The 130,915-nt window shown below is 48.3% G+C and overlaps 7 protein-coding genes across 8 annotated transcripts; 6 read left to right on the forward strand and 1 right to left on the reverse strand.

Annotated features, from left to right (window-relative positions):
* The first annotated feature begins 12,145 nt into the window (after window positions 1–12,145).
* Window positions 12,146–16,496, forward strand: LOC115384630 (probable phosphatase phospho1). Of its 2 annotated transcripts, none has more exons than XM_030086866.1 (2): window positions 12,146–12,248; window positions 13,962–16,496. In XM_030086866.1, exons 1-2 carry the CDS (start codon window positions 12,185–12,187, stop codon window positions 14,732–14,734), a joined length of 837 nt encoding a protein of 278 aa, XP_029942726.1. In that variant the 5' UTR covers window positions 12,146–12,184; the 3' UTR covers window positions 14,735–16,496. The 2 variants fall into 2 exon arrangements, with proteins under 2 accessions (XP_029942726.1, XP_029942727.1); XM_030086867.1 differs by lacking the exon at window positions 12,146–12,248 and adding an exon at window positions 13,610–13,633.
* Window positions 16,497–27,824: 11,328 nt separating this feature from the next.
* LOC115384626 (gap junction gamma-1 protein-like) lies at window positions 27,825–29,200 on the forward strand. The gene has a single exon (XM_030086862.1). The coding sequence runs from the start codon at window positions 27,869–27,871 to the stop codon at window positions 29,198–29,200; it is 1,332 nt and encodes a 443-aa protein (XP_029942722.1). The 5' UTR covers window positions 27,825–27,868.
* A 1,570-nt stretch (window positions 29,201–30,770) lies between these two features.
* On the forward strand, window positions 30,771–36,078 carry LOC115384624 (target of Nesh-SH3-like). Its single transcript, XM_030086859.1, has 11 exons — window positions 30,771–30,884; window positions 31,890–32,087; window positions 32,181–32,369; window positions 32,724–32,774; window positions 32,903–32,972; window positions 33,222–33,293; window positions 33,387–33,432; window positions 34,350–34,484; window positions 34,594–34,720; window positions 34,805–34,938; window positions 35,019–36,078. The coding sequence occupies exons 1-11, from the start codon at window positions 30,840–30,842 to the stop codon at window positions 36,076–36,078; spliced, it is 2,127 nt and encodes a 708-aa protein (XP_029942719.1). The 5' UTR covers window positions 30,771–30,839.
* Window positions 36,079–37,785: 1,707 nt separating this feature from the next.
* On the forward strand, window positions 37,786–63,353 carry LOC115384625 (disintegrin and metalloproteinase domain-containing protein 11-like). The gene is made up of 26 exons (XM_030086860.1): window positions 37,786–37,831; window positions 37,943–38,106; window positions 39,677–39,753; window positions 39,963–40,029; window positions 42,271–42,353; window positions 42,540–42,597; window positions 50,920–50,983; window positions 51,412–51,527; window positions 51,926–52,000; window positions 52,092–52,163; window positions 52,631–52,797; window positions 52,898–52,982; window positions 53,062–53,152; window positions 53,345–53,396; window positions 53,543–53,642; window positions 53,855–53,926; window positions 59,221–59,313; window positions 59,398–59,478; window positions 59,551–59,601; window positions 59,690–59,753; window positions 59,842–59,947; window positions 60,027–60,146; window positions 60,207–60,375; window positions 60,624–60,738; window positions 60,862–60,952; window positions 63,209–63,353. The coding sequence occupies exons 1-26, from the start codon at window positions 37,786–37,788 to the stop codon at window positions 63,249–63,251; spliced, it is 2,322 nt and encodes a 773-aa protein (XP_029942720.1). The 3' UTR covers window positions 63,252–63,353.
* A 4,556-nt stretch (window positions 63,354–67,909) lies between these two features.
* Window positions 67,910–93,769, forward strand: LOC115384629 (disintegrin and metalloproteinase domain-containing protein 11-like). Its single transcript, XM_030086865.1, has 25 exons — window positions 67,910–67,955; window positions 68,061–68,224; window positions 74,008–74,084; window positions 74,294–74,360; window positions 77,577–77,659; window positions 77,846–77,903; window positions 78,412–78,475; window positions 80,139–80,254; window positions 80,630–80,704; window positions 80,796–80,867; window positions 81,335–81,501; window positions 81,602–81,686; window positions 81,767–81,857; window positions 82,050–82,101; window positions 82,248–82,347; window positions 82,566–82,637; window positions 89,759–89,851; window positions 89,933–90,013; window positions 90,086–90,136; window positions 90,225–90,288; window positions 90,377–90,482; window positions 90,562–90,681; window positions 90,742–90,910; window positions 91,286–91,449; window positions 93,595–93,769. Exons 1-25 carry the CDS (start codon window positions 67,910–67,912, stop codon window positions 93,635–93,637), a joined length of 2,280 nt encoding a protein of 759 aa, XP_029942725.1. The 3' UTR covers window positions 93,638–93,769.
* Window positions 93,770–98,596: 4,827 nt separating this feature from the next.
* Window positions 98,597–124,136, forward strand: LOC115384628 (rho GTPase-activating protein 17-like). Its single transcript, XM_030086864.1, is given in 21 exon segments — window positions 98,597–99,156; window positions 106,568–106,607; window positions 110,790–110,894; window positions 111,576–111,652; window positions 113,672–113,783; window positions 113,950–114,026; window positions 114,145–114,262; window positions 114,769–114,837; window positions 115,013–115,094; window positions 116,467–116,594; window positions 117,522–117,633; window positions 118,074–118,155; window positions 118,293–118,373; window positions 118,444–118,557; window positions 118,662–118,753; window positions 119,054–119,201; window positions 119,541–119,813; window positions 120,519–120,667; window positions 120,895–121,361; window positions 121,363–121,435; window positions 122,359–124,136. Coding segments are annotated over 21 exon segments (2,625 nt in total). The 5' UTR covers window positions 98,597–99,103; the 3' UTR covers window positions 122,532–124,136.
* Window positions 124,137–126,035: 1,899 nt separating this feature from the next.
* LOC115384627 (delphilin-like) lies at window positions 126,036–128,317 on the reverse strand. The gene is made up of 7 exons (XM_030086863.1): window positions 128,115–128,317; window positions 127,874–128,029; window positions 127,710–127,796; window positions 127,496–127,625; window positions 127,297–127,415; window positions 127,043–127,207; window positions 126,036–126,165 (listed from the first exon to the last, which is right to left on the reverse strand). Exons 1-7 carry the CDS (start codon window positions 128,256–128,258, stop codon window positions 126,094–126,096), a joined length of 873 nt encoding a protein of 290 aa, XP_029942723.1. The 5' UTR covers window positions 128,259–128,317; the 3' UTR covers window positions 126,036–126,093.
* Window positions 128,318–130,915: the final 2,598 nt, after the last annotated feature.

Below are 130,915 nucleotides of genomic sequence, written 5' to 3' on the forward strand. Positions count from 1 at the left end.
AAAGACACACAGGCAGCTCACACGCAGTGTATGTTTTTACAGTCCCGCTCCCTTCTTCGAAAAATCCGAAAAATTTCATCACCAAGGGCCCTGGACACAAACTTGTCACGGGCCCACGGCCACCATACAAACAGAGTGTGCGTCACACACATAACACTGGGCAATACACAACCACAAAAAAAAGCTCTGGCGCTGTCCACGACACTCGGCCCAATGATCCATCTACATATATCAGCACCGATGCACGTACCAGGCCACCTAACAATAAGACCAGTGTTGTCACTAACGCGCTACTAATTAACGCATTATTTTAATCTGATTACTTTCTTTCAGTAACGAGCAATCTAACGCGTTCATTTTTCCAAACCAGTAATCAGTAATCTGATTAAATTTAGTTTCCTAAGTGACTGTGCGTTACTATTTTGTTATTGCCTCATAATATATTGTATCGTTCTGCAATCCACGAAGCACCAGACGTCCCCGGGTCATTCCAAATGGCTTTTTTATTTTACTGAGGCCAAGCAGACAATCAATCAACACAGGGCTACTGTTGCGGCCGTAACCCACGCCAAAACTCTCCACTCAAACTCTCTCCAACAGTCCGTGAACATAACACCAACAGGCTGGCTTCAGCTCTAATCTTAGACTGCCACCTTCAGGAACAATGGTGCAACAGCACATTTAACTGACTATTGTTGACTCAAGAGTCATTACAATATGTATAAGTGAATTTCTAAGAGAAAATGTTTCTCTTGCATTTGGGAGTGATGTCGCATGTCACGTTTTCCCTGGGGAGGACAAAACGCCGGCTCACTAGCTTGTTATTGTTACAGTTTGTAACCAGCCTGCAGGTGTAACGTGTTATACACCAATTACTGTATTGTAAAGCCAATGAAACAGAAACAAAAAAAAACTGTTCATGTTTCAAGTTCATGCACTTTCAATAAAGTATTATTTAAACAACCAGTTGTCATTCTTATGTTGAGGCAGAAAAGGGAGGAAATCGGTAAAAAGTACTTTGATATTAAAGTAATCAGTAAAGTAACTAGGTTACCTTTTTGATGAGTAATCAGTAATCGGTAATTGAATTACCTTTTCAAGTAATCTGTGACAACACTGAATAAAACACACCTCAAATAAAATAAACCAAAACTTACCTAAACTTCTGGCTTTTTCCTGGCCTTCCTCGAGGAAAAGTCCAGGATAATGTCATTGAAATCCAAATCTCAGACCAGTTCAGCGTCTATGGCCATGAGTGACAAACTGTTCAAGCGCCTTTGGGTCATCCTGGTTCTTAGTTCGTTTTTTATCCTGGCCATTTGAGAAAACGACCGTTCTCCCTCGCAGTTTGTGACAGGAAGCGTCAGATACAGTCTCAAGGCGACGTACACGTTGGGAAATGTTGACTGTATTCCACACTCCAGGATTGTTAAAAGACATTTCGATGGAGGCATATTCAGTTCGTCTGATCTGATGAAAGATCTGAAGTGAATCAGTTCATTTCCAAGATTGCTGTCCAAGTCAGCAGGATAAGCAGAGGCAAGAATGTTGGCCTTCTCTATTAACTCACGGTCAGATGCGTTTTCCGGCATGAAAAGAACACCAAAAAGATCACACAAGTGCTTGTATACAATGATTCTGTGGCTGAGACAGATGGCTAAGTTATCAATAGTCACATTAAATGTTTCTATTTGGAATTTGCTTTTCCCATCAAATACTGCATCTTCTTCTGCTCCATCATCCTCAAATCATCTGCGCTTCCTGGTGCGCTGGAGGTCATATTTGTACGCCTGGCTCACGCCTGGCACAGCTAAGGCTTCCTTTTCAAAGTCTGTGGAAAGATTCCGCTGTGCTGATATAAAATCACACAGACCTTTAAGAAGGCGCACAGCTGTCCTGAGCTCCATGTCCTCTTTTTGAAGCTGTAAACTTGTCAGATGAAATCGGGTCAGAATGGTATTCCAGAAATTAGCCATGAAAGCAATTTCCAGTTTATTTAACTTTTCGGCAAGTGCGCTGGCCTCACTTCGCGTGTCTCTTTTTTCTGTGTCATCGTCAGCTATGCTCTCTAATGCCTCCCTTATTTTAGCGTAATTTTGCCACAGAGCTTTGGTTGAGTCAGCTCGGCACCTCCAACGAGTGTTTGACAGGGATTTTAATGTCAAGTCTATATGAATTCCAGTGTTCCGAAAAACTCGCTCCCACCTGTGTGTGGAGGCAGCGCAGAATGTGCACAAGCTTTGCAATAAATCAAAATACTGTCCCACCTCTGGACTGCTTGCCTCAATGCTGTTTACACCCACTAAATTTAAAGAATGGGCAGCACAAGGCACATAGTGGATTAATGGGTTTTTTCCTTCAAATGTGCCTGTAATCCATTGTACCTGCTCGACATGTTGCTGGCATTATCTAATGATTGTCCTCTACAATTAGATAAGTCCAGCCCAAGATTCTCCACCATGGCAGTCACACAATCTGCCAGACTTTGGCCTGTGTGGCTCTGAATTGGCTCAAATGCCAGGAAACGTTCGACTGTGTCACCTTGCTTGCTGACAAATCTGAAGATAAATGTTAACTGATCAACGTGAGAGAGGTCGGGGGTGGAATCTACAATGACAGAGAAATATTTTGCATCACGGAGCTCTTCTGCAATTACTTGCCTTGTTTTTTCTCCCATCATGTCAATGAACTCCTCACATATTGTTGACGACAGATATGAGACGCTCCCTCTGCCCTTCAGGCCATGTCTATTTCTATGCTCTGCCAGAAATGGGTCAAATTGGGATATTAACTCTAATACCCCCAAATAGTTGCCGTTATGTGGCGATCCAAGGAGCTCATCATTTCCCCTGAATGCCAGTCCTCTTTCTCCTAAAAATGTGATTACTGCCACTACACGTTGCAGAACATTCCTCCAATATTCCCGCACTTCCGACGTTTGTTTTACCAGGGCAGAGTTGATTGCGCCGGTTCCGCTCATCCTCTGCATCAGTGTCAGCATGTTGGACATATGAACGGGGCTTCTCTCATGTTCTGAAATGCGATACTGCGGTAAAGCCATCCCTCCGTGAAAAAAACGAAGTGCCGCGGTGCGCGCTTACACTAGGCATTACGGTAAGAGCGCAGGCAGGCACATGTCACTGTATAACTGGATTTGTAAATATAAAAAATCCCTCTGATATCCACAAACCCTTTCACCTCAGGCTGGCAGTAGACCTTCCCACGATGTAACTCACCAAACTTCAGAGCAATCTGATGTGGCTTTTTAAAACTAAAAGCCCTCCAAAAACACCACTTCTAGGATAATACTTACCCTCATTTCAAAAAATCACATAAAAAAATCCCTCTGATATCCACAAACCATTTCACCTCAGGATCACAGTAGACCATCCCACGATGTCACTCCACAAATTTCAGAGCAATCTGATGTTGCATTTCAAAGTAAGAGTCCTCCAAAAACATCACTTCTGGGATTATACCTACCCTCATTTCAAAAAATCATATAAAAAAATCCCTCTGATATCCACGAACCATTTCACCTCAGGCTGACAGTAGACCATCCCACGATGTCACTCACCAAACTTCAGAGCAATCTGATGTTGCATTTCAAAGTAAGAGCCCTCCAAAAACATCACTTCTGGGATAATACTTACCCTCATTTCAAAAAATCACATAAAAAAAATCCCTCTGATATCCACAAACCATTTCACCTCAGGATGACAGTAGAACATCCCACGATGTCACTCAGCTAATCTCAGAGCAAACCGATGTAGTATTACAAAATAAGGGCTCTCCAAAAATAAAATTCCTTGAATTATATTTACCCTAAATTAAAAAAAATACAAAAAAATTCCTCAGATATCCACAAACCATTTCACTTCAGGCTGAGAGTAGACCTTCCCAGCATGTCACCCACCTAATATCAGAGTAATCTGATGTGGCATTTCAAAATAAGAGGCCTTCTAAAATAGCTATTCTGGGATTATACTTACCCTCATTTGAAAAATTATGAAAAAAATCCCTGTGATATCCACAAACCATTTCACTTTCAGTTGATGGTAGGCCAGCCCAGGATGTCACTCACAAATTTTCAGAACAGTCTGATGTGGCACTTCAAAATAAGAGCCCCATAAATAACACAACTTTTCATGTGTTGTCAACACAACTTCAATTTTTCAACATGTGTCAAACACAAAACCGATTACAAAAGTAATCATAAAAATTGTAGCGGAACCATCTGTCACAGGTGTCCCATTAGATCTGTATGGCAAAAGAAAGAAAATACACTCAGCGTTAGCTGCAGTACAAAAGATTTTGTGGTGGTACTCCATCCATCCATTCTATCTCTCCAGTTTATGTGTAATTGCTGCTTGACGTGCCTGAAGGACCTCCAAAGGATGTGGTCCTGTACTGTAAAATCAGTTTTGTGTTTGACACATGTTAAAAATAAAAGCTGTGTTGACAACACATTTAATTTAAATGTCACATCAGACTGTTCTGAAAATTTGTGAGTGACATCCTGGGCTGGCCTACCATCAACTGAAAGTGAAATGGTTTGTGGATATCACAGGGATTTTTTTTCATAATTTTTCAAATGAGGGTAAGTATAATCCCGGAATAGCTATTTTAGAAGGCCTCTTATTTTGAAATGCCACATCAGATTACTCTGATATTAGGTGGGTGACATGCTGGGAAGGTCTACTGTCATCCTGAGGTGAAATGGTTTGTAGATATCAAAAGGATTTTTTTATATGAATTTTTTAATTTAGGGTAAATTTAATCCAAGATGTTCTATTTTTGGAGGGCTCTTATTTTGAAATTCCACATCAGATTGCTCTGAAATTTGTTGAGTGACATCCTGAGATGGTCTACTGTCAGCGTGATGTGAAATTGTTTGTGGATATCAGAGGAATTTTTTTATATGATTTTTTGAAGTTAGTGAGAAAAAATCGCAGAATTGATGTTTTTGGAGGTCTCTTATTTTGAAATACCACATCAGATTGCTCTAAAGTGTAGGAACTGATATCATGGGATTGTCTACTGTCATCCTGAGGTGAAATGGTTTGTGGATATCAGAGGGATTTTTTTATATGATTTTTTGAAATTGGTGAGAAAAAATCGCAGAATGGATGCTTTTGGAGGGCTCTTACATTGAAATGCAACATCAGATTGCTCTGAAGTTTGGTGAGTGACATCGTGGGATGGTCTACTGTCAGCCTGAGGTGAAATGGTTCGTGGATATCAGAGGGATTTTTTTAAATGATTTTTTGAAATTCGTGAGAAAAAATCGCAGAATGGATGTTTTTGGAGGTCTCTTATTTTGAAATACCACATCAGATTGCTCTAAAGTGTAGTAACTGATATCATGGGATGGTCTACTGTGATCCTGAGGTGAAATGGTTTGTGGATATCAGAGGGATTTTTTTATGTGATTTTTTGCATTTAGTGAGAAAAAATCGCAGAATTGATGTTTTTGGAGGTCTCTTATTTTGAAATACCACATCAGATTGCTCTAAAGTGTAGGAACTGATATCATGGGATTGTCTACTGTCATCCTGAGGTGAAATGGTTTGTGGATATCAGAGGGATTTTTTTATATGATTTTTTGAAATTGGTGAGAAAAAATCACAGAATGGATGCTTTTGGAGGGCTCTTACTTTGAAATGCAACATCAGATTGCTCTGAAGTTTGGTGAGTGACATCGTGGGATGGTCTACTGTCAGCCTGAGGTGAAATGGTTCGTGGATATCAGAGGGATTTTTTTAAATGATTTTTTGAAATTAGTGAGAAAAAATCGCAGAATGGATGTTTTTGGAGGTCTCTTATTTTGAAATACCACATCAGATTGCTCTAAAGTGTAGTAACTGATATCATAAGATGGTCTACTGTGATCCTGAGGTGAAATGGTTTGTGGATATCAGAGGGATTTTTTTATGTGATTTTTTGCATTTAGTGAGAAAAAATCGCAGAATTGATGTTTTTGGAGGTCTCTTATTTTGAAATACCACATCAGATTGCTCTAAAGTGTAGGAACTGATATCATGGGATTGTCTACTGTCATCCTGAGGTGAAATGGTTTGTGGATATCAGAGGGATTTTTTTATATGATTTTTTGAAATTGGTGAGAAAAAATCGCAGAATGGATGCTTTTGGAGGGCTCTTACTTTGAAATGCAACATCAGATTGCTCTGAAGTTTGGTGAGTGACATCGTGGGATGGTCTACTGTCAGCCTGAGGTGAAATGGTTCGTGGATATCAGAGGGATTTTTTTAAATGATTTTTTGAAATTAGTGAGAAAAAATCGCAGAATGGATGTTTTTGGAGGTCTCTTATTTTGAAATACCACATCAGATTGCTCTAAAGTGTAGTAACTGATATCATAAGATGGTCTACTGTCATCCTGAGGTGAAATGGTTTGTGGATATCAGAGGGATTTTTTTATATGATTTTTTGAAGTTAGTGAGAAAAAATCGCAGAATGGATGTTTTTGGAGGGCTCTTACTTTGAAATGCAACATCAGATTGCTCTGAAGTTTGGTGAGTGACATCGTGGGGTGGTCTACTGTCAGCCTGAGGTGAAATGGTTCGTGGATATCAGAGGGATTTTTTTATATGATTTTTTGAAATGAGGGTAGGTATAATCCCAGAAGTGATGTTTTTGGAGGACTCTTACTTTGAAATGCAACATCAGATTGCTCTGAAATTTGTGGAGTGACATCGTGGGATGGTCTACTGTGATCCTGAGGTGAAATGGTTTGTGGATATCAGAGGGATTTTTTTATGTGATTTTTTGAAATGAGGGTAAGTATTATCCTAGAAGTGGTGTTTTTGGAGGGCTTTTAGTTTTAAAAAGCCACATCAGATTGCTCTGAAGTTTGGTGAGTTACATCGTGGGAAGGTCTACTGCCAGCCTGAGGTGAAAGGGTTTGTGGATATCAGAGGGATTTTTTATATTTACAAATCCAGTTATACAGTGACATGTGCCTGCCTGCGCTCTTACCGTAATGCCTAGTGTAAGTGCGCACCGCGGCACTTCGTTTTTTTCACGGAGGGATGGCTTTACCGCAGTAATGCGATGTGGGTGTTTCCAGTCACAAAAGCCATCAACGAATGCATTCTTGGTTGCCCCAAAAAGTTTGCAAGCAAAGCAAAATATCTGTCCAGTTGACGGTGAGTACACCACCCGTTCTCGTGGTGCTAGTTGTCCATTTGGCAGTCGACTGCACATCATGTCATTGGTTAAAGACCGAGTCCGACCACCTAGACCACAGTCTCTTGTCGATGCAGGGTATTTTGCTCGTCTGTTTTGAGACGAAGAGGGCCCTCTTTCAATAAGAACACTCTTTACTCTGTCACTGGAAATATTTCTCCACAGTGCAGGATCAGTAACAGTTTCACACCAGGAGTCATCATCATTCTTCCGCCGTTTGGCACTCTCGGGTCCATTCCTGGCCGCCGCCACCATTGCATCCTTCACTGCCGATGTGACAGGACGTCGCTCAGACTGACCTGGCGTGGCCTCGGCTGCGTGGCTGCTGCCCGCCGTGTTACTGCTGCAGACGGTAGAAGGCAGTGTCGCTCCACCACTATCAGACGTCTCCAGTGCACTTGAGCTAGCAGTGTTAGCATCCCACTGCTCGTCTGAGCAGTGAGGTGCACTTTCCCTCTGTTTTCTTGTGAAAAATGTTGAAATTGTTGGTATTTGCTGCACCAAAGCAGCATTTTTATTATCTTTTTCTTTCCTTTAGCTTTCGTTTTTCCGAACCGCTGAGCGCCCGCTTCTCCATTTTGAAAACAAACTGTTTTGACGTGAAGGCCGGTGGCGGGAGCGCCTGTTTTATCCAGCTACACCGCCGATGATGGGCGGTGCGGCGTTAGTTCACCTCCACATTGACGGGAGAGCTCGTGTCCACACCCGCGCATTCAAGGCGCATTCCAAACAACACAACAGGTAGGCAACGATTATTTTTAATAAACTGGTTTCTTCAACACTGCCCGCCTGGAATGCGCGGGTATGGAAACGAGCGAGCCCCCCGCCAATACAAAAGTGAACTAACGCCGCACCACCCATCGCTGGCGGGCTAGCTGGACAAAACATTCGCTCCCGCCACCGGCGCCCCTCGCCGCCGGCCTTTTTTTTTTTTTGTTTTGGACACAAAAAAAAAGAAAAAAAATTTAAAAGCCTGGCCGAGGGCCCTTGTTGGCTCTTGGGCCCTGGGCACATGCCCACTTTGCCCATGCAGCAATCCGTCTATGGTTAGAGGCTGCTTGGAGAGACACAACCAACAGTCTACAGCAATGCAGGACATTATTCACACTTCCACATCTACACCAGCACATCCCTCCACAGCAGTACAGCAGCAGGGCACTTTGGACTGGGAAACGCCACTTTTAACGTCACTTCCGGAAATGTACGCCATTCATTACGGCGTTTTAATTTAATAAACGCCGTTTTGGGGGGCATTTTCTCTTTAGACACGTAATTAAGTGACAATTTGTGTCTCTAATAGCCTGCCAAACTGGAGGGGCTGCGGGTCGCCATCGGACGCTGCAGTACTGCCTCCAGGGTCTGTTCCACCCGGCCAGGAAGGTTTGAGATGTTTACTGGAAGAGCTACAGCTCCATCTACATCGGCTCTCAGGATGCTCTGATTGCTCACTACCCGCAGGTCTACAACAACGACAAGAACATCTTTGTACACTATGAGCTGGAGTATGTTGTGTAGATGGCCACGCCCCCACCCTCTCTGTCAGGCCCATAGATTGTATATAAATGGACAGACCTTTCGTGACGTCACCCATAGAGTTCCCAACCGCCGTTCTGAAGACTTCAGAAAGTCCAGCAGGACGTCTCCACATTGAATATTTGAAACCGGATGTAAATGTGATTGGTCCCGCCTGTCACGTGACCGCATCACGTGGACAGAGGAGGCGCTGTGATAGGGCGATTTATGCAAAACTTTAACTCGTAATATAAAATCAACAGATGATTTATGTGAAAATCAGAGTCTGGTGAAGCCAACACGGTTATAGAAACTAGTGATGAATACCAAAATACGTCCTGAAACCGGGCGCTTTATATGTTTATTTGCACTCTGAAAATCGGCATTTTTGAATGGGTTCCAATGGGACCGGGGCTCTTTTTGAAACCAGCATCATCGCCCCCTGCTGGAATCTCTCCGGAATTACAGCTTTTTTGCACTTCTGCATTATCTAATAGAGACATTTTTTCTTTTAAAAAGAATGTTTGGACTACTTTTTCAAGAATCTCTTCCTTTTTTTTTTTCTTTTTTTTTTTTTTTTCCAGAAATGCATCTTAAAAAAAAGCAGTCCCTCCATGCTCTGAAGATTTAACTTCCTCTCCATGGTTAGGTAATATATATGTAACATTACTGTTTGGGTATTTAAAAAAAAAATTTTTTACTCAAAATAAAAACAAGACTTGAAAGAATTGAGAATGAACTCAGAGAACGTTGTCTTCTTAAAAAAAAAATACTAAAATGAAATAATGATGACATTTTGGTATATTGTTATTAGTTGCCCCCCACACCAGTCTGCTGGGTATATTCAGCATTTAATGTCATCATTTTCTAATGTTTTTTTTCCTTCTCCTTTCAGTCTCTCTACAAGGTGAAATTGATTTATTTATCAGGGGCAGTGCATATTAATCTACAGCGGACCGTAAACATGTCAGCAATAGCCAAAAGCACAATTTTCATGAGTTGCTCTGGCCAAATTGAAGTTGTAATATATATTTAAACACATAGCATGCAACAGCAGGAGCATATAGAGGCATGGACAAGGCAGGCAGCCCGCCAGTTGTTACAAAACAGACAGAGGAAGTAGTTGTTTTACTAGTATGTAGAGTTTTTTATATTTGCATTGTTTTGCTAGCAGACTTAAGCAGCTAATAGCTAACTTACCGTCCTCACGTTGTTCTTCGTCCCCAAAGCCCACATCAACCCTGCTGTTTGGGGAAGTAGTTATTGGTCTTTGGCCCATAATCTCATCCATGAGATCGAACTGGGGGAAGGTTGATGGGTCGGACCCGCTGGTGCCGTTGTGCTTCTTAGCCTTGTAGTACGCTTTCTTCAGAGTTTTCCAGCGATGTTTTATCTGGTCAGGCATTCGTACAAAGCCGGCTTCCCGTAGCTTCTCTCGCTCACCCTGCAATATATTTCACTGTCGCGGCACTTCCGGCCATCTAGAAATGTCATGAAGATTTTTCTATCTTTTACCACGTTAATAAGATGTGTGGTTTCGTCCTCGCTCCAAAAGTGTGGGGCTCTGCGTCCTGCCATGTTTTCAAACACTTCCTGTAAAACACAGAATTACTTGTGGATAGGGCATGCACAGAACAGTATTTCATGCCCTTTTCGATGCGTGTTTATATGACCAGAAATTCGGGTTTGAAAAGGAGTAACCCATGGGTAATATTTGGGTTTTTAAAAACAGGAATATGAGCATATTCGGGTTTTTGCAGGTGTTTACATGGCTGTGCGAAACCGGGTTATTGCTAATATTCCGGTTAAGAAAGGGTTAATAAAGGGTTATAGACTGCATGTAAACGCACCCAGTGACCTGTATGTGGCAGTGCACACAAGAATGGGAAGGTTCTTTGTGCAGTTGTTGGATGCAGGTTTCAAATGTCTCAAATGTTACATTTTGTCGAAATGGACTCCTTTTTCACCCCCATCAGGATGGCTCAATGCACAAAAGAAGAGCATGTACCGTCAGGTCCTTGTGTATCTACTTGAACAACGATCATGAAAAGCTCATTAAAGAATGTATGGTGTGTTATACACAAAGTGAGACTAAGAGCATAGACCTTTGAAGTCCTTCAGAAGATTCTGCTGAATCTGGATGGGCAGAGATTGTCTGCCAAGGCACATTTTCTGAAAAACAAGCTTCTTGAATGAACATTCTAGAGTGCTAACAGAAGCCTTTGGCCAAATCTGTGCAATTTAGATTTTTTTTTTTTTTGTGTGCAATTCTTGAAGTTTGGAATTAGAAGTCCTGCAAGGTTCAGTGGGTTCAACACAATATGCCATATTGCAATGCTGAGAGAGATACCTTAGGAATACTTACCAGAATCGATCAAAAATAACAAGCATTAATCTATTTTCATTCAACTAATTAATCGGGTCAGTTACATTTACATGTTTCATGTTGTTGAAAAAAGCTTGTGAAATGTTACGTCCCTGACTTTTAAATATGGATGCGTTTGATTACTTGTGTACTGCAATTTTTGAAACTTGAGATGTCAGGTTATGCAAGTCCTGAAGAAGTGTTTTTTTTTCTTTACATTAATTTAAAGAAAAATGTTTTAAATGTTTAAAAACCTCACAAGATGCAATTTACAACACTATTGGTGCAAAGCGCTACTTCTGATCTTCAAGCACTGGACACTCATTTTATTTTCGTAATTTGATGTTCTTTGTCTGTTTGCAGACTTCTTGACTATTGTGGTCAAATGAAATAAAAACAAATATTAATGCATTTGGCCTTTTTCTTATCATGGAAGTGCCTTGAAGTAATATTGGCATAAAGGATAAAAACAAAATTAATTCATTTAACAAGACCAAAACAAATTAATCAGATGGAACCCATATTAGTTCATTCAACAAGGTTGAATTTTGGTAATTTAAAGTGTTTCACCTTTATGGAGTAAGTGTAAATAATCCATTTGACTGAACTAACTAGATGGAAAGGTTAATTTAATGAAAGGCAAATGAACTGAATGTACATAATCATATAATGCTGCACCAATCAATGTATTTGGTGTTTAAACAACACAGTCAAGATTATGCCTGTGTCTATTCTATTCTCAAAATGCACCTTGAACATTTCAGATTAAATCCAGTGGATCTGTTTTTCACACATTCTTGATTAGATGTGATTAAACAGCCGTTTCATTTGCATCCTTCCTCAGTCCGTCCGTCAGCACGTGAGCAGCGGCCGCGCCGCAGCGTCTCCTCCTCCGCTGATTGCATTATCTCCCCGGCTGATTACCGGGAAGCCGCCGCGCACAAATGGGGGCTTTGATTTTGAAAAGCGGCGGCCGTGTGTGCCGGGATTGCAGACTGTGACTTGACCGAGCGTCCTTTTAAAGAGGGAAGCCCTGCGCGCGCCTGCGGGACTCTCCTCTTTTACGCACCGGAGCGGAGCGCAGCGCGTCAGTGTGGGATGCTGCCGGAGCTGGAGCTGGAGCTGGACCCGGAGCTGGACCCGGGCACCGAACCCACCGGCGGTAAGGCCTCTGCTGCTATTCTCAAACATGCATTTTCACACACACACACACAGAGACACACACATCCCGGTGACTAATGCCTGCCGCGATGGCTCGGAGCCGCCGGTCCTCTGCAGGAATAGCGCGCCCGGGTTAAAATTAGACAGCTTACTGTGTAAATATGCACTATTAATAATGTGGCCTGGTGCTGCGGGCAGACTGTAGATTACAGGACGTGAAGGTCGCTGCTGTCACCGCTTCAGATTACCGAAACACGGATTATTTTTGACTCCGCCGTGTCGTTGATGTTGATGGAGGGTTTATTATTTTCTCAGTTCACATTTTCACTGTTACTCAGGTTGCACTAGAAGTCTGAATCAAACACTGGGATTAAAGCACATGACCTATTTAATTCTTAATCTTAAACAGGACGTGGTGCGTTAATCCGTCTCTTTATTATGTCATCTTTATCACGGTGTATTTTTATGTGAAAGGTTATTTTAGCTTTGTCATTACTCTGTGGTTGGCGTCTGAAATTTATGTGTAGAGCTCGGTTTACAGTTTCTTCAGGAGATGCAAATTATGTAGTTATAGATGTAATTATTGACAAAACAAATTTCCATGAAATTACTCTTGTTAAATTATATTTTAAACAGTTTTTTGCACATTTAATTGTTTGTTTGTTTTTTTAATTGGTGTCTTTAAACCTAAGGAGACTCAACCCAGGGTGACCTACTTCATTTTAAAACTGTTGCATTGATGTTTAAACCACTTATTATTGATTAAGGTATACTACTTCTTATTCAAATGTGCAGTAGATCTGTACTGGTAAAGATAATTTGCTGACCACTGTTGATAATACTGTATTACTGTATTATTATACAATAATGAGGTTAAAAAATAATTAAGACTTTATTGGCAACACTGTTACTTAAAATTGAGTGAAATTTAGTCTCTGTAACAGCACGTTTAGTAAATGTTAGCACAGTTTCTGCCTATTAGATGGCTTAAACATGCTGTCCCTGTTTATTGTGTTGTTTTTCAGCTGTTTCCAGCTGTTGTGTCTCTGTAACCTCCTTTTTATTGATCTTATTTATTATGAGTTTCAACATTCTTTAGCTCATTTGACATAAAGATGCAGAACATTATTTCACTCGTTTTTTTATTCCATCTGTAGCAGAATTATAAATATCCCTCTGAGGAGAACTGATTTAAAGAGTTTCAGCACACTTCCTGATCAGATTAGCTTTATGTTCCTCTGCCTTCACTCAAGTTGCGGCATGCCTCCAGACACATCAGATATGTAAACACACAGCTGGCAGCGTTTCCAGATGAGACGTTTAGGAACTAAAGTTCTCAAAAAAGAATCTGGCAAATGGTAAGGCAGCAATTTGGAAACTCCAGAGGTGAGACTTCAATGTATTTTGCAGTTAAAGGACCATGCTGTAATGGCGATATTGTTTATATTTTCCTGTTGTTTGGTTAAAGCTCTCTCCGCTTCCGTTCCTGGTGTAAACACATGCTTCCCGTCCACTCGGGCCGTGATTAAGAACATTCTCTCAGAGCCAGCCTTTGTCTGATGCTGCGCTGATAACACTGGATTAATTAGCATCTTTCTTTATGGACCTCCTGTTGTTTAATTCTTATATTTAGACTAATTGTTGCACTTGATAACAAAGATCCTTCTCTAATTGAATCATTTGACCCTGTTTTTTCTTTTTCTTTTTTCCACAGAGACCAAGATGGCGGCGCCGTCCGGCCGTTCCCGCGCCGCCGCGCCGGAGCAGCGCTTCCTGGTGCTGTTCGACTTCGACGAGACCATCATCTGCGAGAGCAGCGACGACGCCGTGCTGCGCGCGCTGCCGGGCCAGCAGCTGCCCGCCTGGCTGCGGAGCAGCTACCGCGAGGGCCACTACAACGAGTTCATGCAGAAGGTGCTGGCCTACATGGCGGAGCAGGGCGTGTCCAGGGCCTCCATCCACGCCTCGGTGGAGCGCATCCCGCCCAACCCGGGCCTCCTGCGCCTCTTCCAGTACCTGCGCAGCCACCAGCGCGACTTCGAGCTGGTGGTGCTCTCCGACGCCAACACGTACTTCATCGAGTCGTGGCTGGAGCACGCCGGCGTGCGGCAGCTCTTCACCAAGATCTTCACCAACCCGGCCAGCTTCGACGAGAGCGGCCGGCTGGTGCTGCTGCCCTTCCACTCGCACTCCTGCCCCCGCTGCCCGGACAACATGTGCAAGCAGGCCGTCCTGCGGGAGTACCTGTCGAGCCGGCAGGCGGAGCGCGGGGGGGCGCCCTTCCAGAGGGTGTTCTACGTCGGCGACGGGGCCAACGACGTCTGCCCCTCGCTGGCCCTGGGGCCCCGCGACACCGCCTTCCCCAGGAGGGGCTTCCCCATGCACAGGCTGCTGCCGCAGATGCAGCAGTTCAAGGGGAACATCGCCCCCTGGGTCAGCGGCGAGGACATCGTGGACTGTCTGAAGAAAATCATGGAGGAGAGATGAGGGTCAAAGGGTCGCGAGAAGCAGGACACACCTCACTTCAGCCGAGCAATAGTTCTACATTATGGAAACATCTCTACGACTTTCTTGTTGAAATTGCGAGTTAATGAATGAAAATATATTTCTGGAGCTAGAATGTGAAGCATTTCACTTTAAAATATGTATTTTAATGACGTAAATGTGACATAACATGATATTAGGTGTTCTTTAGTGCCTCTCCATGAATTTTCTCAGATGAAACTGCAGATATGGACAAGTGAAGAGTTTTCCCTTAACACAAGATTATTCCCAAAATGCCGGATTTCAAAATGTAACTTCAGCTTCAATCTCAACTCTTTGAAAGAACATTTTGAAGAACACCTTAACCAAAGTGACCCGTCCTCAGGGGGTCTCGGTGTCGACGGGCTCCTCTCCCGCTGCATCAAATGTCGCGGCGGCGGACACGGGGGTGGGATCAGGTGTTACGGCGCCGTCTGGAACAAAAGGCCACACGTGTCGTGTCAGGCGGGGACAGGGGCCGGCACGCTCCTCACCACCCAACACCGATACCTAATCCACTGCTTGACTTTACGAGAGAAACCTACACCAGCATGAGGTCCGACAGGGACGCCACAGCCATACGCTTTCCTCCCCAACCCCCCCCCCCCCCCCCAGAGCTGTGTTCCCCGAAACAATGAACCAGTCCACGTCTGCTTGCTGTGTTTAGAAACCGCTGAAGCTCGGAGTGAGTGTTTCCAGTAAGTTAGGAAGAGGTTTTCCACTGCTTCATCATGACTGTAACCTCATTCTGCCTCGTGGAATCAATAACAAAGAGGGTGAAGCAGATCTACAAGGATGACTGTTGAACCGTCATCTCAGTGTTAACGTCAAATTAACGCAGTCGTTGTGTCGCCGGCGTCCTTGTAGCTACGCTCTGCTTTAGCAGATTTACTCCATCGGCAGAGCGTTTCTCTAAATTCAAATAACCATATAGTAATACCAGTCTTTTCAGAGGTGAGCTGCATGTATATGGCATTCATTAGTATTCTGAATATCTGTACTGAAATGAATCTGTGTGCGTCTTTGAGAAACCGAGAAACAAACAGCGATGCAACAGTGTGGGTGCTGATCCAAAGCAGTGAAAGGGCGAGGCAGTTCATTATGGGTCTGGCCTTAACACATAATGCTGTAAACCTGCTCGAAACTTCCTTCAGACCAGTGTTTTCATTTCTCAGGGAACAGAGAGGCAGCCGAGCAGAGACAACGGCGACTGATAGCATCCTCAGTGCTTATCGAATACGTTTATTTGCACATTCACTGTCATTTTTTTTCCTTCTCTGAGAAGAAAATGTTTCATTTGTGATGGAATAAAGCATCATATAGATGTTTAGAAGCAGCCGAAGCATGACCCTGAAATTCTTCAAGATCAAGACCTAATCCCTTAATGCTTCGTGATTATGAGACTGAAACTCTGTGAGCTTTTCTTTGTGCGATACAGTCGACGTACACGTCTTTGGGGTTTTGTGCAATAATAAATGTTTCTTTTGTATAAATAAGAGGTTTAAAAGGAAGAAAGACATTTTCAGGGATGTAACTTGACCCTAAATCATCAAACTGTTTTGTTTTTTTTCTTCATTAAACTTTTGAAACATGCAACAACAGAGAAATTTAATGACGTGCTGTTTGGAATTTCCATTTTGGTGGTTTGCTGTACTGTACACTGGAAATATGTGTGTGTAATCAAAAGTGTCATGCATCATGGTAACAGGAATATAAAGCCATTATCAGACAACATGTGTGTTATGTGCTTTTTAACTTGTGATGCTATCTCCGGACAAATTTCCAGACGTGATCCTCCAGAGGGCAGGGGAAAGAACGTTATTTGATGTTTTTTATGGTACCTTTAAGATAAGCACCCCGTGTTTCAATGTACTGAATGTGGTTAAAATATCTAAAACGTGAAAAGAAAATGAAAAAAATGATTATTTTCCTCCTCAGAGTAGACGACATGTTGGTTTTAGCAGCAGAGGAGGAACGAGAGCTGAAATCAGAGGAGTCGTCTGAACTCCAGGAGGCTGGAGGACGGAGCGAGGACAGAAGGGCAGCGTGAGACGAGAGAGGAGGAGTGGAGGCGGAGGACAAGGCCTGGATTGTCCCCCGGGCACAATGGCAGAAATGGAAATGAGAGAAAATGTTTTGCGGCATTTGAATAAACAGTAAGAATATGTAAAACCATTTCTAGTCAAAGCTGAACAAGCGGCAACCTTTGTTTTGCATTTTCTATTTCTGGCAAATTTTTAGCACAAAGTAAAGTTGCAGGTTCAGTTTCTTATCTGTCCTCATGCTGAAGTGTCCTTGAGCAAGTCGATGAATGTCAAATTGTTCCTGATTCTTGTCTCCTCCACTCATCCGAGATTCTGTCTGAGAATTAATTCATTTGACAATGTTTTAATAAATTACAGTTCAGATTTTCACCACAAGATGGCGCCAAGTGGTCGATTCTCCACCTGCAGAGTTCCCAAACGACCTCCAAGTTGCTGTAAAGTTTGTCCAGTTCCCACATCCTCCCAGTCAGTGCAGACAACTGGCATCTCCTGCACACCGGCAGCATGAGAGTGAGAGTTCTGTGGCATGGCGTCGGTGTTCAGAGTCATTCACCAAACTGAACGGCAGAGAGGCTGCAGGCCGCTGTCCTGCAGACGACACGTGAGGCTCGGGTGCTTCAAGAGCTTTAACCAAGTCATGTGTTGAATTTAAACACATATGGATTTCTACAGCTTTGTATTTGCAATTATCATCTCTGTCCCGGTGAAAATAAAGACGAAATCTCCTCATGTGATCTCTCTGTTTCCTCACACCCAGTCTCTTCAGCGCCGTCCTCCGTCCACGTCTGATCCTGTCCCTCTGATGCCTTCTGTCACGCCGGCCCCGGGCCCACTCTGTGTCATTGTTCTTGTCTACCGATGTATCTCCCGTTGTCAGTCCAGCGTCCTTAATGCTAACGACACAACAAAAAGCTGACTATAGGGAAAACTCCGAGCCAGCGCTCGTTCTGTTTTCGCTGCTCACTGTTCCCCCTCATCTCCCCTCGTGGTATCTGAAGCCGCAGCGCAGACCATCCTGCCAGGATCGATCTCCCAATTGAGGAAACACTTTAGTCTGACATTGCCGAGGAACGAGCCGCCTCTTCCTCGGCTGACTTGTTGCCGAGTTCCAAGTTCGAACGACCTCTGCAGGTAAGTGAATATATAAAAACCCAATCAGCATCATCCTGTGGAGAATGGTGACAGATTGCCTTCTCTACCTCCCTGTCGATATCCACACGCCAGCTGACGCAGGACACACACCAATAACAGAAAACACTCCTCAGACAGGCTGTGCTGTCCGATGATTGCTTTTATGGATAACCTCATTGATTCTGCTCCATTCAATTACTCCCCCCGAGGTGGAAGATAACACGGTTAAGGGACTGGAGGCTTGTCGGAGGTCACTCTGGGCTCCCTATGCCAAAACGCTATCAGGCTGATTAGGGACGTAAGTGTTTCCACCGCTCCGCTCCTCTGCCTTCGATTCTTCTGGTGATAGTTGAAGAACACAGTGCCGGCCAGAAGTCAGGCTGATAGCTTCGAGCTGTGCGCTCCCCCAAAGGGGGAAAACAGCAGGATGGAGAAGAAGCGTTCCTGCAACATCCTAGAGACAAACTGTGATAATTCAGAGATTCCGTCTCTTCTGCACCAGCAGCTGAATAGAGAACAATGCTTCAGTTGTGCTGGCACGTCCTTCATGTTGAAACATATCGAAAAATAAGATTCTCTGCACAAAGAAAGTCCTTTATTAATTCAGAATTTATCTACTGACACTGTGTCCGTCTGAGGAAAAACTGACGAGAACCAAACAAAACAGCCAGAAACTTCTTGAATCCAAACTAATCGAAGGTGAAGGCTCATTTTTAAATCAAAGTCCTGACTTTCTTTTTGTGTTAATCCTTGTTTTTGTATCCACGGTTTTTCAATAGATAAGCAGAAAACATGCAACATTCACACTGGGAGATCAGGAACTCAAACCGGGGACTTTCTCACTGTGAGGGGAGTGAGCTAACCACTGCACCGTCATGCAGCCTGCTGATCAGTGCGTCCCTGGACTACATCTTCAATAAAGATAGTGTTTTGCCTCAACATGTGTGCCTCTGTGTTTTAACGTCCTGTAATTCTCATGAAGCAGCTTCACTTCATTAAACCTCAACTTCTCCCGCTGTTCAAACTTGGCACCATCCTGCAAACACTCTGATCTTATCATCACAGCTAAGCTCCCGTCAGAGCAACAGATGACATAATCTTTTTTTTTTAAGTGAACAAACCCTGTGAAATGTATGAAGCGTCTCTTTGAGGCAGCTTGTTGAGAGTATTGTGTGATAGTGCGAAGCAAGAAATCCCCTTGTCTCCACAGCATGATGGAAAGAGATGAAACAACCAGTCTGCGTCTGTTTAGTCTCACAGTGGTTCTGTAAATACACCGTATGTGTCTAAAACACTTGTCTTTGCCCTTTAATAAAGTCCTAACTCATGATAAAGTCCTTCTACGTGGAAAGAAAAGCCCAGTAAGCTTTTGATGAACTAATACTAATGCTCAAGACGCCAAAAAAAGACACCAAAGGAGCATAAAACAGAGAGAAAAAAGGGGAAAGAACAGAAAAAAAACGACCATAGGAAGATTTAAAATCGCATGCTGAGGGACAGACAATCAGGTTTAGGGAGAAAACACTTCAACCAAAGAGCAAACATGAGAGACATGAGCTCATCGGATACACACCAGTAAAACACAACTAATAAAACGAGACAAACAAAAGGCACAAAATGACAGGTACACAAGCCAGGAGAGGTAAAAGATATGTAAAACACACACACACACACACACACACACACACACACACACACACACACACACACACACACACACACACACACACACACACACACACTTAGTAGCCATCGCAGTAACTCACACATGAACAAACTGTTTGACTTTATTGTATTATCCATGAATATTGATGTACACTATATTTATATATTTCATTCTCTATTCTAATAAATAGATTCAGTCAATCAGTCTTTCGTCTCATCTGAACATATCTGTGAGACATCACTTTTGTCCTTGTGTTCTTGATAGTTAGCGTCTGGTTGCAGATTGAAAGAACATTGCGGACGGTGCTGAAATAAGATGCAAAACAATGTCCACAAACAAACAGGGATGCAGAGGAGAATAAGAGGTAAAGCACCCGAAACAGACACAAACTGAACTAAGTGGATTAAAAAAGACAAGATAAGAGAAGAAAATGATACAAGACTGAAGCCAAAAAACTTTGAAAACATAATAACTGCACCCAATGATGCTATACCACTTAGATAAGACCACATTTCTTGGAAATAAAACCTTGTTTTGTGCACAATCATCATACTCATTCACTAAGCAGACTCTCAGTAATTGTTGTAAAAGAATTTTTGATTTATTACATAATTGGGAAATTAGTTAATTATTGATTGTTGCAAGGGGAATATATACAATACATAGAGCAGGGGCGTCTAATACATTATAATTCAAGGATACTTCACCTCAATTTCCTCTTGAGTGAGTCAGACAAGTAAAAATTCTAACCTTTCAAATTGAAGACTTAAAGTTTTTGTATTGTTGGATCTCAGAGTACACATGATGAAAATCTTTATATTCTAAGAAAATCAGAAAATCACTCCAAATCTCAACATAATACAATGAAAATATTTCACTGGCAACATTTTGAAAAGTGTCTGTTTTTGCAGTAACGTCAGGAAATGTAAAAATGATGTAGTTTTCATGTCAGGCCTCCGTTGGATGCTGTTTGTTTTAGTAATAAAGCCACACACACATGCGTACAGAGGACAATACGCTATAGACATGAACAGTGAGAGAACACGGACATTAGTATGGACAGATGATGAAGTTGGATTGCTACTACATGAGAGAGACAGAACACTCTGGAGACCGCCGTTGTTGTTGTGCAGGAGAACTATTAACGACATGCCCTGAGTAGCAGCTTCTCTACCTGAAGACGGAACCCAAGCCTTTTCACGTTATGTTTTTATCCTGCTTATGCATTCTTGTTTCCACCTTGTTTAAAAATTGCATTTTCAGTGGCTCCAAATACCCTTTTCTTGTAAAGGGAATGCCCAAAACGCAGTGAAAGTTTCGTCTTTTGACTCAAAACCCTTGTTGTGCACACGGGTCCTAATATTAATTGACTTACAGCGAGTTATCTAACTTTTATTCCAGCATCACTGATACTGAATATCAGCTCAGGTCTCAGTGTTTTGTTGTGTTCCCTACTCTTACAAATTTAATGAAAAAAAAAAGTCATTGCTTTCTTTGTAATGTTTTACTATTTGGTGATTTGTCAAACCGGACTGGACCCGGTTTTGGCGCTCGATCCTTATGTTTGACACCACTGATCCAGAGAGAAAAAAGTCTTTTTGTCTGTCTTTAAGGATGGAAAAACAGAGCCTGGGTTGTTAAACTGAATGTCAATAGTGGAAGCAAGAAGGAAGCATGTTGGAGGATGCTTGGCTTATTATGTCCTCCTCCTCCTCCTCCTCCTCCTCCTCTCTCTAACTCCTCCTCATCTTGCTCCAGTCATTTTTCCCTCCTCCTCCTCTCAGAGCAGTCCAGCAGGAAAGAGCTATTTTTGCATTTCACAGAAAGACAGCTTGACCCTGCAGAAAGTTGGATGTTTCCAGGTTTTTCGTGCGGTTCGGGGTTTTGGATGCGGACTGCTTGTTTCCCTCCTCAGGACTGTTTCTGTTTGCTGGATGGAGTCTGAAGGTGGACCTGCTGTGAGCTCCTGAGAGGTGAGCAGCCTCACGCATCACTCCATAAACACCTTTAAAACTCAGAAACATACAAAATAATGTCTAAGCTGTGAGCTTATTAAATTATCCCTGTTTTAATGATAATTTAGGCTAGTTTTCAGGAAACTGTCAGGCTTAGCATTGGGAGCTAGCAAGGCTAGTTATTAATTTTCACTTTAAATAAATTAAATATACTTAAATAATACTCAAAAAAGTTTTTATTGTAGTCTTATTGAACAATTATGACTTTTTTAATAGATGTGTTCAAGTTGGGGCTTTTAACATGTTACTATTATCACCATGATTATTCCCGTTATTGATTAGCTTAGCATTAGCATCTGAAGCTTTTAGCCAATTAAAGACTTTACTTTTGTCAAAATTTCTAACTATTTTAAACAATCTTTTCACTTAACAAAGTGAAATATGTCACAATTTATCTTAACCTTTCCAAAGTATGTTTGAAGTACAGTATTTTCATAAACTAAATATCAAAATTTAATAATTAACGTAAAATTACATTAAAGAAGGCATTAATGATTTACACAACATCACACATTTATTCACAATAAAGCCTCATGTGTTTTGATAAACAGTTCAGAAATAGGACAGAAAAAGTAAAAAGACATTTTGTGATCATTTGTGTTAATTGTTTGCACGAAATGGTTATAAGGAGATTATTTTATAGGATTAAAGTTTCACCTATCTTCCATATTCAAGTCAAGGTAATTTGTTAGATCCAGTCATCCGCAGTCCAGAATGTCATCAGATGGTTTAGTGAGAAGGCTGGAGGTCAGTGCTTGATCCTGGTGATTTTGTGTTTAACTGCATTAAAGATTGGCTTCATTCAGTGCAGAAAACACACTGCAGAGGCTCAGGAACACTTGGAGAAGTCCAAAACACATCGCTTTCTTCTCATTCAATCCTTCCTTTAAAAAATGATCGAAAATGGACTGATGCAAAACAGATGATTGTCAGATGAATCAGTATTCTAAATCTTTTTCCATATCCTGTTGGCTCAAGAGGAGAGGGACCAACTTTTTTTGCCAGCGCACCGTACAAAAGCTGACATTTATGTTAAAATGGAGCGTCATCTTTAGCTTTTCCATTGAAAGGTTTTGTTGATTTCAGCCCATAAATAGTTCAACTGTTTTAAATATGATTAAAAACTTCTCTTTCATGTGTATGCCCTCATCTTCCGAAAGCCGTCACTTCACCGTTGCGTTTTGCTTCCTGCTTGTAGTTTTCAGGCAGATGGAGATTGAATTCTCTGTGTGGCCTCAGTGACAACTCAAGCAGGAGAGGAAGGAAAGAGACAACAAGCAGAGGTAAAAACCGATCACTGATTGTTTCAATATGTGGTCTGATGTGCATTGTGCCTGTTCTGAAACGCATAAATGAACTCATACTGTATGTGTTTGGTATCTCCAAGTGTTAAAGAAGCACAGAAAAATGAGGAAATAACCATACATGGCCTCTTTCCTGAGCAAACTGTAACAAAGTGCAGGAAATTCAGGATTAAAATTTGTAAAGAGTATGAAGAAAGCTACTTAGAATGATTATGTAACGGCCAATTGAAGCAGTTGTAGTGTACTTGTATTGACTTTGTGATGGGAGTCTCTGCTGCCTTTGCTCCAGGCTTGTGTCAGGATCAGATTGAGTGTATACGTCGCGCCGTCCTGTGTGTTTTGACATGTTCGATGGCCTCCACAGTTAACTGAAAATCCCCCCGGGGACAGCCTGTCTCACAGTAACAAGAAGCGCTGAATGTGAAGCTTCGGCGCCGGCTCTCAGGATGTTGTTCATCATTTCGTTAGTTGAAGTTGGAGAGCCGGCGGTGGCCCAGAGGTTAGAGCAGCAAGCATGTGAACGGAAAGTGGGGGTTTGAATCCACAACGCCCCCCCGAATCCCACTGAGGAAAAGCATCCGGCTGGAGATTTGTCCCAAATCAAACATTCGCGGTCCGCCGTGTTGACCCCCGAAAGACAGTTATCATCATGGAGCTTTGACAAGGCAGAAAACATAGTTATGACGGTTTCTGCTGCTGTTTGATTCCCTCCGCTGGCTGTTGTCTTTGTTTTGTTCAGTGCTCGTTAGATTTGCCTTCAGAAACCTGCCTGTAGCTTTTCTGTTGCTCTGAATTCTCCTTATTATTGTTTGAAGTTTTACAGAAGTAAAAGTTGTGTTAAACTGACAGAGCAAAAAGCAGTTTTGTTGTATCTCTCATATAATTTTATTTTTCCACTGATTTTTATGCTTTATGAAAAGATCTGTGAAATTTCTGAGGACTCATTAAGGACCGGAAGGCGTTCTCTGCCGCTGCAGTGACTCTTTATAGAAATAGCATGAAGGTTAAGATAGTGTTTTCCTGCGTGTGTGTATGTGTGTGAACGTACACTCACACACATGCCTATGTTAGCGTCTTTGTGTGGGTTTGAGTGTTTTTATGGGGCTGGGGTGGGAGTTTCATTCTGGGAATATTTTTTTATTATTTAGTGTAAACACTTTGGGCCCCATCTATTAAAGTTGTTCTCACAAAAGAAAAAGAAAAAGAAAGATCTACTTACCCGACGCACAGAGAACACTGGGAACGGTTTATGCTAATTGCTTAGAGCACAACGTGCATCGTGATTTACTGTTTGCCTCGTTTGATAAGATTATGCAGCAGAGATCCTCCTCCTGCCGTCGTGCTGAGAAGCATTTTGTCAACTGGCTCTCCGCGGCTTTCCTCTGTAGACTTTAAACTTAATTTCATGTCTTATCCCTAGATTGTGTATTTTGCTTCATTTGTTTGCCGTGACGTTCCGGTTCTTTAAAGAACCTGTCCCTCTAACTCTATTCGTCGTGGCTGATTGATTGATAGAAGTGCAGATGTGGCTGAATGCGTGTCTCCGGCACTAACTGCAGCCGAACAGTTGACTGATGCTGCCGTCGAAGACTCATACCGCAGCGTTTGATCAGGACATAGCCTCCCTCCAACAAACTCCACGATTTAAATAGCATAAATCCAAGACTGTGCTGTTTAGCTTCTGCTATATATATATATATATATATATATGTGTGTGTGTGTGTGTGTGTGTGTGTGTGTGTGTGTGTGTGTGTGTGTGTATATACCAAACGTGCATTAACCAAAGCACAAAATCCAATCTGCCTTGTCTCTGCAAAAGGACTAAAAGGTAGTTTTTAAATAATTTACTGCTATTTTTGTCACTTTTTTGGTTTGAACTCGTGACCTGCAGCACAAGTGTGAACACAGCCTCGCAGCCTGTCAGTGCGGTCTGACTGGAGCCTTTCTTGCACATCATCCCCCCTCAAACTTTCATTTTTTTCTCCCCTTCAAGGTCAGCTTTCCACTTTGTAGTGTGTATCTAATCAAGAAAATTCTCCCACCCAAAATACTTGAAAAGGCGCTGTCAGCAAACTGCTAAATGTTTACGGTTGCCTTTCAAGGTAATAGTTAGTGTTTCATTCTCGCAGATTCTGGGTGGAGCGTCTCATTTGCTGCTTTAAAGGAGACCGCAAACCTTTACATTCACAGCTTGAAGCCTTCTCACATGGGCTTGTGTGAAACTGGCTTTTTTTTTTTACTGGCCCTGTAGGAAGCAGGAGGTTGCTGGGAGACATCTGGAGAAAGTCCGCAGGACCACCTCCAGGCCGGCGATGTGGCACGGCTCTGTAGCGTGAGCTCCCGTCTGAGTCTGAGACGTCTTCTTACGTAAAGACATGACTGTAACCGCGTCGGTTACAGCCATGTGACACATATGTGTTGACGAAAGATTAAAAACCCAGCCTCAACAGCAAAAACGACAACTCCCGTCCTCAAAAACCTGCTTTTATCCCCTGTTACAGCAGCGATTCGCATTGTGGGTGACCTGATGGCGAGCGCTGTGAAGGACGGTCACCAGCGGGAGTTTGGGTGGTCATAGATGAGCTACCGGGCCTCCGAGTGGTGCATTACACAACAAGGCCAGATGTGCAGTTTTAAAAGGCACGTGACTCCTAATGAGGCAGACAGGTTATTTTTTTCTTTCCTTTTTTTTCTCCGTCTTCAGAGTCAGACATTAAGAAGTCGACTTGTTATTTTGTGTCACACTGACTCAGTGCGACAAATTTAATGCAGCAGGGCATTAGCGTGTACATGTGCTCTCATAAATAGCGTTAGCCACATGTGTTATGTACTCCAAACAGAAAGTCAAGTAGAACATTGGAGATCATAAACAGGTTAGTACCCATTAAGGTTCTGCAGTTTTTCATGGGGTGCTTATTTTTATCTGTGTAGTATAAGGAAGAGTGTATTCCTTTGAGTAAATAAAACTCTGTAAATCCAGATATTCTGGGGTAAAATCACTTATCACAACAGAATTTAGATTTTTTTTTAAATCATTTTCACCACATTTTTTTCCCACTGACAGATGAGTAAAGTTGTGGATCTCAAAAATACAAATAAATTACTTGACGCTCAACATTTAACTCAAAACCAGGAGTGTCACTCTTCTTAGTTCAAAGGTCACATTCATCCCAATATTACCTTGAGAGGGCCTGACTGGTGAAATAGTGACCTTTAAACTTAAACTTTAAAATGTCTACATTTCCAAAAAAAAAATACAATTACTGTCAAAAATCACTACAATTTCAACATAAAGCCATTTTCAATGAGATCTTCTGTTGCAGAGGCTTCTCTCGCTGATCAGTTAAAACTGATAAAGAGCATTCCTTTTTCTGTAACAGTTCGTGTTGTTGTGCATTTAGAAAAACCAGCGCTCACATAGACTGCAGTTGGGGAGCTGTTTGAACAGGAGAGCTACACACAGACGCACACACTCCGCACGGGCAGAGAGCCCCACAGAAGTCTAGACCTTTAAATATAAAAAGAAAAAAAAAAAAATGCTCTCGTGAGACGTCTGCAGCGCGAGCTCTGAGCAGATGGGTGTCTTCAGGTTAAACAGTGATTTTTCACGGTGAGGCAGAGAAACGCGGTCGTCTGGTTCAGCGGTGAACTGGGATGACTTCGCCGTGGACTCCTCACACCGTCCTCCTCGCTTTGTGGCGGCGCGTTTTTTCATGAAACCATTAAATGTTTTGTAGTTTAACCCCCTAACAGCGGAGGAATTCCTGAAGCTCTCGCACTAATGAACGCTGCCAGCTGTTTGGAAAGAGGGAGCCGGCATCATAAGAAGTCAGCAAAAACAAAGAAAAACATTTTGTTTAAAAGTGAACGTCTTGTCTGAGGACGGTGTTTCCAGTCTGGCAGTGAAGCAGACGTACAGCATGATGCAACAGCCGGCGTGTTTTACAGTCGCTCGGCTTTCCAACGAGCTCCACTCTGGTCTGAGTGGAACGTTATCCCAGAACCACTGACATTTAACTTAACGCACATCTAACAGGAATATAAACATTAAAATATTTGAAATCATTACATAGTTCTCGTTATAAGCTTCCTCGTGACTGATTTCTAAGGTGAGCTCTGTCCATCGCTTAGATAACGGATTAAATGTGTCGTTTTAATCGCTTGCGGCTGATTTATAGCCGGTTTATGGACTGTCTGGACGATTGTGCAAAGTAATATTGTGCGGCGCAAAGAAATTCGGTCTCATTTACAGTCGCACATTCCACCATGGGTTTGTTTAGACGTCTGGTTCAGGGCACTGCTGTTCAAAGGAGGAGGATGAAAGTGTGGCTGTCGTGAAGAAAGACGCTGTTTGATAACCATGTGAGGGAAAGACGGTGTGTCTCAGATCGCTCCTGAGCCCTAAACCTGCAGGAGAGCCCGGTCCTCCATGCCCACAGACGAAAAAAGAACCCATGAAAAGTGTGGGGGTCTTTATTTGTAGAACATATTCTGTGTGTGTGTGTGTGTGTGTGTGGGAGGGAGAGAGATAAAGCCAAAGATACACACAAAATGACAGAATAATTCATGATCCGTCTTCTACCCTCAGCGCGTGTTTTACTCACTCAGGAATGTGTGTGATGTGATTTCCCAGAGTTGTGAGCTGATATTATTGCTTGTCTTTAAATGGAAGTGTTTCACCAAAAGGAGCCGTTTGACCCCATTAGCTGAGTCCTCCTGTTTTCTAGGACAGAAATAAACATTTTCACATCAACAGAAAGTTTAAAATAGTAGCGGTGAAGGACTTCCTTCTAAGTTTCTTTGTTATTTGTGTGATTTTGCTCCATTTAATGTGTCTTCTTTTGAATTGTTGTCTAAATAAACCCTTCTATTCTCTCTCTCCAGGGGATTAACTGGAGGTGTATGCTGCTCCACGGTGTCGTTTCCCCACCGTTACCATGAGCTGGAGTTTCCTGACTCGCCTGCTGGAAGAAATCCACAACCACTCCACGTTCGTGGGCAAGATCTGGCTGACCGTCCTCATCGTGTTCCGCATCGTGCTGACGGCCGTCGGCGGAGAGTCCATCTACTACGACGAGCAAAGCAAGTTCGTCTGCAACAGCGGCCAGCCGGGCTGCGAGAACGTCTGCTACGACGCCTTCGCGCCGCTCTCGCACGTCCGCTTCTGGGTGTTCCAGATCATCCTGGTGGCCGCGCCGTCGCTCATGTACCTGGGCTACGCCGTCAACAAAATCGCCCGGGCTGAGGAGCAGGCCGACGGCGGCGGGTTTCCACGAAACCGAGCGAAGAAGCACTACCTGGCAGGCCGGAGGCAGCACCGGGCCGTCGAAGAGGCCGAGGATGACAACGAGGAAGACCCCATGATTTACGACACGGCAGAGGTGGACAGCGACGGCGGGGCGGCGGCGAAGGGGAACGGCGGCGATAAACAACAGAAAGCCAAGGCCCGCCATGACGGACGCCAGCGGATCAGAGAGGACGGACTGATGCGCATCTATGCGTTCCAGCTGCTGGCGCGCACCCTGCTGGAGGTGGCCTTCCTCTGCGGGCAGTACGCGCTCTACGGGTTCGCCGTGCCCGCCAGGTACGTGTGCTCGGCCAAGCCCTGCCCCCACCAGGTGGACTGCTTCGTGTCGCGGCCCACCGAGAAGACCATCTTCCTGCTCATCATGTACACGGTGTCGCTGCTCTGTCTGGCGCTCAACATCTGGGAGATGCTCCACCTGGGCGTCGGCACCATCTGCGAGATCCTGCGCTCCCGCCACGTGCGGCTCGCCGACGAGGAGCTGTACGGGCTGACCCGGGCGCAGGGCGCGCTCGGCGAGGCGCGGGTGAGCGCAGAGGAGTACGGCGGCTACCCGTTCCCGTGGAGCGCGCCGTCGGCCCCGCCGGGCTACAACATCGCCATCAAACCCCTGGTGGTGTCCACGGGGAGCCACGGCCAAGCGCTGCCCATCACCGACCTCACCAACGCCAAGATGGCGTGCCGGCAGAACCACGCCAACAGCGCCGAGGAGGAGCGGCAGCAGTACTCCAATAACGAAGACAACCTGCGGCGGCCCGAGGCGGGCGATCCCCCCGCGGCGGTCCACGGGGACGCCGGTCGGCCTCAGAGCAAGCCGGAGGCCGACGGCCAGAATCACGGCCCCCCCCACGGCAACCCTCACCGCGAGCGCAAACACCGGCAGGCCTCCAGACACTCCGGAGACAGAGGCAGCAGCAGCAGCAGCAGCAAGTACGGAGTCATCAAAGGCTCCGAGTGGATTTGAGTCCGTTAGAGGTTAAACAATGCGGCGTCTCCGCACAGCAGAACAGCAGCAAAGCAACAGTGTCAGATCATTTTTTTGATATTATATCACATTTACAGCATCCTGTGGACACTTAATGCAGCTCGTTGACACAGATTGATGGCAGTTTACACGTTTCCTTTCAGGAAAAAGGCTTCTTTTTTTTCTTTTTCTTTTTTTTTTTAGTATTACAATTCATGTTTAAAGTTGGTTGAGAAGAAGCCTTTCCACATCTGGGAGAAAAACTTTAGAAGTTAATTGTGAAAGTTCACAGCAGTGAATTGGAATGAAGAAAAACTGTGTGAAGTTCTTTGATTTTCTGTATCTGGTGCAGATAGGTCTGTGCTTTATTCCTGAAGTGCCTTACGTTCACCGTTGTTAATCTGTTTCATTTGAAATCTACATGACTTTGCGTTCAACAGTTCTGGGCGTCCTTTTGAAATAAAAATGGCCGTCACTGTGGACTGAAAGCAGGGTTTCAGTCCTGCCGGCTGAGTGATTTGGTTCATTACCCTCAGGCACTAAAGCTTTTCTCTCTCAATATGCAAATATCTCCCACAGACATAAAAATTATAAATATTTCTTTCTGAAACAAACAAAAAAAATTAAGGGACTCAGGTAGATGTCACAATGTTTTCATTTTGTGATTTTTTTTGGGGGGGTGAGAAGGGGTTATATAGAAAATGTTCAGATTTTCAATCTTTTACTATTCTGCTTGTATTATTTTCAACACACTTTTTGCGATAAGTAATGAGCGATGTTTTGTTCTTAAGGTCTGATTTAAAACTTGTCATGTGTCTTGATTTACAGACTTTCAGTCTGAGATGCTGTTCGGGTCAGTTTTTTGCACTGCCACTGTTTTACTTTGTGGAAAAAAATCTTTTCATTAACAAAAAGTGCATGTTTTGAAATAAAAAGTTTGCATTTCACTTGTGTCTGTTTGTACTGACTGAAGACCATTACAGCTGTCGTATGTGCAGACACTGCCCTCTGGTGGGCAAAAACAGCACAAATTAACATTCTGCCCTCAACATGTTATTCCACTATTCCGTTTTGAATCAACGTAAAGAATTTCTAATAGAAATGTATTTTATTTTTTCTGTTCTTTTTTGTATTAATCCACGTGCGGTTGGATGACAGTGACAAAATGTAATTTAAAACTGAGAAAAAAAAGCACTATAAAAGGAAGAAAAGCCTACGATACAAAATAACAATAAATCTAAGTGAAAATAAAATTGGAAATGTGAAAACTAAATAACTTTTTCAGAGGACCTTGATTTATGAGTGTTATGTTTGAGGACAGTCAGAAATTGTAGTGTTTACTTAAAAAAATCGTTAAAAAAGCGTACGATAGTCGACTTCTAAGGATATCACATAATATAAACGCTCGGCAGTAACATTTTAATGAAGATGTTTATTTTGTGTCAGCTTCAAAGTGATATTATGGAATTGTTTTTCTGAATAACTCAAACAACGTCAGAGAACGTTGGCTGACCAGAAAAGAACTGGGAAAAACGACCACGTAACATGTCACCTGAAGGCATCATTACGTCGGAAATGACGTTTGCTCCTCCGCCTGTGTTTTCGAAAAGAGCGGCGGCTTCAATTCTTCCACATTTCAATGAGCTTACTGCATGAAAGTCCTCGTCGCAGCTCCCCAGCACAGGTACGCAGCGTTTGTGCTCAGTTGTTTAAACCGTCTGGCCCCAACAACGTCGGGAAATAGTTTACAATTCAAACAAACTTTTTCGGAGTTCTTTGAATCTCCGGTATTGTTGTTTGGGGAGCAGCTAATAGCTAAAGCTAACCAGGCAGGGGTTAATGGATTAGTGTTAATGTACCGGGACAGTTCTGTTTGAGAGTGACACTATCCGTTGGGCTCTCGTCAGTATTAATCATTCAAGCATTGTTGCAGTGTCTTTTTTCCTGCTGGGAAGTATTTGGAAAGTCAGTGTTTATTTATTTATTTGACGTTAATCCGAAACGCCTGCCCCAGTGGTCTGACACACAATGCCATTTAACTGTGAGCACTGGACTGAGAAGCAAAGTGATATTAGTGATTAATAGTAACAACGTGAGCACATAAGCAACAAATAATTTAATCAACGAGTTGTGGAAACACCGCAATGCATTTTGGGATGAAGATATAGTAAAGATCACGAGCTGAAGTTAGAAAAAAAAAAAAACATTGTAAGATGGGAAAAAATGTCTCAATACTGCTGTGCAGCCAAGTGACACTCTGTGAATGCACAGCTTATTTTACCTTGAAGCAGATGCATTACAGCAGTCAAGCATACAAATTTCATCTCATACTCCCTGAAGAACAATAATCTGAGTCTACAATTTACACAAACTCACAGAACCCTGGGTAATATGGTTGTTAAAACACTGTCTTCAGATGATTCTTGATTTCTGCTGCATATTCCAATGTTAAGCTCAGAATTTTGGTATGGACAACAGAAGTACATATGTCAGAAGTAAATATGTCCAGCACCTTAATGCCAAGTGAAATCAAAATTGTTGTGGGTCTAGTTACTTTGAGCAAAATATTTATAAGTGGATAACTTGCCAAAGCCCTGATGGATTTCCTTTTTTTTATGATTTGTTTTTAATCTATTGTCCAGTCATTAGCAGGTCTGTTTAATCAGTGTTTCTTTTTTCCCCGATGGAGGATCCCCTCGTTTCGCTGAAGAGTTTGAAGCTCGTTCGCCCCACCAGCACCATGCAGCCGCAGCAGAGCTCAAAAGAGCGACGGCCTCTCTGCAAACGGCCTCTGAAGAAGAAGCTGGAGGGGAAGACCTTCTATCTGGACAATGTGAAGAAACAACAGATGATTCTGCTTGGCGAGACCATACAAGCTTTAGGAGGGGTAAGAATGTGTTTCGGTTCCCCACGTCCTCTTTCTGGAAAGTGAAAGGTTATAAGCGTGTACTGTTTTTTGTTGGTTGTTTCACATATGAAGAGGGTGGAAAGTTTCCTCCACAAGGACGTGGATTACGTTGTGACTGGAAGCAAAGAGGACTTGAAGCAAGAGAACCCCGCAGCGACCAAGGGAGCAGCAAAGGACAAGGGTGAAGGAGATAAACGTCCAGCTGAGCAGCAGGAGCGAGGCCTCGCTGCAGTGAAACGACCAGGAACTCCTCGACCAGCGGTACTGAGCGTCACATACACGGTTTAAAATCTGTTCAGGTGGAAAGAAGTGCGCATTATATTGTTTTGTTCATACTGTAAACTTTAAAATATTGATACTTTCATCGTATTCAAGGCCCTGTTTAGATGATCCAAGTGAAAACTCAACATTTTTTCAGTTTTGTTTCCAAAGTGTTTTCAGAAAGTGTTTTTTTTTTTTTTTTACATCATTGTCGTGTAAACTGGCCTCAGGGCCATGACTCAAGTGAACAACTTTCAACCAACGAAAGTACGTTTTGTTATCTTAATGTTAGTGAGCTGTGATATAAACAGGAGTGAATTTCACTGCATACCTTTGCTGCCTTGTTCTCATCAGGTGTGTGGCAGCCGGGGAAAAGCTCTGCTGGAGAAGGCCATTCGCAACAACGTAAGTCAGAATACTTGTTTCACAGAGATGTGGGTTCTGGGATTTTGTGAGAAATGTAGTGCACTTTGCTTTGTAATGCAGTTTGCTTGAAATCTCAGGTCCTGGATTCTGATTGATCTGTCTTATAGGAGCGACTGCAGGCGAGCAGCGTTCTCTCCAGCGCTCGATCGTGGGGCGTCAAGATCTTGTCTGTAGACCGTATCCTTTGAATGGAAGAGAAAATGTAGTGAGCTCTTCCTGACAGTAGATGGCTCCGTCTTCCTGAGTAAAGACTCATCAGTGCCTGCATGAGAAACAGCACTGAGAGTCCTGTTGAAAAGAGCTTTTTGAAACATTCTCCTCTGATATTTAAAATAGAGAAATCTAATTGAGCTACAGAGATTGTTTTCAGCTTAGTGCCTTGAGAAGAAAAACGTTATCGTGACTTGTTCCTTAGCGTTTTACCAGACGCTCTGTTATATTTGAGGAAGCTGACCAAAGAAAGGAGCATCGCTAAACAGTGCCCTCCTGTCGTGAAAGGTCAGTTCATGCCATTGAGCGTTGTGCATTTCTCCCCATGAATCATTGAAAGTCAGGATATGACTCACTTTAATCTGTGTCTCCTGTCCGCAGCTACAACTCTGAATACTCCCCATCTGAAAATCGAAGACGTCAGCAGGTGAGTTTCATGAATTCTGCTCTGTTGGCTCGTTTCTTTTCCCTGACTGAACATAGCACCGTTTGAACGAAGTACACTGGAGGAGGAAGTGTTCAGGAGCAAGATGTCCCATCAAGCATTGCACTTTGTCACTTTGAGTTTGAGCTAATTGAGGAAGATGAGACGGACTCCTGAGAGCCAGAGAGGATGTTTCCCAGCCGACACACACACACACACTCGTGTAACGGCAGCTCGGTATCGGATTGGATGCCGTTTTGGGATTATCAAACATAATGACGGTGAAGCTGCTGTCAGATGCAGCGGCCTGTGCCGCTGTTTCCATTCTGGCCCCGCTGCCCCACCGGGTGCCTGTTTGGAAGGTGTGCATTTCAGTCCAGGAGGGTTTCTTAATTGAACTTGTTAAGAAGTCCCTTCATGTAATGTGACATGAAGCTGCGCCCCGGGAGCCCGAGCGGATACAGTTTCTGCTTGATGAGGCTCTGCGAGCTCCGGTGCCTGTTCCTGCAGGGGGCCTCCACGCGCTGAGAGGTCTTTTCATTTGCCTTCTCATTTCAGCTAATTGGAGTGCTCTGACTAATGTGGAGGGGAGAGACACTGGAGCCGAGACACCTGGAGCACAGACTGAGGAGGGCCTTAAATAAATACATATAATATGTCTCTCTCATTTCATGATTCTTGTGATGTCTGAAGTCCTCCAGCCCCACAGCATGATGCTTCCTCCGCCATGCTGGATGCTGCTTGGTGGGGTTTTTTTTTCCTTGTAGGCCTCATTGGACACTCTGCTGGAAAAATCCAAGTAAAATGATCCCTGAAAGGCTCCCAAGATGCATTTGGACCAAGTGTGTTCAGTATTTTCATCTTTGGAGGTTTGATGTTAAAACACAGTTTTTTTTTTCCTGTTTTTGTGATTGAACCAGGAAATACAAGCCTTTGTTTACGCTGTACGCCACTTTCCCCGCTGTGTGCCGCCTGAGCAGAAGTGCTCCCCTCCAGTCCCTCCCTCCTCCTCCCTGGTTCGAACAGTGGGCAGAGCAGCAAGAGAACCAAACCAGGTTGGTTCCAGCGATACGCGCTGTCATATTGTTTATGTTCACACTTTTCTTTTCATCATGATGAGAAAAACGAACCTGTAAGCATTATCATTGTTTCCTCTCGTCTCAGCCAAAAGAAAGCGGAAAGCTCCCCTCAGGACAAGTTCCAAACATCTTATAACCTACCTTGGCTTATCGGGAGGAGGAAATCTTCTTACTGCGAATGCTGCCGACAAGTCTTCACCAGTCTGAAAGAGGTGGGAAGCTTCTTCTTTTTCTAAGCCATGTGGTTTTTTTTCTTTCGGTTGTGCTGATGTTAACTCTACTTGACCGTTCTGTAGCACTTAGAGTCCGAACAGCACCACAGATTTGCGATGGATCAGTCAAACTACAGCACGGTGGATCAGGTAGTGGCTGGAATGCCTCCTGCGTTCGATTCCACTGTGTCTCACCTCTCAGAAGAAGCTCTCAACAGGTCAGATTTATTCTCGTGTAACGTTGTAATGTCACCACAGTGTTTCACTGGTCTAAACTGGTGTCTGTGTCTTCGTGTAGACCGCCGACCCCTCTGCCTGTTGAGGACTTTTGCGGCATGGAGCTTGATATCGAGGATTCGAAGCAGGCCGAAGAGGATTTCTTTTTGAACACTGGAAGTCCTCCGTCCTGTCGCCCCCCCAGTGCGTCACCTGGACTCCAGCTGGCTGAGCCAAAGCAGGAAGACGTTGCCGCTGAAATGAACTCTCTCGCTCCACACACGCCCTCCCCGTGTAGCGTTAACCCACCTCCCGCCTTAAGCCCAGCCGCTCCCGAGCCAAACGTCCAGCGACTCGACCCGGAGTCGCCCCCCCCTCAGCCCGAGGCGCTCCACCTCCCCACAGGTCCGGCTGAGCCGCTCTCCCCTCATGCTGCCTCCTCCCTGCCTCCATTCCTCAGCCCAGAAATCCCATATCCCTGCTACGCCATGGACCCCCACAGCTCGTACTCGGACCCCCCCGTCCTCAGTCCTCAGCACTGCGCTGAGGAAAGATCAGATGACCTGAACCTCATGGACTCCGTTCCTCAGCTGTCAGCGACGACGCGAACCCCCAGGAAGCGCCGTCGCTCCGCCAGCGGCGAGCAGAACTCCAGGAAAAGAAGGAGAAGGAGCCCTGAGACCGGGACGGGTCCGGCTGCAGACGATTCTCCGACTCGCAGCTCTCGTACGTCACACACCCTCGGTTCACCGCAGACTCCAACCACTCATCCTTCTGCGCTCGATGCTCCGCCTGACTCCCACGTCGAAGACTCCCGGCGCTCGCAGCCCCACGCCACCCCCGTCTGCATCGAGCGGTCGCTCATCCCCGACCCGGCCGCGCTCACGTCGCCGTCGTCGGACTCGGAGTGGGACTGCGGGCTGCTGTCCCGGCTCGGCCCCCCCGCCGCCGCGTGCCCGACGCCCGCCGGGCCGAGCTGCGAGCTGGACACGGAGCTGCTGCACAGGCCGCGGCCCTGGACGTACGGCAGCGGCTACGAGTCTCACCTGCACACCATCCTCCAGCAGTCGGCGCCGTGCGCCGACGAGACAGACATTTCACCGTTTTCCAGGAGTGTGGCGCAGATCGCAGAGGTTCAGTGATGATGGGTTCCTTTCTGCTCAGGAATTTAAAATGGGGAAAGTTTTGTGAAACACCTGGAATCATCCGTTTCTCAGACTGCGGATCCCCAATGTGTTACTTCATCAAACTGAGTCATGCGTTAATGCTTTGGCTTATTCCTGACTGAAATGTGAAAATTCATAATTTATAAAATAAGCTAAGAAACCCTCTCGTATCTGCTCTCCCCTGGTGGGAGGGCTCCGCTGTGTGTGCTGCTGACTGTAGGCGTTTAGCAGCCATGTCCGGGAACACACGGCGCTGCTGAGAATTTAATGAGGCTTTCTGAAAGGGGGCATTACTCAATTACTGTAAGTGCTACGCCTGGATCGGATCCCACTTCCACGTGAACGGTCAAACCAGCGAGGTGTCGACGCTGAAGGTGGGACTAAGGACAGGCGTTCGCTGCGTCGTGTCAGGAATCCATGAATTCCGACACAACAACAAAAAGGAAACTCCGCATATTTAAAATATGTGAACGACTCCCTCCAGAAAAAAAGTTCACTTTTTTATGTTCTGTAGTTGTACTCATGTTTTTCTCCTGCTGAATAAAACTTTTCCCGTTGACTTCCTGAGTGCTGACTGATTGGTGAAGACGGAAGGGCGGCAGGAGGTCGCAGTGTCCCGTCGAACCCGTCACACCAGCTTCTTGCTGACAGACAATATTTGATATGTTGTATGTAACCCATCGCTCCCTGTGCGGCTGGCTCTCATGAAACCTTCAGACAGATCATTATTTCCATAATGCTACGAAACACTCTGCAAACCTCATAAGTAGCCTGCACAAAAATGAACACCTCATATGGTTTAATTTTAAAATTGGGCACGTGATTAACCCAAATATCCACAGTCTCTTAGTCTTCACAACACAAATTGCAGTCTACGATCAAGCAGAACCCTCAGTCTGGTCAAACCTTTGGCTGGTGGGACTCTGGATCTCAGGTTGATGCTTTATTTAGCAATCGTCACAGGTAATGGTTCAGTGCTGACGAGAAAAATAAAAATGAATCAATTTTCAATTTCAATATTGTTTATTGAGTTTAAACATATAAAGTACACTTCTATAAGAAAATGAAATGGTACTCAATCGGCGCAAAAGACACCACAACATTAGTCAGACATGACATTTTTTAAGCAGTATAGTATTTGTGTTGAAATTGTGTTTTTATTTTCTTTTTTAAAACTTCTAGACCCAATCGACATGTTCTTTGAATTTTTATACAGTTCAAAAGGCCATATCGGAGCGTCTTCCGGGCCAATTTTGGTCCACGAGCCTTACGTTGGGCACCTGATGTGGAGGGTTGAACAGTTGATGCCTGCAGCCAGATGTTGCCTCTCGCGACATGAGATTCGGACCGAACGGGGCGCGTCAAGGCGCGTGGGAGGTTCCAGTCTGACCCCACGTGCTCCTGCTCTCTCTCTCTCTCTCTCTCTCTCTCTCTCTCTCTCTCTCTCTCTCTCTCTCTCTCTCTCTCTCTCTCTCTCTCTCTCTCTCTCTCTCTCTCTCTCTCTCTCTCTGTGTGTGAGCGCGCTCTGTGAGACATGCGCTCGGAGGAGAACCAGCTGTTGTGTTCACCGTCAGCATCCGCGCGACCCCGCTGCTCTTCCTCCTCCTCCTCCTCCTCCTCCTCCTCCTCCTCCCGCCACTCCGTCTGAGGGAACCGGGGCTCCACCGGGACTATGTGAGCACCATGCTGGCTGTGAGATGCCTGCTGTTCGCTGCAGTGTGTGGGACAGGTGAGAGACCTCTGGAGCGGGTGACCCCCGCTGATGCTGCACGCGCACCAGCTGTTGAGTGCATGTTTGTTTGTTTTGTTTTTTTCCCCTCACGCGCATTCCTCCCTCCAGTGTCCGCTGTCGGTCCGGGGCGATGGTGGAGCCGGGACGGGAAGCTGTCCCTCGCGGAGGAGGTCGTTCAGCCCCGGCGGCTCGTGCAGCAGATCCACACCGACGAGGAGCTTCTGCACGGCCGCCTGGACACCCGGGTCAGCGGCCGCCCGGCCGCCGCGCAGGTGGGACCGACACTCCGTCCTTTTCTCTGCATGCTTTTTAAAAAGGCTGGTTTCCATCTGAAAAGAGATTCAGTGAGATTAAAATCCGCCAGGTTTGATGAAACAAGCCGCATTCTGTGACATTCAGTTTTATTTATGAAACGCCAAATTCAAACTGTTATTTCAAGACACTTTTATGGAGGAAAACCAAGCAATTCTTCAGAACTCGCTCTGAACGGGAAGAGCCAGACTCAGAGGAGACTTCCTGCTGTTCCAGCTGGGGTTTGGGGATAGAGGACAGAAAAGCATCAAGACAGGATGTTCATGTGACAGAAATTTAGATATTTCTTATCACCATCTAGCAATTCATTAAAATTCTTAACAGTCTTTTGAATATTATGATTTCTCCAATTGCTGTGCAGATTCACAACACAAGAGAAAGTGGAGTTTAAAGTGGAGAGAAACGAATCTTGGAATCTAAACTTTAAATTCAAATTAGGAAGCAAAGGAACAAACGAGCAGCTCTCTCTCAAACTAACTCCTCCTGGACGGAGCGTGCACGTGGAGGCGTCCGCCGCTCCAACCTTCCGCCCCACACGTGATGCTCATGGTGACCCGGCCCCCCACCCCCCACCCCCCGCCTCACCTGCTGGGTTGTGTTTCACACCTCCACCTGGCCTCTCCTGTTTCCCTCACGGTGAACGCCGTCAGTCAGCCGATCTGACACAGCTTGACCTTGTGCCGCCCTCTGTGGCCTTTGGTCTGTTTGCTGGATTTAAAAGAAAGCAAAATGAGGCAGGGATGCAAAGTTCAAGAAGTATTTTAATGAAAAATTAAAGTCTTTGAACAGAGGATAATATAAGAGGGGAAATCCAACGACATGAATAACAGCTGGAACATCTGGATCTCATTGTTAAATACGGAGCACGCCCCTGAAGCTCTTAGTGGAGCTTCCTCGTCGCTGCTCACAAACAACACTGTGGTGTTTTTTTATTGCGTGGCGAGGTTCAGATTGATACTAAGTGGTTTGCAGAGAGTGCAGGGTAATACCAATGAGACCGGGCCGGTAAGTACTGACGGGAGTCACCACAGCGCTCCGGCTCCTGATGAGCGCCGGCTCACCTTGGAGCAAGGTTAGGAGAAGGCGGCGAGGCGTTGAGTTTTATCTGGGAGGAGGAGGAGGAGGAGGAGGAGGGGGAGGAGGAGGAGGAGGAGGCATCCATCAGGGTTCCATGTGGTTCAGTCACTGTTCAATCCAAAGCAGGGTGATGACCTGCATGGTTCAGTCATCTGAAAGTGAGATTCTGAATGTCTGTGATTTATACACGTCTCCTTCACAGACGCTGAAACAGGTGCGTGACCTTGGCTTTAAAGATTTACGGCTCGTCTTGCTGTAATTAAAGCGCTCCTGATGCTATCTGCTCTCTGGACACACATTCACTGCACAAATGTCCCGTTTGGACGAAGCTCCTCATTTACACCCTGATAAAGAAGACCGGGCCTGTTTTCTCTCAGAAGTTGATGTGTGTTTTCTCTTTTTCTTTAAGCCCTGTTTTCCTCTCCTCCGTCTCTGTCCTGCTCTTCTCTCCAGCCCGTCCATCTGGCTCAGAGCAGCTTCTTGGTCCAGGCTTTTGGCGGATCCTTCATCCTTGACCTGGAGCTCAACCAGTAAGCCGACACACACTTCTATAGCATGCACCAATCTCACTTCATATATCTGTCCAGTTTGTTGCGATCCTCCAGGAGAGGCAAATCTCTAAACCCCCCCCACCCGTTCCTCTTATAGCACCTATTTTCATCTAAGGTCCTGCATTCATGAAGCTTTCATCAGCGCTAAAACCACTCAGAATGAATGAATCCTTTTTGTTTTTTTGCAGCAACCTGCTGTCTACAGACTATGTGGAGCGCCACTTCCTGGAGGACGGACGGCTGTCTCAGAATGTGGTAGGTTTATTCCCCTTTGAGCAACAGGCTGAAGAGGAAGCTTCAGAAGTTGTTTTAATCTGTGTGAATGTTCGACCCTTCTGACCGCCGTCCAGAACACCTGGAAACGTGTCCAAACGCCGGTGCTTGCAGTGTCCTCTCCGTCATGAATTATAAATTTGAGCGAAATGCCCTTTAATAACGACGGCGTGGGACGGCACCTGAGAGACGCTCTCCGTCTGCGTCCTCTGCTCTTTCAGTCCCCGTCCCCCCTCTTCTTCCTCTTTCTCTGCCCGTGAACCACCTGACCAATCGGTAGACGGTTGCCGCGGCAACCGGCAGTCAGCAGCAGCAGCCCAGCGTGGGTCCACTTTGTTGTGTCGTGATGGGAATTCATATCATTTCCGTTCTCCAGAAAATGCTGAGCCCAGTCTGACAGCCTTCAGTTCCCCAGACCTGTGGAAGCTCATGTGCAGCGTGTCGGTTCAATTCTGCCTCCATGACGCAAAAAATCATTCACCGTCCCTTCTCTTTCATGAGATATGATACAGCTGTGTATGTCAGAATTGAGACCCCGCTCCGTCCGTATTGATTTATTCAGTTTTATCATCGTGCCGATAAATTCCCCCTGCCTTTGTGTGTCACGTTTTAATGGGTCCCCGTAGGTAGAGGCTTTTCTGCTGAGCTGGTGGCTGTCTCATTGGAACTGAATCTCATTGACATACAGATGGCTGAAATAGTGATTGGATTAGGGGCAGGGATGGCCCGGACCTGACAGGAGATGCTTCGTAGACTGTCAGTGCTCGGATGATGCCTGCTTTTCTAATTCTGCTCCAGGATTTAATCTTATTGTGTGTGTTATTCTCCCTCCTTCACTTCATTCCTGCTCTTTCCTGATGCGGTGTCCCCTCCTCACGGGGCTTCACCTTTAACGTTGTGTTTGCAGGAGTGAGCGGCCCTACGTCTCCAGAAAGCACACACTCATGTCTGCTGTGTCAGGCAATTTGATTTCCTCCATTTAGCCCTGTAATCCTACCGTTTATTTATTTAATATGCGCTAAGTGCTGCGGGCCGACTCGCTGAAACAACGTGGAGGACGGTCCGTCGTTCTCATTGCTCAGCTTCACCAGAGCGACGCCGCTTTCCTGAACCAAGCATCATTATAGGAACGATGCTTTCATACACTCTCACCGCAGCTGACAGCCGCCGTGAGTTAATGTTAAGCTCTGAGTCGGAGCTCGGAGTAAAGGTTGACCAAGCGTGAAGGACGGCGGCTCCGAGTCGCCTCCCGTCTTCCGCGGTCTGTCGGCCATGCCGGACGGCGGCGGGCTCGGGTGGCAGACATGACTTATTATTGGGGTTCGTTACAAACACAGCTCACACATCTTGAGACGGGCAGGTTTTGTTTGACTGACAGCAACAAGTCGGGGTGTCATCTGATCGCTTCTGCACTCCGAGAGGCGGCGTAGAAACACGAGATTCAAACATCCACCTGGAGCCTTTTAGCAGATTATGAATAATTAGGTGAAGGTATCCGGGAGCCAGGAGTACAGCGAACACCTCTCAGCAGGGGGGCCGGAGTGAAACCATCAACTGACACTGTGGCACAAACACTGTCGCTTTATTTTGGAGTTCCGGCTCCATGTGAGCGAACATATATTCCCTCTGAAGATCTGAACAGTGTCATTAAAATCTGAGTTGTAAACCAGATGGTAAACTGAGATGTTATATTTTCAAAATTGCAGCTCTTTTATTCAAATTTGAGAAACTGCTAAAATCAGGCAGAAAAACAGCTGAAAGTGTGAGAAAATATTTACCATCTGGAACTGAAATTGAAACTTCACATCAGTTTTACCTGAAGCTTCTGCCTCGTTTCAAAGGTTAACATTTGACTGTTCCTGATGTAACATTAGCAGCAGTTGCTTTTATAAGAATGAATTAATAATGAAGGGAACGTTGTTGTTCTTGATGTGAAAGCTTTCTAGAGTCGAGCAGGGAGAAATTTTTTACATTTGAATCCTTGATTCACTTCGGTTTGATGTAATTCTGACCAGAACAGTCCATCTTCTTCAAACGGGTGTAGGTTTCCCCCCAGACGCTCAGCTGACTGTAAACCTCGGCCAGGTGGAAAACGCCTGACCTCCGCCCGCCTCGGGGTCAGGAGATCAGGACGCCGGGAGACGGCATCGGTTTCATTTTCTGAAATTTGACATGAAGGTGTCACCGGATGATGGACGGATCGGTGTCTCTCTGCGTCCTCAGGGAGGGGAGCACTGCTACTACCACGGCCGGCTGAGGGGGCTGCCGGGCTCCTGGGCGGCTCTGTCCACCTGCCGCGGCCTGCAGTGAGTCAAAACGCTAACACCCAGAAACACTCCTTATGTAGAAATCAAAGAAGGATGGACCGTCCAGTGTGTATCAGTCACTCAAACTAGAATGAATCAACTCTATCGTCTCACAGCTATAATATCTAATAAGTTAAGCTCCTTCATGTGTAAAACGTCCTGTTGTTGTTGTTGTTTTTTTTCCAGTGGGATGTTTTCTGATGGGAACTTCTCGTACGGGATTGAGCCCGTCGGCAGTGGAGAGGTGAGTCTGCCGCCGAGGCGTGTTTACGAGTTGTTTTGGCCGTGTCTGTTTCCCTGGCATAAAACCAAACGATAGTGAGCAGCCGTCTCTTTAAAGGCAGGTTAAATTCTTCACGAAGCCGCCGCCTCACTTTCCCTTTCTCTCCTTCTGTCTGCCTCCGCTCTGGACGGCTTACCGTCAGGCCGGACAGCGTCCCTCTATCCCCGCCTTTCTCTGTTGATACTGAGAAACACCTCCAGAGGGGAGGAAAAAATACAAATATGTAACAAAAAGTAGAAGTTTAAGAACGTTTTCAGAGCTTTTGAATATTCATAAACATGTATAGTATTGAATGAAGGCAGAAGGAAGAAAGGGTTTTTTTTTTTGTCCATTAAAGCCCACAGTAATCGAAGTACAGCTCAATTACATAGACTGGAGAGATGGATCAATATCCTCTCAGCTCATCTTCAGACTCTCTCTCCCTCTCTCTTTCCCTCTCTTCCCCTCCTCGCCTCTTTATCTCAGATGGGTCATTTTCATAAAGTATTTATTCCCAGCTCAAGTGTAGCAGCGTGTCCAGCGTTGTTGCTGCTGTTATGACGCCCCGCCGCCCATTCATTATGCATCGCAGCACTTTCCTCCCGCTGGTCTGTCCCTGGCGAGGAGGACGACGCTTCCTCCCACGGACCGCCTCCTGAGTGCAGGACGAGGAGAAGCTCCGTCAAGATCTGGCTCATGTCTTGTTTTTGTTTTACCTTTTCAAACGGTGCACAGTTCTTTATGACAGCATTCCATTAGTAACGTAATTGTACGGTTTTATCACTTTAACTCGCCTAGATTGATAACTCCCACCGTAAAGGGTGTGCTGACCTAATGACACAGTGTCTACTCACGCCTCAGACACTCCAGAACTGTTCTTTCATCGTATTTATTGAAGAAAAACACAGTTTATCCAGCCAGTGTGGTAGAAATCAACTCAGCGTCACCGGTCAACATCGCCATCTGAATGAAAGTAGATCCGGCACGTAATATAAGCGCGGATGCATCACAGCGTGCTCTATTTTTTCAGTATAATTATGCAGAAACATAGGAACATAACAAAATTTCTACATAAACACAGGGAGGAAACACCAGCAAAGATGAATATGAATTAAACAATGACAATAATATAAGAAATTCCACACACCTCCCACTTGGGCTACGTGTCATTGACTAAGTAGGCCACAACAACAATAGGATCACGGAATTAAGCGCAGAACATATTAAACCTTTAAGTATTGAAATAAAACAACAGCATACACTCTGAAATATTCTGGTTCATGATGTTTACAGAATTCACAGTCTTAAGCTCTGTCCAGGTACTTAGGGTGGAGCATGAAGTCCCTCTTGTTCCTCTACTGGCAGCAATACCACCAGCCTTCTTACATCCCTGTGAAGGATGGTGGAAGGACAAGGCTCCAAGTCTTTTGTTGCCTTGGATGGGCTAATGGGGTGGCTACAATAAGTCTTCACCTTGACATCTCGGACAACACCCTTATCTTCAGGGTGCGCCTCCACAGCACGACCCAGCCTGAATCGTCCCCGGAGGGCATTTTGTTCCGCCACCCAGACCAGGTAACCAACAGACACATTCCTGGCTGGGGCATGCCACTTCTGTCGCACAAACAGGTGAGGTCCCGCCAGCTGGCTCCAATGTCTCCAGAATTTGTTCACTTCCACCTGGACTGTGCGCAGACGACTGAAAGGGTAGGCAGGGAATTCAAAATCCTGGTTGTCACCTCTGGGCCCTGCACGCCCCAACAGTAAGGAGTTTGGCATTACAACATCCACAGTCTCCTCTTGAACCTGAATTCTGGCACTGATCGGCCTCTCATTGGAAAGGTTGGCGGCCAAGTAGAGGATGGTTTGGAACTCCAAAGTGGTCAGGTTACCATCCACACCAACGCCGTCCAAGGATCTCTTCAACACAAGAACAGCTGCTTCCGCTGCCCCATTTCGATGTGGCGAGTCAGCTGGACTAAACTCCCACACCCAGTCGGTTCCAGCCACGGCCGATCTCCTTTGGACCCCTTCTTTGTCAATTTCTGCCAGGAAGCCATAGAGGTCCTCCAGTGCTTGTTTGGCTGCCACGAAATTGGTCCCCTGATCAGACCAAAGCTTCTTTGGGTGTCCCCTCAAGGCAGTGAAACGTTGGTACGTCTTGAGAAAACCTTCTGTCGACAAGTCTTCAACCACGTCAGCATGGACTGCTCTTGAGGCCATACAACTGTAGACCACGCCCCAGGCCTTTCTCCTTGTTCGGCGCTTCACCGCATCCCTAACGGTGTATGGGCCAAACAGATCCAGTGTCGTGTACTCAAAGGGGGCTGTTGGTCTCATGCGTACAAGGGGGAGATCACCCATCACTTGAGTGCATAGCTTGGCTCTGCATTTTCTGCAATATATGCATGAGTCTATTACTTTGCGGGCGACTCTACTACCTTGCACTACCCAGGCCCTTTTTCTCATCCGAAGGAGGGTGCCAGCAAGACCTTCATGGTTAGCGTGGCGACCTTCAATGGCAAGAAGGGTGCTGAGCCACTCACTGTAGGGGATTAGTGGGACCCCAGGGTTTTCCTCATCCAAGGACTGGACTCGACCATAGCACAATAGGAGCCCTGTTACATTGTCTTTGTTCACGACCAGACGGTTGAGCGTCATCGAGGGGAAGGTTACACCAGTCTGAGCAGCGAGGCACAAGTCCTGAAATGCTTCATTGCACTCCTGGACCGTGAGCACCGCCTCCCACTGTTCTTGCTTGCCAGCTTGACTCCTGCCACTTAACCAGAAGTGTACAGCTCTGCGGACGTAGCCCACAACCCCACAAAGCCTGGCTAGGGAACTGAACCGTGAGAGGTCAACTTGATTTATGAGGGCCAAACCCCAAAAACTTCTCCCATTGTAGGTGTTCAATGCGGTCGGAGGGGACCCTGTGAAGTCATCTGGCAGAGAGCCCTTAGCAGGAGAGAGTCCTGTGTTTGCACCATCTTCAACCGTGGCAACAACACTACCAGCACTGCCAGGACACGTTCCCTTCTTCGCCTGGGCCCTTGTCGTAATGGCAGTGAAAGCCTTCCTCTGGAGTCGACTCACAACTTCTCTGGTCCCAGACGCCACCTCCTCAGCAGACTTCATGGGCCACTCCTCCACCGGCTTGGTCAGAAACTCGGGGCCTCTCTGCCACAGGGAGTCACTGTTGAGCTGTTCAGGGGAACAGCCTCTTGTGACCAGATCAGCCACATTGCACTGGCCAGGGATCCACCACCAGTCAGTCACAGGCCCGGCCTTCTGTATCTCTCCCACACGGTTGGCGAAGAAGGTTTGGAACCCATAACTCTCACGCTGGATGGCACCTAACACAGTCTGGCTGTCGACAAAATGGTACCACCTGTCCACTTTCAACCGCCCATGTTTCAGAATGTACCCCTTCAAGCGGGCAGCAAAAACAGCTCCACAGATCTTTGCTTTCACTGCATCACCCTTCTGATCAAGTGGAGTCAATTTGGCCTTTGACTCCACGAGCCAGGTAACAACACCTCCTGATGTTGCCCAACGCAGGTACAAAACTGCTCCATAAGAGTCACAGCTCCCATCTCAGAAGGTTATTCCCCAGGGTTTGCCTACCCAACCGGAGGGAGTGATGCTCCTGTGAAAAGTGATGGTGCTCAGCCGAGCATACTCTTTGAAGAGCTCAATCGCTTTCCCATGAAGCTCACGAGACAATGGCCTGTCCCACGTGTCTTTGGTCAATGGCCCGGCCTCCTGAAAGGCCCTTCTGACCAGGATGACACCCTTCTGCTTCAGAGGTGTCGCTAGACCAAGAGGGTCGTACAGCCCAGCTACCTGGCTCAAAAGCATACGGCGGGTAAGGGGACCTGGCGTGTTTCTCTCTACTTCCTCCATGGAGAGGTCAAGTCCCATGCGCATCTTTTTCTTTCTTGTGGAGAAATTAACAGCCACCATGAGAAAGAGCTTGTCTTCCCCCACATGGAAACCAATTTCAAGCGCCTTGTTGTCCTCATCTCGTAACTGGTTGGGCAACACGATAGTGTCTGGTTTGGTTGGATCAACGCCTTGCCTCCCACTTTGACCAGATCGCACCCAAGGCTTGAGGTAAAACCCACCAGTTGCGAGAATGGTCTCAACCCCTTCAAGAATTTCAGTCAGTCTTTGGGGGTCATTGTGGGATACCAGGATGTCGTCGACATAAGCGTTGTCTACGATGACATGTCTCTCATCCACTTTGTCTGCAAATTGTGGCAGGTGCGCAGTCTCCCTCATAGCTACCTGAGCGATACAGCCGGCCGGTTTATCACCCATGTTCACCCGCACCACGGAATAGTCCTTGATGTCATCTGCTGGAGAGTCTCTCCACAAGAAGCGGTGGACATGGACCTCCTGATATTCCAACCAGACCGAGTTGTACATTTTGGTCACATCACCAATTGCTGCATGCTCCCCCTCCCGGAAACGCAGCAACACTGCCCGTATGGGGTTCAAGACATCTGGACCCTTCAGCAGAATGCTATTCAGACTGACACCTCTGAATTCTTGGCTACTGTCCCAGACAAGCCACACAGGCATGGAGACTGAGTGCGGATTGGGAGCCATCAGGTGATTCACCCACCACACAGCCCCGTTCCATTTATCCATCACTGCCTCAGAAAGTCTCACTGCAGCCCCTCTGGCGACCATATCACGTACCTGCCTGGCATAGGCCTCCTTCCACGCTGGATCCCTCTCGAGGCACTTTTCAGACTTTAGGAACGTCGCTTCAACAGCTTTGCGATTGTTAGGCAGTGTAGCAGGATCCTCCTTCCAGGGATATTTTGCATCCCAGTGGGGTTTGTCACTGTGCTTGTCACTTTGCTTGAACGTCAATCCTCCCCTGATGATCTCTAGCTCCCTTTCATCGGCGATGGACATCTCTTTTCCTCCTGGGGCACATTTTCCACAACGGCACCCACCGCACACAGGGTCACACGCAGCGCCGATGCTGTCCCACTGTAGCCATTTGACAATCTCAGCATTGCTTGCAGCTGTGGTTCTGACTTCCACTTTACTTTCCAGACCCTGACAGTGGTCGTGGAGGACCTTCACTCTCTTGGACTCCGCCCTCATGGAGCATGCAAAGTGGGTTGATGAGTGGCGTGCAGTTACCTCAACATCCTCAAACAGGTCCGGGTGCACACCACTGACAGTTTTACCCAGTGGACCATCCCACAACACCAGGTCACTGCATTTCATCATCCTTTGGGGGGCTAGACGGCCTTCGCCTTCGCCAGCACATGCTGTTGCAGATGCTTTATTTGTGCAGGCCTTACGAACAGCCTCCAGCTGTTCTGGGGTCAGACCTAGACTGGCGAACACGGCCTCTTGTTCTTCGGTCGGGCCACGGGGTTCTCTCCTCGTTTCCACTTTTGTCCCCCCTTTAGCAGTGTCCTTTCTGACTGGGGATTTAAGGCATAGGAAGAAATGATGGTCTGAAGATGCACCACCTTTCTTGCATTCATCAGCACGACACAAGAAGTTTGTATTACAAGGACCATCACTTCCATTTAGATCAAGGCATTTAGGGCAGGCCTTCATCCTTTTCACTTGAACCCTCCTCTCTGTTGGGGTGGATGTCTTGAATGTCTTACAGCTATACAAACGTCCTGTATGACCCTCTTCACCACACAAGGTGCAAGGATTTTGTTCTCCTTTAGATTCACTTGCTGTGGCCTTGGTGAAGGAACGTTTCTCTTGCTTTCGATCTCCCAGCCTCTCCCTCGGCTTGCCACGGGAGATCAGTTCACTTTCCCCGACGTAGCTTGGCTGTCGAGTTGATTGTAACTGCTCCAGTTGCACCAGAACTGTCTTCTGATCTTTCAGAAACTGCCACAGTTTGTCAAACCGGTTGCGTGGATTAACATTATTAGCTGCATCACATCGGTACAGAAGCCACCTCTCCTTCATGCTCTCTGGTAGCTTGCTCTCAAGTGACCGAATCACCAGCTGATTTTTTATGGCATCTTTACAACCTAAGTCAATGAGGTCCAACAGAGCTCTTTTCACAGCTTGGATCAATTGCAGAGCCTCCCTCGGTTGGTTGTTACACACGGTTGACAATCCCTGCAACTCCAATATGATGTCGTCTGCTATTTGTGACATGTCCCCATAACAATCCTCCAAAACCTGGAAGACTTCAATAGCAGTGCGGCAGTGAGACAACCTGAGCTCGCTTTTCACTGAGTCAGATATACTGTCCAGGAGATGAAAGAGCTTGCACTCGGGGGAGCCAGTGGGTTCTGCTAAGGCTTGCAGTGTCTCCCAATTACTCTTCCAGCGCCAATACCCCCTCCTGTCTCCAGAGAATTTTGGCAAACTCAGAGGTGCAAGAGCAATCCTTGGTCCCATTGATCCCTGAGAAGCGGCAGACCCACTCTGCCTGGCTCCAAAGCTGTCTGGTAGCATGGCGTGCGCTCCTCTCTGCTGCTGCTGCGGTGTGCTGGAGAAGTCAGGTACGAAAGCTGGACTCATGTGCCACTGGGATGGTCGCCCTTGTGGTGATGGTTGGGGGGCACGTGACGGAGCGCCTGAATCTTGTGCTTCACGAGGACAGTCCACATGACCACCCAGTGCACTGTCACTTGTAACAATGACTTAGTTAGTGGTGGAGCCAGCACCTGCACTTTGTGAACCGTCTGGAGCAGCGTCGCTGCCACCACCAACAGTAGGCGGATCAACTGGTGTATCAGTAGTAGTTGCTCCTTCTCCATCAGCACCACCCTCATCTTCTCCACCATTTTCTTCCTCCTCATTTTCACCGCAAGACATGTTACTTGGATTGCTGTGCGCATACCTTTTGCGCTCATGCCTGTAATTTTCCAGTGCAACAAGAGTGATCCTTTTCTTCTCCTTGAAGTCTTTGAGGCAGGTATGCATGACATTCACCTCCTTCTCCGGAACGTAGCAGTCCCAGCACCTTACAAAATCCTCCAATGCTTCAAGTCTGCTTTCCAGAGCAGTGTGCACTGAATCAAACTGCTCAGAGGTCATGTGACGCCCCTGGGATGTATCAGCCTGACCAATCACGTTCTCCAGATCTACTTTTAGACTGTCAAACTGTCCTGATACACAGCGGGTCCAAGCAGTCTCTTTTAATTTTTGGTCTGTCTCTTTGTACTTTGCACGGCACTCTTGCAGTTTTTTCTTCACATGAACTATATCAGCTGCAAATCCACTTTCATCTTCTTCTTCTTCCATAACAGCAATATAGTCAAAACTCTTGTTACAGACTTCTTGTCAGTCTTCCAGTGCCCTCATTTCAGACCTCAGGTCATGCTCATTAAAGAGATCCACATTAAACACAGCAGCATTTAATCTCCAATTGAAGATCCCCTGTGCAGAAGATCGCGCCTTCTTCAGCTCACCAATCCGCCATGGTTGTCTGAGGCGCCCTCTGCTGGCCGGATGTGTGGGGTGACGACTGCACTTCCGGTCCGTGCAGGCAAGATGGCGCCGACTTCCGGTAGCTTAGCTGCTAATGTAGCTGCTAACTTAGCAGCTAACAAACGTTTATTTGCAGCGATCGGCTTATCCTATGCCGTTGCGCTAAACAGTCCCTGTTAAAGTCACTCAAAGCACAGTAGTAGACCAACCGATGTCTTGATGATGGCTTTAATTGAGCACGAAGCGTCGTCGATCGGCCGGGAAGCTCCGCCGGGCTCCGTCTAAACGCTGGCACGTTGCTATCGACACTGTCCGACCTCCGCTTCTCCTTCACGGGGCAGGCTTAGTGATTTCTGCTGTACGGGTTTATCGCTCTAACTCGCCTAGATTGATAACTCCCACCGTAAAGGGTGTGCTGACCTAATGACACAGTGTCTACTCACGTCTCGGACACTCCAGAACTGTTCTTTCATCGTATTTATTGAAGAAAAACACAGTTTATCCAGCCAGTGTGGTGGAAATCAACTCATCGTCACCGGTCAACATCGCCGTCTGAATGAAAGTAGATCCGGCACGTAATATAAGCTCGGATGCATCACAGCGTGCCCTATTTTTTCAGTATAATTATGCAGAAACATAGGAACATAACAAAATTTCTACATAAACACAGGGAGGAAACACCAGCAAAGATGAATATGAATTAAACAATGATAATAATATAAGAAATTCCACACAGTAATGTTTCCCTTTGAAATGAGCAGCAGTGCAGCTGTGGACCAATAGAAAATGTAATAAATGCTGCATAAAGCTTCGTACTTTAGCAGCTCTCTCTCTCTCTCTCTGTCTTTTTTCATTTCTAATATCCTTCAGGTGCAGAATGACCACGTTGTGTATCGGATGTCCAACATTGATCTCCTTCCTCCTCCCTGTCCAGGTGAGGTGAAGAAACTCTGTCTGGTTTAATGCGATTAGCTTTATAATGAATAAACAAAATCCCCTCCATTTCACCTCATAAATTATGAGCAATATGCAAAAGTCAACAACGATCAGTCATCTTCGTCCTTGGCTGTAATCTGAAGTGATTTAAATGCTGAGATGGCTGCTGCGGGGACACTGTCCTCCTGCTGCTGTGTCCCCGTCCTCCTCGCCCTTGCTGAGCGTCTCCTCTCCCTCCTCCTGTTGCCGCTCTCCTCTCCTTCCTGTTACTCAGTTACTCTCTCGCCTGAACTCTCCCCTGTTCCTCCTCTCTCCTCCGCCGGCTGTGCGATATTGATCTCTCCTGCAGATCGGTGGACTAAAATACACAGCTGCATCCATTTCTGTGTGTGTGTGTGTGTGTGTGTGTGTGTGTGTGTGTTTCAGGATGCTCCACGAACACCTCGGTGCCCGAGGCGGAGACAGGCGGTCACGGCGACGGAGACGGCCGGTCTGAAGGAGGGTTGCGGGCTTTCAGAGGCCTGAGGCGCTCCAAAAGACAAGTCAGTTTGACGCCGATACGTATCGGATAAAGTCAGAGTTTAAATTCATTGAGAAGCTTAAATCCTTTCGTAACGACTGTTGTGATCCAAGTTGTGTTGCTCTTTCAAGGACGAAGGACGAAGACTACAATTTCACCCGCATCAGCAAATGTGTGTGTGTGTGTGTGTGTGTCTGTGTGTGTGCGTGTGTGTGTGTTTGTATGTGTGTGTGAGTAATAGTTTCTCCAGCTGGGTCTGCTTCGTTTGTGTGCATCATGTGTACAAGTGTGTGTTTGTCCTGTTTGAAGGTTAACGTGACAGCGCTCTGTGTGTGTGTGTGTGTGTGTGTGTGTGTGTGTGTGTGTGTGTGTGTGTGTGTGTGTGTGTGTGTGTGTGTGTGTGTGTGTGTGTTCCTCCAGGTGCGGCGAGGCCAGCGCACCGTCCAGACCGAGACCAAGTACATCGAGCTGATGGTTGTCAACGACTACGAGCTGGTGTGTGTGAAGCAGACGCCTAAAAGCCGTTTTCCGTCTGTAAACCTGCAGAATGTTCAAGGCAGTAACGCTTTATTTTTCTCTTTCTCAGTTTGTCCAGCTGCGCAGGTCGACCACTCAGACCAAGATTTTTGCCAAATCGGTGGTGAACATGGCGGATTTGGTGATAATTTTTATTTTATTTTAATATCCAGCATCAGAGATGGGATGAAAAGATGTGATTTGATATTTGTGGGATGGTTTTAGATTATTTTGTGGCTATATCTCCTCTGTGCTCATGCGCTGGGTGAAGAGTTCTGTGACGTTCTGTGGCTTTTCAGCCGTAAACCTCACTGCAAAGCCAGTTTTATTCTCCATATAATTGCCTCCGGAGAGCGTCTGAGAGAACCGGACGATTGGATCTGAACCAGTGAAGTTGGAATGAATTCCTCCTCGCCGCGTCGGCACAGGAAACCCTTCGCTGACTGAGGACAAAAGCCGTTTCTGTGGCAACCGGCTGCTGCTTCCCGTTTCTCTGTGCAGCTGTATCCATCACCTGCAGCGCTTCAACAACCGTCACTCGTCTCTCTGATCACCAAAACAGGCCCGAATCAATAAGAACTCACAGATTTTTCTGTTTGATGCGTCCAGATATACAAGGAGCAGCTCAACACGCGCATCGTCCTGGTGGCCATGGAAACCTGGTCGTCCGAGAACAAGGTGTCCATCGGCGACGACGCGCTGCTCACCCTGCGCGACTTCATGAAGTACAGGAAGGAGAGCATCAGGGAGCGCTGTGACGCCGTGCACCTCTTCTCGTGGGTCCAGGCGTTCGGATGCGTTGATCCATCCGCCCGGTCGGTGTCACAGCATCTCCCCCTCTCTCCTCTGCTTTCTCCCTCCCGGTCCTGGACGCAGAGGACGGACGTTCATGAGCAGCCGCAGCGAGGCGGCCTACATCGGGGGCATCTGCTCGCTGACCCGAGGAGGAGGAATCAATGAAGTGAGGGCTCGGAGTCAGATCCACGCCTCACTTCAGTTCAGGCTAAAAATCCTTGTTTTTTCTGTCTTTCTGTCAACAGTTTGGCAGCGTGGGGCCCATGGCCATCACCCTGAGCCAGAGTCTGGGTCAGAACATCGGCATGCTGAGGAACAAGGAGCGAACGGCCGCGGGTGAAGCTGAAATACACCGTAGATATCAATGAGAGTGAATACAAATGAGCGGCTGAGAAAAGAAGCCATTAAAAAATGTGAAGCTTATCTGCTGTGAATAATTGCTCTGAGTTTCTGGTTAAAAGAGGGACGTGGAGTCGCTTCCTGCGCTCAGCGGACCGACTCGTCTGAACCCTCTGCTGTGTTTGTCAGGAGACTGCAGGTGCCCGGACCCGTGGCTCGGCTGCATCATGGAGGACACGGGGTATAAACACTCACTGTACTGCCGTATGCGCACAGCTAGTTAGAACATGACGTGATTGATTATTGCTCCAAGCTCAGCTGAATTCATGTAAATGACATAAACAGATGTTGAGTTTGTATTTGTTTTCTTCCGTCTGAATCCCTCAGCTACTACCTGCCCAGGAAGTTCTCTCGCTGCAGTATAGACGAGTACCTGCGTTTCCTCCAGCAGGGAGGAGGCAGCTGCCTCTTCAACAAGCCCACGAAGGTGAGAGATGCTTGATTAGGATCACAAAGGATCTGCAGGCTGAGTTTGATAACATATTGAAAATGAAATGGAGTGTTTGTACAAATGGTTTTTGATTTTTTTTAAATCTAATTTTACATCACAGATCATTAGCAATAAAAGGTAAAATTCTTTATTCATGTTTGGCTCGTTAAAACCCTTCTCGATGTGTTTTCTTTGTTATCTTCCTGAAGCTGTTGGACCCCTCTGAGTGCGGTAACGGATACGTGGAGCCGGGAGAGGAATGTGACTGCGGGTCGCTGGTGGTGAGCACATCCACACCAGCTAATATCTTATATTTAGCCTCACATCTGCACGTACAGTACATGGCACCAACCACTTTGAAAGCCTTGCTGCCACTGCAGCGTACTCTGCTTCAAGTGTGATCGTCTGATTTCACTGATATCCGATGTGCATTTCACTAAGTTTGCACTGATGTACATGTCATTCTATTTTGAGTGAAATATTTTTGTAGCACACAAATGCCACCGCGGGTCGGCTAGACACAGGTGAGACCACAGCCAGTGAGTTCAAACGTCCTTTATTGTCTATCAGTGGGCCCAATCCCCACCCCTCAATTCGGCAGGCTTCTCTAGCCGCCGCCACACCGAGCAGTCCTTGATCCTTGTCCCGGTCTTCAGCCTTTTCAGACTTGTGTGCGCTGGCCTCTCCCGCCTGCTGCTGTCAGTCCAGCTCTCCTTTCCTCTCTCCCGGTCCAGCACCCTACTTCAAGCAGGAGAGAGTAATCACATCAATCGCCAGCACCTGCTGCACCTTGGACACTGGCTCCCTGAGCTGCTTCCCCGCCTCCCTCTCTCCTGCAGCCGAGAGCAAACCACGCCCCTCCTCCACATACCCCCACCGCCCGACTGAGGTCGGGGAGATCCCCGGCCGACTCTACTCCCCCACCCTCCCCCCTGGAGGGCGAGAAAGGAAATCGGCCACCGTCATTTGTGTCCCCGGCCTGTGAACCACCTTGAACTTAAAGGGCTGCAACGCCAGATACCACCGCGTGATCCGGGCATTGGTGTCCTTCATGCGGTGGAGCCATTGGAGCGGGGCGTGGTCCGAATAGAGGGTGAAGGCCCGTCCCAGCAGGTAGTAGCGAAGTGCCCCGACCGCCCACCGGATGGCCAGACACTCCTTTTCTATGGTGCTGTACCGCGACTCCCTCTCAGAGAGCTTCCGGCTGATGTAAAGGATTGGGCGGTCGAAGCCCCGCACCCGCTGGGACAGCACCGCCCCCACACCCCTGTCGGAAGCATCGGTCTGCAGGATGAAGGGGAGAGAAAAGTTAGGCGTGTAGAGAAGCGGCTTCCCACAGAGGGCCTGTTTCACCTGCTCAAACGCCATCTGGCACTGCTCCGTCCACCGGGCCGGATCTGAGGCACCCTTTCGGGTCAGGTCAGTCAGGGGGCTGGTCAGGTCTGCGAAGCCAGGGACGAACCGCCGATAGTACCCAGCCAGCCCCAAGAACTTCCTCACCTCCTTCTTGGACTTGGGCCGCGGGCAGGCTGCAATTGCGGCTGTCTTGTCTATCTGTGGACGCACCTGTCCACTGCCCAAGAGGTGCCCCAGGTACCGTACCTCCCTCTGTCCAACTGCACACTTCTTCGGGTTGGCCGTGAGCCCCGCCTGTCTCAGCGACCGGAGCACCCCGGACACCTGCCGCATATGCTCCGCCCAGCTATCACTATGGATGATGACATCATCCAAGTAGGCGGCAGCATATGCGGCATGTGGGCGCAGGACCCGGTCCATGAGACGTTGGAACGTGGCTGGGGCCCCGAACAACCCGAACAGAAGTGTGACGAATTGGTACAACCCGTACGGAGTGGAGAAAGCTGATTTTTCCCAGGACTCTGGTGACAAGGGAATCTGCCAGTAGCCCTTAGTCAAATCCAGTGTCATGAAAAAGCGAGCAGTGTCTAGCCGGTCCAGGAGTTCGTCGACCCGGGGCATTGGGTAGGCATCAAATCGTGACACATCATTCACCTTGCGGTAGTCCACACAGAAGCGTACAGTCCCATCCTTCTTCATCACCAGAACAATGGGACTACACCAGGCACTGTTGGACTCTATTACTCCCATCTCCAACATAGCCTCTAATTCTTGCCGAACAATTTTTCTTTTATGTTCAGGCAGTCAGTACGGACGTGAACGTACAGTCGCACCGGGCAGAGTCTCGATGTGGTGTTCTATGAGATTTGTACGTCCTGGTAGGGAAGAGAACACATCAGCAAACTGCTTTTGCAACGCGGCAACGTCCGCTCTCTGGGACAGCGAGAGATGGTCATCACAAGGGAGCGAGGCCGGAATGGTGGAATTTGGAACCTCAGGCCCCAGCTTATCTCTCTCATGAACCGCCGTCACCAGAGCAACGGACTCCGCCTCCCTCCATGCTTTAAGGAGGTTGAGGTGGTAAATCTGCGTTGCTCCTCCCCTATCAGCCGGCTCCACCTAATAGTCAACCTCCCCCACTCGTCGTGTGACCAGAAACGGCCCTTGCCACCTGGCGAGTAACTTCGAGTTGGACGAGGGGAGTAACACAAGCACTATGTCTCCCGGTGAAAATTGTCTCAGCTTAGCCCCTCTGTTGTACAGCCGTTGTTGACGCTCCTGGGCCTTGAGCAAATTCTCCCGTGACAACCGACCCAGTGTGTGGAGTTTCGCTCTCAGATCCAGGACGTACTGAACCTCGCTCTTGCTGGGGCTCGGACCCTCCTCCCAGTTTTCCTTAACCAGGTCCAAGACCCCCTGAGGTCTTCTGCCGAACAGCAGCTCGACGGGAGAAAATCCCTCGGAGGCCTGGGGCACCTCCCGCACTGCAAACATCAGAGGATCAAGCCATTTATCCCAATTATGACAATCATTGTGGATGAACTTACGGACTTCAGAGTCCTATTCAGACGCTCGACGAGGCCGTCGGTTTGCGGGTGGTACACGCTTGTCCGAACAGACTTGATGCCCAGTAATCCATACAGCTCCATCAGTGTCCGTGACATAAAAGAAGTGCTCTGATCAGTTAGAATCTCCTTCGGGATTCCAACTCGGGAGATGACCTGAAACAGGGCCTGCGCCACACTCTTTGCAGAGATGGTGCGCAGTGGCACTGCCTCAGGATATCGCGTTGCGTAGTCCACCAGAACCAGCACAAAGCGATATCCCTGAGTGCTCCGGGGAAATGGCCCGATGAGGTCCATGCCAATCCGTTCGAACGGGACCTCAATTAATGGCAAAGGGCACAAAGGGGCCTTTGAGATGGCTGGATGGTTAACCAACTGACATTCGGGGCAAGAGGCACACCAATGCCGCACATCACCCTGAATGCCAGGCCAGTAGAAGCGGGCCATTATCCAGTTGAGCGTTTTGTCATACTCCATGTGTCCAGCCATCGCATTGTAATGCGCCGCCTGGAAAAGGCTTTCCAGACGGCTCCTCGGCACCAACAACTGGGTGGTATCCTCACCTGTCCGAGTGTCACGACTCACTCTGTACAACCTCCCTCTAATCAATGAAAAATAGGGATACGTTTGTGCTGCATCAGGGCGCACCATGTGACCATCAATCTTTATCACTTGGTTGAAGGCAGAGCGTAGAGTATCATCACGAGACTGTTCCAGTGGAAAATCTTCCATGGAGTGCAGCTCGGGAACCTGCAGGGCCGCGGGGGGAGGCCCTACTGATTCCCCCTCCCTGTCAACAGCGTTGGACAACCTCGCATCACCACTGAACACGGCACACATATGACCCGTCCTATCTTGTCGTGAGCACACCCCAATTAACCCGTGAAACCCCCGCCAATCAGTACCCAGAATCATGGGGTGTGCGAGGCGGGAGATAACCGCGGCCTTTACTTTATGCGTTTCACCCCTGTGTCTGATTTGCACTGGCACAACGGGGTATCTGTGAACATCCCCATGCACACACCGAATATCCACCCCCGATGCCCCCACCAAAGCCCTGGGACGAACCAGGTTCTGGTGAATCATTGACTGCTGACAGCCCGAATCCACAATCCCTTGGTGTATACCCCCCTGAATCCTTACCGGAATCCTGTATGTCCCTCCTGGACCGGGCGAGGGTGTTCGAGAGCCAGCGACCCGGATCACTTGACCGACCTCCATGAGTGGACACTCATTACGGAAGTGTCCGGGTCGTCCGCACCTCCAACACTCCTGCCCTGGCGTCTGAGCGGCCCCCTGCGGGAGGGAACCCGCACCCGTAGCGGCCGGGACCTGCGGAGCCTCCACAGCGGGTGCTTTAAAGCGGTGGTGAGCCAGCGGGGGGTTTTTCCGGGGCGCAGGGGTTGGACGATGGGGGGCTGGGGTCCGCTCCTCGGTCACCAGGACCCCAGAGTAGACAGCCAGATGATCCTTAGCCAGGGCGATGGCTGCCTCGATGCTCCTCGGGCGGTGGCACTGCACCCACTTGGACATCCTGGCAGGGAGCCCCTCCATGAACTGCTCCACCACGACCTGTTCCAGCATGCGGTTCTCCCTGGCGGACCCGCCTGGCTGCAGCCACCGGGCCGCCGCATCCTTCAGCTGCTGGGCATACACGAAGGGCCGACCCCCCGGACCCAGCTTGAGGCTCCGGAACCTGCGCCAGTGGTCATCAGGAGAATGGCCCATCCTGTCCAGGATGGCCCTCCGCACCTCTGGATAGCCTCTCGTGGATGCCAGTAGGTAGAGTGCTGCAGTCTGGGCTTCTCCTGACAGCAGGGGGAGCAGCCGCACAGCCCACTCCCCCACCGGCCAGCCACACGCCCCCGCCGTCATTTCGAACATATCCAAAAAAGTTTGTGGGTCATCTTCTGGGCCCATCTTGTGCAGGGACAGGCCGGTGAGGGGGACCGGCGCTGGGCCGGGCTGAGCCAGTAGCTTCTCCAGCACCTGCGTCTGCTTGCCGGCCTGGTCATGGAGGGCCCCCAGCTACTGCCGGTTGGCATTCGCCTGCTCCTGGTGCATCCTCGCCAATTCTTCCACCATCTGAGCCAGGAGGGCCACCGGCTGGACGGGCTGCGGTTCGGACATCTCACCTGGGTCTGTCTAGCCCCACGTTGGGTGCCAATGTAGCACACAAATGCCACCGCGGATCGGCTAGACACAGGTGAGACCACAGCCAGTGAGTTCAAACGTCCTTTATTGTCTATCAGTGGGCCCAATCCCCACCCCTCAATTCGGCAGGCTTCTCTAGCCGCCACACCGAGCAGTCCTTGATTCTTGTCGTCCCGGTCTTCAGCCTTTTCAGGCTTGTGTGCGCTGGCCTCTCCCGCCTGCTGCTGTCAGTCCAGCTCTCCTTTCCTCTCTCCCGGTCCAGCACCCTACTTCAAGCAGGAGAGAGTAATCACATCAATCGCCAGCACCTGCTGCACCTTGGACACTGGCTCCCTGAGCTGCTTCCCCGCCTCCCTCTCTCCTGCAGCCGAGAGTAAACCACGCCCCTCCTCCACAATTTTGTTTGCACATTCTCCGCTGTGATTTATGCGGTGGCATGAAGTGCAGATTTGAAGTTGGATTTGTGTTCAGATGCACAGTGAACCCTCTCTGGCCTGCAGGAGTGCACTCAGAGCGGAGCCAACTGCTGCAAGAAGTGCACGTTGACCCACAATGCCATGTGCAGCAACGGGCTGTGCTGCAGGGACTGCAAGGTGAGAATGCTCCGGTACGAGCCGTGCGCGGCGTCAAGAGTCTCTGTGCCAGAATCAGCAGGTATCTCTCTCTGCTCGCCACAGTACGAGATGAGAGGCGTGAAGTGCCGGGACGCCGTGAACGACTGCGACATCGCCGAGACGTGCACAGGAGACTCCAGCCAGGTGAGTTCAGACCTGACACGCACAAGTGTCCGATGAATCGGCTTCCGAATCTGGAACTCCTTTCTCTCGCAGTGTCCTCATAACGTCCACAAGCTGGACGGCTACATTTGTGAAGCCGGACAGGTAACGTCAACGCTTCCCTGAGTAGAATCATTAAAACTCACGGCTTCCTGTTCCTCATCATCTTCATCGTGATGTTTTTCCCCGTCAGGGTCGTTGCTACGGGGGACGCTGTAAGACCAGAGATGGACAGTGCAGGACTCTGTGGGGCTACAGTAGGTTTGGGTGGAGTGACGACGCAGAGATGCTTCCTATCGATCATCTCGCGTGAATCGTCACTGTTTTTCTGGCGTCTCCTCTCAGATTCGGCCGACAGGTTTTGCTATGAGAAGCTGAACTCTGAAGGCACGGAGAAGGGGAACTGCGGCGCCGACCCCCGCGGTCAGGGATGGCTGCCGTGCAACAAACCGTGAGTATCTGACCCCAGAGTCAGCCTGCATGAGCTCCGACTGAGTGAAACGTTTCACTCAGTGGTTTTCCTCCCTCAGAGATGTGCTGTGCGGCCTGCTGCTGTGCACCAACCTGACGGCACGGCCGAGGTTCGGGGAGCTGCAGGGGAAGCTGACCAGCCTCACCATCCACCATCAGAACCGCTACCTGGACTGCAGGTGAGCCAGCGGCCTACCGGCTCTACGAGGCGCAGAGCCCTGATTCTGTGCCGCCTGCAGAGGCGGCCACGCCGTGCTGGACGACGGCTTGGACCTGGGCTACGTGGAGGATGGGACGCCGTGCGGGCCCAACATGATGTGCCTGGAGCGCCGCTGCCTGCCCGTCGTCACCTTCAACCTGAGCACCTGCCCGGGCTCCTCCTCCTCACGCATCTGCTCCCACCACGGGGTGAGCCCAGCCCGGAGAAACCTCTAACACAGAACAACAAATATGCTATTGCTCCACAGAGTGATATATTTGTCCTAATTATCTGTTTGCTGGCCTGGTGAGAACCCCCTTTCCTGTGACCTTTGCCCTCTACAAATGCAACCTGTGTCCAATGACCGCCACCTTGTGTCCAAATAATGCAACAGCAAAACATATTTCAGTAATTGCTTTCTTGTGTTTTTTTGTTTTTTTCTCACCATGCTGTGCAGACCTGCAGTAATGAGGTGAAGTGTATCTGCGATCCGGACTTCACCGGGAAGGACTGCAGTGTGTTTGACCCCATCCCGACCCCAACCCCACCCGACGGCCCCGAGAAACAGAGAGGTAGTCCTTCATAGTAGACCTGTCCCTTCATTCATTCATGTATCTGATTTAAAAAGAAAAGTCTCCTTTTGGTCTTTATGTTTATTTTGTTGATAAATAAACTCTGCTCGTCCCTCCCCACAGGCCCCAGCGGTACCAATATCATTATAGGGTCGGTTGCCGGTGCAATTCTGCTGGCGGCGATCATCCTGGGGGGAACTGGCTGGGGATTTAAGTAAGCTCCCTGGCATGCCTCGGTGTGTGTGTGTGCGCTCTGTCGGCTGCCTGCGGCTCGCTGCTGAAACGCTGCTCTGCTTGCTGCCTGGTCCGCGCTCGCCACCACACACCAAACGGGCGCCGCGCTCGACGCTCGTGGACGCGCGGCAGATGGCTCGCAATCTGTGGGGTTTGCCGATGGGATGAGCATGAACGGTGGCATGAGTCGACTGGCGGGAGTGCAAACACGAACGACTCGTAGTGGCTCGTAGGAGTTAAATTTGGATGTTTTATTTGAGAGGATTGTGATATTACTACTAAAGATAATGCTGTTGCTGTTTTTCTTTTGTTTTTTGGGCCAGATGATCCCCTGTCTGATGTTTTTCACGTCTAAAAGCTTGAATGATGTGACACATTTTTGGCTTTGGCAAAATTACCCACAGGCTTAAAGGACTGTGGTTCATCTTTTCAAGTTTTTCCTCTGAAAGGGCAACTCCGGTTTTTTGACATCTGGACCTTATGTCTAGGTGTGTGCATGCTCATAGACTCACTCAGACAAACATCGTGCAGCTCGGAGTCCTTCAGAAGTTATTTAGGTCCAACCGATGTAGCCGCACTTAGCCGGGGCCACGGCAATGGAGGTTTAACGCGGGACATAATCTCTGCAAAATCGCTCATTTCGGCTGTATTTTTTCCTCCATCGGCGCTGGATTGCCTTTCGGTCGGAAGGGGGGCCTCCGGCGGGGCCCCGCGGCCTGGCTCAGAGCACGCATCCGCCGGGCAGCGGAGATCTGGATTCTCCCGCTGCGTAGAGAGCTCCAGAAACAGCACGGCGGGTCCCCACGTGCCCCGCGGCCAGCCCGGAGCGCGCTTCCGTCGGGCTGCGGAGATCTGGATTCTCCCGCTGAGGAGAGAGCTCCGCCGCAGCGCGTCCCGCGGCCGGGCCGGAGCGCGCATCCGCCAGGGAGCGGAAATCTGGATTCTTCCGCTGAGGAGAGAGCTCCGGCCGCGGCGCGGCGGGCCGCGGCCCGGAGCGCGCATCTGCCGGGGAGCGGAGATGTGGATTCTCCCACTGAGGAGAGAGCTCCGGCGGCGGCGCGTATCCGTTGGGGAGCGGAGATCTGGATTCTCCTGCTGAGAAGAGAGCTCCGGCCGCGGCGCGGCGGGTCGGCGCGCGTCCTGCGGCCAGCCCGGAGCGCGCATCCGCCGGGGAGCGGAGATACGCATCCTCCCGGCGAGGCGAGACATCCAGCGGCCACGCGCGAGCCGTGCGTCTTCGCCGGTGTCCAGAGCCTCCGTAGAGCAGCTGACGGCCGTTTTCCAACTCCGCCCCTGGAAGTCAGATGCCGGGGCACGGTGACAGCCGAGGCCGACTCAAAGTGCCTCTCTGCTGGGGAGAGGAGCTCCGCAACGTTCCCATCCGAGCTAATTGTGGCTAAGTTAGCGAAAAATGTCAGCTCGTCAGCTGACCCACCTGAAGACGGTAGACGAGCTGACTTTATGATAACACTGGCGATGGATGAAGAAATACAGCCGAAATGAACGATTTTGCAGAGATTATGTCCCGCGTTAAAGCTCCATTGCCGTGGCCCCCGCTAAGTGCGGCTACATCGGTTGGATCTAAATAACTTCTGGAGGACTCCGAGCTGCACGATGTTTGTCCGAGTGAGTATATGAGCATGCACACACCTAGAAATAAGGTCCAGGTGTCAAAAAACCGGAGTTGCCCTTTAATATCGATAGAAATGGATTGGCAGTGTGCTGCAGCAGCCTGTCACACTCCTCATGTCCAACAGACGTGGTCTTCTCTTCATGTCTTTTCCATTTGAAGTTATTTTGGATGGAAAATGCTGATTTTACACAGCGATCCATTGAAATTTGTAGTTTTAGAGAAGCAGCCGACCCTGCATGAGCCCCGTTGCACTTCAGACTTCATTTATAGCTGTGATCAACATGGACTAATTCTTCTTTATGACCGAAAGGATCTGTAAAATTGCATGAAGGCGTGAGGATATCCAGAAGCTCTTGTGTTTTCACTCCTCACCGAGCGGTTTAGTCCAGGTCTTCTCCCTCTTCGCTCGCTTCACCGTACAGCATGTCTGCAGTATGCAAAAGAACGGAGATGCTTGGTTGATCTCTTTGCTTCCGAGGCGTTTGGACCGCTGCATATATTCCCTCACGATGCTTTTGACACAAATAAATTGAAAGAAGAAGAAAAAAAAATCTCACCATGTGTTTTCTACTTCGTCTCGTTCCCGCCCTGCTGCCGATCCAGAAACATCCGAAAAGGAAGGTACGATCCGGCTTTTCCATCCTGAGCACGACGCCTGCTGTCTGCCTGGACGCCCTGTCATCAGAATGCCATGTGTTTTATAAGAATCTTAACATTCATCTGAAGGCCCCGTTTACACCACAACCAAGTGAAAACACACATAGTAATGCATTGGTTTTATATAGCGCTTTTCAGGACACTCAAAGACGCTTTGGTTTTATATAGCGCTTTTCAGGACACTCAAATACGCTTTACATTGCATTATTCATTGACACCATACTGGGTGGTGGTAAGCTACTACTGTAGCCACAGCTGCCCTGGGGCAGACTGACAGAAGCAAGGCTGCCAATCTGCGCCATCGGCCCCTCCGTCCACCACCAACCATTCACTCCCACAACTTTCATACTAGGCAACGTGGGTGAAGTGCCTTGCCCAAGGACACAACGACAGTTTTACGCAGGGATCGAACCGCCAGCCTTCTGGTTATAAGATGACCTGCTCTACCAACTGAGCTACTGTCCCCCCAATGCTAATGTTTGACTTTTAGCTCCAGAAAAACACTTCAAGTCGTTGCCGTGTAAACGGGCCCTCAGGCTTTTGTTTTAGTTGTAACTTTTTTTTTTTCCTAAATTTGCATGTGACAATATTTCATCAAACAATTCCACTTATTTTAGCATTTCTAAATTAATGTTATTCAGTAATAATTTGAATAAGACCAATCTGCATCATATTTGCTACCACTAACAAACAATTAGACGAAACCTAAAAAAGCACAATATACATTGTATTTTGGTTAGTTTTTATTTCTGCTGCATGGTTTTTAATAAGTAATCGCTGTGCTGAATTTGTATTACTCATTTCATAAATGTTTCAGTAATAAAAGGTGAAATTTTTCCTCTAGCTTTTGGTTTTTGGTTCATTTGCTATGATTTCTATCGTCTGGCTGCACAAAAACAACCATTATTGATTATTTTCTCTTCAAAGTGTCCAGAATAAACAGAATGTGCTGCATTCAGCATGCTGTCGAGATAGTCACATCAGCTAAAAATGCTTGTCCAGCTTTGTCATTTTCATCTTAAATTTTCAAATGCAAGTGAAAGTTAAGGCATTTGATTGTCTTCTTTAACTGTTCTAGATTTTCACAGCTGTGTTTCAACTTCTTGCTTCCTCTTCTCTGTTTCTTCCATCTTTTCAGATCTTCGGGAGTCTGAGTCCCGTCTCTCTGCTGCCCTGTCTTCCTCACACTGTGCCCAGTCCGGTCTGAGGAGACGGAAACAAAGACGTCTTCCAGTCTGGAGCCCTCAGACCCTTTTCTGTTTCCTGCTCTCTCCTCTTCCCTACACGTCTGCATCCAGACAGTAAACGGTGGAGCAGACGGTCTGAGAGGTTAGAGTGAGTTCCACCTGCTGTTGGCTTCACATCCTTTTAATACTTGTCCACAGTTTTCTGTCCTCCTGTTTCAAGCTGTCTCTTCTCTCAGATGGTTGTTTTTTTTTTTTGTTTTTTTTTTTGGTTTTCTTGACCTTTCCATTCCACAGAAACAGCCATATTTCTCCTCCCATGCTGCCTTTCTTTCTCAGACAGCAGTTGAATCAATGCTCCTGCATCAGGGTTCTGCAAGCGTTATGACCAAAAGAGACATTTTTTTGTGACTTTACACCAAATGAAGTGTAACTGGAGCCGCAAAACACGTTAAATTCCTCTTTTTCAGCATTTTTCAGTTAAAAATGTTGACATTTTCGCTGTTTTTACCATTTTGGTTAATTTTTTTCCACATTTTTATTTTCTTTTTATAGAATTTTGAATCATTTTGTGGGGAGTTTAAGATCATTTTCTCATTTTTCCCTACATTTTGTCATTTTAACTCTTTTCCCCCCATTTAAATTGTCACTGATGCTCTCAGAGGTTGCAGATCCCTGTCCTACACAGTATACATGAAAATGTGAATGTACACTTCAAGCCTGTTGAATTCTGTGCTCCTGATGTAGAGGTGCTTTGTACTTTTCTCTGGCCAAGTTGAAAATACAGCACATCTACACACCGGACTGAACATTTCACGTGATCCACACGCCAACCGTATATGCGGAACACGGGTGCTGTTGTATAAAGCGAGCATCGACTCGTTCAGGCAGCAGAGACTCACTGCCGCTCTGAGAGGAAGCACACGTCTGCAGAGAGGAGGCTCTTCCTGCCCGAAACAAAACCAGGGGTCAAATCTCTCAGCGACCTCAGAGCTCCTTTCAGGGTCCGGGTTCTCTGCAGGCTGCTCACCGCAGAGAAAGCGACAGAAAAGACGTGTGTGTGCAGTCTTTTTATACATGCCTGCAGGAGATTTTCCAGTTGCAAAATTAGAATATTCAACAGAGTTTTGCAGGATCACCATCAAATCCAGATAATATATATAAAAGACATGATGCAGTTCAACCTGAGCGTTGGAGAAATAGAAGATTAGATTTTAAAATGTGCTTCACCCCTAAATAGCTTCACATCATTTCAATACAAATAAACTGATTTAATGATAAGCAATAAATGTGTACATTTTAATCATGTCAGAAAGTGGTTTTTTTTTCAACTTGGGTTGAATGATAAGAAAAAAAACAATGTTTACTCTTAAAAAAAACAAAAAAAAAACAGAAAAGTCAAGAATAAGAGCAGTGCTGTAGCATTTCTCAGCTTTCCTCTCTGGACATCAGAGGGTTTAAAATCAGGTCTGAATAAAAGTGTATATTATGCTGTATATGAAGCCTCGTTTTATTGATAAAATATTAAACTGGGAGGGAATGATCCACGTCACACTGCCAGTCAGCCTACAGCAGAATTAAAGGCTCATGTTGATGTTTTGAATGAACATCTCTCACAGAAACTTCTCCAGGGAAACACTCTCTCTGACATTAAATCAAACCAATTGTTCAAAAACTGTATGATTCAATAGATTGTGTCTTTGCTCAGACTTTGGAGCACTTTGAACATTAAAAGTCCCCCTTGTATCGGAATAAGCTGAATTTGAAACATCAACACATTCCTTTCACCACGGTTCAGCTCTTCATCCTGAATACAGAGTTCAAAACTATACAAACTCCCAGAGACACTGTGTTTACCGCCACTGTGGCTGAACTTGAAGGAGTTTAAAGGGCAACTTCGGTTTTTTGACATCTGGACCTTATTTCTCGGTGTGTGCATGCTCATATACTCACTCAAACAAACATTGTGCAGCACGGAGTCCTTCAGAAGGTATTTAGATCCAACCGATTTAGCCGCACTTAGCGGGGGCCACGGCAAGGCGGCTTCAGCGCGGGACATAATCTCTGCAAAGTCGCTCATTTCAGCTATATTTTTTCATCCATCGCCAGTGTTATCATAAAGTCAGCTCGTCTACCGTCTTCAGGTGGGTCAGCTCAGCTGACGAGCTGACAGTTTTCACTAACTTAGCCACAATTAGCTCGGATGGGAACGTCGCGGAGCTCCTCTCCCCAGCAGACAGGCACTTTGGCTGGGCCTCGGCTGTCACGTCGCGCGGGCATCTGACTTCCAGGACCGAGTTGGTCCGAGTCGGGGCCGAGGTGGGTAAACGGCCCGGAGCATGCTCCATGGAGTCTCCGGAGGTCTCCAGGCAGGCCTGGCTGCACCGCGCTGCACCACACGTGGGCCGCAGTGCGCGCGGGGACCCGCTGCGTTCTGCCTGGTTGTCTCTCCTCACCGAGGGTCTCCGGAGGTCTCCAAGCCTGCCTCTGCGCACCGCGCGCGGGGACCTGCCACGTTCCACCTGGATTTCTCTCCTCACTGCGGGTCTCCAGAGGTCTCCAAGCCCGGCCTGGGCCGGCTTGGAGACCTCCGGGTCCTCCTGGCGAAGGGAGAGACCCAGCAGCCGCGCCGCAGCCGGCTTGGAGACCTCTGGAGACCCTCGGTGAGGAGAGACATCCAGGCGGAACGCGGCGGACCCCCGCGCGCGGTCCAGCGCGGTGCAGCCAGGGCGGCCTGGAGACCTCCGGAGACTCTGTGGAGCATGCTCCGGGCCGTTTACCCACTTCGGCCCCGACTCAGACCAAATCGGCCCACCTGAAGACGGTAGACAAGCTGACTTTATGATAACACTGGCGATGGATGAAAAAATATAGCTCAAATGAGCGACTTTGCAGAGATTATGTCCTGCACTGAAGCCGCCTTGCCATGGCCCGCGTTAAGTGCGGCTAAATCGGTTGGATCTAAATAGCTTCTGAAGGACTCCGTGCTGCACAATGTTTGTCTGAGTGAGTATATGAGCATGCACACACCTAGAAATAAGGTCCAGATGTCAAAAAACCGAAGTTGCCCTTTAACACTGTCTGCAGTGTTGAAGTTCAATTACATGCAAATTGCCAATTATGCAAATTAGGCGATGACGTCATCTAGCGACTTCTAGCGACTTTAGGACAGCCAATAGCGACTTTCCGTAATGGGAGTTGGCAACACTGCATGCAGTGTGAAAGGACACAAAAGGCGATTATTAGCGGGTTGAAAACATGGGTCGAAAACACGGGTCGACCCGCTTAGTTGCAGTGTGAAAGGGGTATCTGTGTGTGTGTGTGTGAGCGAGCTCTGTGAGAAATGCGCTCGGAGGAGAACCAGCTGTTGTGTTCCCCGCTACTCTTCCTCCTCCTCCTCCTCCTCCTCCTCCCGCCACTCCGTCTGAGGGAACCGGGGCTCCACCGGGACTATGTGAGCACCATGCTGGCTGTGAGATGCCTGCTGTTCGCTGCAGTGTGTGGGACAGGTGAGAGACCTCTGGAGCGGGTGACCCCCGCTGATGCTGCACGCGCACCAGCTGTTGAGTGCATGTTTGGTTTTTTTTTCCCCTCACGCGCATTCCTCCCTCCAGTGTCCGCTGTCGGTCCGGGGCGATGGTGGAGCCGGGATGGGAAGCTGCCCCTCGCGGAGGAGGTCGTTCAGCCCCGGCGGCTCGTGCAGCAGATCCACACCGACGAGGAGCTTCTGCACGGCCGCCTGGACACCCGGGTCAGCGGCCACCCAGCCGCCGCGCAGGTGGGACCGACACTCTGTCCTTTTCTCTGCATGCTTTTTAAAAAGGCTGGTTTCCATCTGAAAAGAGATTTAGTGAGATTAAAATCCTCCAGGTTTGATGAAACAAGCCGCATTCTGTGACATTCAGTTTTATTTATGAAAGGCCAAATTGAAACTGTTATTTCAAGATGTCGTGCCAAAACGAAAGTTACGCATCAAACTACGGTTCTATGAATCCTGGATGACTGCCAGAGGCAGTGCATAAAGCACTGAATGATCATCTTTGCGCCCTCGCAGGTCGAGAATGTATACAAACAAAGTGACCTGTGACCTCCTGGTGGCCTACGCGCACCTATATAAGTCACGTGACACCGGAAGCCAGTCCCTTAGACTTTGTCGCGAGCACACGAGGATTCCGAGGGAACTGACGCTCTGGCGGTCATCCAGGATTCATAGAACCGTAGTTACATGCGTAACTTTCGCTCTATTTCATCCTGTCAGACCGCCAGAGGCGGTGCATAAAGCACTGGATGACACATACCAGCATACCGGCAGGAGTCTGCCGGCGCGGAAGCCGCCCAGCATGTCCACGATACTGTCTACTCTCGGGGCAGAGGGCCGAGCGAGCATGGTTACCGAATCCAACTCCACCCCTAGAAACACCGTGCGTTGCGCGGACATGAGACTGCTCTTGGCCAGGTTCACCCGCCGGCCCAGCCGTGCGGCATGAGCTAAGACAGCCTGAGTGTCTCGTACAGCCTGAGCCCGAGAGGGGGCGCACACCAGCCAATCGTCGATGTACGGGAGGATCGTCAACCTGGTCGCCTGCAGCGGAGCCAGCGCAGCAGCGACACAACGGGAAAACACCCTGGGTGACAGGGAGAGGCCAAATGGAAGGACGCGAAACTGGTAGTGGCAACCCCTGAACGCAAACCGCAGGAACCGCTGATGCTGTGCCGCAATTGGCACATGAAAGTATGCGTCCGTCAGGTCGATGGATGTGAACCAATCGCCTCGGGAAATCGCCTGCAGCATCTCTTGTATGCGCAGCATGCAAAAAGGAAGCCGTTTCAGAAAAACATTGAGACCCCTCAAATCCAAAACCGGACGCAGATTGCCGGTCTTCTTTGGCACCAGGAAATAACGAGAGTAAAAGCCCCCCGGATCCCGCCGGGGGTCGACGGGCACAATAGCGCCCTTGTCCAGTAAGGCCGCGATTTCGGCATCCAGCGCCCGTGCTCTCGTGGGGTCGTGGATGATCGTCCACGCAACCCCGACCGGGTATGGGTGGCCGACGGTGGAACTGGAGGCGGTAACCCCGGGACAGTGTGGCCAGTACCCAGGCGTCTGGAGTGTTGCGGGTCCAGTAGTCCAGCTGCCCACGGGTAAACAATCCCACCAACGGCCGCACGGCCTCACCTACGCGACCCCCGACCCAGGGAGGGTCTGGGGGGACGCTGGCCAGATGGCGCAGGCTCAGGAGACCGCGAGGGCTGCACCCTCTCGGACCTCCGCGGCTCCTGGGCAAATGTAGCACGCTGTCGGGGGGGTGCTCCCACAGTAGGCGACACCCTCGACCGTCTAGCAGATTCCTGCCGTGCCGTCGCGGCGCCACGGGCCGGCGCAGGGTGCCTATGGAGGCCCACAAGCCGGTGTCTCGTCTGAGTGGCCTGGGCAGTGCGTTCAAGCGCCTCAGTGGCAGCTGCACCAAAAAGTTCACCAGGGACAACTGGAACGCCCCTCAGGGTCCTCCGACACGCCTCCGACAGCGGGGACTGGGCCAGCCAAACCTGTTGGCGTGTAAGCGTAAGCGTGGAGAGAAGGCGACCCAGCTCACGCGACATCAATGCGAACGTCTGCAGCGACGCATCCAGCAGACCCAGTGTCTGGTCCCCGACCGCTGAGGACTCCAGCGCGGCCGAGAGACCCAACATGAAATGGGACAGGGAATTACCCATCCGCCCCATACGTGCACCCGTGTCATAGGCCCTACACAGGAGCTCGTCAGTCAGCCAACACTGTGAGTTAGGGCAGCGAGGGTCAGACCGAAGGGCCTCATCAGGAGACACAATCAAAGAAGCAATGGCCGGCTCCACAGGGGGCATGTGGCCCAGGCCATATTGAGGTGCACCCTGCATGGATGCCAGAGCCCTGCCATCAGACGTTAACCACGACAGCACCTTGGTATCAGTCCAATAGGCATGCAGCTGCTTGACATACTCCGAGGACGGAGGGACAGCACAAGCCGGCCGCGCCCTCTGGTGCCTGAAGAAAGCGCTATCTGACGCTTCCGGGACCTGCAGAACGTCCAGATGCAGGTGGGCGAGAGCAGCGCGGACCACCGAGGGGCCAAGGGCCTCGTCACACTCCTGGAGACCAACGGAGTTGAGAGACCCAGACTCCGAGGCCCTAGACTCCAGCTCCTCAGCGTCCGTTCGAAACAGAGAATCAGACGCCGCCACAGACACCGCGTCCTCCTCACACCAGGACACAGTGTCCCGCGCCGACTCAACACCTGCATCACCACCGCCCGACTGCGGCTGGATATTAAGGAGGAGAGCCTTCATCTGCGCCAACTCCGCAGACAGAACCTCCACCTTGTTAACCAGTGTCGGGTCGGACTCACCCTTTTTGCGTCTCTTCCGGGTAGCCCCAGCCGGGGTCCCCGTAGCCGGGCGCTTCGGCTGAGCAGCTGGCATGCAATCAGACAGTGCATCAGTCGTCGGCTCCAGAGCGGCAAGGCGTGAAATGCACACCGCTCGGGGCATAATAAAGCAGTTAGGGCAAGCCTGCTCCGTAAGTCCCTGGCGCAGATGCTCAATACCCAAACAGGAGGGGCAAAGGTCATGACCATGGTCCTGCTGGAGAGGCACTGGACAGGCTCTACAGGCTAGGGTGTCCATCCTGGCGTCACACCCGAAGCCGCAAACCAGTCGGGTCGGGCAGAAAACGCCACCCACAACCAGAGCCGACAGGCAGCGCGCCGAATCAGGTCGGGCAGAAGACGCCACTCATGACTCGGGACCCGCGGGGCACCGCCGTACACGCCACCCGCCCCCCCCCCCCGCAGACCGCCGAGCGGAGACACACCAGCCGCAGGGAAATCCACAACACAGAGCAGAAACGAAAACGGCTGCTCGTGGAGAAAATGAAAAAAGAAAAGGCAAGTAGCCACACACTGGCGTCCCAGACACGCGCGAACACACGCTGTACTGGAGCCACCAATTAACCCACGCAAGCCGAACACAGCTGCAGGAAAACACAATACTCACCACTCTGGGGAAGAAGAAACTAGATGAAAATTAAACCAGCCGTCGGTGCCCGCACCCGCGCGGAAACACGCCGGCCGGCCGAGCTGCTTGAGCAGCCTCTGAAGGGCAACAATGTTGCAACTCCGACCGAAGTCACGAGGCTCCCAACAACAAGCGGCAGAAAAACGCTGATATCCGAGCATACGCTCACCAGTCCTGATCTCGAACCACTGCGATGCAAGAAAAGAAAAAGGGACTGGCTTCCGGTGTCACGTGACTTATATAGGTGCGTGTAGGCCACCGGGAGGTCACAGGTGACTTTGTTTGTATACATTCTCGACCTGCGAGGGCGCAAAGATGATCATTCAGTGCTGCGGTCTGACAGGATGAAATAGAACTTGATTTCTGCCAGAAAGTGATTTCCGGTCTGCGGAATCAGCTTTCAGCAAGCAAAACAAGCTGATTTTGACATTGTAATTTCCCTTTACTCATTTTTTAAGTGGTATAAAGCCTTGGTTTTGCTCAAATGTTGTAAATCTGACTCTGCTGTGTTATATTAAATCATTTTGAGGCAAAATATCGATCCACATACAATACCGGAGGCATGAATCAGCTTTTGGCAAGCAAAATAAACTGATTTTGACATTGTAATGTCCCTTTTCTCAATTTTCAAACCGTACAACGCACTAGCCTCGTGAACCAGCCCCGCCCACTCCACATCCACGTTTGGATTTAGTAGCTGGGGTGGGTCTGGGGACAAGCCAATAGAAAGACAATGCAGCTCGGCCATAAGATGGCCGAGCCAATCAGCATTGCCGCTTTTTGTTTTCAATTTTTTTTGGCGAATTCCAGGGGCTAAACCGGAAGTGACGTCATCGACGAGCGTAGCGGAGATTACGGACTTTAACCATCGTCTGAAAGCTGCAATAAGTAAAGTTACAGCCAAAATACCAAGTATTATAACAATCAAGCAAGATCAAGAGTCTGCGCCTGGTGACTTTCTAACAGAAAAATACGTTTTTGCGTGTCTTTGGGTGTAGAGAAGGTAGAGCCAAAGCTAACTCTTAGAGAAGCTAACACATGTTGATGACGTATTTGTTGTGAAGCGCTGATTGGCTGAAGTGCGTTGTCAGTCAAAGGAGTAACCAACGCCCCCTGCACAGAGTTTGTATTGGCTTGTCCCCAGACCCTCCCCAGTTACTAAGTGCAAATATGGATGTGGAGTGGGCGGGCCTGGTTCACGAGGCTAAAAACGCACTGCTTGGGATGCAATAACTCTGTTGAGCAATCTAGCAATTTTGGTGCAAAAAAAAGAAAACGTGTCACCTCCGTGACACATCTTTATTAGCATAACAACAAGCCAGGTTAAAATCGCCAATTAGCTTACCGGTATTTAACAGCGATATAAGGCAACTGGACGTACAGGAGGCTATCAAACGCAAACACAAATAAACATTGTTGGATGATCAGAAACAAACCTGTTTGAGCCCGATTAAGACTGACGCAGAGCCACAGAAGCTGTGTTGTTCAGCTGTCCGCGGACCAGAAATCACTTTTTGGCACGACACATGACACTTTTATGGAGGAAAACCAAGCAATTCTTCAGAACTCGCTCTGAACGGGAAGAGCCGGACTCAGAGGAGACTTCCTGCTGTTCCAGCTGGGGTTTGGGGATAGAGGACAGAAAAGCATCAAGACAGGATGTTTATGTGACAGAAATGTGACAGGGACGCACAGTTCAAATCATGTTTTAATGAAAAATTAAAGTCTTTGAACAGAGGAAAATATAAGAGGGAAAATCCAACGACCTGAATCACAGCTGAAACATCGGGGTCTCATTGTTAAATACGGAGCACGCCCCTGAAGCTCTTAGTGGAGCTTCCTCGTCGCTGCTCACAAACAGCACTGTGGTGTTTTTTTATTGCGTGGCGAGGTTCAGATTGATACTAAGTGGTTTGCAGAGAGTGCAGGGTAATACCAATGAGACCGGGCCGGTAAGTACTGACGGGAGTCACCACAGCGCTCCGGCTCCTGATGAGCGCCGGCTCACCTTGGAGCAAGGTTAGGAGAAGGCGGCGAGGCGTTGAGTTTTATCTGGGAGGAGGAGGAGGAGGAGGGGGAGGAGGAGGAGGAGGAGGAGGAGGAGGAGGAGGCATCCATCAGGGTTCCATGTGGTTCAGTCACTGTTCAATCCAAAGCAGGGTGATCACCTGCATGGTTCAGTCATCTGAAAGTGAGATTCTGAATCCTAAACATGTCTGGTTGCACATCTCTGGTTGATTCATGCACGTCTCCTTCACAGACGCTGAAACAGGCGCGTGACCTTGGCTTTAAAGATTTACGGCTCGTCTTGCTGTAATTAAAGCGCTCCTGATGCTATCTGCTCTCTGGACACACATTCACTGCACAAATGTCCCGTTTGGACAAAGCTCCTCATTTAAACCCCGATAAAGAAGACCGGGCCTGTTTTCTCTCAGAAGTTGATGTGTGTTTTCTCTTTTTCTTTAAGCCCTGTTTTCCTCTCCTCCGTCTCTGTCCTGCTCTTCTCTCCAGCCCGTCCATCTGGCTCAGAGCAGCTTCTTGGTCCAGGCTTTTGGCGGATCCTTCATCCTTGACCTGGAGCTCAACCAGTAAGCCGACACACACTTCTATAGCATGCACCAATCTCACTTCATATATCTGTCCAGTTTGTTGCGATCCTCCAGGAAAGGCAAATCTCTAAACGCCCCCCACCCGTTCCTCTTATAGCACCTATTTTCATCTAAGGTCCTGCATTCATGAAGCTTTCATCAGCGCTAAAACCACTCAGAATGAATGAATCCTTTTTGTTTTTTTGCAGCAACCTGCTGTCTACAGACTATGTGGAGCGCCACTTCCTGGAGGACGGACGGCTGTCTCAGAATGTGGTAGGTTTATTCCCCTTTGAGCAACAGGATGAAGAGGAAGCTTCAGAAGTTGTTTTAATCTGTGTGAATGTTCGACCCTCCTGACCGCCGTCCGGAATACACTGTATTAAAAAAAAATTGGTTGAATTGATTATTCGTAGGGTGAAGCGTTTCACGAAATGTTTTGAGTTGACTCAATTACTATTTAAAAACATTGACTGATCGAAAAACTCTTCGTTGGCTATTAATTCAGCCAATTGAAACAAATCAGTTGACACCATGTCACATGCTCACATCATGTGCTCACTCAACTAGGACTTATTAGTCATTACAACTATAGAGTAATAATTGAGTAATGATTGCATGAATTAATATTTAAATGATATATACTATGATATATACTCAACATAAAATATAGCCTAATTAAATAAAAACTAATAAAAACAATTTTACTTTCAATTTTTATTTTTCTGTGTACAAAACAAAACATTTAAATTCAAATTCAAATAATTACACAACATTTGAAAAGAGTGCAAAACAGTGCAACACCAATAGCTGACAGTATAAGCAGTGAAGCCTGGGGTTCAAGGCTAATAAGGAGGTAGCAATGGCGCAGCTTCCGGGCCTCCTGGAGGCCCCACAATCTCCAGGATATCCATTGGCACACCGTCTGGCTATAGATGGAGCACATTAATAAAAAGGAAATTAAAAACAATATCCAAATGATATTGATGGACAGATGGATGTTCTCCTTGAAATGCTGATTTACCTGGCAGGTCTTGAAAAGCTCGGTTTTCTCCCCCAGGTAATACTGCAGCCCTTTGACAGCCACCACCCTCCGATGTTTAACAATCTCTGTGGTCTGGATACACAGGACAAGTCAAGTCACATGCATATTGTTCATACATGTACATTATATAGCATATTTCATACAAGACGTGCAAACTCAAAGTGCTTAAACATGAAAACAAAGTAAACAGTTCTAAATTAAAACAAAAACCAGCAATGTAATGCTGTCACTGTAAAATTTTTCCAATGTTCACTCTTTCAGACATACTGTGGGAATGGAGTAGGCAGGCAACTCATTTCACATCTAGAATCTAAAGGCTGATTCATTGTAACTGCATACATGCACCTACTGTATGTACAGTATACTGAAAATAGCAGAAAATAGCTTCTACTGAAAATAGCAGACTGACAAGCTCACAATGTGACACTGGGCACGTTTACATGAACCAAGTACAAGCGGATTATACGTGGAGCGGATTGTAAAATGTGTCATGTAAACGACCGAGTGGATCCGCTTCACTCGGAGCAGATTGTATTTTGGAGCCGATTGTACGAGGTGGTCTACGCCGATCGACAATCCGCTCCGTGTCCCTTATAAACGTGCCTGACAGCGGAGCGGATTGAACTGGGGGGGTGTTTGTTCTGCGCATGCGTTCCCTCATATGTAGTGACTTGTGACGTGCCAGTAAACGGGAAGCAGCACAGTCAAAAAACCAGCAGAAGAGTGGTTGAAAAACACCTTTTTAATAAAAAACCCTGACAGAACAAACACTGGAGAGGTGAGATGGAACCAAATCGCTCAACAGTGAGTTGTATAAAGACCTCCATGGCAGAACACCAGCGATCGCCGGCTGGTGTTATGGATTAACTGGTTCCCGTGTTAACGAGTGACGGCGGAGGTCTGTGTAAACACATGCTGATTACAGCAGTTGTTAAAGTAAGACTCACAAAAGACTTTAAACATATACACTCACTGTAAATGTTGATAACCGACGTTCGCCAGAACGACTAGATGTTTCAGATGTTTTCAGATGTTTCACTATTTTTTTCGCTGTTTGGCCCGTGGCTGTTCTGACTCTGATTCAGAACATTCCTCCTCTTCACTCCAGTCAAGATCACTGATGTCCGACATGTCTCCGCCATCTGATTCCCCCTCACTGACCTCCTGTATCATTGCTAAAGCTTCTTCCACCTTATATCTCTTATTTATGCCTGTTTTTATTATCTTTCTTTTGAGATTTGGTTGATATTTTTGGCCGTCTGTCTGATTGTCTGCTGTCAGAGCTAGCTCTCTGTTCAGATGCGCGCATGAACCAAAACAAATCAACAGCAGAAAAAAAAAAAAAAAAAAAAAAAAGCCCCGTGAATTGCGTCTTTTATTATCAGCGGTCTGTGAGACTGCTGTTGGCCTTTGGAGGTATAAATGCTTTGTAATTTTATGTGTGTCATTGTTAGGACCTTATTTGCTTCAGAAAAACATGCAAGACACATATTTAGGAAAAGTCAAAGAATTAGAGGACAGGGGAATTATTTTTAACAGATTTATTTGAATTCTAAAAACCCAAACGGTCTGTCAGACCGTCTTGGATGTTCTAGTGTTAAAGAAGATAATAAAAACAATTATGTGTTTCATTTGTGTATCTTTCATGACACTGACAAGCTGAAACCCTGCCTCTGAGGTTTTCTCAGACAAATTATCATCAGATCCTCCTCCCCAGCCTGCTCACACCTTCTGCACTAAACTCTCACTGGGCCCAGCTGATTCTGTCGACCCCTCCCCCTGGTGCGCCGCCACGCCCATCTCGGCGCAAGTGCAGCGGACCTGTCAGAAACCCTCTTCTGCGCCTGTCGAAAATAGGAATGCGCTGCCTCCGCCGCTGATCAACGGCCAAGTTGCGCCGTCAAATTAGAACCTCGTATTTTCAAAATAGCAGCTATTTTATTCAAATTTGAGAAACTGCTAAAATCAGGTAGAAAAACAGCTGAAAACGGAAAATATTTACCATCTGGAACTGAAATTGAAACTTCACATCAGTTTTACCTGAAGCTTCTGCCTCATTTCAAAAGTTAACACATGACTGTTCCTGATGTAACATTAGCAGCAGTTGCTTTTATAAGAATGAATTAATAATGAATTGAACGTTGTTGCTCTTGATGTGAAAGCTTTCTAGAGTCGAGCAGGGAGAATTTTTTTACATTTGAATCCTTGATTCTCTTCGGTTTGATGTAATTCTGACCAGAACAGTCCATCTTCTTCAAACGGGTGTAGGTTTCCCCCCAGACGCTCAGCTGACTGTAAACCTCAGCCAGGTGGAAAACGCCTGACCTCCGCCCGCCTCAGGGTCAGGAGATCAGGACGCCGGGAGACGGCATCGGTTTCATTTTCTGAAATTTGACGTGAAGGTGTCACCGGATGATGGACGGATCGGTGTATCTCTGCGTCCTCAGGGAGGGGAGCACTGCTACTACCACGGCCGGCTGAGGGGGCTGCTGGGCTCCTGGGCGGCTCTGTCCACCTGCCGCGGCCTGCAGTGAGTCCAAACGCTAACACCCAGAAACACTCCTTATGTAGAAATCAAAGAAGGATGGACCGTCCAGTGTGTATCAGTCACTCAAACTAGAATGAATCAACTCTATCGTCTCACAGCTATAAAATCTAATAAGTTAAGCTCCTTCATGTGTAAAACGTCCAGTTGTTGTTGTTGTTTTTTTTCCAGTGGGATGTTTTCTGATGGGAACTTCTCGTACGGGATTGAGCCCGTCGGCAGTGGAGAGGTGAGTCTGCCGCCAAGGCGTGTTTATGAGTTGTTTTGGTCGTGTCTGTTTCCCTGGCATAAAACCAAACGATAGTGAGCAGCCGTCTCTTTAAAGGCAGGTTAAATTCTTCACGAAGCCGCCGCCTCACTTTCCCTTTCTCTCCTTCTGTCTGCCTCCGCTCTGGACGGCTTACCGTCAGGCCGGACGGCGTCCCTCTATCCCCGCCTTTCTCTGTTGATACTGAGAAACATCTCCAGAGAGGCTTCCTTCCGCCGACCGCCTCCTGAGTGCAGGACGAGGAGAAGCTCCGTCAAGATCTGGCTCATGTTTTGTTTTTGTTTTACTTTTTCAAACGGTGCACAGTTCTTTATGACAGCGTTCCATCAGTAACCTAACGGTTCCCTTTGAAATGAGCAGCAGTGCAGCTGTGGATCAATAGAAAATGTAATAAATACTGCATAAAGCTTTGTACTTTAGCAACTCTCTCTCTCTCTCTCTGTCTTTTTTCATTTCGAATATCCTTCAGGTGCAGAATGACCACGTTGTGTATCGGATGTCCAACATTGATCTCCTTCCTCCTCCCTGTCCAGGTGAGGCGAAGAAACTCTGTTTAATACGATTAGATTTATAATGAATAGGGCTGTATAATGATTAAAATTTTTAATCAGATTAATCACAGCTTACAAATTAATTAATCATGATTAATCACAAATAATCGCAATGTCTAACTATGTCTGAAATATACCCTTTTTTCCTGTATTGCATTAACAAAAAAACGACAGGACATGATTATATATATTTAACACGTGATGTGTTTTATATTTAAGGCTCCAAATAAAATAAATATTCAAAAAACTAAAACATGCACACCATAATGTGTGTGTGTGTGCAGTGCTCCCTCTGCAGTCCCTCTAAAGTTGGCTTTTGGCAGGAGTTACATTTTTAGGTCTGTAACAAATGTAGTACCACAAGAAAAGTAAAACTAAGAGATACCACACTTTTTTCTTACACAATTAAACAGGGCATTCTTAGCCAGTGTTCCTTTTTGTGTGGAAAACAGAAAACTGCTTCAACATTTTTTTTATCAAACAAGCAGAATCCATGGGGCCAGCCGGCTTATCTCCCTCCAGATTGCTTTCTTCTTCTGTTTTGATAAATGAATTGACGCCAGGCCTCCTTTGCCTCCTGTCTGCTGCCCGTCCATGCTTCACATGTCCGCGTGAGTGTGTGCTGCGCATTGGTCCGCGTGACGTAAAAATCGTCATAAATTCCTGTCCGCTAGGGTCCGCGAGGACCGATCCGTGGACGTCTGCGCAGCAGACAAAACATGACGGTAAAAGTGAAAGCAGACGGAGCTCCAGCCTGATGGTTCCACTTAAAGACATGAAAAGAGTGAAAAACTCGTGGAAAGAGAGAGCAGACTCTGGAGGGGGGAGAAGGTTTGCAGACAGAAGCGAAACTAACTAATCGCTCCGCCGCCGCATCCGCGATTCAGAAACAGAAAAAAAAGGCTAAATAAACTTTAATACTTAATGATAATGTACTGACAGTGTATGTGCTTAATTTTATCTAAATAATCCGTAATAAAGGAACAGATAAACAGTCTGCGGTGCCGAAAAAGCTTCTCGATCAGCCGAGGCTGAGGTGAGGCTTCTTCTTCTTCGGTTGCTGGCAGCTTGCAGGCAGCTTGCATTCCACGCGGGTGCACTACCGCCACCCGCTGGTAGAGGTGAGGCTTGTCATGATGCGCATGCGTTAAACCGCGTTAAAAATTTTAACGAGATCGATTACATAAATTAACGCAATTAACGTGTTATTTTTGACAGCCCTAATAATGAATAAACAAAATCCCCTCCATTTCACCTCATAAATTATGAGCAATATGCAAAAGTCAACAACGATAGCGGAAATCATGTTGATTTTTAGGATCTGTGAGCGTCAGTCGTCTTCGTCCTTGACTGTAATCTTTAAATGCTGGGATGGCGGCAGCAGGGACACTGTCCTCCTGCTGCTGTGTCCCCGTCCTCCCCGTCCTCCTCGCCCTTGCTGAGCGTCTCCTCTCCCTCCTCCTGTTGCCTCGCTCCTCTCCTTCCTGTTACTCAGTTACTCTCTCGCCCGAACTCTCACATGCTCCTCCTCTCTCCTCCGCCGGCTGCGCGATATTGATCCCTCCTGCAGATCGGCGGACTGAAATACACAGCTGCATCCATTTCTCTGTGTGTGTGTGTGTGTGTGTGTGTGTGTGTGTTTCAGGATGCTCCACGAACACCTCGGTGCCCAAGGCGGAGACAGGTGGTCACGGCGACGGAGACGGCCCGTCTGAAGGAGGGTTGCGGGCTTTCAGAGGCCTGAGACGCTCCAAAAGACAAGTCAGTTTGACGCCGATACGTATCGGATAAAGTCAGAGTTTAAATTCATTCAGAAGCTTAAATCCTTTCGTCACGATCGTCGTGATCCAAGTTGTGTTGCCCTTTCAAGGACGAAGACTACAATTTCACCAGCATCAGTGTGTGTGTGTGTGTGTGTGTGTGTGTGTGTGTGTGTGTGTGTGTGTGTGTGTGTGTGTGTGTGTGTGTGCATGCTGTGTGAGTAATAGTTCCTCCAGCTGGGTCTGCTTCGTATTGTGTGCATCATGTGTACAAGTGTGTGTTTGTGCTGTTTGAAGGTTAACGTGACAGCTCTGTGTGTGTGTGTGTGTGTGTGTGTGTGTGTGTGTGTGTGTGTGTGTGTGTGTGTTCCTCCAGGTGCGGCGAGGCCAGCGCACCGTCCAGATCGAGACCAAGTACATCGAGCTGATGGTTGTCAACGACTACGAGCTGGTGTGTGTGAAGCGGACGCCTAAAAGCCGTTTTCCGTCTGTAAACCTGCAGAACGTTCGAGGCAGTGACACTTTATTTTTCTCTTTCTCAGTTTGTCCAGCTGCGCAGGTCGACCACTCAGACCAAGAGTTTTGTCAAATTGGTGGTGAACATAGCGGATTTGGTGAGAATTTTTATTTTATTTCAATATCCAGCATTAGCGATGGGATGAAAACATGTGATTTGATATTTGTGGGATGGTTTTGGATTATTTAGTGGCTATATCTCCTCCGTGATCATGCGCTGGGTGAAGAGTTCTGTGACATTCTGTGGCTTTTCAGCCGTAAACCTCACTGCAAAGCCAGTTTTATTCTCCATATAATTGCCTCCGGAGAGCGTCTGAGAGAACCGGCCGATTGGATCTGAACCAGTGAAGTTGGAATGAATTCCTCCTCGCCGCGTCGGCACAGGAAACCCTTCGCTGACTGAGGACAAAAGCCGTTGCTGTGGCAACCGGCTGCTGCTTCCCGTTCCTCTGTGCAGCTGTATCCATCACCTGCAGCGCTTCAACAACCGCCACTCGTCTCTCTGATCACCAAAACAGGCCCGAATCAATAAGAACTCACAGGTTTTTCTGTTTGATGCGTCCAGATTTACAAGGAGCAGCTCAACACGCGCATCGTCCTGGTGGCCATGGAAACCTGGTCGTCCGAGAACAAGGTGTCCATCGGTGACGACGCGCTGCTCACCCTGCGCAACTTCATGAAGTACAGGAAGGAGAGCGTCAGGGAGCGCTGTGACGCCGTGCACCTCTTCTCGTGGGTCCAGGTGTCCGGATGCGTTGATCCATCCGCCCGGTCGGTGTCACAGCATCTCCCCCTCTCTCCTCTGCTTTCTCCCTCCCGGTCCTGGACGCAGAGGACGGACGTTCATGAGCAGCCGCAGCGAGGCGGCCTACATCGGGGGCATCTGCTCGCTGACCCGAGGAGGAGGAATCAATGAAGTGAGGGCTCGGAGTCAGATCCACGTCTCACTTCAGTTCAGGCTAAAAATCCTGCTTTTCTTCTGTCTTTCTGTCAACAGTTTGGCAGCGTGGGGCCCATGGCCATCACCCTGAGCCAGAGTCTGGGTCAGAACATCGGAATGCTGAGGAACAAGCAGCGAACGGCAGCAGGTGAAGCTGAAACGCGCCGTAGATCTGAATGAGAGCGAATACAAATGAGCGGCTGAGAAAAGAAGCCATTAAAAAATGTGAAGCTTATCTGCTGTGAATAATTGCTCTGAGTTTCTGGTTAATAGAGGGACGTGGAGTCGCTTCCTGCGCTCAGCAGACTGACTCGTCTGAACCCTCTGCTGTGTTTGTCAGGAGACTGCAGGTGTCCGGACCCGTGGTCCGACTGCATCATGGAGGACACGGGGTATAAACACTTACTGTACTGCCGTACGCGCACAGCTAGTTAGAACATGACGCGATTGATTATTGCTCCAAGCTCAGCTGAATTCATGTAAATGACATAAACAGACGTTGAGTTTGTATTTGTTTTCTTCCGTCTGAATCCCTCAGCTACTACCTGCCCAGGAAGTTCTCTCGCTGCAGTATAGACGAGTACCTGCGTTTCCTCCAGCAGGGAGGAGGCAGCTGCCTCTTCAACAAGCCCACGAAGGTAAGAGATGCTTGATTAGGATCACAGAGGATCTGCAGGCTGAGTTTGATCACATGTACTGAAAATGTGGAAAGAGTGTTTGCAGAAATGTTCTTGATTTTTTTTTTTTAAATCTAATTTTACGTCACAGATCATTAGCAATAAAAGGTAATATTCTTTATTCATGTTTGGCTCGTTAAAATCCTTCAATATGTGTTTTCTTTGTTATCTTCCTGAAGCTGTTGGACGCCTCTGAGTGCGGTAACGGATACGTGGAGCCGGGAGAGGAATGTGACTGCGGGTCGCTGGTGGTGAGCACATCCACTCGAGCTAATATCTTACATTTAGCCTCACATCTGCACGTACAGTACATGGCACCAACCACTTTGAAAGACTTGCTGCCACTGCAGCAGACTGCTTCAAGTCTGATTTCAAATTTTATTGCAGTTTTGCACTTTTTTCTTGCTTATTGTAGTGGAGGCTCAATACTGTGACTGGGTTCCTTATCTGCAATCGCAGAGCGCGCGTCGGTCAGAACGCATTTGAGTTCCCCCAAGACTTAATCCAAGGATGACACTGAGATGATATGTCCCTTTATGCAGCTTTAATGGTTCTCAACAGACAGGGTACATTTCTATTCTGTGAGTGTGTATGTGTGTGGTTCTACGAATAAACAGAAAACAATAATCATTAATGACCCACCACACTTATCCATCATTCCAAACACTATACATGTATAGACAACTCCACACAGATAAACAAAGCCCAACACAGCATGAAAACATTAATAAGATCAACCTGAATGTGTTGTTAGCTTCTATGATCTTCTATCATCACTCATTAGCATTGCTAATCATGCATAGCGTTAGCTTTAGCATCCTCGCCACAAACAGGAGAGATACAACAATAACATGCACTGAACAGGGCGACTTACTTCTCTCTGGACGCACACTAACTCTCAGAAAAACCATATATTGTCCAAAAAAGGCATAGCTTGACCTTGTCCTGAACGTCGGACTTCTCAGTGTCCTTTTTTTCTCCTTCATGGAGCAGTGCTCACCAGTCCTTAACTGTGAGCAGGCGTACACTGCCCCTTAGTGGCTGGATGTATGAACAACGCCTCCAGTCTTCAGAACAGCCGCCCCCAAATTTGCCTCCGCAAATTTGCAACTATCCAGACTGACACTGTCCATCCTCTTCTGGAGCTGCTGGGAGTCTGACGAGATGACTCACAGGCCGAACATAAGTTCTGCCCTGGACTTGAACTTCTGCAGTGCGTATCAGCCCCAGGAAAGACCTTGCTTATCTTCCCAACAGGCCACGACGCCTTGGGGAGTTGTGGGTCAATGATCATCACCACAGTGTCCACCTGAAGAGGAGAAGTGTCTGCCTGCCACTTGGACCTCATTTGAAGCGTAGGCAGGTAATGGCGCAGAAAACTCGCCCAGAAACAGTCAGAGAGCACCTGAGAGGATCTCCACTGGCGCCGGCTGAGCAGTTCTGTGTCATGATAGACTGTCTGTGGCAACGACGGATCCAGCCGCCCCATCAGCAGCAGCTGGGGGGTGACTGGGTCTGGGTCCGTGACATCCGATGATACATAGCCGAGAGGCTTGGAATTGAGGATGCCCTCGATCTCAATCAGAACGGTGGTTAGCACTTCCCCGCTGACAACTTGGGAGCCCAAGGTAGCTGTCAGGGCAGCCTTTATGGACCTGATCTCCCGCTCCCAGGAGCCTCCAAAGTGGGGGGTGCTAGGAGGGTTAAAACAGAACTTTATCTGCTTCTCAGCTAGCTGGGTTTGGAGAGAGGGATGAAGGGCCTGAAAAGTTCCCTGTAACTCTCTGTCCCCACCTCTGAAATTGGTGCCCTGGTCTGAGAGCAACTCTGCTGGCTTTCGCTTTCCCCGACATGCTATGAACCTTCTCAAGGCCATCAGGAACGAGTCCGCACTGAGGCTGGACAGCACCTCGATGTGGATTGCTCTCGTCGTGAGGCATTTAAAGAGCAAGCCCCATCGTTTCTCATTCTGTCAGCCAACTTTGACCTGCATCGGACCAAAACAGTCAATCCCCGTAGAGTAGAAAGCTGGTTGCCGCAGCCTGAGCCTCGCAGGGGGCAGGTCCGCCATCTTGGGGTTGATAGGTTGAGCCCTCCATCTCTGACACTCAGGGCATGAGCGCTGCACCTTTCTTATGGCCTCACGGCCACGAAGAATCCAGAATTTCCTCCGTAACTCTGCAAAGAGTCGCTCTACACCGGGGTGTTTCAAATCCTGATCGACCTGTTGAATGAGCAGCTTGGTCACAGTGTGCCTCGGATCGAGGACCACCGGATGGATCACCTCATCCTCTAGATCCTGACAACGCCGCAGTCAACCTCCTACTCGAATCAGCTGGGATGACACATCATATTCTGGAGCCAGTGTAATCAGACAACTGGAGGACGGGACTTGTTTCTCTGCTGCCAGAAACTCAATTTCCTCTGGGAAACTGTCTCTCTGAGCGGACTGCAGGATACAGAGTTCTGCCTCCTTGAAATCCTCAGCTGTTGGAGTCCCTTGAGCATTACCAGCCGCCCCATGAAGGTGCTCCGCTGTTGCCTTCACCAGGTCATTGAAGGTGCTGAACTGCTGAGCGTCAGGTAAGGCAGGGTTAGTGCTGGTTACCATGCTAACCAGACACGTTGTGGGTCTACGCAGCTCTTCAGTCTCATCTTCGGTTGTTGTGACTGGGTGCACCGGCCACTGGTCAGGTGGTAACTGCAAGAAAGGGGGACCATGGGTCCAATGGTTCTCACCAGAAAGTTCCTGCAGTGTTTTCCCACGCGTAAGGACATCCGCTGGATTCTCCGACGTCTCCACATGACGCCAAGCTTGGATACCCGTCAGCTCCTGGATCTCTGCAATGCGAGTTCCCACAAACACTTTAAACCAACAAGAGTCTGACTGTATCCATGCAAGAACGGTGGTGGAATCTGTCCACATAACCACTCTGGATATCTTTAATGTCAGCTCTCGAGCTAGCACGTCTGCCAGCTGGGCTCCAGTGAGCGTGGCACACAGCTCCAAACATGGCACGGAGAGCTGGCGCTTTGGGGCAACTCTAGACCGAGCTGTCAAGAAAGCCACCTCTGCATGCCCGTCCACATCTTCGGTGCGTAGGTATGCCACACTGCCATAAGCACGCTGAGATGCGTCGCAGAAGATGTGAATCTCTCGCTGATTGGCTGCGTGGTCCATGCCCGGAGTGACGTAGCAGCGAGGCAATCTGATGTTGTCAAGGTGGGGTAACTCATTCTCCCAGTCTTGCCACGCTGTGAGCAGCTCCCCTGGCAGCAGAGGATCATCCCACTCTCGTTTCTTGTTCCACAACTGCTGCACAAGCACTTTGGCCCTCGTAGTGTAGGGCGTGAGGAACCCAATGGGGTCGTATTGACTCGCCAATACCCTGTAAATGTTCCTCATGGTGGTGGGAGCATGCTCTATCAGCCGTGACTTGTATGCAATGTGTCCGAGTGACACAGCCAACACAGCCCCAAAGCGGGTTCTTGTGGGTCCATATCTGTGTGGTTCAACAACTGTTCGCTGCTCTCTGACCTGATATCCTTGGGGAGATGGCTGATGACCTCTGGTGCACTGCTGGCCCATTGTCGCAGCTCGAATCCTCCCTCCAGCAACAACACTCTCAGCTTCTCTGCAGTGTCTTTGGCCACATCTGGTGATGGAAAGCTCTGCAACCAGTTATCCATATAGAAGTGATCCTCGATGGACCGGCGCACTACATCTCCTGGGAAGGTGTGGTCATGTACATGCCTCTGGAGAGCGTATATGGCGCAGCACGGAGAGCAGGTGGTCCCGAATGGCAAGACCTGCCATTCGTATACGCCAGGCTGAGAATCTCTCTCCAGGTCTCGCCAGAGAAAGGGCAGCAGCGGGCGATCTTCGGGCAGCAACCTCACCTGGTGAAACATCCCTTTAATGTCGCTGCTGACAGCAACAGAATGTTCCCTGAAACGCAGCAGGACACCCAAGAGAGAAGCACCCAGGTTTGGACCGGACATCAGCAGCTCATTGAGGTTTTTATCCCTGTACATGTAGGAACAGTTGAAAACAATACGGTTCTTGCCGTTGTGTGTCACCAGGACACACACTCCAAGTGCCACCTTAACTGGCCCTTGCAGTGTCCAGCCAAGCCTGGTCTTCACCGCTGCTGGGCCCCCCGGCGGGCCTAGACGAACAGGTTCGGTGGGGGTCACCAAATGTGGACAATCGGAGCCTATCAGGACAAGTGGGTGGACGTCTGTGAACGACTTCAGGGGGAGCGACTTGAGATGTTTGTATCTGCACTGCAGCCCGTCAATCAGGTAGGAATGCTCGGCCAGCCCAAGCCCACCTGCGGTGAAAGCTCTCTCAATCGTGAATGTCTTTGTTGGCTGATCAAATGGAGATATCTTGAAGGTCACTGACGAGCCATGTACGGTTCTCACATCCTCCCGAACCGTCCGCAGGGTCAAGCTTTCTGGAGTCTCCTGAAGGTGCAGCCTCTGAACAGCTTCCTGGAGGAGGATCGTTCTCTCTGAGCCATTGTTGAGGATGGCGTATGTCTCAAGAGTGTGGTTGTCGTTGCGCAGCAGCACCTTGCTGACCTTCAACAGGACCTGATTGCACCCAGCACGTCGGTCTAGGTACAAAACATCGGTTGTGGGTTCCAACTCCACACCCGTCTGACTCCCTGCACTGTGCTCATTCCTGCCAGGCCGGAGGTTCACCTCATGCAGGGCCTCGAGGTGCTTCCCTTTACACAACTTGCATGGGACCCTCAGCTTACACTGGGCTGCCTGATGGTGCCGTCCACAGTGCCAGCACCGATTCTTGGATTTAATCCAGGTCATCTTCAGCTCCTTAGTTAACTGTTTGAAGTTCAAGCACTGATCCAGAAAAAGCTGAGTATTACTGCGGTAGGGGCAGTATGCCTTCGGTTTGTCAACAGTCCCATAAGGTTCTGAAACCTCAGCTTGACCTGATTGAGAGGTCGCATTTTGGGAAGAGCCATGCTCTTAGGAGATCTCTTATCCCTCTCAAACTCCTTCTTCAGTCCAGTTCTCCCTCTCTGGACATCCTCTATCTTGTCAAACCGATCACCGTCTTCTTGGATCTCCAGCTCATAATCGAGCCAATCTGCAAAGTCCATCAATGACGGGATCCCAGCCTTCCATGAGTGAAGGTGGCGACGGAAGGTGGCGCGGAGATCCTGAGGGAGCTTCTCATGAGTCGGGCCACATGAGATCCACACTTCAACTCAATACGTCCATCTTCCCCTAGTTGCTCCAGCATCCCGACAAGAGCTCGGACCCTCAGAGCAAATCTCCTTAAGGCGGTGGTGTCACCAGCTCGAACAGTGGGCTCCTCCATGAGTTCTGCAATCCGCTGTAGTGACAGCTGGTGAGGTTGACCATAGTGTTTGGTCAAGGAAGCCATTGTGTCAGAGTAGGGGAATAAGGAGTTGCTGTAAGAGTCAGCGATTAGGAGAGCCTCCTCAAACTTGAGGTGGTCACAGAGCACCTGGTATTTGAACATCTCCATTGTGTCAGAGGGAAGGATGTTGTCGAGTGCAAGTTTTAGTCTGGAAAACTCTCCAAGTTCTCCCCGTGTAAACTTGGGGATGGATGGTGTTGGACCTTTGTACGTCCGTTCAGTGCTATTCAGTGGCGCTACTGATGTTAGCTGTGGTTGGGATTGAGGAGGTGTGACAGATGGCAACACACTGTCATATTGTGAGCCTGACCACCCAGATGGGGCTGGTGACAGTCGTGCTTCCAGCTGCTGCAGGCGCTCTCTCAGATCCTCCACAATATCAGCAGGTCGTCCCAGTCGTCTAGGCTGGACCCTTGGCGACTCATCGTCATCAGGTAAGGCCACTGGTGGGGGAGGCAGGGGCCAGTCATCATCTGTTGCATGCCTGTCTTGAGGTGCAGGCAAAGGGTATGCCTCTCTCGGCGGAGGCGGCGGTGGATGCAATGGCATGCTGTCCCAATCGACTGGTGGTGGATGGCGTGTCACAGGTGGTGGATGCAGGATGGGTGGTTGTGGTGGTGGGAGCCTGGTGCTCTCCTCCCTCGCTGGGTGGCGAGCCTCTGGCCAATGATCCAGCTGTGCCGGCTGTAGACTGGGGGGAGGCGCACCACCCCTGTCCATCTGGCGTCCCATATCTCTCACCATCACATGCAACCTCCTGTTCTCCTCCTGAATCTGCTGTAACACCTCTATCACCTGAGGGCCCTGATGTGGTTGTGGTGTACTCATATACGCTGGTGCTGCAGCTCCAATGCGACTGGGGGAGGTCCCAATTAACTCAGTAGGGTAACGAGTATGTGGTAATCGGCGCTGGGTGAGGGGTGTCATCTCGACGTATCCCTCTCTGGTCCTGTTCCAGTCCATCTCCTCAGTAGCAGCAGTGGGGCGAGCTGAGTAGCCTACAGCATTGGGCAGGGCATATCCGTCCTAGTCCTCCATCCATATCGGTGGACGCGTCTCTCGACGTGGACGTGCATCTTCACTTGGGGGAACATGAGCCATTATCACTCTGTAATTACCAATCCGGCTCGAAGGACCATATGTAGTGGAGGCTCAATACTGTGACTGGGTTCCTTATCTGCAATCGCAGAGCGCGCGTCGGTCAGAACGCATTTGAGTTCCCCCAAGACTTAATCCAAGGATGACACTAAGATGATATGTCCTTTTATCCAGCTTTAATGGTCCTCAACAGACAGGGTACATTTCTATTCTGTGAGTGTGTATGTGTGTGGTTCTACGAATAAACAGAAAACAATAATCATTAATGACCCACCACACTTATCCATCATTCCAAACACTATACATGTATAGACAACTCCACACAGATAAACAAAGCCCAACACAGCATGAAAACATTAATAAGATCAACCTGAATGTGTTGTTAGCTTCTATGATCTTCTATCATCACTCATTAGCATTGCTAATCATGCATAGTGTTAGCTTTAGCATCCTCTCCACAAACAGGAGAGATACAACAATAACATGCACTGAACAGGGCGACTTACTTCTCTCTGGATGCACACTAACTCTCAGAAAAACCATATATTGTCCAAAAAAGGCATAGCTTGACCTTGTCCTGAACGTCAGACTTCTCAGTGTCCTTTTTTTCTCCTTCACAGAGCAGTGCTCACCAGTCCTTAACTGTGAGCAGACGTACACTGCCCCTTAGTGGCTGGATGTATGAACAACGCCTCCAGTCTTCAGAACACTTATATTCTCAATGTTCTAAATTTTTTTCTCTTTTGGGTGAAATATTTTGTTTTCACATTCTCCGGTGTGAGTTATGCGGTGGCATGAGGAGCAGATTTGAAGTCGGATTTGTGTTCGGATGCACAGTGAACCCTCTCTGGCCTGCAGGAGTGCGCTCAGAGCGGAGCCAACTGCTGCAAGAAGTGCACGTTGACCCACAATGCCACATGCAGCAACGAGCTGTGCTGCAGGGACTGCAAGGTGAGAATGCGCCGGTACGAGCCGTGCGCGACGTTAGAGTCTCTGTGCCAGAATCAGCAGGTATCTCTCTGCTCGCCGCAGTACGAGCTGAGAGGCGTGACGTGCCGGGACGCCGTGAATGACTGCGACATCGCCGAGACGTGCACAGGAGACTCCAGCCAGGTGAGTTCAGACCTGACACACACGAGCTTCCGATGAACCGGCTCCCGAATCTGGAACTCCTTTCTCTCGCAGTGTCCTCATAACGTCCACAAGCTGGACGGCTACATATGTGAAGCCGGACAGGTAACGTCAACGCCTCCCTGAGTAGAATCATTAAAACTCACGGCCTCCTGTTCCTCATCATCGTCATCGTGATGTTTTTCCCCGTCAGGGTCGTTGCTACGGGGGACGCTGTAAGACCAGAGATGGACAGTGCAGGACTCTGTGGGGCTACAGTAGGTTTGGGTGGAGTGACGATGCAGAAATGCGCCCTATCGATCATCTCGCGTAAATCGTCACTGTTTTTCTGGCGTCTCCTCTCAGATTCGGCCGACAGGTTTTGCTACGAGAAACTGAACTCTGAAGGCACAGAGAAGGGGAACTGCGGCGCCGACCCCCGCGGTCAGGGATGGCTGCCGTGCAACAAACCGTGAGTATCTGACCCCAGAGTCAGCCTGGGTGAGCTCCGACTGAGTGAAACGTTTCACTCAGTGGTTTTCCTCCCTCAGAGACGTGCTGTGCGGCCTGCTGCTGTGCACCAACCTGACGGCACGGCCGAGGTTCGGGGAGCTGCAGGGGAAGCTGACCAACCTCACCATCTACCATCAGAACCGCTACCTGGACTGCAGGTGAGCCAGCGGCCTACTGGCTCTACGAGGCGCAGAGCCCTGATTCTGTGCCGCCTGCAGAGGCGGCCACGCCGTGCTGGACGACGGCTTGGACCTGGGCTACGTGGAGGACGGGACGCCGTGCGGGCCCAACATGATGTGCCTGGAGCGCCGCTGCCTGCCCGTCGTCACCTCCAACCTGAGCACCTGCCCGGGCTCCTCCTCCTCACGCATCTGCTCCCACCACGGGGTGAGCCCAGCCCGCAGAAAGCTGCATTTATCTCACACGGAACAACAAATACACACACAACCCATCCATATATCCACAACTTTAACCAAAACATTGACTGAAACCTGAGTCGAAGAAAACTATAATATACATCTGGTTTGTCAAGTTAATGATGAAAATTGCACGTTTTGCTCCACAGAGTGATATATTTGTCCTAATTATCCGTTTGTTGGCCTGGTGAGAACCCCCTCCTCCTCTTCCTGTGACCTTTGCCCTCTACAAATGCAACCTGTGTCCAATGACTGCCACCATGTGTCCAAATAATGCAACAGCAAAAAATATTTCAATAATTGCCTTCTTGTGTTTCTTGTGTTTTTTTCTCACCATGCTGTGCAGACCTGCAGTAATGAGGTGAAGTGTATCTGCGATCCGGACTTCACCGGGAAGGACTGCAGTGTGTTTGACCCCATCCCCAGCGGTACCAATATCATTATAGGGTCAGTTGCCGGTGCAATTCTGCTGGCGGCGATCATCCTGGGGGGAACTGGCTGGGGATTTAAGTAAGCTCCCTGGCATGCCTCGGTGTGTGTGTGTGCGCTCTGTCGGCTGCCTGGCGCTCACTGCTGAAACGCTGCTCTGCTTGCTGCCTGGTCCGCGCTCGCCACCACACACCAAACGGGCGCCGCGCGCGACGCTCGTGGACGCGCAGCAGATGGCTTGCCATCTGCGGGGTTTGCCGATGGGATGAGCATGAACGGTGGGAGTGCAAACACGAACGACTACTTAGTGGCTCGCAGGAGTTAAATTTGGATGTTTTAATTGAGAGGATTGTGATATTACTACTAAAGATAATGCTGTTGCTGTTTTTCTTTTGTTTTTTGGGCCAGATGATCCCCTGTCTGATGTTTTTCACGTCTAAAAGCTTGAATGATGTGACACATTTTTGGCTTTGGCAAAATTACCCACAGGCTTAAAGGACTGTGGTTCATCTTTTCAAGTTTTTCCTCTGAAAGGGCAACTCTGGTTTTTTGACATCTGGACCTTATGTCTAGGTGTGTGCATGCTCATAGACTCACTCAGACAAACATCGTGCAGCTCGGAGTCCTTCAGAAGTTATTTAGATCCAACCGATGTAGCCGCACTTAGCGGGGACCACGGCAATGGAGCTTTAACGCGGGACATAATCTCTTCATAATCGCTTATTTCGGCTGTATTTTTTCCTCCATCGGCGCTGGATTGCTTTTCGGTCGGAAGGGGGGCCTCCGGCGGGGCCCCGCGGCCTGGCTCAGAGTGCGCATCCGCCGGGCAGCGGAGATCTGGATTCTCCTGCTGAGGAGAGAGCTCTGCCGCAGCGCATCCCGTGGCCGGCCTCCGCCAGGGAGCGGAGATACTCATCTTCCCGGTGAGGAAAGACCTCCGGCCGTGGCGCGGCGGGTCATCGCGCGTCCCGCAGCCGGGCCATCACGCGTATCCGCCGGGCAGCGGAGATCTGGATTCTCCCGCTGAGGAGAGAGTTCCGGCGGCGGCGCGCATCCGTCGGGGAGCGGAGATCTGGATTCTCCTGCTGAGGAGAGAGCTCCGGCCGCGGCGCGGCGGGTCGTCATGCGTCTCGCGGCCAGCCCGGAGCGCGCATCTGCCGGGGAGCAGAGATACGCATCCTCCCGGCGAGGAGAGACATCCAGCGGCCACGCACGAGCCGTGCGTCTTCGCCGGTGTCCGGAGCCTCCGTGGAGCAGCTGACGGCCGTTTTCCAACTCCGCCCCTGGAAGTCAGATGCCGGGGCACGGTGACAGCCGAGGCCGACTCAAAGTGCCTCTCTGCTGGGGAGAGGAGCTCCGCAACGTTCCCATCCGAGCTAATTGTGGCTAAGTTAGCGAAAAATGTCAGCTCTTCAGCTGACCCACCTGAAGATGGTAGACGAGCTGACTTTATGATAACACTGGCGATGGATGAAGAAATACAGCCGAAATGAACGATTTTGCAGAGATTATGTCCCGCGTTAAAGCTCCATTGCCGTGGCCCCCGCTAAGTGCGGCTACATCGGTTGGATCTAAATAACTTCTGGAGGACTCCGAGCTGCACGATGTTTGTCCGAGTGAGTATATGAGCATGCACACACCTAGAAATAAGGTCCAGGTGTCAAAAAACCGGAGTTGCCCTTTAATATCGATAGAAATGGATTGGCAGGGTGCTGCAGCAGCCTGTCACACTCCTCATGTCCAACAGACGTGGTCTTCTCTTCATGTCTTTTCCATTTGAAGTTATTTTGGATGGAAAATGCTGATTTTACACAGCGATCCATTGAAATTTGTAGTTTTAGAGAAGCAGCCGACCCTGCATGAGCCCCGTTGCACTTCAGACTTCATTTATAGCTGTGATCAACATGGACTAATTCTGCTTTATGACCGGAAGAATCTGTAAAATTGCATGAAGGCGTGAGGATATCCAGAAGCTCTTGTGTTTTCACTCCTCACCGAGCGGTTTAGTCCAGGTCTTCTCCCTCTTCGCTCGCTTCACCGTACAGCATGTCTGCAGTATGCAAAAGAACGGAGATGCTTGGTTGATCTCTTTGCTTCCGAGGCGTTTGGACCGCTGCATATATTCCCTCACGATGCTTTTGACACAAATAAATTGAAAGAAGAAGAAAAAAAAATCTCACCATGTGTTTTCTACTTCGTCTCGTTCCCGCCCTGCTGCCGATCCAGAAACATCCGAAAAGGAAGGTACGATCCGGCCTTTCAATCCTGAGCACGACGCCTGCTGTCTGCCTGGACGCCCTGTCATCAGAATGCCATGTGTTTTATAAGAATCTTAACATTCATCTGAAGGCCCCGTTTACACCACAACCAAGTGAAAACACACATCATGTTTGACTTTTAGCTCCAGAAAAACACTTGAAGTCGTTGTCGTGTAAACGGGCCCTCAGGCTTTCGTTTTAGTTGTAACTTTTTTTTTTTCCCTGAATTTGCATGTGACAATATTTCATCGAACAATTCCACTTATTTTAGCATTTCTAAATTAACGTTATTCAGTAATAATTTGAATAAGACCAATCTGCATCATATTTGCTACCACTAACAAACAATTGGAGGAAACCTAAAAAAAGCACAATATACATTGTATTTTGGTTAGTTTTTATTTCTGCTGCATGGTTTTTAATAAGTAATCGCTGTGCTGAATTTGTATTGCTCATTTCATAAATGTTTCAGTAATAAAAGGTGAAATTTTTCCTCTAGCTTTTGGTTTTTGGTTCATTTGCTATGATTTCTATCGTCTGGCTGCACAAAAACAACCATGATTGATTATTTTCTCTTGAAAGTGTTCAGAATAAACAGAATGTGCTGCATTCAGCATGCTGTTGAGATAGTCACATCAGCTAAAAATGCTTGTCCAGCTTTGTCATTTTCATCTTAAATTTTCAAATGCAAGTGAAAGTTAAGGCATTTGATTGTCTTCTTTAACTGTTCTAGATTTTCACAGCTGTGTTTCAACTTCTTGCTTCCTCCTCTCTGTTTCTTCCATCTTTTCAGATCTTTGGGAGTCTGAGTCCCGTCTCTCTGCTGCCCTGTCTTCCTCACACTGTGCCCAGTCCGGTCTGAGGAGACGGAAACAAAGACGTCTTCCAGTCTGGAGCCCTCAGACCCTTTTCTGTTTCCTGCTCTCTGCTCTTCGCCACACGTCTGCATCCAGACAGTAAACGGTGGAGCAGACGGTCTGAGAGGTTAGAGTGAGTTCCACCTGCTGTTGGCTTCACATGTTTTTTTATACTCATCCACAGTTTTCTGTCCTCCTGTTTCAAGCTGTCTCTTCTCTCAGACGGTTGTTTTTTTTTTTTTTTTTTGGTTTTCTTGACCTTTCCATTCCACAGAAACAGCCATATTTCTCCTCCCATGCTGCCTTTCTTTCTCAGACAGCAGTTGAATCAATGCTCCTGCATCAGGGTTCTGCAAGCGTTATGACCAAAAGAGACATTTTTTTGTGACTTTACACCAAATGAAGTGTAACTGGAGCCGCAAAACACGTTAAATTCCTCTTTTTCAGCATTTTTCAGTTAAAAATTTTGACATTTTCGCTGTTTTTACCATTTTGGTTAATTTTTTTCCACATTTTTATTTTCTTTTTATAGAATTTTGAATCATTTTGTGGGGAGTTTAAGATCATTTTCTCATTTTTCCCTACATTTTGTGTCATTTTAACTCTTTTCCCCCCATTTAAATTGTCACTGATGCTCTCAGAGGTTGCAGATCCCTGTCCTACACAGTATACATGAAAATGTGAATGTACACTTCAAGCCTGTTGAATTCTGTGCTCCTGATGTAGAGGTGCTTTGTACTTTTCTCTGGCCAAGTTGAAAATACAGCACATCTACACACCGGACTGAACATTTCACGTGATCCACACGCCAACCGTATATGCGGAACACGGGTGCTGTTGTATAAAGCAGGCATCGACTCGTTCAGGCAGCAGAGACTCACTGCCGCTCTGAGAGGAAGCACACGTCTGCAGAGAGGAGGCTCTTCCTGCCCGAAACAAAACCAGGGGTCAAATCTCTCAGCGACCTCAGAGCTCCTTTCAGGGTCCGGGTTCTCTGCAGGCTGCTCACCGCGGAGAAAGCGACAGAAAAGACGTGTTCAGTCTTTTTATACATGCCTGTAGGAGATTTTCCAGTTGCAAAATTAGAATATTCAACAGGGTTTTGCAGGATCACCATCAAATCTAGATAATATATATAGAAGACATGATGCAGTTCAACCTGAGCGTTGGAGAAAAGAAGATTAGATTTTAAAAACTGCTTTGCCCCTGAATAGCTTCAGACCATTTCAATACAAATAAACTGATTTAATGATAAGCAATAAATGTGTACATTTTAATCATGTCAGAAAGTGTGTTTCTTTTTTCAACTCGGGTTGAATGATAACAAAAAAAAACAATGTTTACTTTTATAAATAAAAAATAAAAGAGAAAAGTCAAGAATAAGAGCAGTGCTGTAGCATTTCTCAGCTTTCCTCTCTGGACATCAGAGGGTTTAAAATCAGGTCTGAATAAAAGTGTATATTATGCTGTATATGAAGCTTCGTTTTATTGATAAAATATTAAACTGGGAGGAAATGATCCACGTCACACTGCCAGTCAGCCTACAGCAGAATCAAAGGTGTATGTTAATGTTTTGAATGAACATCTCTCACAGAAACTTCTCCAGGGAAACACTCTCTCTCTGACATTAAATCAAACCACTTGTTCAAAAACTGTATGATTCAATAGATTGTGTCTTCGCTCAGACTTTGGAGCACTTTGAACGTTAAAAGCCAACACATTCCTTTCACCACGGTTCAGCTCTTCATCCTGAATACAGAGTTCAAAACTATACAAACTCCCAGAGACACTGTGTTTACCGCCACTGTGGCTGAACTTGAAGGAGTTTAACACCGTCTGCAGTGTTGAAGTTTTAACTCACTGTTATTTTTTTTTAATGTAAATACTTGTTTCGCTGTATATTAACACACAGTAATAAAACATATCTGAATTGCACATGATCCGTTTGTTGTGTCTTTGTCCAGAGATGAAAAAGGTCTTTGGGCTGCATGTGACCTCTGACCTAGAGAGTGTCTGATATCCCTACAGGAGCTGCTTCAGGAATCTGCAGCTGTTGTCGTTTCTGTAGTTCCTATAAAGTGTCACAGGGTGGCGCTGTAACACTGCAAAGCTGATTATCTTCCTGTAGATGTACCTGATTGATGTAAACTGCTGATAGATTAACTTTATCATTCACAACTGGAGTGAAAACAATGACAAAAATCTTAAGGCTGAAAAAAATCTAATTGTTTTTTGATGTGCTGAAAAAGAGATTGTCCAAACTTTTCCCTTTATGGAAATCAGAGGAGAGTTTTTCACTCTTTCAGTTCAGAATTGGATGAAAACAGTTATTAGTTACACACATTTATGACCTTATGACCCTTTTACTACCTTAAATACCTTCCTTCTTTGCCCCTAAAAATGATCCCACAGCTATGAATCTACTAGAAATTCTAAACAAAATGCACAGTTGTGGAGACTGCAACAAAAAGCCCCATGACTTGAAAGCAGAGAATATACGGCTGAGTCTTTCACATCAGTGTCGATTAAAGCTGAGCTGAATTGCAGATCTTTATCTTTGTCAATTTGACAAAAGCTTAATGCGTCTGATTCCTGATAGAAGTTTTTCTGAGCGTTTCACTGGTGTCTGTCGGGCGAACATTAAGACTGAATGTGCAGCACTTTTTATTGGCTCACTACAAAGCGGATGTGGGCTCCATTCCCAGACTTGGTAACATTAATGCTTCCTGTTTAATGCAAGTTTCCGTCATAACTACCATTATATCGATTAAATTGAAGCGCACCACTTTAAGCACACTATGGATATTATCTTTGGAATTTACACATTTTAAAGAACAATAATCAAATGATCAAATGAGAAGCTTCACATATTTTTAGAATTTGAATTGAAGCAAAGTCAAAATTCCTTCATTTCCTACATGCAAAACACTTTTACAAGCACAGACGTATTTCTTTCATCTGAGTTGAGCATGCTACGAGTTATTTTCTGGCTCTATGGAACAACTGTACCACACCACTGAGGATTTCCCCGATGCTCCGATAGGAGAACCCTGAACAGAATATATTGAAGATGGATGGATGGATGGATGGATGGATGGATGGATGGATGGATGGATGGATGGGTGCAATTCCTCACATTTTTCTTTCATGTTTGCACTTTTTTTGTCATTTTGTATTTGAGAATTATGTGAAAATATATCATCACTCCAAACAAGCAATCTCTGGTTGCAAATATGGGTGTCCATGCAGTTTGTTTACAGTGTGGAACGCTTCAAGAAGATCGGGCGAAGCCAGAGGAGGATTTGAAGCCAACATGGTGATGCAGAGCCTGTGGTGCATTTGAGTAGAACGACAAAACAAAAACACACACAGCCAAAAGTGGAAACAGAAAGGAAGGGAAAACAGAAAAGGTTAGGAGAATCTCACGGAGAGAGGTGGAGTAATGATGAGGTGCAGGCACTTAGGTCAGATGAATGTATAACGTGGCTGCTTGTGGCCAGTGAAAGGAACAATGGCGTTTTTAAATTGCATGTGAAGCAGGAAGAAAGCGATGGATTTCCTTTTCAGGCCTTTTTATCCTTAGTTTGGTTCAAGAGCATTCCTAAACAATCAGCTGTTGTCAGTGCACGGCCTTGTTGGAGTGGATTGGTCCAGTCTGGGCCCTGAACACTGTGCATGGTCACCACCTCTGGCTATCAGCTCCAGCACTGTGTAAAAGTTAATGAAGTTCAAGAAAGACATATTTTTGCAGGAAAACCTATACAGTCATTTACTAACTAAGTATTTGGTACTTTTATTTTAATGGACTATTGTTTTTGAGAGAGAGAGAGATTTCTGTGTTTTATGTGTCTCCTCAAGAGAGGTGCACCATTCATCCTGAATGACCTTCATCCCAATGAAATTTACTGGAAAAACACAAATATGATGCACCTTCTTTTGTTTATTGTTTCCTTCAGTGAAAGGTTTCCGCCCTTGCCTGCAGTGTGTGTGTGTGTGTGTGTGTGTGTGTGTGTGTGTGTGTGTGTGTGTGTGTGTGTGTGTGTGTGTGTGTGTGTGTCTTTCTCACGTTATTTGCTGCTGCTCTCGCGCTGTGCAGCCAGTGGCAGAGGTGAGCTGCAGGCTGCTGCTGCTGTGCTCGGAGCTCCCCGCTCGGCTCCACTCGGGTCTGTTCGGATCCGCTCGGCTCGGCTCGGCTCTGGGAAAAAGCGGCCGTGGGATTATCCAGCTCCGTAGCGCTAGCTCTTCGGCTAAAGGACAGCACTGCGAACCGAGGGGGGGAGCCATGAAAAGCCGGCGGAGCCAGTGAAAGTCAGTCGCGGCTCCACTCCTGCACTTTAATGTGCGTGGACACACAGAAAAGGAGGTTTACGGATCATGCCGTCGCCCCCGGCGGAAACTTTTCTCTAGGATTTCCACTGGGGAACGGCTAGCCGAGGGGGGCTAGCGAGGCTACAAACTACTTTTAATTGGCTTCGGGTGCTCCATGGCTCTCGCTTGTTGTTCCCTGTCATAGCGACAGTTTGGGGGAATTTTCGGGAGAGGCCCTGCGAACTTCATGACAAGCCAAAGCCCGGTTTTGAAGCGTAACTTCGGAAGACACGTCTGGCAAGGGGAGCGAAAATGAAGAAGCAGTTCAATCGGATGAAACAGCTCGCCAATCAGACTGTTGGCAGGCAAGTACCCAAATGTGCATCGTTTACTGCCCTGATTCTCATTAGCAAACTAGCGAGCACACTTTCTCTCTTCTGACTCCACTCCCAGTGCTGGTGGATCTAATCCCACTTTTAATCATTCGCTTACTCGAAGTTATGCGTAAAACGCGTTTAGAGAAAGGATAATCAGCATAAGGCAACAGCAATAAAGTAACTGATTGGTGTTGGCTGTGTGGACACGGACAGTGAACGCATCAGTTGCCTTCAGTGGCTCTCAACCAGGTTTAAAGAATCATGAAAAAAAGTGATGGCACGTGAAATTGTGCAAGAGGCTTTAAAAGCAGCGATGCAGATGGAGTTGGGGACTTCACACATGTCCGCTGCATGCTGATCAAGTCCGTTTAAAATGTGCTAACTTTACAGTAAGTGGTGAGACCTGTAGATGGGGAAAACAGATGTGGATTTCGCCAAAGCAGTTGTTAAAAAAAAAAAGTAATCTGACCCTGATCACCCTCACCTCATAGCAAGAATACTTGGTTTGAACCCTGTGGGGGCCTTTGCATGGAGTTTGCATGTTCTTCCTCAATAGAAGTCCCTGCACTGAGACTGCTGCTCTGGCAGCTGTAGTGTTAAACCTCTGGTACTTGTGGGATGACTGGTGTAACTTGATCTTGGCCTGGCCTGGTGAGAAAACATGATGTGTTAGACACGTCAGAGGCCTTTGTCATCTCATTATCGATAATGTGTGAGAAAGCTGGCCTTATTTGCCACCTTACTTGGACATGGGGTGTATGCAGTTGATGGTTGTGTCAGATTAAGGCCCATGTACACAATCTGTACCATACTCACTGCTTAGAATGGACTGAATTCCCTTTGATTTTTCTAATCTTTGCATTAATTTCCTTTCAAGCATCTGCCCATTTTGCACTATGCAAAAAGAGATTGCAGCCATCAAATCTTTAATTGTTGGTGCAGTTTTCTTCCCTGTAATGACAGGAATTAGCAATTTGGGCCTGCATATGCATGCATTTGATTTCATGCTAGTAAATAAAATGCACAAAACGGCACCTAAATTCCCCTTTGGAGTTTTATCTTAAAACAGTCACTTACCATCAATGTATTTGTAATAGCTACAAGGCAAACATTCTATGACTTTTGATAAATTTGCTCATTATGATCTTCTGGGACCAAAGATATCCAAACTACACAATGGAGTTTGCCAGAAAAGAATCTTGAGCTCCAAGACTTTTGACATACTGGGAGTTACAGTATTGTAATTTGCATCCATCTCCAGTCCTCTGATCCGGATTCAGCTGCAGCTTCCTGCAAGCGTCGCCCTGATAGGCAGATGATCAATGAGCCCAGCTCTGCTAAACCTGTTGCTCACGCTGAGCTTTTTGCCAGGAGTGCTACTGATTCCTGCCGGTTTGTTTGCAAAGACAACAAGGAAATGTCTCTGCTTCAGACATCACTGGATTATTTGAAAATTACAGCATTTAAAAAGTGAAGATACTTAACAACCCAGTTACGTTTTCTATTTAACCGATGAATGAATAATTAATCATTTCAAAAGCAATGGAGAATTTAAGTAATGAGTCAGACGCACAGCATTGTAGGCAGACAGGCTGAGTTGCACGAGACAGAGTAATTGCCAGTTTGCCAGTCAGCTGCAGTGTTTATTTGATGGTAACACTATCAGGAGAGTCTGCATTGAGCGTGTGCTCCAGTCGCGTTCGTGCAGCCGAAACTCAGGACAGCTGGAATACTCATAATTTCCCCTGTGCACTGTCCCAGCAGTGAATTATAACTGCAGTGAGTGTAATGCACAAAACAGACAATTGCATATGTGTTGCTCGCTCCCGTGAATGCACGAGTAGGGTTAATCCCTCATGCACCCGTCTGCACGGTCCTCAGAACGAGTGAGCAGTCGGTGGCCGGATTTGGGGCATGCAGGCGCGCTCTGCTCTGTCCATTAAATTTGGGGCTGCTCGTGTGTCTGCAAAAAAAAAAAAAATGAAAAATGTGGATTGCAAAAGGCTCCTCTCCGCTGCCCCCTGGGTTCCTGTGATTGTGAGGAGGCAGAACACTGTGTCCAGTAAGCAGCCGCGCCGAGGAAATCTCTCCTTTTTCTCCTACAAACAGGAAGCTGCCTCCCAGAGTGCTACTCGTGCTTTCTAGACACCGACAGAGGCGAAGCTAGGAAAACGTGGGGTGAGAGAGCGACGCTGACGTGCACAGAAAAGTGTGCATGATCCATGCCAGGGAACATAGCAAGGGGTTTTTATCTGAGGAAAGTTATTCTGGTTTGCAGTCAGTGGACTCCTTGGCCCTGCTTTGATGGGGCAGAGTAATGTGGTCAGATAGCAGCATATTTAAAGTAGATTACCTGTGAGTGAAGTGAAATATCTGCTGCCTGCTTCACAGAGGAGATCAGAATACTACGCTGTTAGGCAGTTTGTCGTTTGTTGTTTTTGCGATAGCAGTGTCACATGTGATCGTCAGGAAATCTGCTTCAGATAAGTTTTTTTTTCTCAGCGGACTGAGGAAGGAATTTGATTAGCGACTCACATGGTTTGGTCTGCTTCAGGAGTTTGCTCACAGAGGATGCCAGTCAGGACCAGTTCAAAGCCAAAGGGTCCTATAAAGCCGGGGACAGGCCCTCCTGCCCTTAAAACAGACGAGCCAATAAAACAAATACTTCCGGAGGGACTTTGACTTGTTTGTTTTTGGTTGGTTTAGGAAACTGTTTCAGCATTTTGAATCCTCGGCTAACAAGTGAGGATGATAAATTCATCACAAGTTGATCTTCATATGAAAACATTGACTGAACAGTGAACATTTATACTAACAAACTGCAAATTTAACAGAGCTCTGTTATTTGAAAGAAAAAAAAACTCAAGGCACAAAGAAGTTAAGATCATTGAGTATTTTGATCATGAATCATCTTGTTGGCACTATACTATTGCTGCAGATTCACCTAAAATCCTGCAGCCACACTGGCCACTGTGCTGAAGGAAATCTGATCCTGAGGACCTTTCCAGTGTGTGTCCTGCATTCACCCGTCGTCAGCTGGGACTGACTTAAAGTGTACGGCTGAGTTCGATGAAACGGTCGCAGAAGATGGGTGAAGGATTTAAGGAGCGCTGGTGTATTTAGCTAGTTCAACAGGAAGTACTGCTAAATGCTGACGAGCACAAAACGAGCATCACAGAGTCACTGTTTCTAAACGTTCGCTGCTGATGCATGTTAAAATGTAGAGGTGTACAACTTACAAGAGGACCTTAATAAACCATCACAAATAGCTCAGATTTCCCCTCCTGCAGTGGGGTGACAGGATATGGGATGTTTTCATCACAGCACTAATCACTGGCATTATAAACAGTGGTATTATGCAATCCTTTTTTGATGCCATGCTTAACAGCAGTGTTCCACAGTTTGACACAGATTCTTTGTACTCGGGGGGGGGGGGGGGGGGGGGGGGGGGAGCTGGAGTTAAACAGGTTTTCCCATGACTGTGGGCAGAATGTCACAATTGAATTAACAAAGCTGCTTGACTCTGTTCCTCCACAGCCAGAAACGATAAGTTGTCAGGATGCCTTCGTTGATCTGCTTTTGATACCTCGACGTGTAAAGTTTAAATTGCTTCATTGGTTTGTGGCATTATAAACGGGGCATAAAATACAAATTGGAATATCTGTGATCAATTAATTGTATTCATCTCAGTTTTAGAACAGCTACTGAATATGTAATGAAATTGATTATAGTTTTTCAATTTAACAATTAATCTGTTGTTGAGTTGCACAGTAATTGGACAGATTTTGTCCGTTCTCCCGCTTTGCTCCTTGCTGCACTTGCCTGACGTTAGCTTAGCCGCTCACACCGTCAGCCCCATTAGGTAGCTTGTGTGAGCTGAGTCACTCAATTATTCCCCCCGCTTCTTTCATCTGGGTCCAGTATCCATTACTCCCGACCTTAAGCTGCCAACTGTTGCGGCGCTCGGCGGCCGACCCTCCCTCTCCTCGGGCCGGCCGATTGTGTTGAGTGCCTTGTAACAGCCGCTCCATTGTCCCCGCGGCTTCGGAGTTCACTTACTCCGCTTTCATAGTAGATCACCATAGTTACCGCTCTGAACCAGCGGCTTCCGGCCGTGCGGCGGGCAACGCTCGCTGTTAGGCAGTCACATGCGGCGCACGGTGACACACTTTCTGTCGCGGTGGCATCGCTCGGGCACATTGCGGCCGGCCGCGTTTGCTCTGGGTCAGCTGACGCAGGCAAAACAATTGTTGTTTTGTTTGTTTGTCCTCTGGCCGAGCGGCACGCTGCTTATTTTAGGCCACTGTGACACCCGGCCTTTGAAGGTCGGTTACACAAGTGTTGCTGTTCCAAGAGCGTTTGATACGAGAGCCCCCCTGATTTGGCTTACGCCAATATTTGACCACTCATACCTCGCCAGGTGTGCTCGCTCCCATCCACATCCCCTCAGCAGAACTACTGACATGTATCCTGTTTGGTCTGGTTTCCTTTAATGTTTTTGATTTGGCTGGAAAAGCTGAAATAGTGAGACAGATTTGTTGCTCCCCTTTTTATTAATGCATTGGAAGGGTTCCATCGCTTCCTGGTTTGAGAAATGTTTGGGTTTTGGACAGGAAGGCTCAGCAGAGGGAGGTGCAAACGGCACTGAAGATCACCCGCTGCAGCCTACCATCCATAGAGGACATGCACGTTAGCCGGCGCACGAGCAGAGCGGCTGCAGCATGGGTGACTCCACCCACCCAGTAACTGACTGTTTATCCTCCTTCACTCAGGAAAACGACTCTGCGGTATTAGAGTTTAAACAGCAAGGCTCCAGCACCAGCTTCCCCATGCCATCATAACTCCATTCTTTGTGTTTGTCTGTTATGCTGCCCTCTTTTCATCTATGATTCAATATTTTTATTCCTTTTCATTGTTTTACAATTTAATTTTTATGTCTGTATACGCTGCTGGTCCTGAGAACTAAATCTAACATTTAGGACCCGTTTACACAGCAGTGATTTAAAGTGAAGGCATAAAGCTTTTCTTGTGTTTTTGGGGTTCTGTTTACATGACAGCGGTACTGAACAGCTTTTTGAAAACTGCTCCCGTGGTGGAACGTTTTGAAAATGCTTCAAATCTGTCATGTAAATGGGAAACAAACAGCAGGACCTTAGATTGAAGTAGTTAGATAAATACAGATGGCAAAAGTTCCACAATACCACATCCATATGTTGCTATGATCAAGGAAACCCTTTTTTTTTTATTTTTTTTTTACATGCAGCTACACCATTGTGTATTGCACATTAAAGCTTAAAGCCAAACTCTTGTTTATAAGTTCCAGTCAGCCTCAGGTTTTATCTTTTACGTCACTCCATGTGACGGTATTTCCATAAAGTTTTCAAACTGCTTTCAAAGTTTCTTAGCTTCATCTTCTAACTCCTCCCATGTCTTAGAAACCTAGTTACCAAGTCTCCAGACTGCCAGCTCCTTTTCCATTAACTTCACTGCTCCACTTCACTGCTACTGCACTACTTTTCCCGTCTTCGTGTTATTGTGAAGCTCAAGGTCTCTGTCTCCATTTTTAAACTAATTAACCAATGCTTGAAGTCTTATTGAATGAATGAATGAATAAATACTTCCTACCAGGGAACACTCGCTTCTTGGTAACTCCTGAAGACAACAAAGACATGAGGCAACAATTGCAACACATCTTTTTTTTTTTTTTTTCTTTTTTGTGTGTGTGGTTTTTCCCAGCAGACCAGGATGTGACACGATTCTCCCTCGTTTCTCACGGTGTGTGCGGGTGACACATTTCATTGACCATTGTCTAATGGTTCAGGTTGGTCTCAGCTTTAATGGGATAATTGTATCTATGTTGGAGCGTGACTAAATGGGTGAAATGATCAAACTAGTGGAAATCCACGTCATTTCTGTGCATTAAACGCTGAACCACTCGGTGTGTAATCATTAGGTGTGTATTCACTAATGAGTGCACTTTTATGAATATGCTGGTTTTGTAGGTCGGGACCACACCAAGAGCTCCCGGGCATGCAGACAACACCAGAACACGGATTCCTTGCTGTGGCTTTTATAATAACGCGTTGCGCGTGTTTGTGTGGCTCACATTTTTTCCACAGTCGTATGGAAGTCTCGCCTGTCGGTTTCAGTGGCGTTGCAGATGTGTGGCCTCACCGGCCCGGCAGGGAAAACGTTTCGGTTCATCTGTGTATTTTTTTACATGGTAAAATACATACAGTTGCCTGAGAGCGTCACTTTTTGGGGTTTTCCTTCTGACCCCCGCGCTGACGCTCCCCTCTCTGTCAGCCTCGCTCCGTTCTTCCTGGTTCCTCTGAGTTGTAATTGAAAGCAGCTGTGAGGAGGTTACTATCGTTCATAGAGAGCTCATTTTGGAGGAGGGCCCAGGCTTCGTTTGGAGCTCCAGTTACCCAAAACCCCGGCGAGCGACTGTCTACATGTCCTTTCAATTAAGGAGTGAACTTGGACTTGGGGGGGGGGGGAAAAAAAATTGCGATTGAGTTGGACGTAACAATGCCTGCACAGTGCTGCTTTTGTGTAGCATTAATTAGACAGAAGGTTGGACTGGAATGAAGAGAGGCCTGTTATTTAGCAGTGTGCCAGTTACATAAAGCCATTTAGCCATCACGCCTCCTCCCTTGGCTCATTACCACGTATTGGTGGAATGCTATAAAATCCCCTCGAGACAAAGTTGTAATGTGACGTTTCACGTCGGGGATGTGCCGTTTTTGTGCGTTTCTTTGCTCTGTCGCCGTGTACATGACGCCCGGCCGGCCTGGGCCGTGGTCAGCGACCCTCTGACAGGATCCTCCGGGCTGTGTGAAGGTGTTGATAAGCGCTGCGCGCTGAGCCCGTGTTTCCCAGCCTTCTCCCTTTAAGTGAATCTAATCTGTCTGACCCCGTCAAGCCCAACTATTAGTTTACTATTAATAGGCTCAGGCGCAGCGGGCCTGAGCGGCCGGTCTGTGCACGACACCACGAGCCCTGCAGCTTAGGGGAATCAAAGCTTGTTGAGCCGGTGGCAGGTTATTTTACTCTAGTTGTCCCACCATTGATTTTTTTTTTTTTTTTTTTTTTTCAGTTCTTCTCAGTATTCAAGCTTTTAAAACACGTACGAGGTCTTATGTAACAAAGTTTACAGAAAACATTTTCACTGCCAAATTTGCTGTTTGGACTGTGATAATAAACTGAAGTGACCTGTCCGCTCCTGCCTCGTTCCCACGGCTGCCCGAGACTCGCCGTTTAGGCGCTCGGCGTTTAAAAACCAGTTTGCCTTTTTGTGCTGCAGATATTTTCACCGTGAGCGCTCGGTGTGTCCACCCGCTTATCTGCCGCTGCTGTGCCGTTGGCGCTGAACTGTTGTCCTTTTTCTCACCCACAGAGCGGAGAAAACCGAAGTTCTCAGCGATGACCTCCTCCAGGTAAATGATTGACCGGACCGGACGCCGCTCCAGTCCGGTTTCGTGGCTGTTCTCATCCATTCTGTAATTGATGCAGTTGGCATTTCAAAGGGTTCAATCACAGATGGACAGAGGTATTTTTTAAAAATAATAAAAAGCACTATTTTTGTTTCCTCACACCACCTGTTTCATGACCAGTGGAACAGTTCCACGATAACCTTTTACATTTGAGCTTTTCTCGTTCAAATAATGTGTTTTCTTTGAGATTTTCCCGTTTTTGTTGGCATTATGGACTAAATTGTAGCCTCTAGCCAGCTGGTTTTGGCCCACAGGCCTTATGTTTGACCCCCCCCCGAACCAGGGCATCAGGATAGTGTTTATATAACACACAGTGTGGCCTCAGTATTGTATAATAACTGTATTACAGGTGGTTCAGACGGCACTCGTTCTGTGTGAGCTGACTCCTGAAGCTGGTGTCAAACTACCAACACTTAATGCTGCACGCCAGCAGGTTCTCCTAAAAGAGCAGCTGCCTTCAACTAAAATGAACTTTTGGAATTGTGATATTTAAGGAACAGTTTAAATCAAGTGACATAACTGAATAAAAACCAAAAACTAGGCAACTTTTGTTGCCCTTTAAAGAGCATCTGGACTCTGCACTGACATGGCTAAAAAGTATGTGAGTTTAATGCCAGCTATGAAGCAGCTGGCATCACTTATTAAATCCTCCGGTCTCGCTAAAGACTGCTAATCAGTGCAGGGCTGCGCTCGCTTGAAATTAGGATCTGCAAACTCGTGGGACTTCTGCTGTCCGGCGCTCGCCGGTAAAGCCGCGCAGAGGTCAGAGCGGCTGCAGATGTTTTCCTCCAGCCCTGTGTGTGTGTGTGTGTGCGTGTGAACGCTGCTGGCGCTGGGATATCCCCAGAGAACACCATTTCAGGCCTTTGAGGACGGCGGAGGCCAGACAGCAGGTGGGGTAGGGACCAGAAACTGGCTGCTCAGCAAAGGCATTCCAGCCGTGAGGGTTTTCTTTGAAGCGTCGGGACGCCTCCCATTCACACACACAAACAAACTCAGCTGTCCTTGCATCATTCCTATCAGACGCCACCCTCCGCTCCTCTCCTCCACCCCTTTTTAATGCTGACAGTGCTAACTTTAGATGCAGTCCTTCCTCAGATGATGGGAGCAAACCAGCGTTTACTGCCGTGCACGAGACACAGCTGACTGACGGAGAGAACATTAAAGTCAGCTCGATTCGCTCTAATGCAAGTGGACGAGTGAACAGTGGTGACTAAACCCTCGGGGTGCTTTTTGCCAAGGACAGAGAGACTATATTATATTTCATCTGACAATTGACTTTGACTGTTTCTCAGAGACCCAGTTGTTCCACGTCTGTTTGGAAACCGTCCACCGTGTCTGTTTCTCACTCATGAGGACAAAACTGCATGACAAGAAAAGGGAGTGAGTCATGAGGACATGAAAATCGCTCCACCCCTTCATTCCTGGGTTGAATGCTTTGTCTCATGTCCAAAACATATTAGTGATTTTGTAGTTCAGTAAGTGGAAAAGCTGCATCTAACATGCGGCTCGGATGTTAGAACGTTTCTGATTATTTCCCTTTTGATTTAACCCTCTCATGGCTGGACTGAATGGATTTATTGTGATCATGTGGTACTATAATTGTCAAAACATGTGTAGATGGGTGGCCGTGCTGCTCAAGCTCCGTAATGACGGCTATATGGACACAAAGGTCCATTTCCCCACTGAATTGTGCAGCGGTCATAAATACTGTCAGAGTTATGGTGATGAGAAACGGGCATGTCGGCGCCGGTGACATGGTAGGAACATGAGGATTCAATTTTGTTAGTTACGCTCAGCTTTTGCCTACATGTCCAGCTTTCTGTGTGATTTCTGAGTTGTTTTCAGGAAAAAAATCTCAAATTGGGCACTTGGTAGTTTGCGTTATGCAGTTCAGAAACATGGAGCTCCACAAGGTTAAATCTGAGTCTCGCATGCTTCCGTCTGGTGTTCAAAGATTCTGGGTAAAGTAGTGGAAAAATATTAAGCTTGTAACTGAATCATCACTCTTGATTATTGAAAACTTGATAAAACTGGGAAGTGTTGAGGTCATGTGACAGAAACAGAAGCATGAAGCTGGTTTCCTATCGGCTGATCAGCTGATCGCTGGTTTTCATAGTGAGACCACGAGACGGCTTGTACTCCAACTAAATATAGAATTTATTTTAAGATCATGTATATTCTGTTTTGTCCTGAGCCCAAAATATAAGCAGTTTACTGGTTGATGATCACCAGAATTCAAACTAGAGGTAGTGAAATGCTTTTCGGCGTCACGGCGAATCAGAACTCCTCGGTCTCGCTCGAGACGGCTCAGCTCATCCCTCCATATCAGCTGCTGTTCCAGCTCAGCAGCTGGGCGCAGCCAGCCTGTGAATCTCTGCTGACACTCCTCTCATTCGACTCCTTTTTTATCTCCGATGCGAGTCCTCGGCCCGTCTTTAGGTTTCTGAAGCCGGTCCTCCACAGGACGGAGGAGCCGCCCAGCATTCCTGTACCAGCTGTCCATTCCTCGGCGTACAGTAGCAGCTCGGGAACGCTTGCTGGTACACTCCCTGTAGGTTGAGGCGGCAACCAGCTGTTTGAACCCTGCTGTCACACATCCCGAATCAAAACAAGGAGCGTTTGTTTGCCGTCGGTGGCTGACTGAGTATTTCCACCCTTAATGCGTCACGTTGGGCTATTTCTGTGCTTTCGGTCCTTGTCCAGACATGTTAACATCCTTTCTCTTAGGAACCAGTAAACAAACACAGCAGCTTCTGTGTGTTTCTCTCCCGTCCGTCCCGCTTCTTAACGGGATTCCCTGGCCTGTGACGCGTCACGGGATTGACCAAGTATTGACCTCATCGCATAGCTGGAGGGAAAATCGCACCCTGCCCCGCACTTTTCCCTCTCCCCTGCATACTGTCTTCCTTTAGCGTACGGACATGTGTGTCTAACCTTGCTTCGTTACAATGAGAGGAAGGAGAATACTGCCTTGTAATCCAAACATTTCCCATGCGCCCACTCAGGAACTGAAGCACAGGGGGGGGAATCCCTGCGATGCTGCGGTGCCAGGTACTCGCTGGGATGAATCTAAACATGTTCCCAGGCGATTTTAACCTATAGATTCTGCGTGTGAGTGTGTGTTCAGGCGTGAGCGTGCGTTTAGTAAGTGTGTATCTAACCCAGCTGTTTGGGGAATGCCGGGGGCCACCACAGGTCGGGGATGACGTAAGAGTGCGAGAACAGAGGGAGGGAAAGTGGAGGGAGGGGGGCGGATATCTGCTGTGGAATTCCAGAGTTCCGACTCCGTTCTGTTTTTGGAACACAATCGTCTGGTATTCAGTTGATCCTCCCTCCTTCATTTGTGTCCCTTCGTTTCAGAACCTCCGTGTTCCCATTTTATATTTGGAACATTGTTTATCCCGGCTTAAAAGTAGATGTTTTTGCCTGGAACCACTTGAAGACACACCTGGTCTGTTTGAAACTCAACCCCAACGCTTCCTAAACGTTTGCCTTTCTCACAGATGCTGCCAACGCAAACCAGTTCTGCACGTTGTCACACTTATGCTGGCCGGACTTATTAAGCAGGCTGGAGCGGCAACTTTCACTCGTCACTTCTATTCACGACTGGGCGACAGTCGGCCTAATGTTGACACTGACTGTCCCTTTCAAGACACCTGGGCGGCGACTCGTCATCCCGCCGAGTCTCAGTCAGCCTCTGTCTTTAAGCCTGAATGGCCGTGACTTCAGTCAAAGCCAGTATTATAAGTTGTCACAGAGTGGATCTGTGTGGTGGACAGGAGAGAGCCTGTGCAGCCAAAAAGGCCTTTTCAAAGCCAGAGGACCCCTCGCTGCTCGGGGTCGCAGCTCATTGGCCGTGGCTTTGAAAGCACTTCCGATGAGTCACGTATTTCAGAGATAACATTCCTGGGATGAGCTTCATCCATCATGTTTGAGCCTCCAGATTTTTACAATATTTTGGATTGGTGCAGGAAAATCTCTTCAGTAATTCGTACTTAACCATTCATGTTTTGTTTTAATGCATCATGTGTTTCATTCAGTAGTTAAAAACTCACAACTTTTGTGTTTTTTTTTTTTTTTCTGCATGCCTTCCCCCCCCCTCACGTTTTGTGCCGTTCACAGATCGAGCGGCGCATGGAACTGGTGCGGGTGGTGTCCCACAACACACACAAACGGATGGTGTCGTGCCTGCAGGGACACATCGGCGCTGACGCCGAGAAGAGACACGTAAGACGCCGCATCCGTCACCGTGAAAACTCTGTTATCGCTTCAAAATGCTTGGCGTCGCTTCCCGCATCGGGGCGATGTCTTCCTGTTCTTTGTATAAATGTCTTCAATGTGTCCACCACAAGCAGTCCAGTCCATGATTTGTGTTGTTTGTTTTTTATTTTTTTTTCCCCCCCCACCCACCCACCCAACACCACCTAAATACGCACCACAGTCCGTACCACGCCTCTATACAGGAAACGGTCAGGTAAAGCCACCTACTCCACCTCTCCGGCCCTCTAAAACACTTTTCTTCACCTCCCATCTCTCTTCGCTCTGCATGACACTTTTACCTTTTTGGGATTCTCTGGATGAAAACAGGAAGTCCAGCTCACATTCATGAGCGTGTGTCGCTGTCAGAATAGGCTCCAGCAGTCGTGATTTGATAGATGTCTCACTTCCTCAGTCGGCGTCTTAAATCCTATTTTACGTCTATATTTTCCTCCTGTGCTCGGAAACCTCTCTTCCTCTTTTTTGTGAATCTGCTCTTTATCTGTACAATGGAAAGTCCGCGATGGGATTTCCATTGACTGGAACTTGAGTTACTGTGTAGAAAGAGGGATTTCTGTTTGCCTACATGTGCCGAAGCGGTCGAGGCCTCGATACGAGTCTAATCTGTCCGAATGTTTTCCTCCGCCTCAGAAAAAGCTCCCCCTCACAGCGCTGTCCCAGGCCATGGTGGAAGGAGGAAACCAGCTGGGGGAAGATTCCCTCATAGGGTGAGTTCGAGATTAATTGACAAACCAGACGCCGAGTTCGCTCGTCCTCGGCAACTGTGGCTAAGTGGAGCCGACGCACCCGGGAGAGAGTGTGAAACACGAGGCCGAGCAATCTGCCCTGTTTTGTTTTAGCGTCTGGTACTTTCACAGCAATTTCCTTCCATTAGCTCCAAGCCATTCATTATGATGGACACAGAGCAGAACTGGTCACTTTGCATTTGAGGATCTAGAAAGTGAAATATCTCCACGGCAGACGTGTGTCTGTCTGGAAATAATAAGGAAGGGAAAGTACAGCACTTAGTCTGATTTGGCACATGAGCTGTGTATTTACAGAGGTGTAATTCCTGGAGAAGAGACGGCCTCATAAGCCCTCGGTTATGGTCGTAGTGGAGCCGTCACTGTGTGCTTGTGGATCCAAACCAATAGAAATGACGACGTTACACTGACCTGGTTTTACGCTCGGCTACTGACAGGGGTCAGAAGAAGGGCCACGGGCGGAGATTACTGCCCTCCCACCGTGCCGAGTGGATTAAGGTGTGGATCATGAAACATCCTCCCTGCGGATATGATGAGGAGGCATCGCAGTTCTGATTTGATTTTAAAAAGTGTTTCATTGACGCGTTTCTGGTGAAACATTGAGCATTTTACCTGCAGTGACATGCTCCAGGCAGGCAACACAGAATTGTACCACATGTATTTCACGCTAAATGTCCGTGTTGCTCAGTCCCTTCAGCAGACTGAATATAATTTTTTTATTGAACATTTTGTACAAAGCAGAGCATCATAAAAACATAAACGAAGAAGGAAAAAACAAAACAAAAAAGGAAAAGGATGGTTAGTCCTTATATTAAGATTTCTTTGGCCAAGCTATGGACAATAAGCCAGGTCGCAACTTCTGTGCAGAGGAACAGTCCAAATACGAGGGGGACCCAAAAGAAACCGGCCAGTGGTTATAACTTTTTATTTTTTTTATTTTCACCTTTAATCAAATCTGTCACCTTCAAAATACTCTCCTTCGGCTTGAATACAGCGCTGCAGCCGGGATTTCCGTTGCTCAAAACAGTCAGCATGCTCCTGCGTAATGGTCCCTTTAAGAGCTTTCTTCGATTTTTTTTTTTTTTTTTTTTTGCACCTCTTCCACGTCATCAAATCTCCGCCCCTTCAGTTCCGTTTTCATTCTTGGGAAGAGAAAAAAGTCGCACGGGGCTAAATCGAGGGAATACGGCGGATGGGGCAGCAAGGCCATGCCGTTTTTCATCAGGAACTATTTTACGTGCAGAGCCCTGTGCCCCAATCCCGACTGATAGCTTGAATAAGTGGAATATAATTAAGATTATATAAATCCTTTAAATTAGGAGAGATCGTAACTCCTAAATAGGTCAATCCATTTGGGGACCAACGAAAAGGCCGAGAAATACTAGGAGAGGCTGTACGTGAACCCGACAGAGGCATAGCTTCACTTTCAGAAAAATTTATCTTATAACCCGAGAAGGAGCCATGTTGGGTGATTAAATTGATCATATTTGAATTGGAACAGACCTGCCTGGAGAGTTCAGAAATATTAAGACATCATCAGCATAAAGTGATATCTTGTGCTGATGGCTATTTAAAAAAAGACCTTCAATACCAGGGTCCGTCCTGATGGCAGTAGCTAAGGGTTCCATAGCTGGAGCGAACAGAAAGGGACTTAGAGGGCATCCCTGCCTACTTCTGCGTCCAATGCCGAAATTGTTGGATTTAAGGCCATAAGTAATGACAGCTGAGAGAGGCGATGTATTTAAGATTTGGATCCAGTTAATGAATCTATCACTCATACCATACTTTTGAGAGTGAAAAAAAGATAGGGCCAATCGAAGACTTTCTCTGCATCTAGAGATATAACCATCGCATCTGAATTGAACACAGAGGAGTGCTGAATGAGGCAGGCGTCTCACATTATGTGTAGAATAACGCCCCCGAGACTGAACATACTTTCTAACATCGTGCGCTCTCTTCCCGTCCCTTTTGTGGCGTCGGCAGGAAGATGATGGAAGTGTGCGGCGAGGCGGAGAACCGTCTGGCGGCAGAACTGATGCAACATGAGCTGCAGATAGAGAAAGACGTTCTGGATCCACTCAGCCAGCTCGCAGAGGTCGGAAACCCGACACCTTCGCCTCATAACTGCATAAGCCTGATACAGTCAAAGCTCCTATAGCTCTGCATGTTCAAAAGATCCATGGATTTGAAAGTAGAAGTTATGTTTATATATTGACCACATTTTTAATTTTCTTCTTAATCTATTCTGACCCGTCTTTCAGGTGGATATCCCCAACATCCTGAAGCAGAGGAAGCAGCTGGCCAAACTAGTGCTGGACTATGATTCTGCCAGAGCAAGGCGAGTCCCGTTTTCCTTCTCAGAAATAATAACTCTGTTTCCGAGTCCTGAGTTTCAACCTGTTGTCCTCTGTGATGCATCACCCTCTGGTTTTTTTTTTCCTCCCTCCTGGGTTCAGATGGTTGCAGGCAACCAAGTCAATAATCTCAGGAACAAACACTCAAGCACTGACGGCCAAGGCTGACCTGCTCAAGGAGGAGGTGGATGAGGCCATGAACAAAATGGAGCTGTGCAAGGTGAGTCCACATGGCGGCGCCGGCGCTGAAACCTCGGAGTGGAAGCGAGATGCTTCAAGATTGAATCAAAGCTACGAGGAATGATCAGAGTTTAAACAGAAGAAGATCATCCAGTCCGGACCGAGGCTGGGCGCTGTAGGACCCTTCGGTCCTCTGAGGCAGTTTGCTGACGCATGCAGACTCCTGAAAACGCCCCGTCAGCTCCGCGTGCGTGCAGCTTTGTGTGTGTGTGTGTGTGTGTGTATGTGTGTGTTTGCGTCTAATGGACTGAGTCCCTGGCGAGCTTTTAGTGTGCAGCCGCTGCACAATGTGTTTTTCTGACCAGGAAGGCCGAGCCTGGCGCTTCCCCTTCAGGAGGATTTATGAGTCACGTTAAGCTTTAGCCGACTGACACACACACACACACACATACCCGCACACCCGCCCTCACAGCATCAAGCATGTCCGCTAATTTGATGAATGACACGTCTCAGTCTGTCACTTGGCTGTGTGTTTTCCTTGGACAGGATCAGCTGGCTGCAGACATGTACAGCTTTTTCTCTAAAGAAGGCGACTATGCGCATTACTTCATCACGGTGAGTGTCGCACGGCCGATGTTCTGTGGGAACGTTCACAGCTGGACAGCTAGACATTTGGCAAGAGCCTGTATTTTCTTTGCCGTCATGTTTGCTGCGTGTCTTATTATACGTGCCAACCTGCCACCTTAATTGGTGTGTGTGTGTGTGTGTGTGTGTGTGTGTGTTTTTTCAGCTCCTGGAAGCTCAGGCTGATTACCACAGGAAGTCTCTCACTGTTCTGGAGAGCGTCTTGCCAACCGTCCAGGCTCAGCAAGGTACGGTGGAGGAGATGGGGAGCTTTGATTTCAGTTTTGATGAGATGTGAATGAACGGAGAATCAAAGGAGCCGGTCCCAGATACACCCCGGACAGGCCGCCTGCCCACCGCAGGGCAAACACACACCTTTATTCTCACCTGTGGGCAACTTTAGATTCACTGTTAACCTTAAACCCTGTGCTGTGGCTCTGACTCCCAGACTCGGAGCCTGCAGACACTGCGATACGGCTCCACATGGAAAACTGTTCAGTGCAGTTTAGTATTTTCTCCAGTTCTCTAACTGCGACTCATTTCTAAGTCGTTTGCACTGAGTGACCAAACCGCCGTGAGAAACATGACAGGACATAATTCAATCACTGAAAGTAGTCATTTTCGCTGAATACTGTCTCCCTTGCTTAACTATTGAATTCATAGAGAATTAAAAGCATTTTTCAGTACGATCTCGATGCTTTATGTGGGAAATCTTTATGTACAGTCTATAACTGTCATATCTGTTGCACTTAAAGATGTGCATGTGCCTGCAGGAAGGGCTTTCTATCATCACACACAGCACTGACATATTTACATACTTTGCAGAGAATATTCTGGCAACTTTTTCCAGCCTTTTTTTCACTCTCCTCGGTGCCATTTGGTGCCTCTCCTACGGTCCGTTTCATGCCAGACGCTGGAAATGTTTGCTCAGAAGTGCCGTGACGAGGAGCTGCTGAGGCCAGAAGCAGCTTTTCCCTCACTGCTGCAGCTGCTGCAGCCTCCACTGCCGTCACATCCGTCTGCGCCGTTTCTCCTGACTTCTGGGTTGAAGTTGTGCTAAATATTAAATCAACGCCTTTTGTTTTCACTGGTCCATACTCTGAAATACTTTTTTTTTTTCTCTTTTCTTTTTTTTTCCATTTCACGAACAACGTCTCCTCTCAGATTTTATTTTTGCCTGTTTTGTTGAACGAGCCTGTTTTCTCTGCAGTAAACACACTCATGCTCCAAACCAGACAAACCTGGCCTCCCAGCATGAAGCCAATACTCATGAGCTCCACACACACACTAGGTGCCCCCCCACCAACACACACACACACACACACACACACACACACACACGGGCTCATAAACACAGAGAGATGGCTGATCAGTCACTTCTACTGGCTGCAAACATGTGGTTATTATTTTGCAGCATCCTTTATGGGTTAGTAAAGTGCAGGAAAAGGAAAAAAAAACTGTGACCAGAGACACTTGTTGACCCAGAATTCTTCCATCCAAACCAGCTTCATGCCTCTCACACAGAATGCTCCTTTTTTTCTTTTTTTTATCACACGTTGCCGACAGAGAAGTTTCTCCTCCCTGTCTTTTCACTGTCTTCTTCGCTCTCGCTGTTGTCAGACTCGTGGACGGAGAAGCCTGCGTTCGGCACGGGGCTGGACGACCACCTGAAGCGGAGCGGCAGGGAGATCGCCCTGCCCATCGAAGCCTGTATCATGATGCTTCTGGAGACCGGCATGAAGGAGGAGGTGAGGACCGCGCAACAGAAACAGGCTTTATCATCGGGGGGGAAAGAATAAGTGTTGTTTATCATTTCTAGGGCAGAACCTTCAGGCTTCGGTCAGTTCTGACATGAATGTCAAAGTGTGTGACGTCTCTAACAGATCGCTTGTTTTGTTTTCCTCGCTGAAACCATTAAAGTGGAAGAAGTGCCAGCGTGTCCCATTAGAAGTCACACACACCAAGCTCCAGCTGTCGTTAGCAGCTCCACTGCTCATCGGCGTAATTAAACTGACTCAGAGCTCGGAGTTTGTTTTCAGGGTCGCCTCGGTGCCGAGGAGCAGACACACGGAAAGATCCGACTTTCGGCGAAGCTTCTCCAGAAAAAGCGTCTCCTCCCTGAAACAAATATAGAAAACAATAGAGTCCACTTTGCCGTCTGTCCATAAATCAGACGTGTGTGTGTGTGTGTGTGTGTGTGTGTGAGAGAGAGAAAACCAGAGGTGGAGAGAGTGTTGACTGTGCAGCGCCTCATTCACTCTCCCCGCTCCCTCCCTGCTGAGTCCGGCCCGTCATTACAGTGTGAAGACGGCCTTTGTTTGTGTGTCGGAGTAAATGGCTCGCCGCGCTCTGACTGCTGGGTGTGTGTGTGTATTTGTGTGTTTGCCAGCTGCACATAATGAAACCTTAAAGCGGGCAAACCGAGGCGGCGGAGAGCCGGTCTGTGCGCCGCTGTTTGGGAAGTGTGCGGTCCATTGTGCGCACGTTTAATGGCTTTGTATGTCTTTGTCGTCGTTGTTTGCCGCTGATGTTACTGTGTTTTGTTTGTCTTTGTGTGTGTGTGTGTGTGTGTGTGTGTGTGTGTGTGTGTGTGTGTGTGTGTGTGTGTGTGTGTGTGTGTGTGTGTGTGTGTGTGTGTGTGTGTGTGTGTGTGTGTGTGTGTGTGTGTGTGTCAGGGTCTATTCAGGATCGCAGCAGGAGCATCGAAGTTAAAGAAGCTGAAGGCGGCGCTGGACTGTTCCACCTCGCAGCTGGAGGAGTTTTACTCGGACCCCCACGCCGTCGCTGGTATGGAAAACACTCCAACCTCCACGACTCTCACACTTAATTCACTTAGACGCACATTTAAATCAGGTGTCGGTTTGAATTCAGTGATTTTATCCTAAATTCAGTCCAGAAAGCTCTTTTTTCATTAAATTGGCTTTAGCGATTCTCCGTAATCCGTCTCATAGACGTGCTCGGTTGCAGTTTTTCCCCCTCCGGCCGCAGTGCGTGCAAACAAACACACATTTTCTCTGTTGTGTCCTGAAGTGATGAGAGCAGGAGCCGGAGGGAGCGCCGAGGCCGTAAACACTGCAGTCAGTATGGCTGAGCGCTCCTCCACCACTGTAAAGACTCCCGTGAAGGCCGAGCACACACTCGCACTGGAAGACGACTTCCAGTCCCGTGTTTTCTGACGAAACGATAAATATGTCGTCGCTCAAACTGAACACTGGTCGTGTTTTCAGGAGCGCTGAAGTCCTACCTGAGGGAGCTTCCTGAACCTCTGATGACTTACCAGCTTTATGACGATTGGATCCAGGCGTCCAGGCAAGGCTCACAGCTTTATTGCCGTCAATCAGCTGTCCCAGTATTGAATATTTTATTCGCTGGGCCGAAGCCATCTGGCGGGCACCGGCTAATGATGCGCTCTGCTTTCAATTATCTATTGTTTTCTGTCGTTCTAGTGTGTCGGACCCAGACAAGCGGCTCCAGGCGCTCTGGGTCGTCTGTGATCAGCTACCAAAGAACAACAAAACCAACTTGAGGTTTGTCTCTGAACATCTCCCTCTGGTTTTTTTTCACTTCTGAGTTTTTTAACGCCTCTGCTCTTTAAAGGTATCTGGTGAAGTTTTTAGCCAAGCTGGCTCAGGACAGCGAGGTGAACAAAATGACGCCGAGCAACATCGCCATTGTCCTGGGACCCAACCTGCTGTGGGCCAAGACAGAAGGGTGAGGAGGGCGTGGGCGGGGTTTATCCACGGCCTGTCATTTCAGTCCGCTCCTCGTTATTACGAGAGCGTCTAATCTCCGCTCCTCTGCTGCCGCTCGCCCAGGAGTCTGGCTGAGATGGCCGCCGCCACCTCCGTGCACGTGGTGGCCATCGTGGAGCCCATCATCCAGCACGCCGACTGGTTCTTCCCTGAGGGTAGGCTCCTGGACTCTGTGATCCAGATTTGCCGCTCGGTGGTTAAAATCCGTCTCATTTCTGTTGCCAGTGCGTGCTGGCAGCCTGGCCGTCAACATCTGCTGGCCGTACCGTAAAAACCGAGTGTTTTGAGTGTTTCCTCTGTTTGTTTTGGATTATAAACAGTCAAACGAGCCGCGCCATGACGCACATGCTTTAGGTTATAGATGAACTCTCAGGAGCTCGTCTCGTCAGCTACAGGCAGCTAGAGCCAGCGAATCAGAGCCTCCCTGAGTGGACTGCTGTCGTCTCCTCTTCCAGATGTGGACTTCAACGTGTCGGGCATGTTTGTGATGCCCACGCCGGCCTCCAACCACAACAACCACTCGGACTACGACAGCAGCACCATCGAGAGGAAGAGGCCGGGCAGCATGCTGGGGCCGGACGCCGACGCCGCGCGCAAAGAGAAGTAACCAATCAGGAGCCGTTTTTATCTTTCTCTTCTCTCTGACTCACCATATTTACTTAAATTGTGGCTTTAATCCAGCCACTTCCTGCAGTCCCTGTCAGAGATGCACTGATACCTGTATCAAGGTAGAAGAGATGGCAATGTTAATATGACAAATGTAGGTTCTTTTCTTTGGATGATGCTGGTATCGGTGCATCCCGGCTCCCTCTCCTTTGCTTCCTGTAAATTAATCCTGAAACATTCTTAACTCTCTAACTCTCTGATTGAGCTCAGATTTATTAATTCTGGTCTAATCTGATCGAAGCGCTGGTGTTGTCTTCTCCTTCACCCCCCCTCCAGCACTCCTAACAAGTACTCGGACCACTCGCTCCGTAGAGGCAGTAACACCTTAGGTAGAAAGCAGCACACCTCACCCGCCTTCCAGCCTCCGCTGCCCCCAGTGGAGGGCCAGGGCCACGGGGCCGGGCCGGGCCCCCAGCCCCCGTACGAGGCCCAGCCACAGGCTCCGGCGGGGGGGTCGGGGTTCGACGCCTCCCAGCAGAGCTTGGCGCAGAGCCTGGCTGCGCTGGCGGCCGCTCAGCAGCTTCTAGCTCAGCACACAGAGGAGCTCAGGTAAGAGGGACGCCTGGCGGAGCTCGTGTCAGACCGGCTAAATTACAGCGTCTATTTTATTCACAGTGAAGATAAATTTTGATATTTGAGGCAGATCTGGCTGACACCACCTCTGGGCCCTGCATGCCTCCGTGTCTTCACTGTTCGTCCTCTTCAATGTTTGCTGACTGTAGATTACCGATCGATGAGGCTCCGCTCTGATCCGTCTCACACACTTCAGCTCTCCAGTTTAGCAAAAAGCCACCAGTTTTCTGACGCCGCCAACAGCTGCAGCAATGCGTGCTGGTCTGGGCTCGGCCCACAGAAAGCGCTCAACAATGGCCGCTCCACTTCCCATCCCTCCGCTTTCCTCCTCAAATCACCCGAATCAGCGGGAACTTCACACCGACTGGCTGGAACCGCTTTGAGAGGCCTGTTATGTAAAGACTGAAGGCTGTCTTTGATTTGGCCGGTGAAAGGAGAACATTCATCTCCGGACAGATCGCGGCATTCAGCGCAGCATTCCTCCATTCCTGCAGGCCGGGCCGGGAAGGTGAACGGAGATGAGACGCTCCGATTAGATTTGCAGCACATGACAGCTGAGGGGAGTCTGAAACAACGCCGTGTCAGCAGTAAAAGAGGAAGCTTTCCGTTCTTGCACGCTTGTTGCAGCAGCTGCTCACAAATCCTTCAAGTGTTTTTTTTTTCTTCTTGTTTTTGCTGAAGCAACCCAAAGCCACGAGACCCTTCGTCCACGCCGACGCCGGTGCTCCAGAGGAACGGCTCAGGAGGAGGGGGGCAGGCTGCAGGGCAGCTGGGAGCCGCGACCCCCGGGGCTGGACCCACGGGGCCGAGTCCGCACACCCTGCGGCGAGGTGAGGCCTCAATCAGTTACCCTCAGTATGGAGGCTGGACTCGATCTGGAAAAGTCTGCTTTAAACCTGCCTCTACTCAAACGCGGCTCTGTAGCTCCGACTTGTGGCGAGCAGCTGTATGACGGTTCAACCCGACAAGTCTACACATTCATATTTATTTTTATGGGATTTTTTTTATTGAAGTGAATTAGATCATCTCAAACTTTCTGTATTTTGGATGTTTTCAGTGACTAAGAAGCAGGCTCCTCCCCCTCCCAAGCCGACGGCGCCGCCCCCCAGCCAGCCCTGCACCACGGTGACCCCCGCCTCGCCGCCCGGCTCGTCGCAGCCCGCCAGCCCCTCCCCCCGGCCGCTGTCGGGCCCCTCGCCCGCCTCGCCCACCTCCCCGGCCTCGCAGCCGTGCGCCACGCCGCGCCGCCACTCCAGCAACCAGCCGCCGCTCCACGCGCCCAGCCACCCGCCGCCGGAGCCGCCCACGCAGGCCGGCACCGCTCAGGCCCCGGCGGCGCCGCCGGCCGCCGCGGACCCGCAGAGCGCCGACCCCTCGCCTCCGGGCACGCCCACGCCCCCGGACTCCCCGCCGCCCTCCGCCGCTGGCCCGGACGGCCCCGCCCCCCCGTCCCCGTCCCCCTACCAGTCGGGCTCCCTCCCCCGGCCGCGGCCCGTCCCCAAACCCCGGAACAGACCCAGCATCCCCGCCGCCGCCGCAGCCGTCCCCGGCGGCCGGCGAGACCAACGGAGTGTGTGCCTCGGCGTTCAAGATGATGGGTGTGTATCTCTCCTCCCCCCCCCCCCCCCCCCCCCAGAGCACTTTCCCCCCTCCCCCGCTGCTGCTAAAGTCTAACCGTCTTGCGTTGTAACACCTCCACAGACGAGCGAGGCGAATGTCAGAGGTTTGTTGACGTTTCTCAGCAGAGCTTCGTCCATTTTGAACTCCATCCATCGCCGCGCGTTTCGTTCTGCCTGCCGCCTCACCTGGTTTTATTTTGGCGCTCATGCCGAACTGTCGCCCCCTGCAGGCGGAGCGTCGGCGAGCGCCTCTGTCATCTCAGACGTGTTTTTAATGCAGAGGCTTTAAAGAGGAGATGAAAAAAACTCCACCGAGGAGGATTTTAGTGCTTCAAACCACAGAAAGACTTAAATATTTATGGCTTTTTCCACTTGTGCTGCTTTTGAGAATATGCTGCTCTCTCCTTTAATCCGGAACTTTAAAGTTCAGTGAAGATCTCCTCGTTTCTTTTCTTCAAATCCAGTATTGGAGACGTTTGTTTGATTTTGGCCATTTGAATATCGCTCTACGGTGAATATTTCTTCTTAAACTATTCCAGTTAATTTGTTCTGAAAGGTTTTAAGCTCCACCTTCAGTCCAGCATCAGATTCCGTTCATCAGGAGTCGTTGGCCTCTGTTAACCAATCCGGTGTGTCGAACTGGATTCTCTCCTCCTCAAAGCGTTGACAGACGCCGTTCCTGAATCCGCTCTGTGTTGTTTCAGCCCCCCACCGTCTAAAACGCATGTTTATCTTCATTTCAGCTCTTATCAGCTTCTTTTTCCTGCTCCTAATAACCCGTGCTGTCTCCCAGCATGCAGCGCCCCCTGCTGTTCACCCCGCAGCTCTGAACGTTTCCATTCATCAGTGTTTGTGTTGCTAATGAGCGGTGTATTGATCATGTCCCCTGTCCTCCTGTCCAGACCCTGCCATGTCTTTCAAAGGGATGAGTCGAGCTCTGGTTCCTGAGCTCGCCGTGGACCAGCAGCCGGCGTTCTCCTCCTCCTCCTCCACCTCTTCCTCCTCCTCTTCGTCCTCCACCTCGCTGCCTCTTCCCAAAGACTGTGAGCTGGACAGCGAGAGCACGGTGCTATAAGGAGCGCGGCGCCGCCTCGGGTCCTGCTCTCGCCTCCGGGTCTGGCTTCACTCGCTGCCACCGCTACTCGACTTCCTGCGGCGTGGAGCGCCTCCTGGCGGCCATCATGGAGGACATCGGCTGGCGCGATGGGTCAGGTTCATCGTCTGTCCGGGGCTGCGTCACGATTCGACACCATTCACACGATTTAAATACCAAATAATTAGATAACTGCTGGATTTCAAAGATGTTTTTATCACCTGAAAGTCCTCTTTGACCTCCATGATGGTGCCAGGTGGATGCAACACACACACACACACACACACACACACACGCCTCTGTATACCGCTGCAGAACGAAGCTCCAGACAATCAGTGGTGATAAAAGGCGGGCGGAGACTCGAGGTCTGAGGAACACGGAGGAGCAGCGACTCCCCAGGACTTCCTGTGTGAGGTGTTTTATATCTGGGTTTCTTTCTCTTTTTTTTTTATTGTTGAAAAAGGCCTTAGAACAAGAAGAAGAAACCATGAGATGTATTTTTGGGGGCGTGAAAAGTGAGCAGGTGGCGTCGGGGAAAAAAAAACCAAAAAGCTTGGAGTGTAGCAGGCGACTGCAGGTTTCCAGTCGTCTCATCTACCTTCGCTCGGTCTCTCTGTTCACTTCCCGTCCCCGGTGTTTCTCCTCAGCCTTGTATTTATTTACAACACACACATTCCCCGTGGCTTGACGTAATTAATGCAGTCTCTCAGTGTAAAATCATGCCTTATGAACGGAGCCTGGTGTGTACCGTTACTGTAGCGGCGCCGCGGCGTTTCAGGGACGCGGGGACGGAATAGAAGTTATATTTAAATGTGTTTGGGTTGATGTTTATGGAGGGAGGGGGGGGGTTTGAATGCAGCAGTAGCAGGATGCGCGGCCCTCGCAGCCTGATTGCACACAGCTTTATGTTTTATTTCCTGAACGTCGGGCGTTTCGGCGAGTGAACGGAGCGACGAATTGCCTCCCCGTCTGCGGCGCCGTGCCCGACATCAGATCCAGCCGTTACACTGATTGTCCTGTTACAGATGATTCACAGCATCTTCTGAACTTCTCCCTGCTGCTTCACTGATGAGGTCTTATTGATGTCTATTTTTTTTATCCTGCAAGGGGGGGGGGGGGTGCAATCCACTGCAGTCAGACACAATTCGGCGTAACACCGGTGTGAAGGTTTTCTCCTCTTCAGTCTTCCCACTGAGCTGAGCTGTGAAGCCTCAGTAGTGACGTGGTGTTAGATTTGTTTTCGTTTTTTTTTTTTTTTACCAGGTCAGGAAATGGATTTGTTGTATTTTTTTCTTTTCTATTTGTTTTTTTTGGCCTCGGATTCGGCTCCCGCAGAGCTGAGTCGACATGGTACCAGTGGAGAAAGTCCTGGACGCTGAACCCCCGCGCCTCACTGCCTTACCCCCGACAAGCCACGGCAGACAGACAGACGCCATTAAACTAGACGTGGCAACGCTGCATTTCTTTTTGAGCTCCATAGTTTTGTATGTATCCTGTCCGGTGAGCTTAAATACGAAGTAAAACATGTAACATGAATGCTTGGTTATATCCCCCTTTCCAAAGAAAATAAAGTATATGAGGAAACTGTTTAAACTGGCTGCTGGTTCAATCAAAGTGGGTTTAGTTTTTAGGAAAAAAGGTGCAGCGCGTTGATTGTAAAACTACTGCTGTCCGCCAGGTGGCAGCACCGAGTCACTGTTTACTGACACTGTTCAAGTTCATTCACAATTACTGAGATTACTGTAAGTTTGGAAAAACGCCAAATGCTTCTTTTTTTCACATTTCTGAGCATCGGGAACATCAGACAGGAGCCGGGCAGGTTACTTCAAGCAAGGTATTTTTATACTTCAAAAAAAAAACAAAAACATGTCCTTCGTTTGAAAGCAAACAATGAGGGCTGAACGATCACAAATCATGAAAACATTAAAAAAAATCAATAAATAAATTATAAAAGGGAAGGAACTGACAGTATTTTACGTGGAACTTAAATATCCAGGGAGGGAAATGCTACCAGCTGCACATCTGAACACAGGAACTGCACCAACATGCATCGACTGGGACGACAAACACCGTTACTACACCTGGAGCAGCAAAGGTTGCATTTTTTTTTTCTTCAAACTTTGTAAGCTTGACTAAAGCTGTGCAGGAAGAAGAAATAATTAAAAAAAAAAAAAAAAAAAGGATGGGGGGGGTTGTCTCCTGTTGAACATAAAGTGAAGGACATGCACAGTACAGCTGGAAATGAGCAGTGCATAGCAAAAACCAGGGAATTTACAGTCTCAACGACAGTCCGTGGACATAAATACATCACGGCTACGCCGTCCTGCAGATGAGTCATGGCGTCGCCATGGCGACCAGAGAAGCAGGAAATGACCATTTACAGCGTCTTCCTCTGGCCGTGACGCCAGCGCCGCCCACAGCCGCGCTCACATGCCGGTCCTCCTCGGCTCGCTTTCCTCCCCATCACGCCTGGCTTTTTCGCTCTCGGCGCGGCCGCTTCACACGAGAGGAGAGGAATCGGCGGGGAAAGATTCACTGTTCCGCCCACCGGATCCAGCAGACTGACCTGATCGGTGTTCGCATGCAGCAGGACAGACGGAGGAAGGTGGAGGAGCTCCGGCAGAAAGTGTGAATTAAAACGATGGAAAAAAAAAACCTGTTGGATCAGCTGTCTTACAGATTTGTTGCTTGATGTGGTTTCAGTGAAGGAGCCCAAAAGGCGGTTTTGAGTCTGAATTAAAGTGATCGTTTTGGTTTTTGTGAAGATTTTTAGACTTTTATGACCTGAATGGAAATAACTACCTCAACAGGTGGAGGAAACACTAAAAGTCAAAGTTAATTTATCATCATTTACAATGATTTGTTGTCTCAGATATTAATTCAAAGAGGGCAAAAGGTTTCAATAAATTGATGTCAGATTGATCGTGTCAGATCACTGATGCGGATGTCAAATTACACCCATCAAACACTACATCTCTCCAGTCTGGATGGAGGAAATCAGGCTTTCAGTGGTGAAGAGTTGACGTGACGTGAGGCTCCAGAAAGGGTCGGGATGCAGAAAGTTGTTTATAAAACTATGAAGAAAAAACAAAAAAAACCTTGATGGGAGGAAGTGGGCGTGCTGTCAGGCTAGCGAGTAACTCCTCAGACTACATCTACACTTAATCTTTACAAGTTTCATATATGATCTGATAGAAAATATAAACTTTTATAGTTGTATCATAAACATAAGTGATCTGTAAATATCCAGACCGGTCGTCACATTGCTTAAATCTCTCTGATGGAGCGTCGACGTGAAGCGGAGCAGTGCATTAAAAAACGTGTGTGTGTGTGTGTGTGTGTGTATGTGTGTGTGTGTGTGTGTGTGAGTGTGTGTGAGGACTGTGGACTGCTGAACGCTGCTGCTCTACTCAGCACCTGGATTAACGGTAAACTGGCTCTCGGTCAAACGGACGGATGCGGGGCGTTTCCACGGCGACGTGCTCTCGGGTCCCGATCTTGGCACTTTGGTCGCGGAGAGTCGGCCGGTCGGCCGCTCCTGCTCCTACCAGGCCAGGGGGGAGGACAGTCTGGGGCTGCGGGGGTTTTCCGGGCTCTGCGTCTCATTCAGGGCTCTCTGGAAAGTCAGATACATTCAGATTCCGTTGCTATTCGTCCTTTATTCTCTTTTCTCCACAATATTTCAAGTGATAGAGAAACTTATGTAGCTGGTGTTAAAATAAAGTCCGTTTGGCCCCAGATTCACCCAATGTTCACTGCAGATTTTCCAACTAAAGAAAGTAAACAGACAGTGCGGCCATGCTTTTGACATATTATGCAAGACAGCTTTCACAACAACTCCGTGCGGTGGAGTAACGGCGCTCGTGGGATTCTCATGGTGGTTATTTTTACCGGCTGAGAACTCACGATGGGTTACAAAAGGCCTGAACGAGCCTCTTTACTTTTTTTTTTTTTTTTTTTTTTTTTACCAAGTTATGTATGTGTGTGTGTTCTTTTCTATTCTGTAACAAAATGACAAAACTGAGAAATGCTGGAAACGAAGAATGAAATCGCTAAAATTGGGCATAAAACAGTCGAATATGAAATGTTTACCGCGTTCGCCTCATTTTAAAGGTTCAATGAGTTTTGGGGGTTCCAGGTAAATTTGATTTGATGGAAAATCAATAAAAATGTCTGTTTTAGTCATAAAGGATTTGGGACAAAGATATTCAGTTAATCAGTTGTTTCCAGGTGCTTTACTGATTCAGTCCACTGGAGGCCAAACTGGACTGTTTGTGATTAAAGTTTCAGGCTGTTTGCACTCATCAGTATCTTCAGAAACTGCTCACGTAATTGTTTCAAAGCGAACTGACCCACTTCGGCGGAGTTTAACACCTCCACAGGCGAACCGCACTGAATCACAGCAGACGAGAACGTGCCAGAAAGGCCAGCTGATATCTTTGGAGGGTTTGTTTGTCTCTGTGAGCGCAGAATGAAACGGATCACCGGCTCACCTCGAACTTGGATATGAAGTCGGCGAAGATGCCGAAGAAGGACTCGGTGCTGGTGGACTTGCTGTCCTCGCCAAAGAAGGAGGCCGTCTTGGAGAACTCGTCCATGGCGCGGCTCTGCAGCGACTCCAGAGACTGGACGGCCGGGTGGCTGTTCTCCAGGAAGCTCTGCGGGCGACACAGCAGGAGGGGGGCAGCGTCACGGTGGGGGTCGGGGGTCAGAACGAGGGCAGGCGGGCGAGAGGCTGCGTTCGTACGCTCATGACGGAGGCGAAGTGGTCCTCAGGGGTGGGCGTGATCTTCTGGCAGGCCGTCCTGATGTCCTGGATGGTGGCGTGGAGGTCGCTCAGCTCCGTGGTCACGACCCTCTGGTGCACTACCACGAAAAAAAAGAGAGTTTCAGCTTCCGGTGACTTCCTGCTTATCTACATCACTTATTCTGGATCTTCTTCTTACCTTTCGCCGCCAGAGGCACCGTGGTCAGGTCCCTGGAGAAGTTGAGCAGCTCGGGGAAGTGTTGGCACAGAGATTTGGCCAGGATGTGGAGGAAGGTGGATTTCCCGTCCACGGTTTTGGTGGTGCTTAGCTTCAAAGACAAAAAAACGGGGACAGATGAAGGACTGCTGGTCAGGAGTCATGGCATGCCGGCGGCGGCGTCTGGCACCGTTACCTCTGTGAGGAAGTTGATCTTGAAGCTGGTGGTCCTGCTGCTCTTGGGCTGCCCGTTGTTCAGGTAGTTTCCCATCGCAAGGACAAACTGTGAAGACCAGGCGAGGTTACTGCTGTGAGCCAGTATCCGAGCAGCCGTCACGTGGCGTGCGACGAGGCGCTTACCTCCAGGATCTTGGCCAGCTTCTTGCTGCTCCTCAGCTCCACCGAAGCCTTGTAGATGTAGTCGTACGCCACCTTCATCTCCTCCGTGCGCTCCTGCAGCGTGGTCTTGAAGTGGAGGCTCCGCAGGCGCATCTTATACTCCGGCACCATCAACATCTAGAACGGACCACAGCGTTACCTTCCAGAGTTCCTCCCCCTCGGAGGGGGGGCGGAGTACGTCCCGGTTTCTCCCTGCCGGCACCTGGAAGATGAACTGGTCCGGCTCGCTCAGCTTGGCCGGGTCCTCGTCGAACTGCTCGTACTGCTTGACCTCGTCCTCGTCGGGGGCGTAGAGCAGCAGCTGCTTGATGTGGGCCGGCTCCAGCCGGTCCGTGGTCATGTTCATGAGGACCTGGCGCAGCTCGGCGGGGGACAGCTTCAGATGGGCGATGAGGATGGCTGCCGGGGGGGACAGATGTTCTTAAGTTAGTTTTGTTTGCAGATGATACAACTATTTTTTGCACTGGAATGATCTCCAGGCATTAGAGCAGAAAATGAATACAGAATTGAACAAAATTAAGTTGTGGTTAGATAGAAAGAAATTGTTATTAAACTTGGGGAAAACCAAGTTAATGGTGTTTGGAAACATGGGGACAAATGATGTTGAAATTAAGTTGGATGATAAAATTATTGCTTCCTCCAGAACTGCCACCTTATCGTGGTGGGGGAGTTTGAGAGCCCGCATGATCCCAGGAGCTATGTTGCTGGGGGGCTTTATCCCCCCTAGTAGGGTCTCCCATGGCAAACAGGTCCTGGGTGACGGGCCAGACTGAGAGCAGTTCGAAAGCCCTTATGAGAAGGAAGACAACAAAGGTCATGACGTCGCCCGGTATGGCGCAGCCGGGCCCCCACCCTGGAGCCAGGCCTGGGGTTGTGGCTTGTAAGCAAGCGCCTGGTGGCCGGGCCTTTGCCCACGGGGCTCGGCCGGGCTCAGCCTGAAGGGGCAACGTGGGCCTGACCTCCGGTGGACCCACCACCCACCGAGGGAACCGTAGGGGTCGGGTGCAATGTGGAATGGGTGGCAGACGACGGCAGGGTGCCCGGTGACTTGATCCCCGGATACAGAGACTACTACATGTCCCTAGGGACATGGAATGTCACCTCGTTGGGGGGGGAAGGAGCCCGAGCTTGTGACGGAGGTTGAGAGGTACCGGCTAGATATAGTCGGGCTCACCTCCACACATAGCCGGGGCTCTGGAACCCAACCTCTCGAGAAGGGCTGGACTCTCCACTTCTCTGGCGTTGCCCGCGGTGAGAGGCGGCGGCCTGGTGTGGGTTTGCTTATAGCCCTACAGCTCAGCTGCCATGTGTTGGAGTTCACCCCAGTGAACGAGAGGGTCGCATCCCTGCGCCTTCGGGTCGGGGACAGGTGCCTCACTGTTGTTTCAGCTTACGGGCCGAACAGCAGTGCAGAGTACCCGGCCTTCTTGGAGTCCCTGGGAGGGGTGCTGGACAGTGCTCCGACTGGGGACTCCATGGTTCTTCTGGGGGACTTCAACGCTCACGTGGGCAGCGACAGTGAGACCTGGAGGAGGTGACTGGGACGCACGGCCTCCCTGATCTGAACCTGAGTGGTGTTCTGTTATTGGACTTCTGTGCTAGTCACAGTTTGTCCATAACAAACACCATGTTTGAGCACAGGGGGGTCCATAAGTGCACTGGGCACCAGGACACCCTAGGTCGGAGGTTGATGATCAACTTTGTTGTCGTGTCATCTGACCTCAGGCTGCGTGTCTTGGACACTCGGGTGAAGAGAGGGGCAGAGCTGTCGACTGATCACCACCTGGTGGTGAGTTGGATTCGCTGGCGGAGGAGGAAACCGGACAGACTTGGCAGACCCAAACGTGTTGTGAGGGTCTGCTGGGAACATCTGGTGGAACCCTCTGTCAGCATGGTTTTCAACTCCCACCTCCGGGAGAGTTTCTCCCATGTCCCGAGGGAGGCGGGGGACATTGAGTCCGAGTGGACCATATTCTCCACCTCCATTGTCGAAGCAGCTGCCTGGAGCTGTGGTCATAAGGTCTCCGGTGCCTGTCGTGGCGGCAACCTCCCGAACCCGGTGGTGGACACTGGAAGTAAGGGCTGCCATCAAGCTGAAGAAGGCGTCCTATCGAGCCTTGTTGGCTCATGGGACTCCAGAAGCAGCTGACGGGTACCGGCAGGCCAAGTGAACTGCAGCCTGAGTGGTTGTGGAGGCAAAAACTCGGGTCTGGGATGAGTTCGGGGAGGCCATGGAGGAGGACTACCGGTCGGCCTCGAAGAAATTCTGGCAAACCGTCTGGCGCCTCAGGAGGGGAAAGCAGGTCTCCGCCAACACTGTTTACAGTGGAGGTGAGGAGTTGCTGACCTCAACTGGGGATATTGTTGGACGGTGGAAGGAATACTTCGAGGACCTCCTCAATCCCGTTGCCACGTCTTCTGTGGAGGAAGCAGAGGCTGAGGTCTCAAAGGTGGACTCGTCCATCACCCAAGCCGAAGTCACTGAGGTGGTTGGTAAGCTCCTCGGTGGCAAGGCACCGGGGGTGGATGAGATTCACCCCGAGTACTTTAAGTCTCTGGATGTGCAGGGACTGTCTTGGTTGACACGTCTCTGCAACATCGCGTGGCGGTCGGGGACGGTGCCTCTGGATTGGTAGACCGGGGTGGTGGTCCCCCTGTTTAAAAAGGGGGACTGGAGGGTGTGCTCCAACTATAGGGGGATCACACTTCTCAGCCTCCCCGGGAAAGTCTATGCCAGGGTACTGGAGAGGAGGTTCCAACCGATAGTCGAACCTCGGATTCAGGAGGAACAATGCGGTTTTCATCCTGGTCGTGGAACAGTGGACCAGCTCTATACCCTCCATGGGGTGCTCGAGGGTTCGTGGGAGTTCGCCCAACCAGTCCACATGTGTTTTGTGGACTTGGAGAAGGCATTCGACCACGTCCCTCGTGGTATCTTGTGGGGAGTGCTCCAAGAATACGGAGTCCGGGGCCCCTTGTTAAGGGCCGTCCGGTCTTTGTATG

Source organism: Salarias fasciatus, unplaced genomic scaffold, assembly GCF_902148845.1.
Source record: "Salarias fasciatus unplaced genomic scaffold, fSalaFa1.1, whole genome shotgun sequence".
NCBI classification, from domain to species: Eukaryota; Metazoa; Chordata; class Actinopteri; order Blenniiformes; family Blenniidae; genus Salarias; species Salarias fasciatus.

Coding starts and splice junctions, on each gene's coding strand:
- LOC115384630 (XM_030086866.1), top strand. CDS start 12,185: ATGCTGCCGGAGCTGGAGCTGGAGCTGGACCCGGAGCTGGACCCGGGC. Junction 12,249..13,961: donor GGGCACCGAACCCACCGGCG/GTAAGGCCTCTG, acceptor TTTTTTCCACAG/AGACCAAGATGGCGGCGCCG.
- LOC115384626 (XM_030086862.1), top strand. CDS start 27,869: ATGAGCTGGAGTTTCCTGACTCGCCTGCTGGAAGAAATCCACAACCAC.
- LOC115384624 (XM_030086859.1), top strand. CDS start 30,840: ATGAGCTTACTGCATGAAAGTCCTCGTCGCAGCTCCCCAGCACAG. Junction 33,294..33,386: donor GTGCCCTCCTGTCGTGAAAG/GTCAGTTCATGC, acceptor TCCTGTCCGCAG/CTACAACTCTGAATACTCCC. Junction 34,721..34,804: donor TCTTCACCAGTCTGAAAGAG/GTGGGAAGCTTC, acceptor ACCGTTCTGTAG/CACTTAGAGTCCGAACAGCA.
- LOC115384625 (XM_030086860.1), top strand. CDS start 37,786: ATGCTGGCTGTGAGATGCCTGCTGTTCGCTGCAGTGTGTGGGACAG. Junction 42,598..50,919: donor AGCCCGTCGGCAGTGGAGAG/GTGAGTCTGCCG, acceptor AATATCCTTCAG/GTGCAGAATGACCACGTTGT. Junction 53,643..53,854: donor TCTTCAACAAGCCCACGAAG/GTGAGAGATGCT, acceptor ATCTTCCTGAAG/CTGTTGGACCCCTCTGAGTG.
- LOC115384629 (XM_030086865.1), top strand. CDS start 67,910: ATGCTGGCTGTGAGATGCCTGCTGTTCGCTGCAGTGTGTGGGACAG. Junction 82,348..82,565: donor TCTTCAACAAGCCCACGAAG/GTAAGAGATGCT, acceptor ATCTTCCTGAAG/CTGTTGGACGCCTCTGAGTG. Junction 89,852..89,932: donor TGTGCTGCAGGGACTGCAAG/GTGAGAATGCGC, acceptor TGCTCGCCGCAG/TACGAGCTGAGAGGCGTGAC.
- LOC115384627 (XM_030086863.1), bottom strand. CDS start 128,258: ATGAACATGACCACGGACCGGCTGGAGCCGGCCCACATCAAGCAGCTG. Junction 127,416..127,495: donor GGTGCCTCTGGCGGCGAAAG/GTAAGAAGAAGA, acceptor TTTTCGTGGTAG/TGCACCAGAGGGTCGTGACC. Junction 126,166..127,042: donor ACTTCATATCCAAGTTCGAG/GTGAGCCGGTGA, acceptor CTGACTTTCCAG/AGAGCCCTGAATGAGACGCA.